Genomic DNA, 136,351 nt, shown 5'->3' with positions numbered 1-136,351 from the left:
TTTCTTAAGCTATAATTGGCTTCTATTGCATTCATTTTCCATAATTTTCTTAATTATTTCCTAAACCATGGCACCCACCTTTGTTCTAGAGGATGTTATTATGACTTTTGTAATATAGGAGAGTTTTCAGTCATGATCTACTTAAGGTATAAGACTGCATCAAAAGGTATAAACAATTTATCCTCACGCAGTTTCTTTCCTTCAAGGGACCTCGGAGACCTGGTCACCCTACTCCCACCTGTAGTTCCAAGAAGCACACCCCAGTAAAGTATCTTAGCAGACCAAGTTGAGCATTTAACTGATATATCACTGAGTTAGGGGAATTGGCTACCCCAAACTTGTAAAAAAAAGATGAGAGTGTTCCAAAGACTGAAGATGGTTGAAGTAGGTGTGTGGAGCAGCTTAGAGCTTACACTGACTGTGCAACTCTGCCTCACTTAAAAGTCAGTTCATGGGCAAATCAAGACATTTTATGAAGTCATTGGTCCTCTTCAAAACAAAGGACAAATTACAGCATGGGCCCCTAGGTAAATTTAAGTGTGTGGAGTTAAAGAAAATAAATATACAACTAAGTGAGGTTGGGAAGAGTATTGTAAATGGAGTCAGGGACCTGATTAATTTACCTACCAGCTTTCTAAGCCTCAGTTTCCTCATCTATAAAATGGGAGGAATTGGATTGAACAAATTTTTAGGACCTTTCCAGTTCTTTATTCTGTGAGAATCTAAAATGCAGTAAGGAGAGTTGAGAAGTCTTTCGTCTGGAGTTATCAAGGTATGGGAAATAGATTGGGCAAAGACAGAAGATAAGAGTCTCAGGTTTCTTATTTTTAAGTAGAAAAGGTGTAGTTGAAGGATTAGATTAGAGGCCCTCAAACCTTTTGGTCACAGGACCCCTTTACAATCTTAAAAAGCTTTTGAGGGGGCCGTTAGGTGGCACAGTGAATAGAGCACTGGCCCTGGAGTCAGGAGTACCTGAGTTCAAATGTGACCTGAGACATTTAATAATTAACTAGCTGTGTGGCCTTGGGCAAGTCACTTAATCCCATTGCCTTGCAAAAAAAAAACCTAAAAAAAAAGTTTTGAGGACCCCCTAAATTCTGGGTTACATCTGTCCATATTTGTAGTTAGAAATTTAAATGCCAGCATTATTTTGAAAATAGTTGACTCTGGAAGGTTCTCAAGTACTGCCCATACTGATGAGAATTGATCAATTAGATAATCTGTTAAGATTTCTTTTAATTGGGGTATCATAATTAAATGATTTTTAATTCTTCATGAACCCGAATTCTGGGGAATGACTCCCCTGGATACATGGATCTTCGTTATCCTCAATGCTGGTAGAGCAGGCAACAGGACCAGGAAAACTTATTGATTATTGGCCCCTTAAGTATATTTCATCTTAAGCTTTATCAGTGAGCAGAAAGCATAAACTAAGTCAGGAAAGCTCCATAGATTGGGACAGGAAAACTTTCCCCTGTCTTGGAAGGAGTCCTCCAAGAGAATCTGTATATCAATTGTCTCTGACCTTGTTTCTTTGTCTGAGGTAAATTCATTAGCAAGATAGAAGCATTAGTTCTCCCTTTATTCATAAAATTCATGCCTTTATCATTTAACTAAAATGATCCCTTCCTTCCTGGGAACCATTTTGATCCCAGGATCCTGTACATGCTGCAGACAGTGTGGGATGATGGAAAGAGCATTGGATTTAGTTTCATATATCAGCCTTTTTACTTGCTCTGTGTCCTTGAACAAGTCATTTCCCCTCTATGAGCCTCAGTTTCTGCAATCTTTGAAATTGAAATGGAATAGGATTTTGAGCTGGATCGTCTTTAAGGTACATTCCAGCCCTAAATATATGATTCTTTGCTCCTAAATCCCTAGGATCCAACTTCTCCTATTCTAAACCTATATCTCATGTGGGATGCCCTGGTTTTTAACCTATTGGCAAGACAGAGCTGACATATAAATGAGCCCACAAACAATAGATTAAGTTGCTTAACAACCTTTGTACTTTCATATGCTTGAATTATTTTCACATCTCCCTCTTGGAGTAGTTTCTTAAAACCTTGGTCTCAAAACTGTTTTTATAGTGCAGCCTAATTAGAAAAGAAATTTTCATCAGAGACTTCAGTCTATATATATCTAATTATTTATAAATTATGTCCATGTACTTCTATACTAATGATTATGTACATCACAAGACTTATAGAAAAAATGGAAATTTTTAAAAAAGGAGATAAAGAGATAATAAAATTGATCCTAAAATCAACAGGGAGTTACTGAAATAAAATCTGAGAGGAAGATTGCAACCTACCCATGTCTGCTGATCCTATGTGATTACTTTGACCAAGAAACAAAAAAAGTTTGTTTGTGGGGGGGAGAAGGGATGGTTAGATTTTCAGCCATTGTCCTGGGAACAGGATGTTGGCATTCTTGAAAATAAGAAAAGGAGGTATCTTTCTAAAGCACTTGCACAGCTATTAATGTCCACGTAAAGTTATTACTTATGAATAGGAGAGTTTGGAATCCATACCCCCCAGGAAGTGGTGAAGTGGGAGAGTGGGGGTGTATTGGAGACAAGTCCTGTGATTAACTATAAAAGGGAATATGGGATTATGGGATAATATTCATCTTCCCACCTGGATGTGACACATAACTCACTACTTTGGGTTATCCCATAGCCTCCTAAGAGAATCAGGTTTCCACTTTGAAAGTCACTCTCTTAGAATCCAGGGCATTATAAAACACACACACACACACACACACACACACACACACACACACACACACACACACACAAGTATACAGAAAATCAAAACAGAGCAGAAAGATTGCATGAAGTAGTGGACAGAGAATGCTCCTTGGAGTCAAGTTAAGCTAGGTTCAAGTTCCTTTTCTAACACACAATAGACTCTTAGTTGTTTTTTTTTTTTGCAAGGCAATGGGGTTAAGTGGCTCGCCCAAGGCCACACAGCTAGGAAATTATTAAATGTCTGAGGCTGGATTTGAACTCAGGTACTCCAGACTCCAGGGCTGGTGCACAATAGACTCTTATACAAGTTACTAACCTCTCAGTGGCCAGGCAATTTTCTGAGACTCTAAGGTGCCACTATGTTGGTAGGAATTTCCTCACTGGGAGGATTTATTAAGGAAAACAAATTAACAGGACATTCTTCCCATCAGAGAAGAGGTAACTCCATAGAATGATGGGGATCTGTTAGGAGTGGAAAGGGGTTTGGTGTGAACACATGGAAAGTTAATTAATGACAATTCAAAAGATACCACAAAAAATACATAGAGTTATAAATTTAGAACTTGGGGGGAGCTTAAAAGTTGTCTAGTTCAAATTCATTATTTTACAGATGAGATCCAGAAAGATTGGGTGACTTGTTCAAGGTCAAAAAATTAGTTACTCATCTAGGATTTGAACCCAAATTTTCTTATTTTATAGCCAATGCATTTTCCACCCTTGACTCCAATGACTGCATAATAGATTCTTGAAAGAAGATTCAATCCCTTCTCTCATGGATATTTTAGAGTCTCTTAAAACATTTCTGAAACAGTAACCAATACAAATCAAAATAGTGTTTGATAAAAACAATGTATCAGCGTTTCTGAGTGTAAGATGCTTTGGGGGAAAAGTAGGTTGAAAGGTATTTAGGTGGGAAGTTATTAGGGTGGAGACCAAATGGGTGAGGTCTATCTGAATGAAGATATAGTTTAAGGATGCTTCCTTTTGAAATATTCCCTCAGACCTAATTTCCATCTACTGCTCTAAAAATGAAGTCAATTTATTCTTACAATTTTAAATATCTATCTGACTGTGTGGGGAAAGGAGCAGAAGAGGAACTTGGGCCAAAGGATAAAGCAGAGAAGGAGGAGGAAGAGGAGGAAAAGAAGTAATTATGAGAGAAGGAAGATTTGGGAATTGTGCAAGCCAGAGAATGATCTACAGATGGAAAAATTTGGAAAGACTTACACAATGATGCAAAGAATGTTGGATTCTTTGAAGACCTAATGAAGACCCTAATTTAAAAAAAGACTGTACTGTTGTGTAACCTTGAACTATAAAGCTACTAAAGAAATCTTCAGGTGGCTAGGTGGTGTAGTGGATAAAGCACCGGCCTTGGAGTCAGAGTACCTGGGTTCAAATCTGATTTCAGACACTTAATAATTACCTAGCTGTGTGGCCTTGGGAAAGCCACTTAACTCCATCTGCCTTGCAAAAAAACCTAAAGAAATCTCCACTATAATGTTCTTTTAGAAATTTTTATAGTTCTTCGAAGAGAATAATAAACTACTCATTCAAAAGAGTTGTAATTGCAAGAAACTTACTCCACTTACACACACACACACTTTTAAGTAGTTGTATTGGTAAATTCTAAATTCTTGGTAGAATTGTATAACTTTTCTAGGCTTTAGTTTCCTTAACAAAATGAAGGGGATAGGTTGCAAAATAGATAGAGCCCTTGATCTGGAGTCAGGGAAAGTAACTTAACCTAGTTTGCCTCACTGCCTTGTCTGCAAAATGAGTTAGAGAAGAAAATGGCAAACTACTCCAGTGTTTTGCCAAGAAAACCCCAAATGGGCTCATGAGGAATCAGATATGACTGAAAAAAACTGAACGATAACAACAACAAAATGAGGGCAGATCTCTAAGTCTCCAACTCTGATCTATAATCTTTGATAAGGGGGAGCAAGAAAAGAATTTGAGGAAGGAGACAAGGGATTAGAATTGAAGGCATAAGATTTATGCAGAAGTGAAGGATTCGAGGAATGGAACTCAAACAGAAGGCATTAAGGGGAGAAGGAACGGAAGGACACAAGCTGAAACAAGATCATAGAATCATAGATCTATATCTGAACAGGACTCAACAGAAGGAATGAGAAGGAAGTAGATCTCTCCTTGTTCTCTTCATATAATTCTCAGTTTCTTTGTTGACTTTCCAGGTCATGCTCGCTACTGTGTGTATCTATCAAGGCTCTGCCTTGGTAGCTCAGCTCTTGATGCTATACTATCTTATTTGGTCATCTCACCAGGTTCCCTGAGTCTAATTATCTCTGTGCAGATAATTCCTAGATTGATAGATGGATAGATGGAAAGATAGATAGATAGGTAGAATGAACCCTAGTCTCTCTCCTGAGCTATAATACTATTCCATGAATTATACTCCAGACATCTCCACATCTCTGTCATATAGGTATCTAAACTCAAGATGTCCAAGAGAGAACCCATTTTCCTTCTTTTCAACTTTCTATTACTATTAAGGATAACACCATCTTCCTGATCACTCAGGTTTCTAAATCTTGGTGTCTTTCTCAACTTCTCATTTTTGTTAATCCCACCTATTTAATATGTTGTTAATATTTTTCAGATCTAGGTTATTTTCCACTGTCTACCTCAATGAAATCCAGGATATTACCTAATGGATCAAATATAAACTTCTGTTTGACACTTAAAAGTCTTTACTGATTGAATGGCCTTTTCTTACCTTCTAGTCTTATACTTATCCTCCTTTCTACATGTTCTACAGTCTAGCTCCACAAGTCCATTTGCTATAATTAGAACCTAATGCAACATTTCCCATCTCTGTGTCTTCATGTGGCTGTCCTCTATTCTTACAATACTCTCCTCTTTGTCTCCATTTCTTAGCTTCTGTGGTTTAACTCCAGACTTAACTCAAATGTCACCCTGTAGAGAAAGATTTTCCCAGTATATCTAACCTTCCTCTCTGAGCTTACCTTCTATCTTCTCTTGTCTAAATCTTGTATGTACCTATTTATGTTTTATCTTCCCCATAGGACAGTGCTCCTTCAGAACAGAAATTATCTTTGCCTTTGAATTCTTGCAATTAGCATAATGACTGCCACAATAATTATAATTTAAAAAATGGTTCTTGATGACACACCTCATTTCTTTTTCTGACAGTTACTTGATTGGCAGATCATCTAACTGGTCTTTCATGTTCTTATGAAAAGATGGAAAGATGTGAGCTGAGTGATAGAGGTGGGCTAGGAAATTTCATACAGAGTAGCTGTTAAGGATCTGATGTAAATTTGTAGTTTAACATTGTTATCAGTGATTTGTATCAAAGCTAGATGGCATCATTTTCAAATTTCTAGATGGAATAAAGCTAGGAGATGTTTCTAGGATGATTGTTGACAAAGTCAAGATCTAAAAATATCTTGGTTGGTTAGAACAATAGACCTAATCTAATAAGATTAAATTCTCACACATGAGTTAAAAAAAATCACCATTGCAAGAATAATACAGAGAAGGCATGGCTAGAGAACAATTACCCAGAAAAACCACCTTGTGATTTCGTGGGCTGCAAACTCAGTATAGCTAATGATGTGTATAAGATGTATTAGAAGAAATATGGCAGACAGTATGGCATAATAGAGAGCAATTGTGGAACCCAACTAGACCCAATTTCAAATCCTGCCTCTTACACAGTTCTATCAATGTGTTCCTGGGTAAATCCCTTAACTTGTCAATGTTCCAGGAAATTCCCTAAGATTAAAAATTGCAAGAGAGGCGCTAGTCTACAGTGACAGAGGGAATTCCCCCCATCAGGAGCTCCTTATACCAAGAGGTCCAGTCCTTATCTCTTATCCTAAAATAAGTAGAATATCTAGGACTTGAGAGGAGAGAGTATGACTGTAAATTATCCTAGTCAGTCCATAACTGGGTTTAATGTGATAAAGAACTCCAAGATTATGCCATATGAAGCTAAGTTGAAGAAACTAGGGAATCTTTGCCTTTAGAGAAAATGGGAAAAACTTGATAGATGTTCTTAAGCATTTGAAAACCAACAATATGAAAGAGGTATGAGAAAGAGTTGTTCTGTAGGGTCTGAGCTGGTAGAAATAGGATCTATGGGTTGAAATGAACAGAGATAGATTTATGTTTGAAATGAGGAAAAATTTCAAAGAGGTATTCAAAAATAGAATGAACTTCCTTAAGTAGTTCCCCCTTATTGGAGGTCTTCCTACAAAGACTTGAAGAATGTTAGTTTTTGAGGGAATTCTTGTTCAGATGTGAATTGAATAAAGTAAATTCTGGGATCTCTTTTCCATATTTGAGATTCTGTGAAATAAAATGTTAGAGTTATAAGAAATCATGAGACCATTCAGTCCAACTCCTTGGTTTTATACTTGAAGAACTTGGGTGGTAAGGGAGAGGTAGAGACCTATTCAAGTTTACTTAGTTGATCAGGAGTAGAGACAAAAGTGGACTCCAAGACTCCTATTGCAGTACTCTTTCCACCAGGTCTGTCTGTTATGACAATAGTTGAACTTTAACATCTGAAGATAGTCTCTGGACAGCAACAGAAGAGACTACATTAACTGAGAACAACTGCTAAATTTGGGAATAGTAATCTGTATTTCAAACTTTCAGTTATATAGAAAGGAAATTGTCTTTTATATCCACAAACAACATCCTAATTGCATTTTTAAGTACCAGTTTGATGACCCCCATCTTCATCATGAATAACTTCATCATATTCTGAGACTATATTTCTAAATTCTAAAGGTCAAGCTAATACCTGTTTGGATTAATTCCTTCATGAAATTTGATTCTAGTCTACAGCAACTAGTTTTTCCTCCCTATCCCTCAATTGTATGTGAGACTAAGCATTTCTTTCTTTGCTTATGCCTTGGATTTGTTGGTGCCAGGGAAGACAGGTTAGGTATATATATGTTTATACACAAACATATATCCATATACACACACATATATATTTATGTATATAAGTGTATGTATACACATAAATGTACACAAAATACTTTACAAATATATCATTATATATGTAAATATACATGTAATATATAATCAATACATATATATTATATGAGATATATGTGCATATACATTATCCCCTTACCTCCCCTCTCCTTATATCCTAGGACAAGTGGAGAATTCTATGCTTGTCCATATGTAATTCTTTGGGAGGTGGGTATGGAATTGATCAAGCAGCAGTTACTGATAAGAAATGACCTGAGCTTCATCTATGGGAACATGTCTAGATGTGTACTTAAGCCTCATCTGTGTTTGGCAATAGAACAAACAACCAGACAGGATACAACATGCTCATGAGATCATAACTAGCTAGAAGCATAGATTTAGTGATGAAAGGAAAATTAGAGATGAATATGTCCAACTCCCTTATCCCCAGTTTTACATATTAAGAAATTGAAATTCAAAGAAATAAATGACTTTTTTTCAAGGTCATACATCAGTGTCAGAGTTGGGATTTGAACCCAGATCTTGACAATTACCAAATACATCTTGTTCCATCTTTGCCTAAGGGATTATGAAGACGAGAGGCCATGATATCCTGATTCTAAATCTCCATTATCTCTTTTTTCTTGACATGTTTCCACCAGTAGGATGAATTCTTGACCCTTTCCCTCTTACCCATTGTCACTAAATATCTCATATCTGAAGTCTCCAAAATCTCTCCTTTAGGAAATATAGAATGATGAGCAACAAGGGTCAATCTTCTATTTATAACCTAAATTTCAAGTCAATAGGACACTACCATTATTCCTCTCAGGTGTAAATTTAAGCAACAAGATGGTTGAGGGAACTTGCATAGCAATTAAACTTTGTTTAATTGTTGCAAATGCTTCACATCCACTCAGATATTAAAAGAAGAAAAAAGCACAAATTGTTTTTCTTTTTCAAAGGTTGTGGTTCATAACCCATTATTAACCAATTGTCTTTTAAATTTCCTTTTAGCTTCTGGTTAAAATATTAGTTTTTTCTATAGCTCTTCCTTGCCTCAGTGTTCAATGGATGCATTAGTTTAGAGCTAAATAGAATTATGTTTTAGAGATCTACTATTATAACCAGATGACTAGTATATGACTACACTGATTTTAGTAGGTGAGAATTGGTTTCAATTTATTGATTAAATAAAGTGAATGTGAATGCATAGTTCATATTTGTGTTTGTGTATATGACAGAGAGTGAGAGGAAGAGGGGTGGAGGTTTTTATGAGCCATGACTCATTTCCCAGAAGCTCAGAGGTAAAATAGAACAAAAGGAAGAATCAGGAAAAATGCTCACAGTTTTAACTAGACCAAAGGTGTGTCTTTTTTTCTTAACCTTCCTAATGAGTTAAGAGCCAAGGAAGGTCCTGAAATAGTATGAGTGAGGTATAGGTTTCCAATGGGATGTAGGAGCTTAGTCTATATGGGGAAAATTGATTAGAAACAGTGGAGGAGACAGGCTTCTGGGAGGGAATTATAGTAGCTAATACATTGAGAGTGGTTACCGTTCTAAGTCCACAAGGGACACCAGTTTAGAGTCATAGAATACAGAAATCAGTTACAAACATGGAAAATTCTAACCATTGGAAGAAGTTGAAGGGATTATTTCAAATCAATCTGGACAATCAGAGTTTGAAATTTCATGATTGTAGGGTCATATCTTGAGAACTGGAAGAGGCCTCAGAGATTATAGAATTAGCATTTAAAGAAACTAAAACCTGGGGAAGGGAAGTCATCTGCTAAACACTGCATCTGTTGATGGTAAAGTCAGTCTTCCTTTACTTCAAATCCTGGACTCCATCTACTGCAGACTAAAGGAAAGGATGAAAAAGCTGATTGGAGAAGGACTGAGACACATGATTTTGCCAGCCTAAATCCATTGACTAGAATTTGTGGCATCTAGGTGGCATCATAATGTATAGAATGTCAACCCTAGAGTCAGGAAGACCTGAGTTCAAATACAACCCCAGACACTAACTAGCTGTGTGTCACTGGGTAAGTCCCTAAACCTGTGTTTGCCTCAGTTTCCTCATCTGCAAAACAGATGAGAGAAATAATTCTTTTGGATCCTCACTCTGTTCTGATCAGTATCAATCAATCTGATATGATTACATAGCTTAGTGGTTATAAGCTCTATATAATAGGTCCCAAAACTGTGTACTGCAGACTGTAGGATCACTTGTGTAATTATAGAAAACTAACTAGAGGACCTCCACCCTTTTTCTTCTTTCTCTTGGTGACCAAACCCAGGGTAGTGGAGGTGACTCAAAAATATGGGGAATTTATTTTTGGGATCACCTCATCTTGCCCAATCTTAGGAGCAGCCCATTCATCTTATGACCACTTAGTCAGTGTGTACAGCACATACTGTCTTCTCCTCCCTAACCTAAGAAGGATTCTACCTATCTTATGATCACCTAATCAGCAAAGATCTTTCCTGTCTCACCCATCTCATGATCCTGCTGATATATATTGTTTTGTTTATTCTAGTTTATTGTAATTTATGGGTCACTTGTCTAGCTTAGGCCTCAGTCTCTTTTATTGTAATTTTATGCATCACATTCTAGAGAAGGAGATGGTAAAACACTAGGATCTTTGTGGGGGTCCAGCCTCTGCGGGGTCCTTGGAACTTGACAGGAGGGATAGAGTCGGCAAAATGAGTTGAGTCAACAAGTGGGTAAAGACAGGAGTAGGTTGACTGACTGTCAGCTGCTTAGATTTATTTTTATAGTCTTAGAATCATATGAAACAAGCAAACTAAAATCATTTCCTTGGTTACAAAAGTATACAATTTTCATCATTAATCACATAGTTCATATGGTTACAAGTTTGATCATGTAGTGGTTACAAGTGTGATTCTCAATCATGTAATTAATTTTCTTGTCCCTGCTCAGACTGTGATGACCTCAACCTGCCTGTTGCCTAGTTTGTTGCTGCATAGTAAAGTTATTGATTAAACAGAACTTTCCTTAGAATAATCTTTGATATAATTTGTTTAATGGAATGCTTCTATGTTTTTGTACTGCATATGTAACGTTTTCGATATGCTCCCTTGACAACCTGTAGTGAGGGTAGCTATGTTTGTCCACCTGTCTGTTGAATCCTTCAATAACTAATTTTCCTTTCAGCCCTTGTTGGTAGACACTACGGTTTCTATGACTTTTTATTCTTTGCCAATAAACTAAGGCTGTTAGAGTTCACATATTGGTTACCTATACTAACTATTCTCTCACCATCTTTATCATATATTCCTGTGTATGATAAGGAGGGCAAAACTGTTAATTTCCCTGGACTTCTATCTGACCCATCTTGTATCTGGTTTCCCTATATATATTCTGACATCTCCCTGGAACTCCCAGTGCTGTGTCTTCCAAAGATTTCATAATGCTGAAGCCTTTTGTATGTCTCAGGGAGAGGCAGTCCTGTTAAATTTGGACAGAGTTCGCAATCTGTTTTATTCAAGGAATTTCTTTGAAATCCTTCCTTTATAGTCATTCCACTATTAGGATGAGTAAGTTTTGCAATCAATAATAGACCTATAAATATGGGTATACATGGAATCCCTATATATATTGAAGAAGGAAATGTTGTTCCACCAGGCAGTGTGACTGCCTTGAGTCTTCTTGCCGCGACTGTGTCAAACAGCTTAGAGACCCTGGCTCCCAACAGATCTTTGCCAAAAAAACTCCGAATGGGTTCATAAAGACTTGGATATGACTGAAACGATTGCTTTGGAGCAAGGATGCTAGGAAGCATTAGATTCCAAACCTGACTCTTATACTGCTATAGTCACAATGTGACTATGACCAAGTTACTTAAACACTCGGTGCCCCCCAGGTAGCTCTCTAAGACTATATGCACAGGTGCTAATCTGTACCTTCCTTCATATGAGAACTGACTTCAGGTTCAAAAGACCTTAGTTCAAATTCTGGTGCAATCTTGAGCAAGTCATTTAATTTCTGTGGGCCTCAGAATCTTCCTCTATAAAAGTAATAGGGCAAAACTAGAAGAAATTCTAAGTTTCTTCCCATCTCTAATCTATGATCTTTATTTTATTAGAGTCAGCAGAGGAGTGAGAAGAAAACAAGGAATTAAGAAAAAATACTTAAAAGAAGGTGTCAGTTACTATGGAGGAAGAGGAACTAAGAGCAAGACTAAGGTCCTTGTACCAAGTGGATATATGAAGGACCAGAATTTGACAATATAGTCCCTGCACCATAGGAACTTTACTTTTTAATTTATTATTATAAATCCCATGTATACCTTCTTGGTAATATTTAGTGGTTAAAAAAAAGCTTCAAAAACCTTAGAGTTGTGTATTATTGGGAAATAAAGGCAGGTAGGTGAAGCAGATAGAGAACCAGTCAAGAAGACTTATGTTTGAGTTCAAATCCATCTTCAGACTCTTATTAGTTCTGTGACCCTGGGTGAGTCACTTAGTCCTGTTTGCCTCAATTTCCTCATATGTAAAATGAGATGGAGAAGGAAATGGCAAACCACTCCTGTATCTTTTCATTCATTCATTCATTTACTTATTCTATTTTGTTTATTTATTTATTCTGCTTTATTTGTTTATTTGTTTATCTATCTATCTATATCTATCTATCTATCTGTCTGTCTATCTATCTAGATATTTATTTGTTTATTTTAGGTTTTTCCAAGGCCAATGGGGTTAAGAAGCTTGCCCAAGGCCACACAGCTAGGTAATTATTAAGTATCTGAGGCTGGATTTGAACTCAGGCACAAATGACTCCAGGGCAAGTGCTCTATCCACTGTGCCACGTAGCCGCCCCCCTCACTCCTATATCTTTAACAAGAGAACCCAAAAAAGGGTCACAAAGAATTGGACTTGAATGAAAATGACTGAACAATAACAACAACATTGGGAATAAGGGAAGGGAAGGCCTTTGGCTTCTCCTAAAAGTCTAGAGGATTCCTAGTCCAGTATAAGGTAGCAGGTTTGTTAGAAACCAAATGGAACTATTGGTGAACCAGATTCTAGGTTTTCCTGCTGGAAGAGAAAAATGACTCCATTGTGTCAGAAATGACTTTTCCCTTCCAAGGACATAATGACATAGACTCTTTTTTTTTCTTATGATGTAGACTCTTAGAACTGATAAGGACCTTACAATTCAACTAATTCAAACATTACATTTATAATTGAAGAAAGATAGGCCCAGGAAAGTTGTGAGATTCTCTCAAGTTATATAATTAACTAGTGAGAGAACCTAAATAAAATCCAAGGCCTCTTGACTGCCATATCAGAAGGAGAGGGAGAAAGTAATCTAATCTTATCTGAATTGCCTGATGCAGTGGAAATAAGCCTGGGCCTATACTCAGAGGACCAAATTCTTTTTTTAAAAAAATTAATTAATTAATTTTAATTTTCATCCATTTTATACATGCATATTTCCAAGTTACAAAATTTCCCTCCATCCTTTTTTCCCACCCCACCCCCCTCAGTAGGGAACAGTCAGGTTAGCATTTTACGTAAATATTTGGTTAAACATATTTACAAATTAGTAATTTTTGGCATGAGGAATTAGGATTAAGGGAAAGATAAGTAAGAGATAATTTTTAAAGTGTTGATCAGATTTGGTAGGGGTGATTTTTTCTGTGTGTTTTGTTTTGTTTAGTTTTGTTTTTCTTACCCTGGTTGAGGATAATATAGACTATTACCAGTTTAATACAGTTGCCCTAGCTCTCTGAACTGTCAATAGGAGTTGCTTCCATCAAGGTTATCCATCTCATAATGTTGTTAATGTGTACATTGTTCTCTTGGCTCTACTCCCTTCATTCAGCATCAGATCCTATAACTCATTCCATGCTTCTTTAGGGTCCATCCATTCATGGTTCCTTATAGAACAATAGTATTCCATAATATTCATGTACTATAACTTGTTTAGTCATTCCCCAATTGATGGGCATCCCCTCAAATTCCAATTCTTTGCTACTATAAAAAGAGCTGCTATGAATATTTTGGAACACTTTTCACAATTTCTTCTGGATATAGTCCTAGATTTGGAATTGCTGGGTTAAAGGGGGTGAACAGTTTTATGGCTTTTTGCGCATAGTTCCATATTACTCTCCAGAAAGGTTGGATCCATGCACAACTCCACGAGCAATGCATCAATATCCCAATCCTTCCACAATCTCTCTTGATCATCTTCCCTTTTTCTCATTTAGGCTAATCTAATAGGTGTGAGATGATTTCTCATTGTTGTTTTAATTTGATTTTCTCTAATCAGTAGTGATTTGGAGTATTTTTTCATATGATTATATATAGCTTTAATTTCTTCATTTGAAAAATGTCTGTTCATGTGTTTTGACCATTTATCAATTAGGGAATGACTTGGACTTTATAAATTTGATGTAGTTCTCTAGATATTTTTGAAATATCTAGATATTTCAAAACTCCTGGTCATGAAGATTGTTTCCCAGCTTTTTGGTAGCATTGATTTTATTAGTGCAAACCCTTTTTAATTTAATATAATCAAAATCATTCATTTTTCAGTTTATAATGTGCTCTAATTCTCCTTTGTCATAAATTTATCACTTTTCCATAGATCAGATAGAATATTTTTTGTCTATTAATATATCTATAGTATTGCTCTTTATGTCTAAATCCTGTACCCATTTTGACCTTATTTTGGTATAGGTTAGGAGATGTGGATCTATGCCTAGTTTTTTTGCCATACTATTTTCCAATTTTTCCAATAATTTTTGACAAATAGTGGGTTCTTAGTCCAGAAGCTGAGATCTTTGAGTTTGTCAAATAGTTGATTATTGTAGTTGTTTACTGCAGTTTCTTTTGAACCTATCCTAATCCACTGATCCACTACTCTATTTCTTAACCAGTAACAGGCAGTTTTGATGACTGTTGCTTTATAGTGTAGTTTGAGATCTGATAGAGCTAGGTCATATTCCTTTTCATTTTTTTCATTAGTTCTCTTGCTATTCTTGCCCTTTTGTTGCTCCAGATGAATTTTGTTATTATTTTTCTAGCGCAGTATTTGGTAGTTTGATTAATATGGAACTGAATCAATAATTTAATTTGAGTAGAATTGTCATTTTTATTATATTAGCATTTGACATTGTTCCAATTGTTTAGATCTTTATTTGGGTGAGAAGAGCTTTATAATTGTGTTCATACAGTTTCTGGGTTTGTCTTGGGAGGCAGATTCCCAAGTATTTAATGCTGTCTATAGTTATTTTAAATGGAATTTCTCTTTCTATCTCTTGTTCTTGGGCTTTGTTGTTCATATATAGAAATGCTGATGATTTATGTGGATTTATTTTATATCCTGCTACTTTGCTGTTGTTTCGAGGAATTTTTTAGATGATTATCTCAGGTTCTCTAGGTATACCATCATATCATCTGCAAAGAGTGAAAGTTTTGCTTCCCTATTGACTATTCTGATTCCTTCAATTTCTTTTTCATCTCTTATTGCTACTGCTAGCATTTCTAACACCATATTGAATAGTAATGGTGATAATAGGCATCCTTGTTTCACCCCTGAATTTATAGGAAGTGCTCCAAGTTTATTCCCATTAAATATAATATTTATTGATGGTTTTTAGATAGATACTAGTTATTATTTTAAGGAAAACTCCATTTATTCCTAAACTTTCTAGTGGTTTTTAATAGGAATGGATGTTGTATCTTATCAAAGGCTTTTTCACCATCTGTTGAGATAATTATATGATTTCTGTTGGTTTTACTATTGATATTCTTAATTACCTTGAGTGTTTTCCTAATGTTGAACTATCCCTGCCCGTCTGGTATGAATCCAACCTGATCATAGTGGATTATCCTGGTAATAACCTGCTGTAGTCTCATTGCTAAAATTTTATTTAAGATTTTTTTATATCAATATTTGCTAGGGAGATTGATCTTTAACTTTCTTTGTCTGTTTTGGTTCTTCCTGGTTTAGGTACCAGTACCATGTTGGTGTCATAAAAGGTGTTTGGTAGAACTTCTTCCTCTCCTATTTTTAGAAATACTTTATGTAGAATAGGAATTAATTATTCCTTAAATGTTTGGTAGAATTCACTTGTAAATCCATCTGGACCTGGAGACTTTTTCTTAGAGAGTTTACTGATGGTTTCTTCAATTTCTTTTTCTGAAATAGAATTATTTTAGTAATTTATTTCCTCTTCTGTTAATCTGGGCAGTTTGTATTTTTGTAAATATTCATCCATTTCACTCAAGTTATCCAATTTATTGGCACATATATATATATATATATATATATACATATGTGTATATATATATATATATATATATGTAGTTCGGCAAAGTAGCTCCAAATTATCTCTTTAATTTCCTCTTCAGTGGTGGTTAGTTCACTCTTTTCATTTCTGATACTGGTAATTTGGTTATCTTCTTTCTTTTTTTTAATCAGATTAACCAGAGGTTTGTCTATTTTATTAACTTTTTTCATAAGACCAACTCTTAGTTTTATTTACAAGATCAATGGTTTTCTGACTTTCCATTTTATTAAGCTCTCCCTTGATTTTTCAGAATTTCTAATTTGGTATTTAATTGGGGCTGTTTAGGCTGTTTAATTTGTCTTTTTTCCCTAGCTTTTTTAGTTGCATACCCAATTCATTGATCTTTACTTTCTCAATTTTATTCATATAGGCATTTAGAGATATAAAGTTTCCCCTCAAAACAGCCCTTGCTACATCCCATAAATTTCAGTATGGTGTCTCATTATGATCATTTTCTTGGATATAATTATTATTTATATTATTTTCTCTTTGATCCACTCATTATTTAAGATAAAGTTATTTCATTTCTAATTAGTTCTTGGTTTATCTTTCCCTCACCTTTTATTACATGTAATTTTTATTACATCATGGTCTGAGAAGTATGTATTTCTTATTTGTGCCTTTCGGCATTTGAATTTTTTTTGCAAGGCAATTGGTCTAAGTGACTTGCCCAAGGTCACACAGCTAGGTGTTATTAAGTGGCTAAGGTTGGATTTGAACTCAGGTCCTCCTGACTCCAGGACTGATGCTCTATCTACTACATCACCTAGCTGCCCCTCTGCATTTGATTTTAAAATTTTTGTGTCCTAGTACATGGTCACTTTTGATGAAGGTGCCATATACTCCCAAGAAAAATGTATATTCTTTTCTTTCCCTGTTAAGTTTTCTCCAGAGGATTATCATATCTAAGATTTCTAAGATTTCATTTACGTTCTTAACTTCCTTCTTGTTTATTTTGTTATTAGATGTATCTAGTTCTGAGAGAGGGAGATTGAGGTCTCCCATTATTAAAGTTTTGCTGTCAATTTCTCCTTGTAATTCACTCAGCTTTTCTTCTAGGAATCAGGATGCTATACCACTAGGTGCATGCATGTTGAGTAATGATATAGCTTCATTACAAATGGTGCCTCTTAAGAAGATGTAGTTTCCTTTCTTATCCCTTTTAATGAGATTGATTTTTGCTTTTACTTTGTCTGAGATTAGGATTGCTACCCCAGATTTTTTTTTCCTTCTGCTGAGGTATAATATATTTTATTCCATCCTTTTACCTTTACCCTGTGTGTATGTCTCTGCTTCAAATGTGTTTCCTGTAAACAACATATTATAGGATTCTGGTTTTTAATTCACTCTGCTATCTGCTTCCATTTTAAGGGACACTTCATCCCATTCACATTTACAGTTAAAATTAATAATTCTATGCTCCATGCTATCTTTCTCCATTTATTATTTATCTCTTTCCTTTCTTCTTATTCCTCCTCACCAAAATTTTACTAACTTTCCCCTCTGACTTTTCTTTTGGAAATTAACTTTCAGTTTATTTTCACTTATAATTTGCCTTCTCTTTTTTTTTAAGATTTTTTTTTCAAGGCAATGGGGTTAAGTGGCTTGCCCAAGGCCACAAGGCCAGGTAATTATTAAGTGTCTGAGGTCAGATTTGAAACCAGGCATTCCTGACTCCAAGGCTGGGGCTCTATCCACTGTGCCACCTAGCCACCCCTTTACCTTCCCTTTTATCAGACCCTTCTTCCTTATCTTTCCCATTCACAGCCCCCCCTTCCCTATAGATTAAGTTAGATGTTTAAATCCAAATGGGAATGTATCTTATTCCCTCACTGAGCTAAATCTATTGAATAGAATTTACTCAGCATTCACATTCTTTCCTTCTTTCCGTCTAAAATTATAAATCTTTGTGCCTCTTCCCTTAGTGCTCTAATATTATTAATCAGTAGCATCAATCACAGTTCAATTATTTGATTACTTGATAAACTCCTATTGTTATCAAGATATCATCCCAGGTTGTTTACTTGATTGCTTGATAAGCAGCATTGACTCAAATTTCATCAAATCATAATTATTTTTACTTTATCCCCTTTTCAAGTATCTTTCAAGTACACACAAATCTCCTCACAAGCCAAAGTATCATCCAAAGCCATATCATTTCTTAAACTATTTATGCACCTCCCCCCCACCCCAGGCCTGTTTTCTTTTACACTTTTCTCTCCCCAGGGTACTTAACCCCTTGTTAAGTGAAGCACCAGACACTGATCTAATTAACTGTAAGAATCTTGAAGATCTCTAAGTACTGGGAGGCTCTGGAGGTCTCACCTGAGAACTTTATAAATGATGGTAACAGAGACACTGACTCAGGTCCTTGAAATTATGATGCCCTCATTAGTTTAACATCTCGTGATTAAAGTGAATCAAAGTATAATGAGACACTTAAGTTAAAGTTAACACTCGTGCTTTTTTTTTTTTAGAACTTTTTGTCTCAAACATAGTATGTGATCTTGGACCTCTTCAATTGAGAGACAAGACCCAATTATACCCATATCCTTTAGGTTCATTCTCTTCAATTATATTCTACATTCTAATTTTCCTTAGAGAAGTAAAGTTCTAAAGGATTGGAATTGTTATATCTTTCCTTTTAGGGACCAACATTTGTATAAAACAGTTTTTTTCAGCCTCCTTTTTCATTTACTTTTTTATATATATAATGCTTCAGTCATGTATTTGCTAATTGAATTGTTCAATTCTGGCCATTGTATCATTAAATTATGGAAGTCCTGTATTTCATTGAACATCCACCTTTTTCTCTGGCCATATATGCTGAATTCTGCAGGGTAGTATATTCTGTTGTAATCCCAGGTCCTTAGCTCACCGAAATATGTTATTCCAGTTCACTCAGCTTGATAGGTCCTGTGCTAGTCTGATTGTATTCCCTTTGTATTTGATTTTTTTTTTTTTTGCTGCTTGCAATATTCTCTCTTTTATTTGAGGGTTCTGGAATTTGGCTAGTATAGCCCTTGGAGTTTTTATCCTGAGGTTTCTTTCTGGAAGGGTTCTATGGATTCTTTTGTTGTTGTTGTTGTTGTTGTTGTTGTTATTATTATTATTATTATTAATGAAAGATTTTATTTATTTTGAGTTTTACAAATTTACCCCTATTCTTGCTTTCCTCTCCCATCCCCCACAAGGTAGTCTATTAGTCTTTATATTGTTTCCATGATATGCATTGATCTAAGTTGAATGTGATGAAAGAGAAATCATATCCTTAAGGAAGAAAAGTAAAGTATAAGAGATAGCAAAATTATATAATAAGAAAACAGATTTTTTTCCCCTAAATCGAAGGTAATAGTCTTTGGTCTTTGTTCAAACTCCACAATTCTTTCTCTGGATACAGATGTATTCTCCACTGAAGATAACCCAAGATTGTCCCTGATTGTTGCCCTGATGGAATGAGCAAGTCTATCAAAGATGATGATCACTACCCTGTTGCTGTTGGGGTATGCAATGTTTTTCTGGTTCTGTTCATCTCAGCATCAGTTCATACAAATCCTTCTATGCTTCCCTGAATTCCCATCCATACTGGTTTCTTTTATTTTTTTTTGGTTAGTATGACTTCATTTATACACTACTAAAATATTCTTGCTTAAGAGTAAACATACCCCCCCACACAAAAATATAGAACTTCATGAGAAATAAAGTAAAAGAAAAAAAAACATATGTTTCAATCTGTGTCCTGATACTATCAGTTCTGTCTCAGGTGGATCCTCTTCTTTATCAAAAGTCCATCACAGTAGTTACTTCCATATTTTTCCACAGTTGCTATTGCTGATTGTAATTCCCTCCATCCATTCCTCCCCACTACCATATGTTATATTTTCTCTCTCTGTTCACTCTGTCCCTCTTCTAAAATGTGCTGTAGTGTAGCTGAGTGGCACAGTGGACAGATCACTAGTCCTGGGGCCAAGAGGCCCCAAGCCCACATACCACCCCAAAGACCCAGCAACCACTTGGCCCCATGTTCCCGGACAGGGCACCCAATCCCAGCACCTTGAAAAAAGTAAAAAAGAAAATGTGTTATATCTGACTGTTCTCTCCTATGATCTACCCTCTCCTCTATCACCCCCCCATCCCCCTTCTCTCCTTTTTATTCTAGATGTCTAATACCTTATTGAGTGTGTATGCTGTTTCCTCTCTGAGCTATTTCTGATGAGAATGAAGGCTCCCTCATTCCCCCTCACTTTCCCCCATTCCTTACCATTGCAAAAGCTACATGAAATATATTTTATGTGAAATATCTTAGCCTATTTTATCTCTCCTTTGTCTTACTCCCAGTGTATTTTCCTTTCACCCATTGACTCCATTTTTACAATATATTATATCTTCAAATTTGCTCTCCTGTGCCACATCTATAAAAGCTCCTTCTACCTGCTCTATCAAATGAGAAGGCTCATATGAGTATTATCAGTATCATTTTTCTATGCAGGAATACATGCAGTTCATCATCATTAAGTCCCTTATAATTTACCCTTCTCCACTCTCTATGCTTCACCTGAGTCCTGTACTTGAAGGTCAAACTTTCTGTTCAGCTCCGGTCGCTTCAACAAGAACATTTGAAATTCCTGTCTCATTGAAAGTCCATCTTTTCTCCTGAAAGAGGATGTTCAATTTTGCTGGGTAGTTGATTTCCGGTTGCATTCCAAGCTCTTTTTCCTTCCAGAATATTATATTCCAAGTCCTACGAGCTCTTAATGCAGTTGCTGCTAAGTCCTGTGTGATCCTGACTGCAGTTCCACGATATTTGAATTGTGTCCTTCTGGCTGCTTGTAATATTTTCTCTTTGACTTGGGAGTTCTGGAACTTGGCTATAATATTCCTGGGGGTTGTGTTTTTTTGGATCTCTTTCCAGGGGAGATCGGTGGATTCTCTCAATTTCTATTTTGCCCTCTGCTTCTAGGATATCAGGGCAATTTTCCTGTAGGAATTCTTTAAAAATGAGGTCAAGACTCTTTTCCTGATCATGACTTTCAGGTATCCCCAAAATTTTTAAATTATCTTTCCTGAATCTGTTTTCCAGATCAGTTGTTTTTTCAATGAGATATTTCACATTTTCTTTAAATTTTTAATTGTTTTGGTGTTGAAGTATTGTGTCTTGATTTCTTGTAAAGTCATCAGCTTCCTTTTAACTGATTTGTTTCCCTCAGAGAGCTTTCTTACCTCCTTTTCCATCTGTCCAATTCTGGTTTTTAAAGCATTCTTCTCTTCAATAACTTTTTGAACTGTTTTATCCATTTGACCTAAGCTGGTTTTTAACATGTTATTTTCTTCAGCATTTTTCGGATCTCCTTGACTAAGCTGCTGACTTTGTTTTCATGTTTTTACAGCATCTCTCTCATTTTTCCCATTTTTTCTTCTATCTCCCTTATTTGATTTTCAAAATCTTTTTTGAGCTCTGTCATAGCCTGAGCCCAACTTTCATTTTTCTTGGAGTGTTTAGATGCAGAAGCTTGTACTTCCTCATCTTCAGATTGAATATTTTGATCCTCCTTGGGATCATAGACAAAGTATTTGTCAGAGGTCAGGTTCCTATTTTTTCCCCTGCTTACTTATTTCCCCAGCCTGTGCCTGGTTTTGGGGTGCTTCCTGAGCTTTTGAGTTTTATTGGGACACCCCCACAAGGGCCTCAGAGTGTGAGGCTCTGACTGCTCTCCTGGTCTATGAATGACCAAAAGCTCACCTCTCTGCCACTGGGCTGAGGTGGGGGAGATCCCGGTTCTATGGCGGGGGCCTAGACTGGGATCAGGATCTGAATGTAGTCAAAGTCCTGGAGTCCTGTTCCAGGCTCAGAGGACAGACCTTGGAAGTCTCCCTCCACTTCCTTACCTTTGATGGGCTGAGCACTCAGGGCACAGCTCCCTGGAGGCTCCTGCTTGCCAGCTCCCCGGCAGACCTGCTTCCATTTCCTGGATCTGGGTTGCCTGCCTCGCAGTGGCTGCTGAGTACCCTGATGCCATGACTGTGCTCAGGGCCTAAGCTTTGCTCTTGTCCTGGCAGAGGTCTCCCTGCTGATCTTCCAAGTTGTGCTGGGTTCTCCCTGGGGTGGAGGTTAGGAAACTGCTTCTGCTGCTGGGAGCCACGGCTCCCAGGTGCCCTGGGGCTGAAGTTTCTCCACTCTGGTGGGGTGACCCCTCTAACCCTGTGGAATAGAGTTTTTCCACTCTTCTCCAGGTTACCTTGGGCTGGAGAATTGCCCCACTGGATCTTTCTGTGTGTTCTGTCTCTTGAAAATTTAGTTAGAGTCATAATTTTAAGATTTTTGAAATATTTTGGAGAGAGCACCTAGGAGAGCCTCTTCTCTTGCTGCCATCTTGGCTCTGCCCTTGGATTCTTTCGATTGTATATTGTTATATAGTAGGTTGGGGTGGTTTTCCCTTATAATTTCCTGCATGACGTTTTACAGGTTCTTTATTGGTCCAGGCTTTCTGGTAGTCTAATAATCTCATGGATTGTCTCTTCTGAATCTGTTTTCCAGGTCATTTATTTTCCCTAGAAGGTGCTTTACATTTCCTTCAATTTTTTTTCAGCCTTTTTATTTTATTTGATGGAATCTTATAGATTCATTGGTTTCTAACTGTTCAATTCTAATTTTTAGGATGTTATTTTCTTCAATTATCTTCTGTGTTTCCTTTTCCAGTTGGTTATTTTTACTTTTAATGGAGTTGATTTCTTTGGTCAACTTGTCACAATTTTCCTGCATGACTTTCATTTCTTTTTTCTATTTTTCTTCTTCTTCTCTTCTTTGGTTTTTAAATTATTTTTTAAGCTCTTCAATGAGTTTTTGTATTTGTGTCCAATTTATAGTTTGTTTTGATACTTCTCTTGTGAGTGACTATAACTTTCTTCTTCAGACATGGCATTGCTGTCATCTTTATCTGTGAAGTACTTTTCAATAGTGAGCGCCCTTTTACCCTTTTTGTTCATTTTTATTCATTTGTTATAGTTCTGTTCCTGGGGTATATAGATCTAAGCTTTTATTTTGCTGGGGCTGGGGTCTGATCCCTGGCTTGTTGTTGGCCAAGATGTTTCCTAGGCAGTCCAGGTCTTACATTTGCAGAGGTTTGTTTCCTCCTTTATGTCCAGGTCCTGACTTAACAGAGTATTGTACCCCACCCAATCTTGTCTTTTACCCCGGTGCTCTCAGGTTTCAGACTTTGTTTGGGGTTGGGATCCTCCTTGCTGGCTTGCTGTCTAGCTGCAGGGACCTCTGTTATTATTAAACTATAGGGACCTGGATTGCACTGTGGCTAAAAGCTTCCTGCTGGCTTTCCCTGACCTCCTGGCTCCTCAACTTTACTTCCCCATTTCTCTCAAAGAGACAGACCTTCACAAAAGATTCTCCACTATGTCTACAGTTGAAAACTGCTTTGAACCTTCTCTTTTTCTTGGTGGGATCTGTAGTGTGAATGTCAGAGTACAGATTTCACATCTTTGATAGGGAAACCTCCAGAAGCAGGTTAGCTTCATGCCACTGTCTTGGGTCTGCCCTGGAAGTCTGAATGCTTACCAGAGGACCAATTAAAATCTTGTCTTTCAAAATTACTACCTGTGTGACCTTGGGCAAGTCACTCAGTTTCCTCATCTATAAAATTAGGTGTTGGGATGGATGGCTTTCAAAATCTCATCCAGGTCTAGAAAATATCTGAATATCCTGACTAAATTCAGCAGACATTTTTAGAAGGGCTTCATAGGCACTCTGGTAGATCCTGGGATTGAGAATCTTTAATTTTACTATGGCTACATCCAAACAACATCTTTCATTGGTGAGAGAAGGAATGCTTACTTACAAATTTATCACATAGTCCTAAAACAGAAATAGTGCAGCAAGTATCAAATTTCTTTAACTCATCTAAATAATCCATCATAGAATTTCTACCTACTCTTTCCTGAAACAATTACTTTCTAAAGGACCTGTGGAAAATGGATCTTCTCCTTTGAAATTATTTTCTTTGGAATACGTGACAGAGTGGCATGAATAATCATCCAAGTTTGTTTTCTTTTAGAATTGTAGGAGCAAAGCAAAGCAAAACTTTGTTTCTTCTTCCAATGAAAATGTTGTTGCTTGGACTTGATTGGAACTTGATGGTGCACACTGGCTATCAACTAATCCCTAGGGTACATATGTGTTTGAGGACTTCGAGATAGGTTTAAGTTATTTAATTGGTTACTAAAATTTTCTTCCACTTTCTCTCTGCTCTATTGATTGTGCTGCCACATCTAGGCTCTATTTCATGAAGCAAAACTATATACATGAACCTATGGCTTCTAGGACAGAGAGATAACTGGAAAAGTGATTGTAAAGGAAACAGGGTTGTTTGAGGGGACTCAGAAAGGAGGTGGGAAAGTGATAGGTAAAAATTTTCAGCCAGCACTTATTAATCTCCATTGTTTACCAAGCACTGTGGGAGGTTCTAAAGATGTGAAAAACAGCCTAAAATTGAGCACTATGAAATTTGAGCACTTTCTGAGGAGGGACCCATAAATCTTTGAAGACCCTAGATATTCTAAATAGACCAAAGTGAACCTCAGAGGAAAGCAAAGAGTATATATAATGAATAACCTGAAATAGCCACAGTCTGTGATAAAGTATTAAGAAAACCACAGCCAATATTGAAAAGTTCCCAGATCCTTCTTCCCCTTCTCCTATGACAGAGTCAATCTTCTGGGAATCTAGCTAAGTACAATTCCTGTCTTCTGAGAACCCTATAACCTTTCAACCATTGTATAGTTCAGGGAGGTTCATACTCCAACCAGATAAAGGATGTGTTATCATTGTGAAGGAAGGGTATGGTCCCTTGATGTCTAATAAGATGATGACAGCTTACTCTCCTCCCAAGAAAAATAGATATATTTTTCCTCTATGTAAAACAAGCAATGAAATCATTTATCTTAGTTATGACCACATTGGAAACAAAATAAAGTTATGTGAGCCAATATCACATAGTCAGTTAAAAACAGTCTAAAATCAAGCAGGGGGTCAGTAGTAGATGCTATGTCTGAGATCTAGAAATGTTGGTTAGCAGAGTTTGAATATTAGGGTAAAATAGATAAGCATGGTCTAAGTTCTGGCAAGAGTTCTAATAACTAGATATTCAAATGGGTTTAAACTTGTACAAATGTTATAATTCCCAAATTGACCAAATTGGCATAAAAACTGAGTCTGTGTCCCTTTTGAGTCCTGTAGTTAAGCCTCCCCCCCCTTAATCTTATCAGAGAAATTTAACTAAGTACAGCTCCTCATTGATACAAGCACATTCCCGATTGGAAATAGCTAAATATGTGGGACAATGAACAAAATATAAGGAAGCTTTCAATCTGGGATACAGTAGACAACTGTTCAGCAGTCAGCTGTCTAAGGGATGGGGTAGAGGGGTGGGGTGGAGGGGAATTTGACACACTATTGTTAATCTGTGTCATTAACTTTTTCTGACTTACTTTACAGCAGAGGTATCAAAGCAGAAGGCCACAGGCAGCAATGAAGTCACTGATAAAACATTTTTAACAAAATAAGTTGTATAAAAAAACCTAAATAATATTAATGTGTGACTTTTTAACTCAACATACAGTCTCAACATACAGCCTAAGGTAATTCTAATGTATGATTTGGTGATCTCTAACCTTAATCATTGACTAAGCATTGCCTCAGTCAAATTGAAACCTGTTAAAGATTAGCTTAAAAAGGACAAGGTCTCCCACTATATCAGGACCATCTCCAATAATCTTTATCTATATCTTGCCCTTGGATACAGATGACTCTGGATGAGAGAGTGAGGCTGATGATTTTGCACAGCCCTGCCTCTCTGAAATCGAGTTCATTTGCATGTCATGGCTTGACCTCTCTGATGCCATTGTCCTCTTCGAAAACAAATGACAGACAACAACAACAACCTGGTTTAGACAATCAACAAAACATTACATCAGGCCATGATCTATGGTATTTGTATTCTGAGGTGTAAAGGCTCACTCTGAAAATTTAATAATTAGCTTTAAGAATCCATGCTGTCTGGGTAGCTAGGTGGCACAGTAGATAGAGCACAGGCCCTGGAGTCAGGAGCACCTGAGTTCAAATTTGGCTTCAGATATTTAATAATTACCTAACTGTGTGGCCTTGGGCAAGTCACTTAACCCCATTGCCTTGCAAAAAACCCCGAAACAACTAAAAGAATCCAAGCCGGCTCTTGCACACACCTGATCTAAGGACCAGTCACTCCTCAGATATGTTTCAAGACAAAAAGAAAATTATAGGACATCTGATATCATTTCCTATTATACCACATTCAAGTCAAGTCAACAAGTATTAATTATCCATCAGATGCCATGCATTAGCCAGTGTCTGCTCTTAAAACTGGTCTAATGGGGGACAATATGCAAATAATTATATACAAACAAGATATATATATATATATATACATATATATATATATATATATGTATGTATATATGATAAATTGGAAATCACCTCAGAAGAAAGGCACTAGCATCTTCCTGGTTGTCATCATTCCTTCTTTGATCTTAAATTTCTTTTTATTCAAACTCTTCATGCAAGTCAACTACACCTGCTAAGTAACTACCATGGGTTCATCCCTGTTCTATGTTCCATGGAGGGTAGCTAGTTGGAGCAGTGGTCAGGAGGATTTCAATTCAAATGTGGTCTCAGACACTTACTAATTGTGTGACCTTGGGAAAGTCAATCAAACCTGATTACCTTGCATCCAGGGCCATCTCCGTTCCTCCTGATCCATATCTGGCTACTGAACCCAGATGGTTCTGGAGAAGAAAATGAGGTTGTTGATTTAGCACAGGACCCCCTCACTCAAATCCAATTCATGTGCTTGTCATGGCATCATCTCCCTGATGTCATGGTCTTTTTTTTGAGAATGAAGGGAAAACATCATTTTTTTAAGTTTTATTAGAGGATTTTTTCTTTTCTTTTTTTTTGGGGGGGGGAGGTTTGCAAGGCAAAGGAGTTAAGTGGCTTGCCCAAAGCCACACAGCTAGGTAACTATTAAGTATCTGAGGTTGGATTTGAACTCAGGTACTCCTGACTCCAGGGCTGGTGCTCTATCCACTGCACCACCTAACCCTTGCAAACATCATTTGTGTAGGACACAGAAGAATTAAGGGTCTGTAATTGGATGGTAACAGAGGGAATGGAAAGGAAGGATTGTTGAGGGATAACTGATCAGGCTTGGGACCTGGGAAATGAAAATAAGGGGTGAAGAAGAGGGATGAGTCAAGGGCAATACAAAGTTTGAACCTGGATGGATGTTTGAACTTCAGTCTTTTGCTGATGCTGCTACTGACAAAAATTAGTTAATTGGGAAAATAATAACAGTTCAATACATGTAATGTTCTAAGGTTTTGTAAAGTGATACTAGCATAACATTTTATTGTTTGCTTCCCCACAAAAACCCTTTGGGATAGATGTTGACATTCATTCATTTCAGTTGTGTCCAGTTCTTTGTGAATACCTTTTTTGGGGGGGAGTGTTCTTGGCAAAGATACTGCCATTTCTTTCTCCACCTCATTTTTCAGGAGAAGAAACTGAGGCAAATATGATTAAATGATACAGCTAGTAAAGTGTGTGAGATCAGATTTGAACCCAGTCCAAATTCTGACCTCTATACATTATACCACCTAGCTGGCCCCATTAGCAACTTAATGTGATTTAATTTATTTGCCTCTTCCTTTCTATCACCTCCACAAAGCAATTTTTTGAGACCTCCAGAGCAAAGGAAAATGCCTAGAAGATCAGAGTCCTTGATTTGGCAGGGGCAAACAGGGGACATTGATGAAAGTCGGGATATCCCAGAGAGAGGTGGTATGGAGGAAACCCAAGACAGGAGAGGACAACAGATAGGAAATTTGGAAGGCCTTGAAGACAACCTTCCCAACTTTGGTGAGTACTAGACTAGTGAGATGGAAAGACCATGAGAAGGCAAGGTCACTGACTTCGAATGCAGGATTTTTTGGGTTCTATCCTGACTCTGCCACTTATTATGTGTCTTTCTCTCAATGAACTTCAATTTCCTGACCTGTAAAATGAAGGGGATTTAGATTAAATGATATAAAAGAACTCTTTCAATTCAAAAATTTCCATTCTACTCCCTCATTAGATGGGTTGTTATCAAAGTAATTGGGGAGTTGGACTGGAGAAAAATCTGTCTTCCTCCCTAGCCAGTTCATGTGTGTTTACAGACACAACCATTACTATGTCTTATTGTCCATAAGGTTTATTTGCAAAGAGGGTCGGGGAATTTTACTAGAGGAGGCAATCTCCCTTGTTTGTTTGTTAAACAGCTTGTCTAAACAGTAATAAAATAAAGAAACTACTTTTAGTTTATGCCAAAGTATGATGTTTTTAGCCTGGTCCAGGTTCCAGAGGTTTGAGTAGGAAGGTGATTATAATAGCTGTCTTGAGGGAAAGGGAATTCAAGATCAGAGAGGAAAAAAGATGAAGATAAGAGAGATTCAGACAGATACAGAGAAAGAGAGAGAGAGGCAGAGATAGATAGATAGATAGATAGATAGAGAGAGAGAGAGAGAGAGAGAGAGAGAGAGAGAGAGAGAGAGTGACAGTGGCACAGGAAAAATAAATTGACAAGATAAGAGAAATCAACTGAGAGACAGATACAAATACTAACTTAGAGAACCATTAATCAGAGAAAACAAACATATTTTCTTCACGTGACTGTGGTGCCTTTCTTTTGTTCACCCCAACTGAATACTTGGCAGAGTAGGATAGGAAGAGTTGTACCTCCTGGCTATGGGTTCACAGGGATTTAACCCAGGGTACTGACTTGGAGAGGGACTGTTTCCTAGGGGTTGGGTAACTTGCTTCCTCCCCAGGAAGACTCCTATACTCACTCTAGCCCACCTTTAACTAGAGTTTCAGTTGTAATAGACCTCACTCACTTAAGGGCAGTTTTTCCTTCCAACCTCCACTCTCAGATTAAGACTACACCTCCTCTCACAGAACCACTTCATTGGAGCCCAACTATTTCTACTCTTTGTTCCCTCTCTCTCTCACTTCCAATACCCCTAGCCTGGACTTGATATTAGACTCATTTCTCTAATTCCCCTCTAAAAACTCTGACCTGCTTTTTGGTGATGTTAATCGGATTGAAACTCTCTTCAGATGCCTCATTCATGATGGAGAGGTTACTATAGAATTTTAAAATGGAACCTTTGAGCCTAGTCCAATCCATATCTGATACAGAATCCCCTTTATTCATATCCAAGAAATGATTATCTCAGGTCTTTTGCTTTAAGAGATTCTTTAAATGGGAATGAGCAGCTAGATGGTGCCATGGATCAAGACTCAGGCCTGAAGTCAGAAAGTCTCTCTTTCTGAGTTTAAATCTGACCTCAGTCACTTGCTAACTATGGGACCTTGGGTAAATTACTTAATTCAATTTGCCTCAGTTTCTTCATCTGTAAAATGAATTGGAGAAGGAAATGGCAAATCATTCTAGTATCTTTGCAAAAAATAAAAATAAAAATCTCACAAAGGTTCATGAAGATTCATCACAACTGAACAACAATTAAGTGTGAATCAATTATCTCCCAAGAGACAGTATGGATAGATCTAATTGTTAGAAAATTACTTCAAAAAAGTAGAAAGAATAAGGGTAGTGGCTAGTGCTCACTTTTGGCTTTTTTGTGGGGGAGGAAGACAACTGCTGGTATTTAAAAACCCTGAGGGGTGGCTAGGTGGCACAGTGGATAGAGCACCTGCCCTGGAGTCAGGAGTACCTGAGTTCAAATTCGACCTCAGACACTTAATAATTACCTAGCTGTGTGGCCTTGGGCAAGTCACTTAACCCCATTGCTTTGCCAAAAAAATCCCAAAAAAACCCTTGAGGCTCTTACAAAAGCAATCAGTATCCAAAACTATCCTTTCTTTGAGCCTTACACACAAACATGATCTTCCCTAATCATCAAGAAAATTATGCAATTCTACTTCCTCTTCTGTCTGGTTATTCTATGCCCTTTCATGTCATCTCCCTTGTGACTCTGTGATATTGCTCTCAGTATTCTCTAAAAACTTGATTTCACCTGTTAAACCTACTGGGGAAAAGGAGAGAGGTAGGAAAGAGAGCTTGGCAGGTAGAAATCTCTTTTTCTAGAGAAATGAAAACTGAAATAATTGAAACACTTCACACCTATCAGCTGGTCAATATGACTAAAAAGAAAAATGATCAATGTTGGAGAGGATATGGGAAAACTAGGACACTAATGCATTATTGATGGAGTTGTGAACTGATTCAACCTTTCAGGAGAACAATTTGGAATTATGCCCAAAGGACAATAAAACCGTGCATACTTTTTGATCCAGCAATACTACCTTTGGGTCTGTGTCTCAACACAAAAGAGGGTAAAAACTCACATGTATAAAAAACATTTATAGCAACTCTTTTCATAGTGGCAAATAATTGGAAATTGAAGGGATGTCCATCAATTGGGGAATGACTGAATAAATTGGGGTAAATGAATGTGATGAAACACTATTGTTCTATAATAAATCATGAAGGATAGGACTTCAGAATAGCATGAAAAAATTCATGCAGAGTGAAGTGACCAGAACCAGAAGAACATTGTACACACCACCAGCAGCACTGGTGATGTTCAACTGTGATAGACTTGAGCATTTCTAAAAGAATCGTGATAGAAAAATACCATCCAAATTTAGAGAAGGAATTGTGGAGTTTAAATGTAGATCAGAGTTTAGTATCTTTAATTTTTCAAAGTTGTCTAATGTATTATGTCTTTTTTTCTTGAGTTTTTTTCCCCTGCTTGGATTTGATTCTTCTTTCACAACATGATAAATATGGATCTATGTATGGCTCATATTAGATTGCTTTCTATCAGGGGAGAGGAGAGGGAAGGAAAAAGGGAGGGAGAAAAATGTAAAACTCAAAACCTTGCAAAAAAAAAATGATTGTTGGGGGCGGCTAGGTGGCACAGTGGATAGAGCACTGGCCCTGGAATCAGGAGTACCTGAGTTCAAATCCGGCCTCAGACACTTAATAATTGCCTAGTCATGTGGCCTTGGGCAAGCCACTTAACCCCATTGCCTTGCAAAAAAAACAAAAACAAAAAAAACAAAACAAAATCCCCAAACCTAAAAAAGATTGTTGAAAACTACCATTGCATGTAGCAGGAAAAACAAATAAATAAAATATTTAACATAAATAAAAAATGTCTTTCTTTCATTGTCAAGTAAGTAAACATTTCTTGAATTCTTAATATATATATACATATATACATATATTATATATATAAGCTACTATGCTAAAAACTGAAAGTAAAAATGCAAGCAATTAGAAAGAGAAGCCTTGCCTTCAGGGAGTTACATTAAAATAAGACAGTACATAGAAAGAAGAAAAAAAATGAAGGTAGAAATACAGCCTATTCAGGGGAAGGGTAGAGAAAGGCTACAGAGTTAGGAGTTCAACCAGGAGAAAAATGAAGATAGAGTTAGTCTAAGTATCTTCCTTAAAGTGGAACTTTTGGGAGGAATCAACCAATCAGAAGAAGTGGCAGAATATAATTCTGAAATGAAAAGTCCAGGGCTGAAGTGAATATTAAGTTTGAAAAGGTTTCTTTGGCTTATATGGTAGAGAAAATATGGAGAATCAGAAACGGTTCCTAGAAAAGAGTAGATTATAAGTTCCTTGAAGGAAGGATTCATGCTATTGTTGTCACTTCATCTTTAAAGAGGACTGATGATATGGTGTGATATCTTGGCTCCTCCATGAATTGTATGTAAGTGCTTATTCAGTATTGATGAAAATTTGAAAAAAATGCCTATTCCTGCTACCTGGGGAATCTCCATAGCTAGGACATATGTATTGAAGCACAATAACATTTTTTCACATTCACATATTATAACTTGTTCAGTGATTCCCCAGTGGATTGCATCTCCTTAGTTTTCATTTCTTTGCCATTATGAAAAGATCTGCTTTAAGTAACTTTGCCCCTGTCAGTCCTTTTCTTCTTTAGATTTCTTTGTTTTATAGACCTAGTAATATTATCATTGAATACTCATTATTTCTTACAGGGTAGTAAATGTTTCATTGCAATAAGAAAAAAAAATGTTTTAATCATTTTAGCAGGGCAAAAAAGAGCTTTATCTTTATTTAAATTGAGAAGCAAATACTGACTTTAGTTTATAGAGAACTACTCCATAAATTATTTTATTTTGATTATATTTAAATGCCATATAGATATTATTTAATACATGTATTCACATATCTTTAAACTCATGCTACCAAGATATGAGGTATATTAATATCAGAAAATTCTTAAATGAATCATTATATAACAATTTTTATAAGTCTGTGAATTTCAAATGTTATTTGAATAAATGTAAAAAATCTCATCATATTCATGCATAGTGATTTGTTTTTATCATTAACCAATCAATAGGCAGACTATTTCCATTTCCTGTTTGGATTTGATTCTTCTTTGCTGCTATAAATATTTTGGTGTATATATAGAAGGGTTTTTTTCTATCTTTGACCTACTTGGGTTATGTACTAGCAGTGGGATATTTAGGGCAAATTATACGGACTTTCCATTTTTTTTAGCATAATATCAAATTGCTTCCAGAATTGTCAGACTAGTTCATCAACAGAGAGTTAGTCTTTTGACTATTTCCATATTTATTAATCTTTGAGTATGAGATGAAATCTCAGATATGTTTCAATATTCACTTATCTTACTATTAGCTATTTGGAGCAATCTTTCCTAAGGTTATTAGTTTTTAATTTTTATTTTGAGAACTATTCATGTCCTTTCACTGCATTGATTAGGGAATAGATCTTAGAAATTAATCTTTCATATATTTTGGATAAAAATGAATGAATAAATGAACAAATATTTATTAGGTGTTTGTTTTGTAATTTATCAGAGATGTTTGGAATAAAGGTTTCTTTTTTCCCAATCAGTAGTTTCCCTTCTTATATTTATTGCATATATTTTGTTCATGCAAAACCTTTTCAATTGAATGCAAACAAAATTATTAAAACATTAAAGTTTTTTGATTTCTTCTCTCCTTATTTTGGATATAAATTCTTCCCCTAACTATAGCTGTGAAAGGAAACTAATTCAGTTCTCTTAAAAATTTTTTATGGCATGTTCATATCACATAACAGTGTGATATGAACACACAAAGTGGCATATTCATGTCACATAACAAATCTGAGTTTCTAAACATAAGTGGTATGGTTTGTTTTTGATGAAGGCTATGCTGGCTTTTAGTGACTTCTCTCATTCAATTATCTACAAGTTCTTTAATAATATATTCCAAAATTTTGCCCATAATAGAAGTCAAACTATAGCTTTGCAAAATCTAATTTATTTTTCTTTTGGAAAGTGAGCTGAATTCGTCCTTTGCCAATACAATAATATTTATCCTGTTCTATAAGATCTTCCAAAGATCACAGATCATAGTGACCTTTGGGAAAGCTCTTTCCTAAGATTATTTCAAATTGTTTGTAGTGATCTTAGGGAAGATATGTGATGATATTTTTTAGTTCTTTCAATACTCTAGGTTACACTAGAGTTTGTTTGGATCTAGTAATTTGAACTTGTGAAGGGCAGCAAGATCCTGCCTGCTCTTTTTTTCACTTGAGTTTCTACTACCTGGTAACCATTCTTTTCCCAGTGTAATGCAAGCCAAACTGAGTTGAACTTGGTCGGAAATGAAAGTCCATGTTTGGACCCATATGTAGTTACAGTTGTTTTCCTTAGTCACTATAATATGACCTAGCTGGATGTAAAGCCCATATTTGGACTTGGATGTATTGTGCAAACTTGTTTATTATTAGAATATTTACATAACTCTAAAAATTGTCTTGTCACTGGCATTGTTTGGTTTTCATATATATATATATCATATCTATATATATATATTATATAGCTATCTCTCTCTCTCTCTCTCTCTCTCTCTCTCTCTCTCTCTCTCTCTCTCTCTCTCTATCTCATCTATATATCACTTTGTCTGGAGACAGTATGGACCTATCCCAAGCTGCCTTGCTGCCAGCCTCTACACATCAAATACAATGGTAAGTTTTTTCCCTTTGGCTCCCTAGCTGTTCTTTGGTCTGTCTGAATTACAAAGCCTGTTGTGAGGAGAGGAGTTCCTGACCTACATCCAGTCAAAGATCCTTCTCTTTTACAGAGAAAATCCAAATAAAATAAATAAAATTGAGTAGTTCTACTTTCTATGATTTTCCTCCCATCTACTCAAAGCTATAATTCCTATCATTTCATGAGTCTTCTCTTGCCTTTAATATGCTTTTTATAAGATACTTTTCTTATCTTCCACATTCTTCTTCAGCCTCAAAGTATTTTGGGCTGGAGTACCTCTGTGGCATTTTTATAAGATCATGCTGCTATTTATCTAAATTAATCATTGGTTACTTGCCTTTACTTCTATCTTCTACACTTGGCTTTAAACACCTGATTTTGCTGACAATCTGTTCATTCATTTCCATCAATCTCTTTTAAGGAAACTCCCTTCATTCATGAGAAACATTAGTCTTTAAGAAAGTGATATAGCTATGAACAAATGCTCCAAGTATAAATAATAAACAGAATGAACTAGAAATCCCAACATAGGTGGTCTTAGACAACTCACTTAATCTCATTGGGCCTCAGTTTCTTTATCTGTAAAATAGGAGTTCAAATAGATAGTCTCTGAGGTTCCATTAAGATTTGTATTGATAATCCTATGATCATGTGGTTGTCAGGTTTAACAGTTTCCAGGAGACCCTTTGCCATATTTTAGACACGTGTCTGGGAAGATGACAAACCCTTATGCTCCTTTAGTCTGCTCTCCTCCTTCCTTTATCCCCTGAATCCTATCAGTTTTCCTGACAGGATGTGTGTGGAGCCTCAGGACTTTGTAATTTCCTCCACAGTCTTTACAGTTATTGGTATAGGGAAGATATTCTGGCTTAGTTTAACACTTCAGAAATAGTGGAGACTCAGAATCAGTCTATCTCACAATGGCACCTGTTTATTTGTGTATGTTTGCAGTTTTCCTTTACTAGCATAGAATCCCAGTGACAATAGAATCACCTTCATGTTGAGTTTCTTAAAATGTACATGAATGTAATTGGATTTGGAAAATGTTCTTTGTGGGTTAACAATAATCCTTTATCCAAAGGATTTCACAGAGAGATGGGACTTTCATCTAGAATTCTCTTGAGAGTATATGACAAGAGATAATTATGCCTTTAATGTAAAGAGTTAGAATAATAGTTTAATAATAATTCTTTGGGAATGTATAATGCTTTCTATTTTTTTCAAACACTTTCGAATCCATCATTTCATTTAATCCTTTCAGCTACTTTATGAGGTAAGTAAAGTAAGTGTGATTATTCCAGTTTTATAAATGAGAAAACGAAAGCATAAAGAGAATAAGGGAGTTACTTAAGGTCATTTGGTGAATTGATAGCAGAGTTAGACCTAGAATTCAGGTTCTCCTGGCTCCTAGTTTAGTGTTTTCAAAAACAAATTGCAATAGTTAGGAAAGGACTTCATAGACTGACTTCCAAGAGTATAATTAAGGAAATTGTTTTCTTATCTTGGGACTCCAGAAGTACCTTTCAGAGTCTAGGTAAACCTGGATCAGGGAGAGCAGAGCACTGACATTCTGGCACAGAGAAAAAAAATTCAGAGAGCATTGAAATTGAGAGACCATTGACAAAACCTTTTTTAAAATGTTTTCTCCCCTTCTCACCCTGCTTCTAGTGTGGCAGCATTAGTTCTATTAAGTCTAATATTCTCTTCCCTCTCTCCCCCAGTTTAAAAAATATCGATAACTCCATATGAGTCAAATCCACACCTGTATTCTCTCTCTCTCCTTCCTCCTCATCCCAAAGTACTACTTGTCAGTTGTGCAAAAATTGTCAGTTATTGTTAGCTCCCTAACCCCAGGACTAGAGGAAAAAAGTTTTATTTATCAATGATCAGCTTGTGGTTGTCAGCTTTTCTTTTTTCTTTCCAATTTCCCATTGTCTTCTGGAGACTTGGAATTTGAGGGTAAAGGCAAATGGCAAAGGCATTTATTTATCCCCAGCTGCAGACTCTTTGGGACACTCTTCTGCTTCCTCAAACTCCAACCCTGGTCTTCACTGTGAGGTGGAAATTCTGTTGAAAAAAAATTCACTTGCCCTAACTCAATCAAGACTACAATATGGGGAATGTCAGTTGAGAGAGACAAAACAAAGAAGTCTCTCTCAAGCCTATCAAATCCTCTTATGTGTCTCTTGGACAAAAGGAGGGGAGCTATTTAATGGAAAAATCATAAATGTATTAAATAGTCTAAATTATGTGGTCTTAGATGTCTTGCTCTTTAAAAAAGTAGTAATGCTTCCCTCATGAAGTAGCAGAAGTTGTCAGAATCTCACTGGAAGACAGTTAAGCCAAAAGTGCAATGTCAAAGTCAGAGAGAAGTATTAGAGAGCAATTTCTGCTAGAAGCAACAGGATTGAGTTTACCAGTCTTAGAGGTTGTAGAGAAAGTAGACTTGAGGCAAACAGTTGTGGGAAGTAGAATTATGCAGATTTGAGGTGAAGAAGTTTTTCAATTGAGGTGTAAGGCAAAAAAAGCACTGAAATTATATCAATTCCATGTCTTGGAATATGAACTTTTCTAGACAATTGTTCCCCCACCCCCACTGATGTACAATTCTATGAGACCCTCTCCATTTCTATATGGGGAAGGAAGGGGAAAAATAATTAAGCAAGTATTATCTTTTTATTTTTTAATTTTTAAATTTAAAATTTTTTTGAATTTTACAATTTCCCCCCCAATCTCACTACCCCCCACCCCCACAGAAGGCAGTCTGATAGTCTTTACATTGTTTCCATGCTATACATTGATCAAAATTGAATGTGTTGAGAGTGAAATCATATCCTTAAGGAAAAAAATAAAATATGAGATAGTAAAATTACATAATAACTTTTTTTTAAAAATTAAAGGTAATAGTCTTTGGTCTTTGTTTAAAATTCACAATTCTTTCTTTGGATACAGATGGTATTCTCCAGTCCCTGGTTGTTGCACTGATGAATTGAGTAAGTCCATTAAGATTGATCATCATTCCCATGTTGCTTTTAGGGTGTACAATGTTCTTCTGGTTCTGCTCATCTTACTCAGTATCAGTTCATGCAAATCCTTCCAGGGGAAGCAAGTATTTTTTAAGGGCCTACTTTGTATTACGCAGTTAATAATTGTTATCTCATTTAATTTACATAATAACTCTTGGAGGTAGGTGCTACAGAGGGAAGTGACTGGACCAGAGGCGTATAGTTATTAAGTGTCTGAAACTGAATTTGAACTCATCATGGTGTTTCCAGGCCCAGAATTCTATGCGCTGTACCACCAAACCAAGAATGGTTCTGTTATTTGATTTGCCACATTATTTACTTTGTCATAGTTTTCCAGTTAAAAATTCTACTATTTGATATATGGCTTTCACCTTGGTAAAGGTCTCTTGGTAGAGGATGTACTGGTTAGTGGCATAAGCCCATATTTAATTACCCCTGCAATGAAGCTTAGTAGCAGTGTGATTCCAAAATATCGTGACTGATTGACTCTAATATAAGAAAACCTGAGTTGTATTTTTTAAATACATATTAGGGGAACAAGATAAGGGAACAACTGTTCTATTCCATGAATTATTTACAAGCTGATGTGACTGAACTACAATTTTTGGATTAAGTAGATTTGCATTGACTTTGGGCAGAGGTAATTATTACCTAATTATATTAATTCATTTATCTAGTAGCCCATCTATCCATATATTTGACCAACAAATGTTTATTGAACTTCTATTGTCTTCCACTGCACTAGATACTATGGGAAATGAAAAAGTGTAGAGGACTAGTCCTTGCTCTGAAAGTCTTTGATCTAATAATAGAGATTAGAGAGTTATGAATACCAATATATAAGCAGTATGTGATCATTGCCATCAGAATGGTAAAAAGATCATGGGAGTTCAGAGACAAAACTTCCAATTGATTTCATCTGAGGTAATTTCATAGAGAAAGTGATATTTGAGAGGATCCTTAAAGGATAGCTAGCATTTTTGATTGGTGGAGATGGTTGGGAGGTTATTTTAAGAAGAATTGACAGATGGATAATGGCACACAGGGAAGCACTAGGTACATTTAAAATTCAATAAGTTGTTCAGTTTGGCTGGAGCACAGAGTTTATGAACAGGTGTAGATTTAGTGGGGGATAAGATAGAACAAATAGGTTGGAGCTAGGTTTTAGAGATGTTAAATGTCAGGCTAAGAAATTTAGATTTTATTCACTGGTGGTGGGAAGAGATTGAAAGTTTATAAATAAGGGAATATGATAATAAGAATTATAATTTTTTTTAATGTTTTTGCAAGGCAAATGGGGTTAAGTGGTTTGCCCAAGGCCACATAGCTAGGTAATTATCAAGTGTCTGAGACTGGATTTCAACCCAGGTACTCCTGACTCCAGGGCCAGTGCTTTATCCACTGCGCCACCTAGCCGCCCCCCAGAATTATAATTTAAAAAAATTAATCTAACAGTAGGTTGCAGGATGGTGTGGACAGAAGACAATCTAGATATAGAGATTATCACAAGTTCAAGTGAGAGGTAATGAGTTTTATGGTTGGGGGAATAGAGTGAAAAATGTTTTTTTATGGATATTTCTTTTCTGTTTTGCCATCAACTGCCTGGTCTGACTGGTATTATAAGCCTAGACTCCTTCCCAAACTAAATAGATCTATACTAGCCAATATTGGACCAAATATCCCCAGTATGTTCTTTGAACTCTTTGGAGAATAGACCTGTAATGGTAATTATGTAACAGTATAGCTATTGTAAGAAATATGTACAGTTTAGTGACTTTGGAAAGTACAATTCCAAATTGTTTTCCAGAATTGTTGGACCAACTCAATGCTCCACCAACATTGCTTTAGTGCTGTTTTCCCACAGACCTTTCAACATCTGTCACTTTCTTTTTTTTGTCATCTTTGTCAATTTGATGAGTTTGGTAGAGGATCAAAATTGATTGAATTTGCATTTCTCTACTTATTAGTGATTTGGAGTGTTTTAAATATCTGGTTGTTGATAGATTAGATTTCTTCCTTTGAAAACTAGCTGTTCATATACTTATTAGGGAATGACTTGTTCTTTTCAATTTGAATCAATTCCTTATATATTTTGTATTTAAACCTTTGTAGAGAAACTTGCCTCAAACATTTTCTCCAGTTTATTATTTCTTTTCTAATAGCATTATTTGTAATAGAGAAACATCTGGAAATAGTTGTTCAATGATTAAGTCACAGTTAAATGAAACATGATATGTAAAAACAATGAAATGACAATATAATAATGTTAAAAATTGGAAAGCAATATTGTATAGTGGATAGAGGGCTGATCTCAAAGTAGGTATTACCTTACTGACAACATGTCTCTAACCTAAGCAACAATCTAAAATCTATAAATTGCAAAGAGGGTTCCAGTCTACATTGGCAGAACCCTCTCCCAGGAGTTCACTATACCAAAGAAATCTCAAATCTAGTTCCTATCTCTAATACTAAAAATAATAGCAAAATGTGTATAATGCTTTGAGAAAGTGCCTTATATGCTTTCTTGTTTGATTCAAAGGACTCTTTTGAATATCATAATCCCATATGAAATCATATATTAAAACAGTTATATACTATTACTGGATTGTACTTAGATTAGGAATGCAGAATTAATACAATATTAGGAAATCTATAAATATAAATAGCAAAACAATAGAATATTAGTAATAATATGTTATTAATATATATGTTCATATTAATAACAAAACAATTAAATACATCATAGTATCAGTAGATAGAGAAAAGTTTTTTTGACAAAAAATGTAACACTCATTTATGCTAAAACCCTGAAGGCACAGGAATAAATGAACTTTTCTTAATAAATGGACTTAATAGATAGTGTCAATTTAAAACTATTAAAAGCACTAACATTATTTATAATGTGGAAACACAAGAGATCTTTCCAATAAGATCAGGAGTTAAAAAGCATGTCCATTTTCAATATTATTGTTTTTATCCAAATCTTAACTCAGTGTCTGATCCATAGCTATACCTAATGCTTGTTGACTTGACATATAGCTATACAAAATGTCAATTATTACAATAAGACAAAGAAATTAAGAAAATAAAAAATATACAAAGCCCCCTAAATTTTCATTTATTTCATATGATATGATGATTTACTTAGAGAACAATAGAACTTCAATTTAAAATTTAATTGAAACAATAGAAGTAGTAGAATATAAATTTCAAAAATTCAATAAGTTTCAAAAATCTTCACTCTTTCTGTTAATTATTAACAAAAATCCAGTACGAAGAGACTAAAATAAAGAATCTATACAAAATACATAAGATGTCTGGGAGTCTATCAACAAAGACATATATAGTAGTAATATTAACAAAGCTACAAAATCAGTCTTTAAAGAAATCAAGACAAATAATGGAGCAAATGTTAATCTTAGTAAATGTGAAAGGTATCTGCTGGTACTATATATGAAACTATATATTAAACTGTAATAATCAAAGTGATTTGCATTAGTTACAAAAAATAGGAAAAGAAATTATGTTAACAAGAAATAATTACGCATCATATGGTTGTTTAATAAATCCAAGGGTACTAAATTCTGGAACAAGAAATTTTATAAAACTACTGAGAAAACAAAAAAGTTATCTAATAAAAATTTAAATTAGATAAACGTTTCATATAGTACACCAAAATAAGTTCCAAATGGATAAAAAAATATTATAAATAAGAAAATCATGGCAAGGAGAAAAAAATCTCAACTAAACAAAAATATGGATGATCATAGGAAATTAAGTGAATTATGATGAAATAAAATGAAAATATCTTTGACACACAAAATCAATATATTTTGAAATAGAAGAGTTGATTCAAAAAATTCTTTGCAATAAATTTCTTATAAAGATCTGGTAACCAAGATATCAAGAAATTGATATAAAATATAAAGAAATGAGCTATTCTCCAATAAATAATCCAGTTCCAACTGAAGAAATGTAAGCCATCACTAGTAAAAAGAGAAATGCAAATGAAAATATCTGACTTTCCTCATATACCCATCAAATTGGCAAAGATAAAAGGAAAAAGATAATTGCTGCAGGGGCTGTGAAAAGACAGACATAGTAATGCACTTTTGGTTGGAGCAGTGAATTAGTTCAACCATTGTTGAAGCTATTTAGAATGATCCTCCCTCCCCCTGCCCCAAACCACTAAGCTATTCAGTGTATGTGTTTGATATTGCAATATCACTAACAAAATTCATGAGGAATGCAGTACCAAAATGCCCCAAAACAATTTATGGTAATACTTTTTGTTATAGAAAGATGTTGGAAACCAAGTGGTTGCCTATCAATTAAAAAATGACAACAAATTACTATATATTAGGTTAATGGAATGGCACATTAATGTAATTTAAGAAATTTTAAAATTAGTGTTTCAGAGAAGTTTGAGATGTTTAGTATTAACTGCTGCAGAGAAAAGTGAGTAAATCCAGAAGGACAATTTATAAAATGATCACAGTCATCTAACCAATATTGAAAGACTTTAGGATTCTGATCAATTAAGTGAGTAATCATGACTCCAACTTGACAGAGAAGTGAGGGATTAGAGGTATAGAATAAAACATACACTTTCTTTTTAAGTTTTTATTGATGTTTTCTGTTTCTTGTATTATCACAGCTATTTCCAGTATCCTTTCCTCAACCTCTTCCAGAGACTTATCTCATATGACAAACAGTATATTTTAAAGGAAGAAAATCAGTTTAATTGATAGTACATTGAAAAAGTTCAAACACATATGTAATGTTTAATACTTGTGGGTCTCCCATATCTGTGAAGTTGTGGGTTGGAACTGCCTTCTCATATCTCTTCATTCAAGTTATGCTTGATCTTTATAATTTTATTAGATTATTCATTTTTATTCATGTAGTATATAAATGTTCTTTCCATTTATGTTATTATAGCAATTATATAATATTAGTTTCTTGGTTCTGCTTACTTTACTCTGCATTGGTTTGCACATATCTTTTTTTCTTTTTTTAGGTTTTTGCAAGGCAAACGGTTAAGTGGTTGCCCAAGACCACACAACTAGGTAATTATTAAGTGTCTGAGACCAGATTTGAACCCAGGTACTCCTGACTCCAGGGCCAGTGCTTTATCCACTGCACCACTGCACCACCTAGCCACCCCAGAACATATCTTTCTATATTTTTCTATTTGTATCACATAGATAATTGCTTAAGTAATATCCCATTATCTTCATGTGCCATAATTTATTTAGTCATTCCCAGTTGATCGGCCATGGTTCCTGAATCTTTACTATCACAAAAAAATACTACTATATATATTTTGATGTATATGGTGACTTTCTTATTATTGATGGCTTCCTTGGGTTATAAACCAATAATGAAATCTCTGATTCAAAGTTTATGGACATCTTAGTCATATTATTTATATTATTTCAAATTACTTTCCAAAATGATTTGTAGAATTTCAGAATTCCACCCTCAACGTGTTAGTGTACTTTTCATTATGAAACTCCTCTGACATAAAATACTACCATTTTTGGTCACTTTTGACAATTTTTTAGAGTAGTTTAAATCTATATTTCTATTATTAGTAGTAATTTGGAGAATTCTTGATACTTTGCAACTCTTCTTTAGCAAAATATTTGTTCATAACTTTGAACATTAATCTATGCTATTCTATCTATATTAACATGAATATTTATATTATATATGTGGATAGTTATTAGTTGTTTATATATATATTGGATACCAAACTCTTATTAGAGAAATTTGAAACAAAAATCCTTTTCCAGTTTGATCACTTTTCTTCTTATTCCAAATGCACTAATGTTTTCTGTGCAAAACCTTTTCAATTTCATGTAATCAGTTATTTTTAAGACAAATTTTCTGTAGCCAGGGTGCTGAAATTACCTACTCAACTATATTAATCTGTTTCAAATAAAGGATTCTATTTGGTGAGAGAGAGAAGAGATTATGGGTTGTGATAGATATGATTTAAAAGAAAAAAGACAATTATCAAAGAAATGTTTAATTAAATATTTTTAAAATATATAAGTATATAGGTGATGTTCTGAATAGAGTGCTGAATCTAGAGTCTAGAAAACTTGAGTTCAAATTTGACCCAAGACACTAATTATATAATTATATATATATATATATATATATATATATTGACATTTAATTTATGTCTGCCTCAGTTTCCTCATCTATAAAATGACGAAAACAATAACACCTATATCGGAGGGTTGGAGTAAAGATTAAATCAAGTATTAGTTATAAAAAACTTTGCAAGTCTCAAAGTACTATTTAAATGTTACCTGCCATAATTATTATTCAACCAAGGAGAACAGAAGGAAAGTGAGAAGGGATAACAAAAAAAGTGCAATTTTGTTACTTTTTTGTTGCATTTAATATGCAATTAAAAAAACTAATGTAAAAGAAGTTCATAGTTTCATATGAAATCCTCTTTTTTATTCTTTGTATTTAACAACATTCATGTTTATTGAAGTTTTTAAGTTTATAATAACAATAAAGTTTAATAGAAAGAGTAGATTGGGAAGGGCAGCTAGGTGGCGCAGTGGATAGAGCACCTGTCCTGGAGTCAGGAGTACCTGAGTTCAAATCTGACCTCAGACACTTAATAATTATCTAGCTGTGTGGCCTTGGGCAGGCCACTTAACCCCATTTACCTTACAAAAACCTAAAGAATAAAAATAAAAATAAAAAAAAGAGTAGATTGGGAAAACTCAGAGAAATTTGGGAAGATGTTTGAAGTGACACAGAATAAAGAAAATGGATACAAAAGAACTTGTACATTGAGTGCAACAATATAATTAAAGGCAACAACAACAAAATCATGTAAAAAAGCACAAAATAAGAGTTCAAAAGTTATCATTGAAACAAGCAGAACAATTTGGTGACTGCTGCATTAAAGTCAAAATATATATACCTTTTGTTGTAGTTTGACAATTAATATAGGAATTAAAACATGGACTCTCATTTACTACATTATTCTTTCTTTTACTCAATTTTCTTACTTTTCTTTGTCCTTAATCATATATTACTTTTTTTTTAGGGTTTTGCAAGGCAAATGGGGTTAAGTGGCTTGCCCAAGGCCACACAGCTAGGTAATTATTAAGTGTCTGAGACCAGATTTGAACCCAGGTACTCATATATTACTTTTCAATGGAAGTTAAAGCACAATTTATTTTTTAAAGTGCATGTTAACTATAACACAATAGGGTGGCTAGGTGGTGCAGTGGATAGGGCACCGTCCCTAGAGTCATGAGTACCTGAGTTCAAATGTAACCTCAGACACTTAATAATTATCTAGTTGTGTGGCCTTGGGTAAGTCACTTAACCTCATTGCCTTGCAAAAAAACCAAAAGCTATAACTCAGTAATTATAAAATTCTCCTATTTATTTCTCTTTCCCTTTCCAACTGATCTCAATTTATTTTTCTGTTTTTCTTGTGGTGATGATAATGATTATGCTGATTATTTATATATATATATATATATATATAATATATATATACAACTGTAGTAAGTACATGCATATGTTATGCATTGTTCTCATCTGATGTTTTCATTCTATTTTGATTCATATAAATCTCATACTTCTTTGTACATTTCACATTTATTATTTCTTATGACAAAATCATCGTTTACTTCAATTCCATTTCATTACAGCTAGATTTGGGTTTGGACTATGTTGAATATACATACAATTTGGGAGGTTGTTGGTTGTTGATTTTGCTCCAACAGCTATAAGAAGATTAATGAAAAGACAAAAGGAAATCCACATGAGAGCTGGGCCATAATTCATTAGGTTCAATATCATCTCCATGGAGATTTCAGTGAAAAACAAATTATTTTTCTTGGTTGTTCCCAAAGGAAATTCTGGATGGGGGCAAAATTATCCAAATTCTAATATTTCCTGAGAAAATACTGAATAGGAAAATGAGACAAGGATTTTGAGAAGAGCTGAAGATATATTCTAACATATAAAATACTAGACATTGGGATGGGGGATGCAAAAGGTTATAGTAGTATTATGGTACTATAAATTAGAATGGGAAAGGATTGCAAAGGCTATCCAGGGCAATTTTACAATCTTTTCATGAATGTGAATTACTAACAATGTGAACTCCCTCTAAGTCTTTGAATATTTAATTTAATGTAACTTAAGTTCATCATTAGGGCAAAGACAAATTATCAAAGTAGAGGTAGGAAGTCACCTGAACTCTCCCAAGTTCCCCTGCAAACAACTTTAAAATAACAATATAAATCAAATTTTAGAATGACAGAGCTAAGTTCATACTGGATATTACACCCTTACATGTTCTACCCAAAGGAATGTAAATTTTTATCACTAAAATCTGACTAAATATCTTGGGGTTTACAGGCTTCAAATCACTCTGGCTTTATTGAATTGGTCAACAATAGGCCAAGCCATCCAACTGGAAAGAGTGATAGTTTTGTTTCTTCATAGCATATTCTAATTCTTTTGATTTCTTTTTCTTGTCTTTGAAAGAAATAATTCATTTGGACCCCTACTCTATTCCAAAAACTACTAATTAATCTGATATGATTCAATAGGTGTAATGATTATAAATTCTGCATATTAGACACCAGAACTGTGAGCTACAGATTATAAACTTACTTGCTTAATCATAGGAAACTATCTAGAGACCCTTCACCTTTGTTTTTCTTTGTCATGGTAACCAAGCCCAGCATGGTGGAAGTGACTCAATTACATGGAAAGTCCTCCAACTTATTTTTGTACCTTTGGATCATTCTTTTTTTGTCTAACGTAAGCAGATGACCATCTTATGACTACTTAGAGGAGATACCCCATGCTTCACCTGAATCAAGAATTTCCCCCCACTGATATCCGTTTCTAACTGATACATCATTTTTTGATCTGCAAGGCAAGATCTATCACCCAGTGGAATTCTAAACTTTTCATAGTCTCTGTAGATTGTTCATGTATCAAATTATGTATCAGACCTTATAAAAATATTGTTTTTTGTTCTTCATTCTTGAAGAGAATCATGGCATCAGGGATGTGATACCCTGGCATGCACATGAATTGGATTTGTGTGAGGTGGAGCTGTGCCAAGTCACCAGCCTCCCTTTCTGCTCTGGAGCTATCTGGGTCCTGTGACCAGATATGGATCAGGATGATTGGAGATAATCTTGGATGTGAGGCAATCAGTGTTAAGTGACTTGTCCAAGGTCAATCAGCTAGTAAATATCTGAAGTTGAACTTGAACTCAGGTCCTCCTGTGTTCTGCCTAGTGCACCATCTAATTGGCAAAAAAATAGAATTGGTAGATCAGTGCAATAGATTCAGTATAGAGTAATAATGACTATTATAAAATAATGCTTGATAAATGCAAAATTCATGCTTTGGAGACAAGAACTCACTTGTCTCACAAAAAAAAGTTGGCAAAACTGGAAAGCAGTTTGACAGAAACTAGAAATGGAGAAGGAAACGGCAAACCGCTCTAGTGTCTTTGCCAAGAAAACCCCAAATGGATGGAGTCACAAAGAGACAGACATAACTGAAAAATGACTCAACCAATATATATCAAACTTATGCTACATTTAACTCAAAATGGGTACCTATTTAGACATAAAGGGTGATGTGACCATTGAAAGAAGATATAACTGAGGATAGAAAGGTTAGAATTTCCAAGTTTATCAGTTCATTAAACATTGAATGCCAATTGCATGACAAATCAAGACCAAACCTGCTCAGCTTTGACACAAGATCCCAAATACATGAGAAGATTTTTAAGAATTAAAAACAATAAAATAAAACCAATTAAGTAAAAGAAAGTAATCAGGATACAAAAATAGGTAATCTAATTTCTAATTGGAGGAGAGATTAGGGATTTTCTAAATTGAGAGGAGACAGCAAATAAATACAATTCCCTGAAATTAGAAAAAAGAAATGTTTCACTCCCCCCCATGTGACTGTCCTCAATCAAAGGAACATGGAAACAAAAACTGATTGACCAGGCAGGGCCAGTTTTCAGAAAAGGCATATGATTTTATTTTAGATGCATAATTGTGAGATAAAAACAGCAAATGGTATACAAAATTGAAATTCTCTGAAGGTTCAGATTTAGAAAACCAAATTTAAGATATTATATTAAATTGTACTAAGTTTTATTACTGGCAACTTTTATTAGAATTATCTAGGAATATCTACAAGTGATTTGGAATCAGAAAAGCAGGATATCCTTCAGAGCTATCCTGAGAATGAGGTTTTTTCCAGAATGTCCAAGAGAAGATATTTCCAAAGACCAGATGATAACATGGGATAACACAAGACAAGATGTGATGATTAAATAGACATTGGGAATGGATTACTGAGATACAAGGTGATTTATGTTATATAATATTGATGATCATCTTTTTGCCCTTTATTTCAAAGTGTTTATGTTTACCAAGTTTTCTTGGTTACCTTAGTAGTGACATGTAAACCTCAAAATTAGTTTATTGTGTGACTTCTTAGTAGTTTGATCTAACCTGACATGTAATTCTAATAATGAATATATTAAAAAGCTTTATAAACTTGGTTTATTGTTAAGAGATGCTTAGGAGAAGTTGGCCCCCATGAACCCAAAGGGAGAATTGAGAAATTTATGGAAATTGAGTGAACTACACTGACTCTGTTTTGTGACTTTACTCTAAATCTAGCTCAATTCCTTTCTATTCAATTATGATTCTAATCTAATTTCAGTCTTAAAAGTAAACTTCATTCAATTATGAGAACTGTGAGAAAACTTTTTTGCATTGTTTGAAGATTACCTCCATCTGCTGCTTAGAGATCCTTAGGTTATGCTGATCATATACCTAGTCAGATCTAAAGACTGATGCAAAGAGTTTTCACACACACACACACACACACATATGTATACATATATACACACATATATATATACACACACTCATGTATTTCTCACTAATATATACATTTATCTATATACACAAACATATCTCAACCCATATGTCTTAATCTGAAAACTGACCTCATACCAGTTATTGTTTCCATCTTCCTTTGATTCAATAGTCACATGGGAAGAGTGAAACACTTCTTTCTCTAATTTCAGGGAACTGCATTTATTCACTCTCTGCCTCCCAACTTGAAATGCCCCTAATTTTCCTTTAAGTAGAAATCATATTACCTAATTTTGTATCCCACATAATTATTTTATTTTAATTAATTGGTTTCATTTGATTAATTGTTTTTAATGCATAAGAATATATTTTTCTTTTTATTTGTGGTCCACTGACAAAGGAGGTTTGGTCCCAATTTGTTATGCAATTGATGCTCATTGTTTATTAAATCAATTTGCTCAGAAGTTCTAACATTATTTCCACAATTATTTTATCTTTCATCTACCATAGTATTACCATAAGTCAATTAGGGGAGCATAGAATATTTTGCCTGTCAGATCTATATATAAGGGAAGGATATATGGCCAAGCAAGAGATAGATTATCATGGGATATAAAGTGGATAATTTTGATTATATTAAATTAAAAAGGGTTTGCAGAGAGGGAGGAGAAAATTTGGATTTTATAATAAAAAAGTTAACATTTTATATATAACTGAAAAATTAAATCAAAGTTTTTTATTTTTTTGCAATGCAATGTGGTTAAGTGAAGGTCACACAGCTAGGTAATTATTAAGAGTCTGAGACTGGATTTGAATTCATTTCCTCCTGACTCTAGAACTTGTGCTCTATCTACTGTACCACCCAGCTGACCCAAATCAATTTTTTTAAAATTTAAGTTCATCCTGAACCTTTCAAAGATTCCATCAATCATGAATTGAACTTTCTCATTGCCACTGAATGGAAAACATCAGGATATTTGGAATGAGACTCAGTGTTAAGATGGTAAATATTTAACAGCTAACTCTTGAAAAAAAATGACTCAACACATTTTTAAGCATAATCTGCATTATTTACATTTTCTCTACACTTTCTTATATCTAGACAATCCACAAAATAAAGAAATAGCTAATTTATAACATTTGTAGATTACTGATATGTTAATACTTACCCTGAAAATTGTTGGCAGGCTCCTGTTGGTTTTAGCACAACACCTGAATGAGGGATAGTGATCAGTGAAGAAAGGAGGGGTTGAGAACTTTTCTATGAAGTTAAAGTTTGTAACTAAAAATTTCCCAAAGAAAAGTCATGAAATAGGTAAAATTTCCTTTTTGCTTCCTGTCACTTTCCCTTTCTTTGCCTCAGTTCCCTTCTTACCTTATCTCCTAAGTACTCCCTCTTCTCCTTTCTGAACTTTTCTAGGCTATGCTTACTATTTTAAAAATTGTCTCCCACAATACTCATCATCAAAACCCTCCTTCCTTCTGGGTCTGACTTACAAGGGAGATGATGAAAGGAGGAAATGATAAATTAATTCATACAGTAAGATACTAATAATTAATATTTCTTTTCCTATAATATTTTCAATTTAAGAGAGAATTTTGAAGAGGGCAATCACTTTGTCCAGTAGTGCCTAAAGGACAAAGTTCTAATGCAAAAATTTTTGATAGGGAAATGGAGGGAACTTTGCTTCTGTCTCTCAAATCCCCATTGGCTACTCTGCTCATGTATAAATTTACTTCTCTAGAATGCCTTCCCCTTTTCTCTCACCAGTATGCTAAAATAAAACTCCACCAAGAATCCTTCCCTAATTAACCTCACTCCTTCTGATTATTCTTATACTACAGTGCCTTTGGCACAAAGCATGCTCTTTATCTTCCATTATCTTGCATTTGAACTTAAATTGCTTTGTGGTTCTCTGTTACATCATGTATGGTTCCATTGATCATTTAAGTGACCTTCTCCTGAACCTTCCCCAAATCCATTATGGCCCTCTTGTGCTACATTGACCAGAACTGCACAGACACAGACAGCATTTATTTCTTCTTCTCTCATCTAGTTCCTCCCTTGACTTGGTTCACTATGAATGAACCTGGTGTAAGGGTAAGTTAATTAGTAGCCTAATCTGAGTGCAGCTATCAGCCCAAGTTTGACGTGGCTTAATCTTGTTTTGATTCACCAGAAGATCTTTTGACTGAATTAAGAAATCCCTTTGCCACGTAGTAATGTATACTGACCTTTGCTCCATGAAAGAGGTGGTCTCTGGATGGTAGAAGAAAGAAAGTTGCCTTCCAGATGAGGTGGCCATTTCCACATCTTATCAGGGCATCAAGATATTGCCTTGTAAGGACTTGAAAAAAATTGTTTATATCTTGCAATTTGTGAATTTGATGATTTATATCCCAAGGTGATAAACCACAAGGTTGTACTAATGCCCAATCTACTTATATCCAGGTGCAATCATCCAGGGCTTTATTAAAACTGAGCTAAATCCTATCCACCCTTCCAAGTTCAATGCAAGAAACACCATAGTATTATAACCTATACACTCTCTCCTTCCTCTGAATATGTGTGTTATGAAATGTACAATCTGAAATCATGGTTCCTTGTATTGCTCACATAACTTATGTCCTTCAACTAGACTTTATACTCTAAAATAGGAGTTGTCTGCTCTTATAGAACCCATGGTGGATGACTACCATGGAAAACAGTTTCTCTGTAAATTCTCATTATTTGATTGGTTGACACATTGGCAGCGCAAGGTCTTTGCTTTTTCTCCCTCCCTTGCCAATGACCTGGTTCATTAAATGTTTTATGTCTCCCAGATTATCAGGAGTCAAGGGTCTTGGCTTTTTGGAAGGTGAGATGCCCTTAAATCCATAATGAACTAGAAAAATCTTGTTAGATTCTTAGATATGGCTTCAGTTTCAAGGCCTTCAAAACTACCCTTATGATTTGGAACTATTTTCCTGGAAATGTAGCATTGGAGACATGACTAGATATTTCTATTACCTCCCCCTTTTCTGTACTTAGAGTCCTTAACCTCCACAATCTTTCAGATTGCAACTCTTTCCTCTGAGATGAGGAATGATCAGAAACCCTCTGCAGCTACTTCAGAAGAACAGAGATGAGACCTTTGCAAAATCCATTGTGACTAGATCAATAGATAAATCATATTCTCAAATTCTTTGGGACTAGAAACTTCTGGTCAGTCAGGGTAATAACCATACTGATATAAATAGCAATACGAATCTAGCACAAGACATGGTTCACTATCTCAAATCCAACATACATTAGCAAGTTGAGTCCCTAGACTGGGCTACTAATTCCCTCAAGATTCTTGTGGGCAAATCAGACCTAATTCTGGTCCTTATTAGCTCCCATGCTATATGTTTTCTCCAATATCATTTGATCTGTTAAAATCTCTCCAACATCAATTAGCTAATTAACATCAATTGCCTTTTTCAAGGAGATATTGAGTAAGAAGGTGCAGCAAGGACCAAACAAAAACAGCTCTCAGAATACCCTCTCCATCTCCACTTGGTGCCTGAGAAGAGTGGTTCAAATTTAGTGTTTGCAACCAACCATTCCCCCATGCTACTTGAGAAATAGCACTACTTTCTGGACCACAGAGTTCTTTTCTTTCTTTGCAATGCCTCTATCAAGTTCACTTCAGAGTGTGATATGGCTCATAAGATCCTACTGTTAAATTTTCATTGTGAGCCTTTTCCCCTAGAAATTAATGAAGCTTACAAATCATGGCTTAGTTTATTGTTTTTGTTGAGGGTCTATATTTAAGGAAATAACGGAGAAAATGTTAATAATTCAGATTAAACTTAGACATTTGTTGAGCTGGGGGCAGCTGAGTGGCACAGTGGATAGAGCATTGGTTCTGGAGTTTGGAGAACTGGAGTCTGATCTCAGATACTTACCTAGTTTTGTGACTCTGGGCAAGTCACTTAACCCCAATTGCCACCAAAAAAAAAAAGAAAACAAAAAGAAATGTGTTGATCTTACTTTTTTCCTGTATGGTTAGTTATAAAACATCTAACCAGCACACCACTCCTTCTAGGTCAAAATTCTATAATTACATGACACTTTGAGGTTGGTATAATCCTTGAGAAGAGATTTTGATTCTAAGTCTACTTGAAATGAAAAAGACAAGGATATATACATCTCTCCATCATATACACTAATCTGCCAATGGTGGACTTGCTATGGTCACCTGAGTCTTGAGTCCTAAGGAAGATTCTCTTAGAAAATATTTAGAGAGCACTCTAAGGCAACACCAAATAAGTTCAGTGAATAAATGCCCTCTTTGTATGAACCAACACCTTGCCCCTCCCAAAATATCTCTACCTTGATAGCTGAAATACCACAATTAGAAATTCACTCCTTTGAGTTAAAGTATTGGCCTCTCCCAGGTTATACTTTATTCAAATGTCTCTGGAAGGCATTAAATTCCCTAAAATGTGTTGTGAAGGAGTTGCTGTCTTCCTAACAGTCAGTCATAGGTTAGAGTTTTAGAATTGGAAGGGACCTTATGCATCGAGTTATCCCCTTCATGTTAATAGAGGGAAATTAAGCTTGAGAAGTCTAAGGGAATATACATCTAGTAAATATATGAAGCAGGACTCAAACTCAGGTATTCCTAATTCCAATCTAGTCTATTCACTACATCACATTACCCCTCTTGTTTATAGAAATGTAAATAGCGTTAGATAAGGGGAGATTTTGGAACCTAGATCCTAATAGAAAATAAGCATGCCCAAGTGGGACACTCCAAGAGAGGTCTCTTGTGGGTACTGGGCAACTCAGTAATAGGGTGGGAAGGAAAGAAGTAAAGGGAAACTCAGTATAGGAAAAACAAACTCAACATCCTTTAGGGAATGTGTAGTGGAAAGACTCCGGACTTAGAATCAGAAGACCCAGAGTTTGAATCCAGGCTCTGATACCTAACAATTGGATAACCATGAATGATCACTGAATTTCAATTTCTCCCATGTTTAAAATGAGAGGCTTGGTCTAGGTGAACTCTAAATGCGCCTTCATAACATCAAAGAGAGAGAAAACTTAGAGTACTTAGGAAATTTAGAGATCAGAACACAGAGAAGTTAAGAAATTCACCCAAGGATGAGCAACTATGATGGATTTAGCTCCTCTCAGCAGTTCAGTAACCAAGGACAATTCTAAAAGACTTTTGATGGAAAATGCCATCCACATCCAGAGAAAAAAGCTATGGAGTTGAAGGTAGACCAAAGCATACAATTTTCACTTTTTAAAACTTTCAATTTTTTTTTCCTTTTTTATCATATCCCCCCCCCCCCAGTTCCGATTCTTCTTTTACAACATGACTAATATGGAAATATGTTAAACATTATTGTACATACTACCCCATATCAGATTATCACTGTCAAGGGGATGGGAAAGGAAAGGAGGGAGGTAGAAAAATGTGGAACTCAAAAGTTTACAAAAAGATGAATGTTGAAAACTATCCTTACAAATGAAAAAATAAAATAAAATAACAAAAAAAGCAACTGGAAAGGCAAAACTATCCTTACAATTGAAAAAATTAAATTAAATTTTAAAAAGTTGAAATAGAAACAACTTTTGAATCAATATTCATCAAAGATATTGATCTATAGTTCTTTGTTTTATTCTTCCCTTCTGTAGTTATTAAAAATATTCTTGCCCTATAAAATTAAAAAAGAAATTCATCCAAGGTCTCACAGTAGAATTGAGATTTGAATCAAGGACTTCTGAGTCCTAAGTTAGCATTGAACATTGAATTCATTATACATTCTATGGAAATAAGGGTCAGTGTGCACTATTGACAACTTATTGTTGTGAAGAAACTCTTTTGTAACTCTTCATTAAAGTAGTGAGGAAATGGGAGCTACTATCTATTTTAAAATTGAAAGCTGGGGCTGGTTGTGTTTCTTCATTCAGTAAAAATGTGATTGTTCCAAGGTCTTCCTTGGGGGTGGGGGTGGGGTGGGGAAAGAAGATAACATGGCACTTTGTAGAACTTGAACTCTGATTTTCATTCTCTAAGGTCAAAGTTATCAAAGCCTAGGGTTTATCTGACCTAGATAAGAGCCAGCACAGAATAAATACAATTATGCTAGAACTCTACTAAGCCACATACTCAGTTTCCTAATCTGGAATGAAGGTATATGTGGAATTGATGAACTCTAAGATTTCCTTTTAATTCTAAATCTATAATCCTAGGAAAGGGGTTGTGCTCACCTCTTCATGCCTACTAATCATTAAACCAAATGGAACCCACATTGCATATTAAAAGTATTGAGCAAAAGAATCAGATCCTAGACCAGCTTTATGGCAAAGAATTCTTCATTTATCAATTGGTTTCCACTCTTGGGAAAGGACTAAGCTATTTTGCATTTAAAAAACAAGGCTCATCATAAGACTAGTTTTTCAGTGGGACCTGAGAGTTCTCTTGGCCTCAATTTCTCCTTTCTGCCTAGAATGCACTCCCTTATCTATTCCCCTAGACCCATGCTCTGAGACCCAAAATATTAGAATTGTGTATCTAGAAGGAAATGTAAAAAATCATCTCCATTATACAGAGGAAGGAACTGAGACAGGAGGATGTTCAATTACCTGTCTAAGGTCATATAGATAGCTAGTGTTAAAGACCTCATGAAAAAAATGCTATGCACTTCAAGAGGGAGAATTGATGAACTCTGAGTACAATTGAAGCATAATTTTCTTGCTTTTCTTTATTTTTCTCCTTTATTTAAAAATAGGACTAATATGGAAATGTTTTGCATGATTTCTTATGTATAATTGCTGTAATTTTACTTGTCTTCTCAGTGGGTAGGTGTTGGACGGGAGGGAGAAAACTTGAAACTCAATTTAAAAAGAAAAGAATATTTAAAAAATTACATATGTAGAACATAAATAAAACTCAGGATTTTTGAACTATTCAATTAAACAATAATTTATTAAACACTTCCTATGTTCCAAACTCTGTGCTAAGTGATGGATATTCAAAGACAAAAGACAAATATCTCCCATCCTCAGGGAGCTCATATTCTTTAGGAGGTTGAGGGCAGCATGAATATAGAAAAAAAACCCTTCAGAACTTTTTTTGACACTTAAGAGTCTGAATAACACAATATAGTCTTTTATCCTACATTGTTTTATATATTTTTCATGCATATTTGTCTTATTTCCCTAACTAGGTGGCAAGCTTTTTAAGGACAGGAATTGCATCTTTCTTAAGTCTAGAATAGTGAAAATTTCACAGTAGACACTTAGGGAGTGTTTACTGATGGACTGATATTAATGGAATTTTTTCTAAAGTTGGCTTCCTCTGTTCGTCACCAGGTTAGCAATAGGATGATTCGATTTTGGTGACAGCAATTCTCAAAAACATTCTACCAAGTTGTAGAGGAGTTACTGTTTGCCTGGGTAGAGAAAACTCACAATGATGACACCATGGATTCTTTTAGTTTTAAAGAAAACAAAAAAATACAAATAAACTAATCTTTTTTTTAAATACTAATTTGATTCTTTGAAAGGGAAATTTGAGTTTCCCACTTGTCTTTGTTCATGGGAATGTGGTTGTTCATGGGGAGGTTGATCTGGATTGTAAACTATGGACCTAAAACCTTGGAGGTTCTCATGTTCAACTCTCATATTCAGATGAGGAAACAAAGCCAGGTCATTTGCATGGGGTCAAATAGTTAGTAAATATCTGAGGCAGAATTTGAATACAGTTCTTTCTGATTCCAAGTCTAATACTCTATCCGTAGGCCACCTATCCTGGCAGGTGGCCAAGTCAAAATGAGTCAGCATAAGTGGGAAAGAAGTAAACAAAAGATTTTTTGCAATTCATATTGAAGCTTTGGCTTAAGTTCCTGATAAAAATAAAATCTTTCTTTCTTCTTCCTTCTCTATTTACCCCTCCACTGTACCAGCATGACTTCCAAGGAGGACTGGGGATTCTCAATAACCAGTAGCAAATACATAGAGTGAGAAATCACAATAACTCTAGAATAATAATAATAATAATAATAACCAAATCTATACATAAGAAATATTAATTTGGCAGTGGTCAGCATGTGAAGAATAGGTTAAGTAGATTGTGAAGGCTTGGTATCAGGAAAAAATTTTCTAATTATAATGGTTATGCAAAAGTACAATGGGCTACTTTGAAAGGTAATGGGTTCAGGAGATCATTCTGATTAACTGTGAAAAGTTTAGCTAATCTGATCAACACAACGATCCAAGACAATTTGATGAAACTCATGATGAAAAAATGCTATCTACCTCCAGAGTGAAAACTAATGAACTTTGAGTACAATCAAATTATAATTTTCTTGCTTTCTTTTTTTTTGCTTTATTTTAAAATATGGCTAATATGGAAACATTTTGCATGATTTCATATATATCATTGATATTCATCATGATACATTCATATGCATCATGATATAATGTTCTTGTTTTCTCAGTGGGTAGGTGTGGGAAGGGAAGGAGGGAGAGAGAATTTGGAATTTAATTTAAAAAGAAAAGAATATTTTAAAATTATATATATATATGTATACATGTTTAAAGATAATGAATTTTCATTTGAGGACTCCAAGAAAAATTATGTTGAGCATGTTGTAGTGGGGATCCTTTTTCAAGTATGAATTGGACTTAATGGATGAGGAGACACCTTCCAATTCTGAAATTCTGGGATCTAGTGAAGGTTAGAAGGCTGAGAAGGAGACTATGCAATAATCCAGGTAGTGCGTGTGTTTGGTGACAGTGGGACTAATGAAGAGGCAACTAATACGAAAGATGTTGTAGAAACAAAGGAAGAAGGATCTAAAGGAAGAAGGATCTGTTTGAAAATGAGGGTCCAAAGGAAAGACAGAGTCAGAACAGAGAGGAAACTCAAGTTCATAATGAAAATTACAGTGATAATCATCAGTAAATCAATCATTTATTAAACAACATTTTAGATATTGGGGATAATAAGATAGAAACAGCACCCTCTGTCCAATAACCTTTCTATACTAATGGAAGAAACAACACAGAAGTAAATGGGTTCATAAATACTAGAAACAGAGTAGAATGGGCCCAACCAAGTGACCCAAGCATCTTGAACTCAAAAAGGCCACTCATCTTCTTTTCTCCAAAACTTTTCTTCTTCTGAACTTCCATATCACTCACATCACATATCCAATTCATTGCCAAATCTTATCATTTCTGTGTTCATACCATCTCTCAAATGTAGTCCCTTCTTTTTACCCAAAAGTTGCCTTCTTAATTTATCACCCTTTACCTGAATTGTTATAATTGCCTTGTCCTTGCCTCAAATCTCTTCCCACTTGGAACTCCTCCTCTGTGTATCTGCTAAAGTGATTCTTCTAGCTTTTGCCATTTCACCCTTTGTTCAAAAAACCCCAGGAACTCCCCATTATCTTCAAAACCAAGCACAAAATCCTCTGATATTTTAAGGTTATTCACAAATTCACATCTTCCTACCTTTATACTCTTCTCATAACAGTGCTTCCCTCTATATACTTTAGAGTCCAGCATTAGCAGCATAATTGCATTCCTCACAAGGGTTGGGCAGCTAAGTGGTAATATGTAGTTTGGTAGCTCAATGGATAAAGCATCAGGCCTGAAGTCAGGAAGACCTGGCTTCAAATCTGTCCTCTAGGTAAGTCACTTAACTCTGTTTGTCTCAGTTTCTAGGAAATGGCAAACCACTCCACTCTCTTTCCCAAGAACAAGAATTGATTATGACTGAAATGATTGAACAATAAACAGTATATTCTACCATTCAGTCTCCCCTGTTTGGTTTGGATGTCTCCTTTGCCTTAAATACTCTCTCTCTCTCTCTTCATCTCTACTTGCTGACATGCATGACTTCTTTCAAGTTCAAACATAAACATCTGCAGGAAGCATTATTGATCTCCATAAGTAATTTGAGCCTCCCCTTCTAAGATTACTTCAATTGCATTCAGTTTCTATAATGTATAAACCTGTTTATTTACACATTGTCTCCTACATTAGGACAAAAGTTTCTTGAAAGTAAAGGTAATTTTTTCATATTCTTTGTTTGCATCTTCAGTACTTGGGGATCATGTACCAGTGGCTGGGATATAAATTGTTAATGAATGCCTGTTAGCTAATCGATAGGGGGAAAGGCAATATTAATAATAAATTCCTGTAATAGGAGTAATTTTGTAAGTTATTCATGAAGTCTAGGTTGGTTTTCCCTTAAAAGGTTGTGAAACCATCTTCCAAACTTACTTGATTCAGGGACTAATGCCTTGGACCACTGACAAAGATGCCAGGGCACAAGAAATCATCTGAATGTTCCCTTAGTATTCTGATCAATTGACCAGTATGACCAGTTCAAGCAAAGGAAAAAGGCACTCAGGTAGGTCCATGTTGCATCCTTGCTGAATATCCTTTCCTTGCTCTGAATATCCTCCACTTGGTATGGTTGATAAATCAGTAAGTTTTTATAAACTGTTATAATATGCTAGCATTTTCTCCCATCCTTCTTGGGGTACTCCTCCCTTTTTGGGAACTTCTTAAACTGTTCCTTATATTTGTGAACACTTACAAATATGCTGAATTCTGGAGGTGTTACATATATTTTCATTTATGTCTATGGCAAACCCAAGTGCTCCATTTATCCACATAGCTCTTGATTCCTTGCATGTGGACACTGTAGCTATAGAAACAAGGAAGGACTATACAGTGTCAAGACACCAGCCACAAAGTTATCAGAATACAACTCTTTGTGTCTTCTTATCTGTCCCTGATGCACATGATACCCTATCTGTTTCTGAGGAAGAATAGTAGTTATCTAATTCAGCTACTCAGTCAGATATATGGGTCCTGTAATCCTAGTTACCTGAGTGATGGGAGTCAGAAATATGGGAGAAGGTACTTTCGGGAAGTGATGGGGACTGTGATTGCATTTGAAATACTTTAAGCTATCTGTTTACTTAACCATTTGCTTATCATCACAAAGCTTTCAAATTTAAGTACATTTGGAGAGTTGTTCTTGCTATTAGATGAAGTCATCTGAAATATGTAGAATGATTTTTTAAAAAGGGAGGGAAAGATGAGATTTGATGTGTAGTGCCTCCAGAGCATCCTTGTAACCCAAACCTGGGAAAATGTTTGGGGGACCAGTTGAATTCTATTATCTGTGAAAAATATGTAAACCCCAAAGCATTAGGAAAATACCAGCTATTAATGTTGTTATTGTTATCACCATTTTACATTAGAAGAAACAAAGAGATTAAGTGATTTAACTATGATCACACAACCCTTGTCAAGCTAGGCTCAAACCAAGGTCTTCCAACTCTGAGTTCAGTTTTCTTTTTGTAAACCTCAGATTAAAGTGAATCTAAGGACACTTTTCATGACTTTCTAATGGCTCATTTTTAATAGTCAACATAAATATTACCAGATGGGCAGTTATCTGTAAAGGAAATATTTAGTCTGTAGAATCACTGCACCTGTCACAAGATAAGAAGGATACACTCTGGAATTTTGCAGTGAGTCCAGGAATTAGAAAGAAAAACTTTGGCAAGGGTTCACAAATCCGAGGGACTTGAAGTAATTCATGCTGCTAGTTCCAACAGCTTCCACAGTGGGAGGATACCCCCATTGGAGGATGGGGGAAGATGATGCCACCCTGGGGTTTATGAGTCTGATGTTTTCATCGTGGTTGTTTGAGATACTGATCTGGAAATTATAGTTCTCCCTGTAGATTTTGATATAGCTTATCCTGGAAACCAAAGAGGGGGCTGACTATGGCAGAAACCCTGTCTGAGTCCCTTTTTGCATACATACATTTTTCATTCTGACCCACTTTAGTACACACTGAAGATGACCCTAATACTTGAGGTAAATAGACTGAGCTTTTGAAATAGGGAATATTTAGTAAAGGGTAGGATTTAAAATGCTAAAGCTTTAGGAGATGAGAATTCCTTAGTCTGGAATTTAAGGCAACTTATTAATGAAGACCTCCTCATTCCAGCCCTTGAAAGGATAATTTTTTGCTGATAAATGTAGGTAGCTCTGTGCAGTAGAAACATTGCTAGATTTGTAATCTGAAGATCTAGGTTTAAATCCTGACTACCTGGGGAGGGGGTGGTATAAATTTAATGGTAGAAAGGACCTAAGAGACTAACCAATCTAACCCTTCATTTCTAAAGAAACAGATCCAAGGACCAAGGAAGTGACCAAGACGAGATTTGAACCAGGGTATTCTTGAGTCGCCCATATCCCACACTTCCCCCACCTGTAATCTGTTCTCCAGAGCAGGTTAGATAGCCTCCCCTGGGGAACTTCACTTCCTTCCCTAAGAAAATGAAACTTGAAATATTCGAAAGAATAAATAATACTGCAATTATTTGTAGTTGACTTAGTCAGAATGTACTTTTCTTCTTATTTTTGAATATTGCTATATCATATATGGAAATTGAGTTCTAACAAAATAATTAAGTCATTATAGAAGTGACTCTGGGATTTTAAGTCCAGATCCTGTCATTTTGAATTCCATGCTTTATCAGCCTTGGTCCAAAGTAAGCAGAAATTGGGGAAATGTAGCCTTTAACAACAAAGTTGAGTTTATTTGTGAGACTGTGAGGTTCCAAAGAGCACTGAGATAGAACTCCAAAGGTCTGCATTTTCCTTAACTCTGTCTCTCATTTGCCAGCTGACCTTGGGCAAGTTGCTTCTCTGTTTCATATTTTCCCATCTGTCAATGTTGATAATTCTTGTCATTTCTATCTTACAATATTATGTTTCAAATAAAGTCAAATGAGCTAAGATAGTACTTTGAATAGTATAACAGTTCCATACAAGTATAAGTATGCATCTTACACTTATACTTTTGAGATGATAAAATAAGTAGAGACTAATCTTTCTAACATCAAATCTGACTTCAGATACTTAGTAGTTGTATGAACCTGGACAAGTTATTTAACCTTGCTTTCCTCAGTTTCCTCATCTAAAAAATAAACTGGGGAAGGAAATGGATAACCACTCCAGTATCTTTGCCAAGAAAACCCCAAATAGGGTCACAGAGAGTTCCTCACAGCTGCAAACAACTGAACAACAACAAGAAATATAAAGGATTATCATCATTATCATTAATAATATTGTTCCCATTTCAGGGCCTACAGCATTTCAGTAAGAGTAAGGAAAATCTTGAATAGGGAACTGAGAAATCCAAAACTCTTACCCTCTTCAGTCTCCATGGGAATTTCTGAGTTGAAGAGCCAAATTAAAACCAATCCTCATCTCAAGAAGAAACTTATCAGTCTGCTTTCTTTTTTAATTTTAACTTTTTTTCTGCATTTGACAAAAGAATGAAATGACCCCTTGGGAAAGAATTATTGTTTTGATTGAGCAGTGCCAAGACTATATAAACTGCCCTGCTGACAAGGGGAAAGCCTCCTTTCCTATCACCTGTCAGTTTTCCAGTTCTTTCCCCAAATTCCATGGACAATGTGGAGAATGTTCAGGGGAGTTAGTTCTTATGAGTTCCTTAAAGCCAAGCACTGATGCTTTATAGTTTTAAAAAGTCATTGAAATTTGGAGCTGTAAGGGAACTCTGAGAATAACTGATCCAATCTCTTCATTTTACAGATGGACAACCCAAATCCCAGAGATTCAAAGTAAACCTCCCAGAGTTATATTTTATCATTAGGGCAGGGTTGGGTCTAAAACCCAAGTTTCTTGCTTTTTAGAGCATATGATCACTTTAATGATCCTTATTATTAATGGTAAACTTCTTGTTGAATTTAAGAAGAGCAAAGAAGGGTCTATAGGTAAGAAAAAAACTTTAGATGACCAACTTTAATTTCTCTTAATCTTCTTCCTTTTGACTCTCCTGAGTCCATAATAGACCTTTGAAGTCTATCTCAAGCTCCCCTTCATTCCTCTCCTCTCAGACACCGTGCTCCAACTGTGTAAAATGTTTGCAAATTGTTCCAGCATCTCCCAAACCACATAATATAAGACTTTAATTATAGGCCTCAGAATTGTTCTTGAATTGTTTCATAGCTTCTCTCCCCAACTAGAATGTTGTACAGATAGTATTAACTGTTTTTTATCCTCCAGTGTACAAACATAGAACTTGGTGTATGTAGATCAGCATACAGACTTGGAGGGGGGTAATTTTCTTTTTTTTCCTTCTAATATTTTATTTATTTGTTTTTCCAACTACATGCAATGGTAGTTTTTATCAATCATCTTTTTCACAAGGTTTTGAGTTTTACATTTTTCTCCCCTCCTTCCTTCCATCCACCACTCCCCCCAACAGAAAGCAGTCTAACATTTATAACCATGCTAAACAATAGATCCATATCAATCATGTTGTGAGAGAAGACTCAAATTCAAATGAACAAAAACAATGAGAAAAAAATGACATAGAATTGACGATAATAAGCTTTGGTCTTCATTTAAACTCTACAGTTCCTTCTCTGGATATGGATGTTATTTTTCCAATATATGTCTTTTAAAATTGTCTGTTTATTTTACTGCTGAAATGAACAAGTCCATCACAGAAGATCATCATCCCATTTTGTGTCAGTGTGTATGATGTTCCTCTGGTCCTGCTTACATCACTCCTCATCAACTCATTCAAGTCTTTCCAGGTTTTTCGGAAATCCAGGTTGGAAGGAGTGATTTTCCCTGGTCAAAGAAAGTGAGACTTCTATTTGAACACTTGACCTTTCACATCTGACCCTCTATCTTTCTGTCTTTTCCACGATAAATTTTGAAAAGAGTTGACTGATTTTAACTTAATATTAGTACAGTAGAAATGGTTATAATTCCATACCTTCAGTTTTAATTTAAAACTGAATAAATTTATTTACTGATTTTTCTGCCATTTTGAAGACAAATAATATCTAACAAATGTGTTTTTTTAAGGTATTTTTTGCAAGGCAAATGGGGTTAAGTGGCTTGCCCAAGACCACACAGCTAGGTAATTATTAAGTGTCTGAGACTGGATTTGAACCCAGGCACTCCTGACTTCAAGGCCGGTGCTTTATCCACTATGTCACCTAGCCGCCCCCTAACAAATGTTTTTGAATGGTCATGTCTTCTTTTTTCTAATGCATTTGAATGATACCTGAAAGAGTCTAAACATTTAGGCATTATACATTATTTTTCCTGAAAATACATTGTTAGAAGTTGATCTGCAATCTTTTGGAACATTAGTTTGAATTTCTTACCAAAAAAAATGTTTTGGGTTTGATTAGACTACCCTATGTTTACTGTAAAATAAAAAAAATTGATTTCATTGGTATGAGTATTATACCAATGAAATCAAAGTCACAAAATGGACTAAAATGCAGACATATTAAATACTGAATCATAATGAACAGAATTGTGAAATGAAAGATGAAGTTAATGACAAAATATGCATAGCATGGTTCAATAAAGTTAACATAGTTATGTTCCTCACTCACTATACCTACCTTTTATCATTAGTGTCCGACCATTCAACCTTTTTCTTTAAAGCTAACATTTTCCTCATTATCTATTGACAGAGAGCAACATTATTCTCAGCTAGTTTTTCAAAATTCTATAGGTAAAGTCAGATTTGTAAATTTCAAATTTACATGAAGCAAGAATTACCTATAGTCTTAAAATGTCATTTAAAATAGTCATAAAATAATATTGATAAACTTGATTTTTTTCTCTTAATTTGACTTTTATTTTTAAATGCTTTTGGTTTGCAAATATAAATATAATAACTTTCTGAGGTCAGTGCTATTAATAGTTTTCAGGTAAGAAAACTGTGGCAGAGAGAATAATTTTTCAAGATCGCAAAGCTAATAGATATCTTAATGCAGGATTTGAAATCAGGTCTGCCTACTTCCTTTATCCCCTGGGTCACCTAATTGACTAGAAGCAAAAACACAAACTATCTTGACATTTTATCAGTTTAGTTGGAAAAGACTGGTTTAGAACTAGATGATAAAATTCTGATTCTAAGAATCTGACAATGAATGGATAATTAATGCTATTTCCTTGAGTTTGTAGGAAAATTTACCCTTAAAATAGAAAAAAGACTCAAATTCACCTACCCATTTTTATTTCATCATTTGCTGGCAAATGCTTTTCTAAATGAGCGATTCTCTAGTGAATTAGCATCTATATTAGGGATGCGAAAGGCAAGAGCCGGCACATAAAATCTTACTTATCCAAATGGAATTTATTAAAGGATATTCATTATAGTCCACAGAGGCTTCAGGAGGGCTTATAAAGGAGGGATGCTAAAATCTGAATCCGATTTAGCTCAAAAGGTATGTAAATATGGGTGAATATAGTTTTCTAAGATTCTCTTTTTTTATAAGGGAAGTATCATTTTTGACATACACTGGCCAGATTTCCTGCTATTTCTAAGGACTCTGAGACAGTGATTAATGGGCAAGCAAGAACATCATCTTTTATCTCTGCCCTGCCATTACTCTTTGGTATCTTTTATAGTTGTTACTTAGTCTCTTCAGTGGTTGTTAGATTCTTTATGACTCCATTTGGGGTTTCTTGGTAAAGATCATGCAGTAGTTTCTTATTTCCTTCTCCAGATTATGTTATAGGTGAGGAAATTGAGGCAAATAGGAATAAGTGATTTGCCCAGGGTCACACTGCTAGTATGTATCTGAGGTAAGATTTGAACTCAGGAAGATGAGTCTTCCTGACTCCAGGCCCAGTACCCACCCCACCATATCTAGTTTTCCTTGATCTCTTTAAACATTGTAATACATTGAAGGGACAAAGAAGGAAGAAAAGGAAAGGGGGAACATATCTGAACAAGGTTCATAACTTACTTTTGAGTTGGTTTTAAGAGTGAGGGATCTAGTTCTCATGGCATTGCTTAAATTTCAGAAATTTTTCTAGAATCCAGGAGTGCTGATGAGGTCCTTGGTGTTATTTCATTGAAAATGAGATCTCAATTACCAAGATAGTCCTTTTGCTACTCTCTGATTGTCTCTGTCACATTTACTATAATAACTACTTCAAACTTCTTCTGTCCTCAAACTTCCCATAACTAACCTCTCTGTTGAAAATCTTGCCTCATATATTGCTTTAAAAGTTGTTCTGGGGAACAGATAGGTTGGGGGAGGGTCTGGGTGATATAGTGGCTAGAGCACTGGTTCTGGAGTTAGGAGGACCCAAGTTCAAATCTGGCTTCAGACACGTAATAATTACCTAACTGTGTGACTTTAGGCAAGTCACTTAACTCCAATGCCTTGCCAAAAAAAAAGTAGTTGGGGAGGAGGCAGAGCCAAAACAATGGCATGAAGGCAGGAATTCCTAGAAGCTCTCTTTCAAAATGCTCTAAATACCTTAAAATTATGACTAACCAAATTCTGGCATGGCAAAACCCACAGAAAGATTGAGTGAAACAATTTTCCTGCCCAAGATAACTTGGAAGATCTGTGGGAAAGCTCTGTTCCATCGGGTTGGAAGAGGCCCCAGCAAATTAGCTCCAACCTTCTAGGAACAGCCTGCAAGTCACCTGAGCCCCTTGGGTTCAAGGCAGAGGAGCATTTCCAGATCTTCCAACCCAGGGATCAGCAAGGACTGCTTGAAATGTCAGCAGGAAAACTCTACTACATCAGGGAGAGCTTGGAGCCCAGGCCAGCCAGGCCTCAGTGCAGATCCAGCTCTCAGGAACCAGAAGCAGGCCTGCAGAGCCAGCCAGAAGCTGCTTCCAGAGTTCTCAGGCCATGGAAAGTAAGGGAGTCAGGAAGAGACTGTTGGGGCTCTCTGCTATCCAGGAGGCAGGACCTTTGTGCTTTGTCACTATTCAGACCCTGGTCCCAGATTGGGGACCTTATATTGTCATATTGGAGCAAGTATCCTCTTCACAGTTTCAGGGCAGAGGGGAGTGCTTGTGGTCATCCACAGACCTGAGCATAGGCCAGGAGAGCAGTCAGAACCTCTCATAAGACCTTGAAGGAATTGAAGTTCTTGAGGGGTGTCCCCAAAACACTCAATATCTTGGGAAGTATGTTAAAACCAGGTCATGGACTGGGGAAATGAGTAAACAGAAAAAAATAGAATCTTACCATAAATAATTACTTTGGTCCCATGAAGGATCAAAACACACACCAAGAAGAATACAAAGTCAAAGCTTCTGTATCCAAAGCCTCCAAGAAAAATAGGAATTGGTCTCAAGTTATGGAAGAGCTCAAAAAAGATTTTGAAAATCAAGTAAGGGAAGTAGAGGAAAAATTGGGAAGAGAAACGAGAGTAATGCAGGAAAACCATGAAAGCCAAGTCAGCAGCTTGAAGAAGATACCAAAAAATACCAAAGAAAACATGTTAAAAATCCAGTTTAGGTCAAATGGAAAAAGCTGTCCAAAAGATGAATGAGGAGAATGATGCCTTTAAAAATCAGAACTGGCCAGATGGAAAAGGAGATAAGAAAATTCTCTGAGGAAAACAATTTCTTCAAATGTAGAATGGAGCCAAAGGAAGCTGATGACTTTGTGAGAAATCCAGAAACAATGAAAAAAAACCAAAAGACTGAAAAACTAGAAGAAAATGTAAAATATCTCATTGGAAAAACAACTGACCTGGAAAACAGACCCAGAAGAGACAATTTAAAAATCATTGGGCTACCTGAAAGTCACGACCAGGAAAAGAGCCTTGACTTCATTTTTAAGGAATTTTTCCAGGAAAATTGCCTTGATATCCTAGAAGCAGAGAATAATATAGAAATTGAAGTAATACACTGATCACCTCCTGAAAGAGATGCCCCCCCCCCCAAAAAAAAAACTTCCCAGGAATATTATAGCCAAATACTAGAACTCCCAAGTTAAGGAGAAAATATTACAAGCAGTCAGAAAGAAACAGTTCAAATACTATGGAGTTAAAGTCAGGATTACACAAGACAGCAATTTATATATTAGGGGCTTATAGGGCTTGGAATATGATATTCCAGAAGACAAAAGAACTTGGATTACAACTGAGAATCAATCATCCAGAAAAAATGAATATTTTCTTTCAGGGGAAAAGACAGATAGTCAATGAAATTGGGGACTTTCAAACTTTTTCGTTGAAATGTTTGATCTTCAAGTACAGGATTCAGAAGTATAGAAAGGATGGATGGGAAGGGTGAATTATGAGGGATTTAATGATATTTAATTGCATGTATTCCCACATGGGAAGATGATACTGATAATTCATATGAACCTTCTCATTTATTAGAGCAGTTAGAAATAGCATATATAGACAAAGCACGGGAAGGAGTTGAATATAAAGATATAATATAAAGATGGAGTCAATGGACAAAAAAAAGGAATGTACTGGAAGAAAGGAAAAGGAGAAGTAGAATGGGCTAAGATATTTCACATAAAAGAGTCAAGAAAAAGCTTTTGCAATGGATTGGAAGGGGGGAATGTGAGGGGGAGTGAGTGAGCCTTCATTCTCATAGGTAGTGCTTCAGAGAGGAAGCAACATACACACTCAATAGGGTATACAAAGTTAATCTTACACCAAAGGAAAAAGAGGAGGAGGATGGGAAAGAGGGAATGAGAAGGGGACTAGGGTTTAGGCAATGGAGCAGAGGGAGGATTGTGGGAGAGGGTGATCAGATACAACTCTTTTATTTTTGCAAGGTGGTGGGGTTGGTTGGTTTGCCTGGGGAGCAGCACAGTTGGGTGATTGTGGAGTGTCTGAGACCAGATTTGGGCTTGGGTCCTCCTGAATCCAGGGCTGGTGTTCTGTCTGCTATGCTACTTGGCTGCCTCAAATACACTTTTGAGTAGGGACAAAGTGAAAGGAGAGAATGGAATACCATATTTCCCCATGTATAAGATGCACCTTGGGGTCTGAAATTTGAAAAAAAATGTATTACATAAAGTTATTGAACTCAGGCTTTATTTATCATGAAATCCAAAGATTTTCTCTTCATAGCTTTCATGCATCTTTTGGCAAGTCTGGTGTATGTACACATGCTTAGTTCATTCTGTTTTATGATCCTGAATTGTATCCTCCTTTGAAATCAGTCAGTTCTTTTTCATCAACAATTCTTCTGGTCTCCTGATGAATCATCTTTATGGACACAGGAATTTCAATGCTTCTTTGCTCTTCAATCCATCTCTTCAATTCCTCTCTAATTCAGACCATTTTACTGACTTGCCTCTCATGGTCACCTTCTGCTGTGATATTTTCAGTATAGTTTCTTCTTCTCATAGCCAGTCTCAGATTGTTTTCTCAGTTGGAGGAAGACCAAACTGATGCTCAGCAGCATGATTTCCATTGCCTTTTGCAAACTGGATCACTTTGAACTTGAATTTGGCACTGTACAAAAATCTTTTCTGAGTCATTTCTGTTCAGAATGTGGCAAAAGTCACCTAATATACACTGGTACCAAATGTGAAACAATGAGCACAAAGACAACAAGTGCAACCCCCGCCCCAGAATTACAAGTAAAAACAATCTACAATAATGAACACACAAACAAGTGCAAAAAAGTGGTAAATGTAAGTAAGAAATCCACAACCACTATATAAGATGTTCCCAGTTTTTAGACCTCCAATTTTTTGAAAAAGGGTGCATCTTATAAATCGGGAAATATGGTAAGATTCTGGGAATGGAAAGGAATAGATGGAGGGAAATACAATTAATAATAGCAACTGTGGGGAAAAAATATTGAAGCAACTTCTGATTGACTTATGTTAAAGAATGCAATATAGCCCAGAGACAGAGCTGATGGTATCTGAACACAAATTGAGTACAGTTTTTCCCCCTTTTCTCTCACTTTATTTTTCATGAGGTTTCTCTATCTTTGTGGAGGAAAGGGGGATTTATGTTTATTTTTTTCAACAAGACTATTGTAGTGATGCATAAATAAATAAATATTTTTAAAAAAGAGTTCTCTTTGAGCTCCCTCTTCTCCCTTCTGCTCATATCACATCCCTCTGACTAACTTTTCACTAGTCAATTCCTTTAATCTTACATTTGATTCCCTCCCTTTATATTTTCACAGATAGATTGTCCCCCCACTATGATCCTCCCCTCTAATCTTCAATCTCTCCCTATCTACTGATTTCTTTTCTGCTGCTTAAAAAGTCCATTTCTTTCCAATCCTTAAAAAATTCTCACTAGATACTGGTAGCTATTGTCCTATAGCTTGTCCTTTATATTATCCCTGGTACCCAAGATCTCTCCTCCCTTTCTCAGGTAAATTTTCTTCATTTTTTTTAATTAACAAGCATTTATTTTCTCTCCCTCTTACCAATCTTCCTTCCTTCTTAAAAAAAAGAGTAAAGAAAAGAAAACTCTTGTGACAAATATATATTAGCAAACAAAACAAATTCCCATATTGGTCATGTCCAAAAATGAGTATCTCATTTTGAATATTTAGTTTATCACATCTCTATTTAAAGGTAGACACTATTCTTCATCTTTGATCCTCTGGAATTGTGGTTGATTGTGAATTGATCAGAGATTTTAAGTCTTTCATAATTTTTCATTTTCACAGTGTTGTTCTCATATAAATTGTTTTCCAGGCTCTGTTTATTTCATCTGAGTCTGTTTATATGTATCTTCCCTAATTCTCTGAAACTGTTTCATCATTTCTTAGAGCACAATGGTATTATATTACATTTATGGATCATAATTTGTTTTTGTCTAATTTTCTAATTGAATGGCACTTCTTAGCTTCTGTGTTTTTTTGCCATCACAAAAAGAGCTTCTATAAACATTTTTGTACATATAGGTCATTTTCATCCTTTTCAATTTCTTTAGTGGTATCTCTGGGTCAAAAGGCATATACAGTTCAGTAATTTTGTAGTAAAATTATATATTGATTTCCAGAATGACTGTATAAATTTACAGCTATATCAACAATGTGCTTATTTTCCCAAACCTTCTTCACCATTTGTCATTTTCCTTTTTTTTTTTTTTTTTGGTTAACTTTTTGCAATCTGATGGATATGAGATGGAATCTCAGAGTTTTTTAATTTATATTTTGTAGATTTGGAGAATTTTTCCTTTGAATATTGATAGCTTGGATTTCTTCCTCTGAAAATTGCCTATTTTTATCCTTTGACCATTTATCTAATGGAAAAATGATTCTTTATAAAAATTTGAATCAAAACCTTACTTGTCTTGGAAATAAGACTTTCCTCAGAGAAATCTGATGGGACTTCCTCCATTAACTGTTTTCCTTCTAATTTTAGTTTAGTGTAAGTTTAGTTGCATTTTTTTTTGGATTTTTAAAATTAATTTATTTTTTTATTCTCATTTTGTACAAATGTTTTTTTACATTAATAAAATATTCTTGTTTACAAGTAAACAAAATACCCCCCCATGAATATAGATAAACTTGCTTGGGCGAAAAAAGTTAAGGGGAGAAAAAAAAATTAAAATAAAAAAATAATAGTAATAATTGTAGGTATGGCCAGGTGGCGCAATGGACGAAGCACCAGCCCTGGAGCCATGAGCACCCGAGCCCATATACAGCTTCATAAACCCAACAATCACCCAGCTGTGTGACATGGAAGCCACCCGATCCCCACTGCCCTGCAAAAACCAAAAAGAAGAAAAAACAAAAGATCCAAAATAAAATAAAATAGTAATAATAGTAGGGGTGGCTGGGTGGCAGACAGAGCATTGGCACTTGAGCCAGGAGCACCTGGCTCCAAATACTGCCCCAGACACCCAAAGATCCCCCTGCTATGTGGCCCCAGGCAGACCATCCAGCCCCATTTGCCCTGCACCCTCCCCCAAATAATAATAACAAAAAATGTGCTTCAGTCTTTGTTCCAACACCAACAACTCTATCATGGGTGGATCACATTCTTTATGATAAGTCCATCACAAAAGTTACTTCCATATTTTGCCAACGTTGCCATTGCTGATTGCAACTCCCTCCTTTGGTATTTCTCCACTACCATGTACTATATTTTCTCTCTCCTTTCACTCTGACTCTACTGTAGGATCTCTGAGTGGCGCAGCACACAGATCCCTGGTCCTGAGGCCAAGAAGCCTTGAGCCCCCCTACCACCCCTTAGGCCCAGAATCCACCTGGCCCTATGGTCCTGGGCAGGCCTGCCAATCCCAGCCCCTTGCAAGAAGTAAAAAAGAAAATGTGTTATATCTGACCACTCTCCCCCCATGGTCCATCCTCTCCTCCTTTATTCACATCCCCACCCCTCTCCCTGCTCCCCCCTCCTTCTTACTCCAGATGTCTATACCCCATTGAGTATATTTGCTGTTTCTTCTCCTAGCCATCTCTGATGAGAGCAAAGTTTCCCTCATTCCCCCTTGCCTCCTCCCTTCCATATCATTGCAATAGCACATTGTAATAAAAAATCTTATTATGTGAAATATCTTTGACTATTCCCCCTCTCCTTTTTCTTTCTCCCATTCCATTTCTCTTTTTTTTTCTATTGACTCCATTTTTACACCATATTTTACCTTAGAATTCAGCTTTCTCCTGTGCTTCAACTATAAAAGCTCCCTCTACCCGCTCTATTAACTGAGAAGGTTCGTATGAGTATTATCAGTGTCATTTTTCTATGCAGGAATACATGCAGTTCATCCTCATTAAGTCCCTCATATGTCCCCCCTCTCCTTCAATCTCCATGCTTCACCTGAGTCCTGTATCTGAAGATCAAACCTTCTGTTCAGCTCTGGCCATTCCAAAAGGAACCTTTGAAATTCCCCTGGTTCATTGAAAGTCCATCTTTTTCCCTGGAAGAGGACATTCAGCCTTGCTGGGTAGTTCATTCTTGGCTGCATTCTAAGCTCTTTTGCCTTCCAGAATATTGTATTCCTAGCCCTATGAGCTTCCAATGTAGTTGCTGCTAAGTCCTGTGTGATCCTGACTGCAGCTCCACGATATTTGAACTGTGTCCTTCTGGCTGCTTGTAATATTTTCTCTTTGACTTGAGAGTTCTGGAACTTGGCTGTAATATTCCTAGGGGTTGGTTTTTTCGGATCTCTTTCTCTGGGGGATTGGTGTATCCTCTCCATTTCTATTTTGCCCTCTGCTTCTAGAATATCAGGGCAATTTTCCTGTAGTAATTCTTTGAAAATGATGTCAAGGCTCTTCTCCTGATCATGACTTTCAGGTATTCGGATAATTTTTAAATTATCTTTCCTAAATCTGTTTTCCATATCAGTTGTTTTTTCAATGAGATATTTCACATTTTCTTCTAATTTTTCATTTTTTTGGTTTTGAAGTATTGATTCCTGATTTCTGTTAAATTCATCAATCTCCCTGAATTCTATTCTTTGTCTGAAGGATTTGTTCTCCTCAGAGAGTTTTCTTATCTCTTTTTCCATCTGGCCAATTTTGCTTTTTAAAGCATTCTTCTCCTCAATAACTTTTTGAACTGTTTTATCCATTTGACCTAAGCTGGTTTTTAGCATGCTATTTTCTTCAGCATTTTTTTGGATTTCCTTGACTAAGCTGCTGACTTCATTTTCATGTTTTTCCCTGCATCTCTCTCCTTTCTTTTCCCAGTTTTTCTTCTAACTCCCTCATTTGATTTTCAAAGTCTTTTTTGAGCTCTGTCATAGCCTGAGCCCAATTTCTGTTTTTCTTGGAATCTTTAGATGCAGGAGCTTGTGCTTCCTCATCTTCAGACTGAGTATTTTGATCCTTCTTGGGCTCATTTGCAAAATATTTCTCAATGGTCTTCCTTTTGTTTCTCTGCTTCCTCATTTTCCCAGCCTGGGCCTGGTTTTGGGGTGCTTCCTGAGCTTTTGGGACCTCCCACAAGGGTCTCAGTGTGTGAGGCTCTGTCCTCCCTCCTGGTCTGTGAATGACCATATGCACCCCCCCCCCCCTCTGCCTCGGGGCTGAGATGGAGGGGCCCCTGCTGTTCTATGGGGGGGCCTAGACTGCGATCAGGATCTGAATGTGGTCAGAGCCCCAGAGTCCTGTTCCAGAGGCAGAGGACAGAAGAGCTCTGATCATTTGTTTTATTTGTACAAAAACTTTTTCCATTTTTTTCTTCTGTGATTTTCTCTATCCCCTGCCTCATCACAAATTTCTTCCTTGTTGTTCTAATCTCTTTCTCTTTCTCTTTCTTTCTTTCTTTCTTTCTTTCTTTCTTTCTTTCTTTCTTTCTTTCTTTCTTTCTTTCTTTTTTTAGGTTTTTGCTAGGCAATGGGGTTAAGTGGCTTGCCCAAGGCCACACAGCTAGGTAAATTAAGTGTCTGAGGCTGGATTTGAACTCAGGTACTCCTGACTCTAAGGCAGTGCTCTATCCACTGCACCACCTAGCTGCCCCTCTAATTTGTTTCTAATGTGACTTTTCATACTTCATGTATTCATTCATTTCAGGTTAATCATGGTAGAGGTGTGAGTAATCTTTTATATCAATTTCTGCCAAATTATATTTTATTTTTGTTTACTATTGAGTCTTTGTTTCAATAACTGGGATCTTTTAGTTTATTGATCTTTAAGTTACTGGTTTCATTTGTTTATGTTGTATAGCTAATCTGTTTAGCTAATTGACCTCTCCATTTCTTAATCAGTAGCAAATTATTTTGATTGCTGACTTATAGTATAGTGTGAAATGCTTCAGCTAGGCCCTCTTCTTTACCATTTTTTTTATCATCTCCCTTGAGATTCTTGATCATTTGTTCTTCCACATGCTTTCTCAGCTAAATTCCTTGAGAAAAACCATCAGCATATGGTGCCTCCACTTGCTAATCCTCTGAAACGTTACTTCTAACCTCTTCATTCAATTGAAACAGTTCTCTCCAAAGTGCCAATTATTTTTAAATTGCCAAATCTAATGGTGATTTCTCCACTATTCTTCCTCCTTAATTTCTCTGAAACATTTAACATCACCTTCTTCTCTGGATGCTTTCTTCTCTTTGGATTTCATGAAACTGTTCTCTCTTTGTTCTCTTTCTATTTTTCTGACTGCTCTTTACCAATCTTTTTTTCTGGATCTATACCCATAACACGTTCATTACTTAGGTCTGTATCCCAAGACTCTGGCTTGGGTCTTCTTCTCTTTTTTCTCCATCTTTTCTCTCTTGGTGAACTCAGATCTACATATGCATACCCAGTATTTCTCCAGATCTCCTATCCTATATCACCAACTTGCTTCTTATTAACATTTCAAACTAGATATATCATAATCATCTCATATCCAACAAGTCCAAAAACAAAATCATTTTATTTTCCCTCAAGAACCTCCCTCTTACAAATTTTCCTTTCACTTTTAAGGGTATCATTATTCCTTTAATGATCTAGATTCATAACTTTGGTATCATTCTGAAATTACTTACTCTCCTTTATCCCCCAATTAGTCAATTAATTGTCAAATCTTTTTTTTTGTAAGGCAATGGGGTTAAGTGGCTTGCCCAAGGTCACACAGCTAGGTAATTATTAAGTGTCTGAGGCCGGATTTGAACTCAGGTACTCCTGACTCCAGGGCCGGTGCTCTATCCACTGCGCCAGCTAGCCGCCCCAATTGTTAAATCTTGTTCTTTGTACCTTCAAAAATTTTTTGAATAGATTTTCTTTTCTCTACTCAAACAGCTACCACCATAGTTATTCCTTTATCATCTCTCACCTGGACTACTACATAGAGAATATGGCTTCCATGCCCCTCCCCACTCCACTCTCCCAACTCTCCACATCCTCCACATAACTATTGAAACAATTTCTGCAAAGTACAGGAATGATTATATCACCCCCTTTTTAGTTAAACTTCAGTAGCACTCTGTTGTCTCTGGAATAAATACAAACTTTGCCTTTTGTATGTAAAATCTGGATTCTTCTTAGTTTTTCAATTTTTTAAAACATTAATCCTTTCTGTGAACTCTGTGGTTCCAGTATAAAGTTCCACTTAATGTAACCCACACATGGTGTTCCATCGCCTTCCTATTTTCATGCCTTAACATTTCAAGCATGAGAGACAGAATGAAATTTATCCTATAGCTGAAATGTTCTCCTTTCTTACTTCCTTATCTTGTAGTCCATAACTTCCTTCTATATTTAACTCAAGCTATACTTTCTTCAGGAGACCTTTTCTGATTCCCCAGTTATTACTGAATATCTCCTTATATGTATCTCATTTATATCTATATTTTTACCTGCTATACCCTTTCAGTTCATATCATAAGTTCAAAAAATAATAATTGCATTGAGGTTGATCATCACCCCCCTGTTGCCGTTAGGGTGTATCATGTTCTTCTGGTTCTGCTCATCTCACTCAGCATCAGTTCATACAAATCCTTCCAGGCTTTCCTGAATTCCCATCCCTCCTGGTTTCTAATAGAACAATAGTGTTCCATCACATATATATAAATCACAGTTTGTTAAGCCATGCTCCAATTGATGGACATTCCCTCTCAGGCACAATCTTGGGATGTCTGTGATGGAGAATACCATCTGTATCCTGAGAAAGAATTGTGGAGTTTGAACAAAGACCAAAGATCATTACCTTTAATTTAAAAAAAAATGTTATCTTATTATGTAATTCTGCCATATCATATACTATATATTTCTTCCTTAAGGATATGATTTGTCTCTCATCACATTCAACTTAGATCAATGTATACTATGGGAATGATGTAAAGACTAATGAACTGCCTTTTTTGGGGGGGGGGGGGTAGGGGGAGGGAAGCAAGACTGGGGGAAATTGTAAAACACAATAAATAAAACCTTTCTAAAATTAAAAAAATAATCGATTGTTAATTAATTCCTGGAAGGAGTGATCATTAACTCATAATGAATTTCATGGCAAAAACAAAGAACAAAGGTTCTTTAATTTATTTGTGGTGTGATTTTCTGATATAATTCAATTTTCCTAAACCTGTTTCTAGGTTCTAAAGGATACTATAAGTGTAATAAACAGGCTACCATTCACTTAGGGTCTTATGTTTGCTAGTGGATCTTCCTGCCACAAGTTCTTTCCTATTCCAATCCATTTTCCATTTAGCCACTAAAGTAATTTTCCTAAAGTGAGGGTCCACTCATATCACCCCTTTCTTCCTCTCTTAATTCCATGTGACTTCCTAGTGGTACCAGGATCAAATACAAAATGCTTTGTTTGGTATTCAAAGTGCTGCATAATTTAGTCCCTTCCTACCTTTCTAGTCTACACGAACTCTTTGATCCAGTAACATTCAAGTTATATCTTGACCAAGACACTTCCAGCATTTTTTTTTGACTCTTCCCCCCTGCCTGAAATGTTCTTCCTTTGGGTCACTATTATTCCAGAGAGAGTAATATCTGTCATCCCAGGGAACTCTCATAAAACTGATAATGCAGTTGACTTCTGCATTCAGCAAGTCCCATAAAAATCATCAATATTTAGAAAGTAAGGGTCGGCTAGGTGGCACAGTGGATACAGCACTGACCCTGGAGTCAGGATGTCCTGAGTTCAAATTCAGTCTCAGACACTTAATAATTATCTAGCTGTGTGACCTTGGGCAAGTCACTTAACCCCATTGCCTTGCAAAAACCAAAAAAAGGGTAAAATAGAATTATCTTATTCTTTTTATAGAAGGACTCTCCATTTGACAAGAAGATTCTTTGCAGGTTTCCTTTCCAACTCAAGTTTTAGACATATACAATAATACTTAATGTATGAAACATCAATTTATTCAAAACTTCAACAATATATCCATTGCAAAAAATGGGATAATAGGAATGTCCTTCTATAAGACTAGTGTTAATGAGTTATTAGTGTTATATTGATTCCATATATAATTATTTTATTTCTAGGGAAATGATTTGGTCTATATATATGTATATATTACATGTGTATTTATGTATATATAAAACTACATATTATTAATTTTATTTATTGTATATTTGTATATATAATCACATGTTATATATAAGTAATTTCCTATATTATTATTCTATTTCTAGGAATAAAATTTGGTCTATACATATGTATATGTTATGTGTGACTAATTATATATTATTATATGAATATATGTAATTATATATTATTGGGCTATGATTATGTATAAGTATATTACAGATATTATATGTTTGGCCAATGTAATTGTGTCTATAAATAAACTATATAACATTTTATATAGTATTATATACTATATGAGTTGTATATATGTATATGATTATAATTATACATAACAATATATTCATATATCATATAAAACTTATTCTATCAAATAATATTAGATATGTATAAGTACACATATGTAAAGCAAGTCATATATAATATGCATAGACCAAATCATATGCCTTTGAAATAGAATAATTATATTAGAAATTAATATTACATCAATAACCCATTAATATTAGTTTCATAGAAGGATACTCCTGTATCCCATTTTATGTAATGGATGTGTTGCAGAAAAATTATGTGTGTTTTGATGTTTCATACATTGAATATCATAGTATGTGTCTAAAACCCTATATTAAAGAGGAACCCTTCAAAGAATTCTCTTGTAAAATAGATATAAACATATGGCATATCATAAAGTATGTATGTATGCATAGATGTATTACATGAATTATGTGTGTATATAGATATACATATTTATGTATATATTGCATTACAAGTTATTCTATTAGCTAATTTCCTTTATATATGTAAGTAAAATATTTTATTCTATGGTCTATATATATACATTTGTGCATATTCATATAAACACACACACACACATATATATATATATATATATTATATGATATGATTATATGATATGAACTTTGTGGTCTCTGTACTCCTTTCCAGATTAAGATCTCTGATCCTGTCTGAAAGTGGAGTGCTTTGGGAGAGAGTGGATTCTCCCCTAACTAAACTACTCAATTGAACTTTGGATGATGATGATTTGTTGTGAATGCTCTTGAGCAATTGCATGTAGAGGAGCTAGTTTCTCCTGTTGGTCCTAGTGTATGACTTGTCCAGGGATACAGAGTCAGCAAGTACAGGAAACTCAGGTTGAATTCAAATCATCTGACTCCCAAATCTACTGCCTTTTTTCACTTCACAGGGCTGTAAATTTGACCATTTAGTTATGTTGTTTATGCTATCTAGAATTTTTTCTCTCCTTTTCTCCCCCTTTACTTGTTACATATCTTTCTTTTTTTAATTAAAGATTTTATTTATTTTGAGTTTTACAATTTTCCCCAAAATCTTACTTCCCTTCCCCCCACCCCCCATAGAAAGCAATTCGTCAGTCTTTACATTGTTTCCATGTTACATAGCTTTCAAAGACATCTCAAATAATATATTTTTTTTACATTAAGGGGTAGCAAAAGGTAAAAAAAATTACTGAGATCCATGTATTATTGACACTTTTCTTGATTTCTTCTATTTTTTTTAAAACTAATTTCCCACTGATTGGTCAAACTATTTAATCAATAGATTTAAGGAAATTAAGAACACTGTATTACTAATTTCTTGACTTGCATCATTAAGCTATTCATTATATCAGCATATACTGCAATGCATTTTCAGTCTTATTGTTTCATGCAGATTAATTTTCTTTTTCTGAACAAAATTTTAAGTTCCTTTGGAAAGGAGTGGGTCTTGGACCTTTTTTATATGTCCCATAAGTAGTAATGTAGTGCTGGGTACATTGCAGGTGCCCAATGAATATTTTTAGAAAGGTTATTAATTAACTGAAGGAAATCTGTGAAATAACTACCACTTTGAGGTTCTAAAAATCAAGGCAATTCTTTAGATGGACAAAATAAAATAGGTGGAACCCTTTTTGGAGGTGGGGGTGTTGGACTAAAGAAGTTTTCAAAATATATTTCCTCCAAAGGATCCTAGAATTTAAAGTTTTAGTGAAGCATGTGTCATCTTGCTATTCTATTAGTGATTCATGAGCCTCATTATTGACTGACAAATGAACCAGTTTTACCTGATTGTTGAACTTTATAGGAATTGCCTCACATTAAGGTGGTGTTTATCATCCCATCTTCATAAGTCTAAAGGAACCCTTCCCTTGCCTTTGGAGAAAGGAAGGGACAGATAGAAGCAGGTTGACAGTGTGAGTGTGGGTAGAGTTATAAAAGAGAAAACTTCAGTGAGGACAACAACAGAATGCAGTGAACCCAGTATTTGGAAAGTCATTCTCCCTGAGACTACAGGTAAAATATTGGGGTAAGTTTCTTAAACTTTTTCTTTCATTAACTCTAAGCAGTTACTCTATCTTACCATTCTGGATATCATTTGTGGGTATATTCTATTAAATAAGTCAAAACTTGGACCCACAGATAAAAAATGTCCCAATGAAAATCTCTTATAGCTTAAATAAATTTAGAACCTGTAGGCTGTCCCAGATATAATATCCATCTGAGAGGTTGAGGTAAATTAATTGGTGAAGCCACATAAATTAATAAGGGGCCTAAGGCAAGACATTGGACGGGAAATGTTAGTGCTCAAACATACCTGCTAGCTCACCTTTATTGTATCCTCCATGGTTCCTGTCAGCAATAGAATCTAAGACTGGAAGGAATGTGAACATCTTTTGTGGAGTATCTGAGATCCATAGATTATTATAAGGAACATGGGGTAATATTGGATCTAATTTATTCATTATTAGTGTTGGATTTGGACACCACAATTTCACAGAGCCCATTTTCCTTGGGGATTCTGTGAGGTTGAGGTAATAACTTTTTAATACTTTTGTGCATTACATTGTGCTGATACCAATCAAGTTTACCTCCTCATGAGGACTCCCTACCATCCTTAATTCTAGGTAATTCCTCATCTTGGTTCATATTACTTAATAACTTAGTAAAATATCAACTTTCACTGGATATATATTCAGTCAATCACTAAACAATATTTATTGAAGGCATGTGATGAGTTCAGTATTATGGTAGGCCATATGGAATATACAGAATAATGGAAACCTTTAAATTTAGGAAGTTGTTTGCTGAACTGCTATTTCTCTTATTCACTCAATGTCTCTTTTTCTTTCATTCTTTCTTATATAGTATTGCTCTGTATAAGTTGGATTAGGGGTGGCTAGGTGGCGTAGTGTATAAAGCACTGGCCTTGGAGTCAGGAGTACCTGGGTTCAAATCTGGTCTCAGACACTTAATAATTACCTAGCTGTGTGGCCTTGGGCAAGCCACTTAACCCCATTTGCCTTGCAAAAAAACCTAAAAAAAAAAAAAGATAAGTTGGATTAGATGACTTCTAAGATCCTTTCTAACTTTAAAACTCATTTAATCTTTAACTGTTATCTTCAAATAATTTAAAATCTATATAGAGAAACAAGAATAAGGTGGGAAAGAATTAATGGACACTGAAATATAGAAATATGATATCAAATGTTAAGATAAATGTTACAGGAATTCAAAGAAGAGGGAGATCACTGAGGACTGAAGTAATCAGGAGATTTCCTGGGAGGAAAAGTAAGCCTTAAGCTGAGCTTTGAAGGGTACAAATTTGAATAGATAGGGAGTTTTATTCAGTTTTTTTCTTTTGCAATCTAAATATTTTCCCTGCTCTTTTATTAGTAAGTCATATTATGGTTTTGGGGATCTTCTATTTTCAATGAATCACCAAGGAAACTTTTGTACTTGGTCAGCTTAATTTTTATTTTTGCTTACCTTCCAATTCCTTTTCATTCTCTCAGCTACAAACTGTTAGGTGTTTCTTGTCACCCACAGACAACTAGGGAGTCTTTACCAATCTGGAAGATTAAACTGGGGGGATATTCAAAGGTGTCTCTACAAAAAGTTATTTTGCATGAATGTAGGAGTATAAATATATCCTTTAAAGGACCAAATCACCATTGTTCACATGTATTTGGAAGGTTTAATATTCTATCTCCCTGGTTCTGGTCGTCAACCTTGAACTTTTTTTTTAAATAAATTTTATCAATATCCCATTTTTTGTATCCCAATCATTTTTTCTATTTTCCCTTTTTCACTTGTCCACTATTTCCTTTATAAAATTTTTGCTACTACAAAACTATTACGAATAGTTTGGTATATCTATCTATCTATCTATCTATCTATCTATCTATCTATCTATCTATCTATCTATCTGTATAGCTACTCTTTTTGTCTTTGACCTCTATGGATATAAAAATCCAATTATAGCAGCACTGATTCAAAGAGAATGACCAGCTTATTGACTCTAATTGAACAATTTCAATTTGTATTCCAGAATTCAAAAGTGTGTTTTATCTGAATACCCTCTCCCATAATCTTCCCTCTCTCTTTATCACCTATTCACCCTTCCCTCCCCCACTTCCCCCTTATCCCATCCTTTCCTTCTCATTTTTCTCTAGAGTAATATAGATTTCTGTACTCTATTATGTGTATATGTTAGTTCCTCTCTGAGTCATTTCTGATGAGAATGTCGGCTCACTCACTCACCCCTGTTCCACTCCATTGAAAAGGTTTTTTCTTGACTCCTATGTGAAATATCTTAGCCCCTTCTTCCTCTCCTTTCTCTTCCTCTCAGTACCTTCCTTTATCACCTATTGACTCCATCTTTTTACTATATTATACTATATTATATTCTGTTCCTTCCTGTGCCCTGTCTATATATGCTCCTTCTAACTGCTCTTATAAATGAGAAAGTTCATATGACTTATAAGTATCTTCTTACCATGCAGGAATACAGATAATTCAAGATCATTAAGTTTCTCATAGTTAGTCCTTCTCATCCACCTCCTCTATGGTTCACCAGAATCCTGTACTTGAAGATCAAATTTTCTGCTCAGTTCTGGTTGTTTCAATAGGAATGTTCGAAAGTCCCCTGTTTTATTGGAAGTCCATCTTTTCCCCTGGAATGGGATGCTCAGTTTTGCTGGGTAGTTGATTCTTGGTTGTAAACCAAAATTTTTTGCCTTCTGGAATATCATATTCCAATCCCTATAAGCACATAATGTAGATGCTACCAGATCCTGTGTAATCCTGACTATAGAGCCACGGTAGTTGAACTGTTTGTTTCTGACGGCTTTTAGTATATTCTTTTTGACTTGGGAGTTTTGGAATTTGGTTATATTATTCCTGGAAGTTTTTCTTTTAGGATCTCTTTCAGGAGGTGACTGGTAAATTTCATCAATCTCTATTTTACCCTCTGCTTGTAGGATTTCAGGGCAATTTTGCTGTATTATTTCTTGGAAAATGAAGTCTAGGCTCTTTTCCTTGTCATGACTTGCAGGTATCCCAATAATTTTTAAATTATTTCTCCTGGATCTGTTTTTGAGGTTGGTTGCTTTCCAATGAGATATTTTGCATTTTCATTTACTTTTTGGCTTTTTGTAAAACTTTTATTTCTTCCTTATTTCTCACAAAATCATCAGCTTCCTTTAGTTCCATTCTGTGTTTGAAAGAGTTGTTTTCTTCAGAGAGCTTTTTTTATCTTCTTTTCCAGCTGGCCAATTCTGCTTCTTAAGACATTCTTTTCATTTGCCTTTTGTGTTGCTTTTTCCATTGGCCTAAACTGGTTTTTAACATATTATTTTCTTCAGTATTAAATTGTATTTTTTTTCACCAAGCTGCTGATTTGATTTTCATGATTTATCTGCATCGCTCTCATTTCTCCTCCTAATTTTTCCTTCACCTCCTTTAATTGCTTTTCAAAGTCTTTTTTGAGCTCATTCATAGCCAGAGCCCATTTTCTGTTTCTCTTAGAGGCTTTGGATACAGAAGCTTTGAATTTGTCATCTTCTGAATCTTCTATGGGACCAAAGTAATTTTCAATGGTCAGATTCTTCTTTTTCTTTTGTTTGTTCATTTCCTCAGCCTAAAACTTATCTATCGCACTTCCAAGGCTTTGGGGGTTTTTTGGGACACCCCACTAGGACCTTTATTCCTTCAAGGTCTTATGCTCTCTGGCCTGTGCTTTGATATGTAGATGACCAAAGGCACTCACCCTGTCCTGGAGCTGTGAGGAGAGTCCCTGCTCAGCTATCTCAGTATGGAAGCCCAAACTGTGACTTGCAGCTGAGTGTGGGAAAACAGCAGAGTCCTGCCCCAGGGAGAGCAGAGAGATTTCTGCAAGATCCCCCCACCCCCTTACAGTCTATGGACTGTGTTTTGGAGGTGCAGGTTGGCTTCCCTGATTCCTGCTGCAGGTTCTCACTGCAGGGCTATTCTGAGGCCAGTGTTCCTCACTCCACACTCATTCTGGTGCAGCAGAGCTCTCTCACTGCCCCTTCAAGTTGTTCCTGGTGATCCCGGGGGTGTGCTGCAGCCAAGGCTTTTTTCCACCCCCCATCCCAGTGAAACACACCTTTCCCCTGGAACTTGTAAGTAAGTTATCTTGGACTGGGAAATTGTATTACTCAGTTTTTCTGTGGCTTCTGCCCCTCTAAATTTTGGCTAGAGTCATAATTTGATGACTTTTGTAGTTTTTTGGGGGGGAAGGAGTTTCCGGGAAATGCCGCCTTCATGCTGCCTTCATGCTGCCATCTTGGCTCCACCCCCATCCAATAGTGAATTTTTTAATAAACATTTCTATCTTTTGACTTTATATTATCTTTATTTCCCAAAATATTCCACCACTTTCCCTTACCCATCAGACCATACCTTATAAAAATAACTTTGAAAAAGACAGGAAATCAGCAAAGCTAACCAACATGTCAATATGTTAGTGTATATATAGTCTTCCACACTCATACTTCACCATTTCAGCAGAGAAGGGAAGAATTCTCAGATCACTTCTTCAGAACCAAGTTTGATCATAATGACTATACAAGATTCAGTTTGGATTCATCTGTTTCATTGGTTCTTTGTTGCTGTCATTCTTTCTATTTACATTATTATTGTCATTATGTGAATTGGTTTTTATTACTTCAACCTTGCATCAGCTCATATGACTTCCCTACTTCTCTGTATTCTTCATAATTATTCTACTAGCAGAATGATGGGATGTGTAATATTAATTTAGTAAATACTCTATTTATCCATCTGTCTATCTTTATTTACCTACAGCAACCAATTCCATTTATATATCAATTAATCTATTTCTCCACCACCAGTCTTTTGCTTTCATTACAGTTCTTGTCCACTTTAAGAAGTGCTGCTATAAATATTTTGATGTATAAAGGACTTTTATTTCTATCTTTGACTTCTTTGGTTAAATACCAGTAATGGAATGTCTGAGTCCAAGAGTATGAATTTTTGAATCACCTTCCCAGTATAATTTCAAATTATTTTTAGGTTAATTGAATACTAATAATTTAATAGCATGCCCATTTCCATAATTCCAGCAATATTAGCTATTTCCACATTTTATAATTTTGGTCACTTTGACAGGCATGAAGTAATATCTCAGAATTGATTAGTTTACATTTTTTTCACAATTTGGATTATTTTTCTTACAAAATATGTTAGGTTACATTTCTTCTTTTGAAAATATTCTATCCTTTGACAACTTTGTTGTTGTTCAGTCATTTAGTCATGGCTGATTCTTCATGAACAATAGTACGTTAGACCCTTCTATCCTCCACTATCTCCTAAAGTCTGCCAAGCTCATGTCATTGCTTCTATGAAAATAACTATCCATCTCATCCTCTTCTGTCTCCTTCTTTTTGCCTTAAATCTTTCCCAACATCATTTACCTGTTGAGAAATTACTTTTGGCTTTCTATAATCCTTGACTCAGAGATATTTCTTGCAAAGATGTTTCCCCTATTTAATGACTTCTCTCTTTGTTCTGACTGTACTGATTTTTGTTAATGTAGAAGTTTTTTTATTTTCTATAATAGAAATTGCCCATTTTCTCTTTTATGAGCCAGCTTGGTGTTGGTCTTTGAAGATGTCTAAACATGAATTCCTATAATATATTTCCCTGTACTCTTCTGCCTCTATAACTTGATTTTTTTCAGTTTGTAGCTAAGCTTTTATCATCTTCTCAGCTTGCTGTTGACTTCCTTAACCACATTTTGATTCTGTTTCTGAACAGCTGGGCCTTTTTTTTCTCTTCTGCTTTTACCTAACTCAAATAACTGTTTACTAAAAAAGGAATACATTGTTTTACATTCCCTTCAGTACAGTTTCCCAACAATTAGCATACATTACCATACATTTCTTAGAGCTATGATATTTGATCACTATGTTTAGAGATATGAAGTATAAGGCCCATTCAATGTGGTAATTGAGTTTGTTGCCAGCTACTGAAAAACTTATTTATTCAAATTCAACTCATTTTACCCTTACAGTAAGCTTAGAGGAATGGGAACTTGCATACTTTTCGTGTCCCATTTTTCATAGAAGTAGCTGTTGAGACCAAGAATTTACCCATTTTCCTGGAAAAAAATCGTATCTCTGATGGAATATATTTTACATTTTGTCAGAAATATCCAGCAAAAATCTATCTGGTGATCATGTCAATAGCCCCCTACATATATCTATCTAATGAACCACTTTAATCATGTCATTATCATAGACAAATCTTTAGTGACTTCCCTTTGCCCATAGGATTATATCAAAATTCTTACTTTTCCTGGTACTGATTCATTGGAAAGGAAAGGAACAAGTACCAGCTTTGTTCCAGATAGCACAAGACAGTTTCACAATATTATCTCATTTGATCCTAATATCTTACTTCATCTTCACAAAAATTATGAGAGATAAGTGTTATTACAATTTTAAAGTTGAAGAAACTGAGGCAGACAGTGATTAACCAACTTGCCCAGGATTATTCAGCTAATGAGTCTCTGAAGTGAAATTAGAACTCAGATCTCCCTGACTTCTGGTCTAGTACTTTATCCACTCTACCATCTAGCTATCTAGGCAGCCAAACTTTCTCAATATCTCCCATGACTCCCCTACATGAATTCTACCTTATAGCCAGATCTATCTCCCCATTGTTCTGTGGATGTACTTGAATACTTCTACCTTCATTTATATACTTTTCCTTCTTTAGACTCTCCCTTTCCTCATCTATCATTCCATTCCATTTAACAAATGTATAAGCAACTACTATGTGCATAAGGAACAATTGATTTTACCTCCTTTGTAAAGCTTTTCTTGATTACCAAGCCCACAGTGATTTTTCTCTCCTATGACTAATAAAGCATTTATGGATTAATTAATTTATTTGACATTCTTATTGTGAATTAGTGTGTGTGTGTGTGTGTGTGTGTGTGTGTGTGTGTGTGTGTGTGTGTTGTTTTCTCAAACGGAATTCTACTGAGGGAGTAGACTATGTCTTAAACTCCATATCCCAAGATACATAGGATATATGCTCTATAAACATTTGTTTATCCAATTGGATATTGATTTACTAGGGTACTTCAATATTTGATATGTGACTTCATGTCCATGGAGGGGAGGGGTCTTCTTTACATGCTTGTCCAAAGTAAAAGATTTGGGGGCAGCAAGGTGGCACAGCAGATAGAGCACCAGCCCTGGAGTCAGGAGGACCTGAGTTCAAAACCAGCCTCAGACACTTAATAATTACCTAACTGTGTAACTTTGGGCAAATCATTTAACCTCATGATCATGCATTAAGCTTTTCCCCCTCCTTAAGTGCCAGACAAATGTTCCAAGTTATGCCTTAAAAGAGTCCCTTATGAGATCACAGAAAGTAAATTATCGTCAAGGGAGTGGTGTAGCCCTAATGCAAGGATCACTATCTGAACCCTTGGTGACTCTGTCCCAAACTTTGTTCTTTATTCACCTACAGTCTCTCTGAACTTTGCTAATGAAAGTAAAGTTCTTTGGAGATTGTCCTTCTGACCCTTGAACTATCTTATCTAAACCATAAACTGTATTCTAACAGGATATAAAATAGCTCATTCTAACTCATTCACCCTACAACTCTTGTTTTTACAGCTTGACATCTGTTCCAAACCGAATCAGCCTCTTTACTAGCCACGATGCCTAGTGACCAGAATGGAACCTGGGAAATGGAGAGCAATGAGAACTTTGAAGGCTACATGAAGGCTTTAGGTAAATGTGAATACTCCAAGGGCAAAGGGGCTCTCTAGAAGGGAAATTTTTCCTTATCTAAATTGCAAAGAAAAAGAGAAGCATTGGGGTAATAGAAAGGTCCCTGACTAGAGAATCAGGGGACTAGCATTCAACTATTAGGTATGCCACTTATTTACTGTGTGATCTTCAACAAGTCATTTCTCTTCTCTGGGCTAGAGTTTTCTCATCTGTAAACTGAAGGTTTTGGAATAGCTCTTCACAATCTTTTCTAATTCTCATATTCTATGAATATGTCCTGTGATAAAGATTCCTCTGGTAACTTAAGACTTTTTGTTACATTTGAGTTACTATAAAATTCATTTTCTGAGTCTAGAAAAACTGATCACCTCAGTTAATGTTATAAAGGCTGTTATAGTAAGGCTGATACATGTTGAAACAATTACTCAATTCATAAAAAGAAAAGATCAATCAAAATGTGTTCTTTAAAGTAGTTGAGATCTGCTGATTGTCAGAATTGTCTAGAATGGTAAGAGCCAGACTGATGTATTGAAGCTTTGCTATCTGACTCTTGGCAGAATCAAGGGTCAAATCTAGTGACAAGGTGGAGTAGTCAATAAATACAGATAGCTTCCTAAACAGCCAAATGGCTTTAGGTAAAACCAAGTTTCTTTTCAACTTTTCCCATGCTTTAAACATTGACTCCTCTAAATGTAAAGATATTATACTAAGTTTTGAGGAGAGCTAGCCTGTGATTTCATAATCTTTGAAAACTCCAAATCAGGAACTCCCTCTACCAATACATATTTTCAATGACACCCAATGTGTCAGTGAGTTGCTAGGGGTCACATGTATGTACATAATAGGGACAGGACTTGAATCCCTGACTTTCCAAAGTAACTCTCTGTTAACTAAACTACTCCTCTCAGCATGATATTACTACCTTGGAAGGGTTGAATGTTCAAAAGAAATGAAAATAATGAAAACAAATATTATGTCTATAACAAAAAAAGGGAATGTCTGGGAATGTCTGAATTGAAATAAATGAATTCCATCTCTATGTTTACCTCATGACCTTGAGCAATTTACTTAACTTCCCTGGGTCTCAATTTCTTCACTATTAAATGAGATTGGATTTTACCACCATGTTCTCAGAATTGAGGGGAAATCAAATGAAGGTGGAATGGAAAGCAAAACTTGACATCCTTCCAATTCTAGAACTCTGATCCTTTTTGTCTTTATGCCCTTTATGCCCATATTTATACTGTTGGAGCTAGATGAGACCCTATAGATCATTTAGTCCAATTGCCTCATTTTTATCAATGAGAAAATCGAGGTTTAGAGAGAGACAGTGATCTGGTCAGTCATATAACTAGCAGAATAAGAACCCAGGTACTTTGAATAAAAATCTAGCAGTTTTTCTTATATAGTTTGCTGCCTTCTCTATTTTAGAAGGAATTGCTATTCAGATAGGGATTAGAGTAGAAAGATAACCAATATCCCTTCCAATTTTTATATTCTGTACCTAACCTCAGAGAATGCCCAGAGAATGCCATTAGGCAATTCTCTTTGTGGCTTCATATTGCAAATCAATGATACCTTCAACATATTATATACCACCAATGGCCATCATTTTTTTTTGGCCAAGTAATACTATAACAAGCTACATTTTCAATCTACAAAAGCAGAATAGTTATTGAAACAATAAGTTTGCAAAGGGAAGTAATATATGTTGCTGAAATTTTCACATTCTATTTAGAGTGAGGGAGGGACTTGTAACAAAAAACTAGGATCCAGTAGCCTGAATACTACACTCTCTGCTAAACCATTGACTCAGAGCAATTAGTTTGAGTTCAGGGTTCTTTCATTCAATCTCTATTATCTTGAGATTTTAACCTCCCTCAACCTCCACTCCCTTATTTTTCAAATAAGAATATTAACTACCTTGCCTACCTCATAGGCATATTGTCAAGACCAGCCTATCAATAAGCCCAGAGATATTTATGAAAATTTATGTATTTTAGTACCAAGTCCTATACAATGGGAATTACTTTTTTTATGACTGTTTCCATTTCTCTATAATTAACAAATTGTCTAACTTTCATGCACCAGAGTCTTCACAAAATAGATTGGTGACTTGGCCATTGGCCAGTGAGTTTGGTTAATATAGACAGCTTCTGTGGAAAATTCAAGGACACAAATTCATTTTGGTGCCTTGGTTTACTCAGCTACATCATTAGCACTATCCAGTAAATTTTTCTTCTCTCTACTTCCTATATGCAGTGGAAACTTAGCTATGATCAAAATTGCACCTATAATTAAATAAGGGTCACAAAATGATAGAATAATCTATATTCATCAAAGGAATAATAACAAAATGAATTCATCAGTGTGTGCTAGGACTGGGCAAAAGATGTGAGATGTTCATAAGATCATAGACATAAAGCTAGAAAAGACTTTTAAGACCTATGTCTAACCCCTTCATCTGATAGATAAGGAAACTAAGACCCAGCAAGTTTGGTTGACTTGCCCAAGGTTACACAGGTAGCAAGTGGCTGAACCAACATTCAAACTCAAAGCCTGTGATACCAAGTTTTACTATCTTTCCATTCCACCTTCATTTAATTTCCCTTCAGTTCTGATAAGATGTTGGTATAACTGGAGTCCTCATTCTGCAATGTGAAAGATCTAGTTTCAAATTCTACCTCAGACACTTATTAAAAGCATGAGCCAGGACAAGTCACTGCACCTCTCTGAACCTTATTTTCTTCATCTGAAAAATGGGGATAATACTTTACTAATGACTATAGGTATCTATTCTCTTATCTCATGAACAAGAACTTGAGAGAGAGAGAGAAAGTGTATTTGTGTGTGTGTGCATGTACGTGTGCATGTGTGTTCATGTGCATGTGCGTGTGCGTGTGTGTGTGTGTGTGTGTGTGTGTGTGTGAGAGAGAGAGAGAGAGAGAGAGAGAGAGAGAGAGAGAGAGAGAGAGAGAGAAAACCCCACCACAAACCTATTTTTTTTCCCTGAAGGTAATTTCTCCAGAATACTGTAATTATAAATAAGTTATATGGACTGTAGAACTTCACAGAAACATTGTGAGGATAAGAGAATGTATGTAAAATTTACAATTTTAAAATTTTATATGTTGTGTATTTATTATTTTTTCAGCTTTTTTCTTCTTCTTTTCTAGTTAAATCCCAAATACATGAGATTCCTGCTAATCTAAACCCATAGGCTAGCCTGGCCAGAGAAGAGTCAAATCTATCAAGTTTATCTTGTTGCCCCTCTCTCTCTTTTTGTTCACCACAGAATACCCGACCCTCATATTAAACAGTGACTTGCCCAAGGTCACACAGCTAGGTAATTATTAAATGTCTGGGGCCGAATTTGAACCCAGGTCCTTCTGACTCTAGGGACTGTGCTCTATCCACTGCACCACCTAGCTGCCCCTGAAATTTACATCTTAAAAAGGAATTTCATTCCTTATAGTTGACTGATGGGGAACAGATTTTCTGAAGTTTGTGTGTGTGTGTGTGTGCATATTGGAGAATGAATGAAGAGGGCAGGGCAGGGATCCAAGATCTATCAAAGCTACATTGTACAAGCCCCTCACTTTCTGTAGGAAGAAAATCATCTTTAAAATGTGAATCATTGGGGCGGCTAGGTGGCGCAGTGGATAAAGTACCAGCCCTGGAGTCAGGAGTACCTGGGTTCAAATCCAGTCTCAGATACTTAATAATTACCTAGCTGTGTGGCCTTGGGCAAGCTACTTAACCCCATTTGCCTTGCAAAAACCTAAAAAAAAATGTGAATCATCAGGTGCGTCATAAGAAGTAATGATACAGGGTGACTAGGTGGTGCAGTGGATAGAGCACCGGCCCTGGAGTCATGAGAACTTGAGTTCAAATCCAGCCTCAGACACTTAATAATTACCTAGCTGTGTGGCCTTGGGCAAGTCACTTAACCCCATTTGCCTTGCACAAAAACCACTATAAAACAAAAAAGAAGTAATGATACAAACATATACTGAAACCTTTATGTATGTTCTAGAGCTACTCATAACTAACAGGAAAGTGAGCTAAATGTAGATGCTTTTTTGGGGTGCAGAGAGTTTAGACCACAATAAAACCAAATTCTTTCCCTAATTAAAAAAAAAGAAAACTGGAAGCAGACTTTAGCCTATAAAAATAATTTTATTTTTATAATGAAAAATTATATGGCTAAATATAGGCAGACTAGGGCAAAATAATCCACTGAATCTATTAAACATTTATTAAATATCCACTATGTATCAGACCCTATACCAAGCTCTGGAGATACAATGAATAAAAAAGAAAGGCAGTTTTTGCCTTCAAGGATCTTACAATCTAATGGGGAAGGTGGGGGTGGGGTGCGGAAGAGAACACATAAAAGGAGGCAGGAGAGGAGGGTAGGGGATCAGGGAAGGCAGGGGTAGACCAGGATACCAAGTGCAGAGATGTTCCAAGGAGTTGAAACCAGAGGTCACAGTAGATGTGGCATAGAGGGAATTGAGTCCAGTTTCTGCTCTCTATAATAGAAAGCAATGGGAAGAGTTTGTTACTCTACCCTCCAGGCCCCCACTCAGAGGGGAAAGACATGCCAGTGAAGGCTGGAGTTAGCAACATGGTGACAAGATTACAGATGATAAAAGATAACTTGGGAGGAGCATCTTAAAACCATGGAGAGCTATAGATTCAGAGTAAAGTACCTATGCTAGCCACTCAAACTGCATCTCCAGTTCTCACTGGTCAAAGTGGTGGAAGTTTTAAGTGAGTGTTGATTAATCATTCATTAAACATTTATTAAGTGTGTACCTCGTGAAAATTCCTGCCTTATATGTTGAGAAAGACATGAAATTTAGATGGGACATAGTTCTTGCCCTCGTGGAGTTTGGAGTTTATAGAGGGCAATAAGGAATTACAAAAGGGAAATAAAGAATAAAAATAGAGAGCTACTGGGCAGCAGGAGTTCTCTCTGTCTTTGGGTAGGATAAGTATTAACTAGGATAGTAAAATGGTGTAATAGATAGAGTAGCTGGACCTGGACCCAGGAATACCTGAGTTCTAATTTGACCTCCAATATTTACTAGCTGCTTTACCCCGGGCAAGTCACTTGGCTTTTGTTAGCTTCAGGTTCCTCAATTGTAAAATAGGGATAACAATAACATTTCCTAGGGCTGTTATGAGGATTAAATTATATTTGTGAAGTGTGTAGTACAAAGTAGGCTCTTCAATTCTTACTTCTTTCCTTCACTAAGGGAATACTTGTTGAAAGAACTGGAATAGAGTAAAAAGGGAAAAATCCTAAAAAAAGGAAACTTTTTTATATAACTTTTCTCTTCTGATCTGATATAATAATTTGTTTTGTAGCTTTTTAATTTTCTGATCTTGAGGTTCACTTACTGTGAAGACATCATTATCTAATGAACAGGATACTGGATTTAGAATGAGGAAGATCTAGATTAAAATCTAATCTCAGAGGCTTACTTGCTATGTGACCCTAGGAAAGTCCCTTAGCCTCTTTGTACAGTTTCTAATCTGTAAAATGAAGGGGGTTGGGTTTCTCAGGTTCTAGTTCTAACTTGAACATTCCATGCTTTGGTCTCACAAGATCTGAATATGAATCTTTCCTTTATTAATAATTAGCTTTGAGATCCTGGAACCTTATTTAAACTGCATGGTTATGTGAATGTATATGTATGTGGATCTGGACATGAATGCGTGTGGATATGTGTGTATTCTGATATATATGAAAATATATTTATTGTATATATGTGTGTTAACATGTGCATGTATGAGGGTGTGAGTATATGACTGTGAGTGTGTGTGAATGTGTGAATAATGGAAGAGTAGGGATATCTTCAGTCTAAGATTCTGGACATATAACTCCTCTCTAAATGTGTTAGTAGCAAAAAGAAATGGCACGGAAATAAGGAGAAGATTGTTCTTCCACTCTATTTCTCATGATTTTAAAGATGGTTGATGTTTTGAGTATTAAAGAGTTCAGTTTCAAAGCCCATTTAAACTGAGCTTCTGGATGTTCATTCATCTCTTAAGAAGACTACATAGGGATCTGGGTTCTTTAATTTATAAAGAGGGCTGCCCTTTAAAATAAGAACCTTAGCTTTTTCCACTAGCATATTACAAAGCATTTTCATATTAGGTGGCCAACCAATAGATCAACTTTATGACTTGTATTGTTCAAAATGCAGCTATGAAAAGTATTCTTCAATAAAGTCTCTCCTGGTTGGGTTGGGGGGGGGGCTCTGTGTGGCAGCTCCAAGAATTATATATTACTCAGAAATAGCTTGCCTTTAGACTCTTTCCTCTGAGATCTAAATTCACTTTACCTGGTAATAAATCAGCTTCAGAGATATCTTTAATCCATAAAAGCAGATAAAATATGTTTGTTAACCATTGCACTAAAATATCAAATAAGAGAACCATTCCTTCTAGTAAGTGGGAAAACAAAATGATTCTGTTCAAGTATGTGGGGGGTGGGGTGGCAGGGGTTAGAGGGGCAATCAGTTGTTGCAGTCAAACCTCCCTTTTCTTTTGATTAGCAGAACCATGTAACTTCCAATAGAAAATTTGGTACTATTTTCCTGAGGAAATGGGAGGTGACATGATTAACTCACATTTGAAAAAGCTAAAGGGTGGCTATCAGGCCAAGTCATTTTTCATTCCTTTGGAAAGGAAAAAAAACAAAAAACTTAAAACCTGTACTATGTTTTCATTTGCATAGTTTCATTTTCAGAGTCCCTAGGGAACTGGTCGGCAATATTGATTGTAGCTGGCAGTGGATATTGGCAAGACCAGGGCAATCTGAGTCATTTGAGAGAGGTATATAATTTTGGTTCCTTTCTGTATACCCAGGGGCAAGTATTAGTTTTTATTATGTGCCTTTTTTGAGATGCCTACTAAGCAGAATATATAGAAAGGCTAGCATTAAGTTTGAATCTCAGTTTTGACAAGGTCTTTTCCTCTTGGGTATTTAGGTCTCTATTATGTCCAGTTTTTAGTATTTAATTTCCTCATAAATTTTAGTATAGTTATAAGAGTAATGATGATCTTGATAATACTTTTCTCCCAGAGGCTTCTCCCCTTTAGACCAAAATGAGAATAAATTTTAGTCATCATCATCATCATAACCATGGTTTTGGAGGGAAGATCACTTAAAAAACTTTGAAGGTCTATATAACAATAAAGATAATGATGAAAAATTGTTCTCATCTTGGTCTAGAGGGGAAAGAATAATTTAGATAGTACAGGTGTTTTACAAATGAAGAAACAGGATCACAAAAAATAAAGAGATTTGCCTATATTAAGCAATATGAATTTATGATTTTCCTAAGTGATAGACCTAGGTTAGGGGCTCAGATCTTCTTATTCTAAATCCTACACTCTTTCTACTACGCCCCCACTACCTCTCAGTTTTTGACCCGACTTATTCCCCTTTTTTCTATTTGACTCCTGGGTGCAATAAGACTCCTTTTCAACTTCTTAAGTGGTTTCTGAATAACACAGCTCACTGGAGTTCAGGTCTTGGGTCTCAGCTCATAGGGTCTGCTAGGCAAATGAGGCTATATCTATATAATGGCAAAATGATTCAGTTAATGTGAAGAACCATTCAGCCAAACTAGTTACTTGAGTCATGTAGTCAAAATATCCTGGAGACTGACAGCAGCTGAGGATAAGGATAAATGACTGCATCAGCTTTGACTGTCTGAACTGACCAGTCATTTGAGTCAAGCAATCATTTTTAACTATTCCTTCTCTATTGAATGAGGAGGCTAGACTAAATTACCTCTAATGTCACTTCCAGCATTAAATATATGATCATTGTATGTTTCTTTAGAATGCCAGTGGAAGAAGAGGTCAAAGTATACTGAAATAGTGGAGGAAGTTTTCATAGAGAAACTGGAAATGGAATTTGGTCTTGTATAATAAGGATAAAAGAGATGATTCAAGGCAAGGGAAACTAGTGCTAGCAAAGCAGTGTTGGCAGGAATTATTTGACCTGAAGCAGTTAATAAGGAAAACTTGGCTCATCTAAAGCAGAAGGTCTACATTGTGGAATCAGAGGAAATAAGGGAGAGAGGATGGAAAGAGACATCCTTCTTTATCCTTTGATTCTGGGATAAGAACAGAGGAATATTGTAAATGAGGATATAAACATTGTCCTGTTAACATCCTTCCTATATCCTACAAAGGTAGATTTTTAAAAACTTAGAATTTGTAAGTTATTCTTCATTAGATTTTAAAGGAAGCATCAAAGTCCAAAACACTTGATCACTTTATTCAATATAAGCTTTGTTCTTCCAAAGATGTATTTTTGAATCCATATATATGTATGTGCATGTGTGTGTATGTATGTATGTATGTGTGTGTGTAATGCGTGTATGGAGGGAGAGTGAAGATGAAAGGGAAACCATTTATATAATTCCAGTGTTAGGCAACCCAAAGGGACTATTGAGAATCTGCTACATAAATGCCAGTTGTTAAGGACAGAAATATTAGAGGTGCAAAGAAGTCACAGAGACTATTTGTGACCCTATTTCTCTTTGACCCTGCAGGCTGTGATACTTCAGTGCTACTGGATGATTCCTTAAACATGGAAGTTGTCTAAATGAGCTGACAGAGAATTTAAAGGGTTTATAGTATATTTTTCTCCAACCAGGGCTTATTTTAGAACTGTGGGCATGTGGTATTGAGCAAGGATAGCATGTGACAGCAAGAGTAAGATAAATTTCATCTATTTGTGTAAGAAGTAAACCTCCAAATGAGTAGAATTGTAATTCAGCTAGGTCACAGAAATCCCTGTGGCAATGGGGGGGGATAGATAATAAAGATATTCATATCTCAACAAGACAGAGGAGGTACATAAACAGAGTCAGTGTATCTTTGAGTTACAACATATTTAAGAGTAGAGCAAATTCAAGCATGCTATTCAAGCATAATTCCAAAACTTCTCCAGATCTATTCTAAGGTTTCAGTGTTAGAAGATCCAACATGTTATGTAGAATCAGAGGCATGGTCCAGTTAGCCCAGGATATGGTTTCTTATGGGAGTATTAACATACCAGAGATGGAAAAGTATTGTAGGTAAGGCCTGTGGAGGCTAGTCTGGTGTTTCAGGTTAAAAACTGGAATGAAATAAGACATGTCTGGCTCATCAATTCACTTGAGGTTTTCTTGACAAAAGTTCTGGAATGTTTGCCATTTCCTTTTCCAGATCATTTTATAGATTTAGAATTTGAGGCAAGCAGGGTAAAGCGACTTGCCCAGGGTCATACTAGCTAATGTGTAATACAGCTAATAAGTGTCTGAGGATGAATTTGAATTCAGGTTCTCCTGATTCCAGGCTTAGTACTCCATCCACTGTGTTGCCCACTTGTAGATCACTAATCATTCTTTGTCGCAGCAGAAAAAGAGTATGCAACAAGAATATACAATTGTTTCTTGTAGCCATATTGGTCTTCAGGTCAAGAGCTATATGACTCCTGGAATGAGCTAATAACTCCTTCTTGATCTGACTTTCCCCATTTAGGCCACCGGGAAGCCATATCAATGGCCAAACTGGCATTGATAGTCTGGTATTGATATTCCAGGTATTATTAATAGAGACTAAAACATCACCATCAAAAATTAGTCATTTGAGTTTATTGAAGTGCTTCCTAGGATGTTTAATTACTGCTCTTCACTCCCCATTCTCACACACAATATTTTTTTCCCAACCAACTTTTCTTAGCTATCACTAAGTCGATTACCATTCAGATAAAGATGTCCCCAATTGTGGCTGGATGCTATATTAGCCTATCAAAGAATATAGGCTGTGAGCCCCCAATAAGATTGTCATTTATTTCCATACCAAACAATAAGGATTGGCATGACATTCAGTAGACTATAGAAAATATCTCACTTTATTCTCTAGCATATTTCTGTATATTTGTGTTTACCCAATAATTCTTTCCTAAGACAACCCACATAAGTCTCAATGATAGTTTCAATACCTCTTACAGAAAAACTAGTCTAGCCTAAAGGCACTTATTGCTTTCCCCATCAAAGACAAAGTCATTCTCTCTAACAATAATTTCAAAAATCAGAGATATTTCCTTAATAAATAATCATTAAAATTATTGTTGATGATTTCTACTGGTTCTTTTCTTCTTACTATTTCCATTCCCAGTTCTGGTCATTCTTTGAGATCTAGTTCAACTCTTTTTTGTTAGGCAATTTCATATTAGCTATTTCTCTATCAATCAAAATTTAGTGTGTCTAATACAACATTCACCATCTTTCTAACAAATTCTGTTTCCTCTTTTGACTTTCTTGTCCTGTCAATTATACCATCATTTTCCAGACATAAAATGTAAGATATCTTTTATCCTTGACTTTTTCTTATTTGTTCAACTAGTTACAAAATCCTGTTCATTCTTCCTGGGTGACTTTCAAAAGGTTACTTAGTTTTTACCTGATCTTAAGTTTTTGTTTTATTAAATGACTGTTTTAGAGATAGATAGGTTCTAAATTTCCTTCCAAAAATTGACATTCCATGATGCCATAAATCTCCAATCTGTCATTCCCTTTCCATTCTTGGTTCTACCAACTTAATTTAGATTCTTATCCGTTTCATCTCTGGACTATTAGACTAACTTTTCTCTCTACTTCTAATTTCTTTTTTTCCAATTTCCATTCCACAAAATCATCCTGTACTATGGCCAGATTAATTATCCTACTGTCATTATGTCACACCTTTACTTAAAATTTTCACTAGGTCATAATTGTCTACAGAATACTTGGGCATTTGAGACCTTTTACAATTGTTTATATGACCCCCCTTTCTATTGTTTGTTTTTATTATCCACTGACAGAAAAAGTGAAGTTCAATGCAAACAATCCTGGACTTGGAAATGAAAGAACAGGGTCCTAATCTGAGCTCTGCATTTTACTATTTCATCTTCCATTTTGGGAAGTAACAATCTTTGAGCCTTCATTTTCTCATCTATAAAATGGAAAGTGGGCAAAAGGGTAACACAGTGGATAGAATGTTGGGTCTGAAGTCAGGAAGATCAAATTTGAAATCTGGTCTCAGACACTATCTGTGTCACTTAGCTTCACTTGCCTCAGTTTCCTCATCTGTAAAATGAACTAGAGAAGGAAATGGTAAGCCACTCTTGTATCTCTGCCAAGAAAATTCCAAATGGGGCATGACCAAAAAATGAGTGAACAACCAGAAAAACAAGAAGAGACTAACTATTCGATAGCTGAGATCTCTTCCAGTTTTACTAAAGTATCAAAGAAAACACAATGGGAATGGAGTCAGAGGTCATAAAATCAAATTCCTTTCTTTCTCTAACTACTTGCATGAGTTTAGTCAACTTCAGTGAGTTGAGTTTAAGATGAGTTTCCTCATCTTAAAGAACTTTTTTTAATTAATTAGTTAAGTTCAGTGATCTCTCAGGCTCCTTGTAGTTTAAAATTCTATGATCTTCTGAATTAAGGAGAAAGAATAAACAATTTGATGTAAAGGAATAATTGAAGGTGAGACAAAAAAAAAGATGATAAGGAATATTTTATCACAACTACATAGAGTTACATGAAATGTATCAGATGCTGAACTATTTCCTCAATTTCTCAAAATGATGATGATGAAACAGAATAAGAGGGTCTTTGGTATGGTATTCTTGTTTCTCAGAAAAACAATCTCAAAAGCATTCAAGCTCCTTTTGTTATCATAATCATTGTTGCTCATACTATATAATCAGCCCCAGTGTTTGTTTGTTTTAAATGAGACACTGCTACGCAGTTATTTTGAAAAAAATACTTAGAGGTTTTATGCTTTAGTTAAATAGTCTTGAACAATTCACTCATAAAGGCTATAGTTATATGTGTTTTAACATTTGCTATAGCAAATGTGGTAAGCTACTTATATTTGGCTAGAGACCAAATTCTAACTTAATTTACAGCAAGAGTAGAACAACAGACAACTTATAAAACTATCCTCTCTTCCTAATGGGAACAATGGCTACCTTGCTGTTCCTCAAACAAGTCTCCCAGCATTTTCTTAGCTGTCTCTCATGCCTGGAATGCTCTTCCTCATTTCTGCCTCCTGGGCTTTCCTGACTTTCTTTGGATCCTAGCTAAGGTCCTGCTTTCTACAGAAAGCCTTAATTCTAGTGTCTTTCTTTCCTCTGTTGATTATTTCCTACTTATGTTGTACATAGCTTGTCGGTACAGCCTTTTTTATGTCCTCTCCTCCATTAGACTGTGAACTCATGGGAATAGGAACTGCTTTTGCCTTTCTTTATATTTCTAATGCTTAGTATAAAGTCAGACATATAGCAGGTGCTTAATAAATGCTTATAGAGTGATAACTAATAAATGACAGTTTGGGGCTCTTAGGTTGGGGTGTAAAACCCTATGTATGAGCAGGGGTATTGGCATAAGTTTTAGGTTAACTTGACTGCCTGGTATAAATTGCAAATTTTATACCTACTTTACAAATGAGAATATACATTTTTTTTTTACTAAGAATCATCTTTACAGAAATGAATTATGCAGTGCCTTCTATGTGTCTTGCTGGTATAATGTCCTACTAACAAGGCAGATGGGTTGGGGGCGGGGAGGGAGAGAGAGAGAGAGAGAGAGAGAGAGGCAGAGCTCAGAGAAAGAGACATAGAGAGAGACACAGAGAAAATATTTAAGTGGCTACTATGTAGAAGTACTGTATCTTTGATTTCATTGGTACAGGAAACTCCCTTTAGTAATGCAAGTTGGCCCCTTCTCTAAATCTTAGAATTCTCTAGAGCACCAAGAGTTCCAGGTATAGGGACACACAGTTACTATGTGTCAGAAGCAGGTCTTAGATCCATGGTCTTCCTGGCTCTAAGCTCACTCTATTTATTATTTCATGCAAAATCTAACTTATTTCAGAACTGATGCATTAAGAGAAACATAATTAGTGAACTTATGTTCTCTGCTGCAGGAAACTCACTAGACTTTAAAGATTCACAGAAATTAGAATTATCTCCACTACCACCACCCCCAACCCCTTTATGTAATGGACAACCTTTCATTAGCAGATAAATAATGGAAAGATATCTGACTATGACCTTTATCATAGATTCTGAATCTTTGGTCTTGTTAAAGAAATGAATGAGTCTAGTTTAGAGCATCCTAAACTCAACAATTTTCTTTACCAACAGAGATTGATTTTGCCACCCGCAAAATTGCCAAGCACCTAACTCAGACAAAGATCATCAATCAAGATGGTGATAACTTCAAGACAAAAACAACTAGCACATTCCGGAACTATGATTTGGATTTCACTGTTGGAGTTGAATTTGATGAATACACTAAAGGACTGGATGACAGACATGTTAAGGTACTAGCCTGGGCTTTGATTTTGTATTTCACACAACATTTAATACAAGGGCTAGATATTCTGATACATGATGAAAAAATAATAAATAGCAATTAGGAGAGTTGGGGGTGGGGAGAGCAGAGCTTTATGATGTTAGCAATAAAAAGAGGAGAATGAAGTTTTCTCTTTTTGCTATGAATAAATTGTGTTGCCCTTGCAAAAGGGGGTCATTTATTAAAATACAGGCTCTAATTTTCTGATTTTTAGATTATAGAAATACATGTGTGTATATATATGTACATATACAACCAAATACATCTATCCTGTAGTAACTATACATGGAGTTTATATGTATATATATATATATATATATATATATATATATATATATATATGTTTACATAAGCATATACACAAACATAATCATATACACAATGTATACAATGCACACATGTGTGTATCATATACACATATAAAATATATGAATATATGTATATTTTATATATATTTATATATGCATACATATATAAAACTATTTATGTATATTATTTAATTAGGTGACACCATGAAGTCATATGTTTATTTAGTGTAAATATATATATATGTATATATATAAATATAGACACATATGCACACTCATGTATATGCACACACATACATACATACATACATACATACATACATACATACATACATACTAGATGATACAGTGGATAGAGTAAGATTGTCAGACTTGGAAGCAAGAAAACTTGTGTTCAAATCTAACCTCATACACTTACTGTAAGACTCTGGACAAATCATTTAACCATGTTTATCTTAGTTTCCTCATATATAAAATAGGGATAATGATAGCTCCTGTGTCACAGGGCTGTTGTGAGAATCAAATGAAATAAAGATTATAAAGCTCCTAGTATAGTGTCTAGTAAATAGTAAGCAGTTAGGTGGCATCCTATTACACTGACTCTAGATCTTGAGTCAGGAAGATTCATCTTCCTGAGTTCAAATCTTGTCTCAGACACTTATTAGTATGTCCCTGGGCAAGTCACTTAACCCTGTTTTCCTCAATTATCTATAAAATGAGCTGGAAGGGAATAACAAACCACTACAGTATTTTTGCCAAGAAAATCTCATATGGAATCAGGAAGAGTGGGACACAACTGAACAACAAAAACAAAACACACACATAGTATTATTTTGTGAGGATATGTATGTATTAATACACATATATGCATGTATGTATTTGCATATCTAGAAATATATGAGCCACTTATTTCAAGGGCAGATTAGAGTGTATGAGGTTAGAGCTGGGAACCTCAAAATAATTCAAATAGTCAAAGAAAGTCTCAGATTGGTGCTTAATGGTAATAAAGCCCTTACCCTTTACACTCTAGGTGTGGTAGAACCTTCCACCGGACTTTACCCTTTTAATCATGTATATAGCATGGTCATATAATCAAAGTTGTAGCGACATGGCACAGCATGGAGAAGAGACAGAAATGAAATATAAAACCCTAGCAGCCTAAGACCATTCATTTACTGTAGGAGTAAAGGTTTCTATGCATTTTAATAGTCCCAGGAGGCATCATATAATATTATGTACAACATGGAGAAATGACTGAGAGCCATAATAATTTAGTAAACATGTCAATTCAACAAGCCTTTGTTAAGTACCTTCCACATACAAGACCCAGGAGATACAAAGGCAAAAACGAAAAAGTCCCTGCCTTCAGCATGTATGCAAGAGGGATATTATTATTATATTGTTAATATAATATTATATTAATATATTACTGGGTGTATACATGTATGCAAGTACAAAAGAGATAATAGTAATACAAAATAATTCTAGGAGGGAATATATATAACTAGGAGGGAATATCTAAACTAAATGTTTAACAGGTGTAACTGAGGAGAAAATTCCACCCATGGGAATCTGCTTTTGCAAAAAACACAAGTGATGAGATCCTGAGTCATCAAGAAAAAGCTCTATTTTGTTTAGGGGACCAATTTAAGAAAATTAAAATAAACAAACACAAAAGTATAAGCTTTATATCTCCCCCCCTTTTTTTTTTTGAAAATTCACTGCTGTGGCTAACATCATTTACTTATGATATTGGATAGATGAGGAGTTACTGTGTTATGAAGACTGAAAGCTAATTCATCAGAAATCAAAATGAATGCCAATTTGCCTGAGTATTTGCCTCATTCTTCTGTTCTAATGTCAGTTCAGAATGAATATTCTATATCATTTAATTCATTTCCATTCTTCTTCAGATCTGGTTGTCTGCTCACTAGAAACAAGGCCAGTCCTTTAGCCTTATTTTATCACTTCTTACAGTACACAGACTCTTCATTTATCTCAGAGTAATCAATTTTCCTAAATTGTTTGCTGTTAGTGAGAGTATCCCAACTGTTCATAGCTGTCCTATCTCTTCCTCAGCCCTTAATATTTTTTCTCTTTAAATCTTGTCCATCCTCAATATTAGCTTCTAATTCCATCAAAAATAGGAAATCTCTTTGCAGTATCTCCTCTATTTTAACTACAACAACCAGAAAAGGGGGTGGAGAAGAAGTTAGATTAGAGACAAGATGGGATATATAGGATTTTAGAAGAGCCCCTGGGCAAAGGTCTCTATTCTACTTAGCATCATTCCCCAGAGACTTCTCCATTTTATTAGAGTGCCTGAAAGAATCTTCAAGGAAATTACAAGACTCTTTATTTCAAAAGCAGTTTCCAAACTTGAGAATACAGTGGTATACTTGTATGTATACATATGAAATATGTATGTATATATACATATATGTATATATATATTTGTATCTCTATAAATACACATTCGTTGTTAGTTAATTATTCAGTCATATCCAACTTTCTATAACCCCATGGACTATTGTCTATGAGGTGTTCTTGTCAAAGATACTGCAGTGGTTTGCCACTTCTTTCTCCAATATCCACATGCATGTGTGTATTATATAAATGCATATATATTAAATATAATATACAAAAGCATATTGTATATGTTTATACAATGCAACAAGGTTTTATATTATTATTTTTAATCATACTGATGATTTTGTTGTGGGAAACTGCCAGTGAAGGCATTCTATCAATATGCTGTAACTTATGTTTTAGAGATTTGTTTGAGGGCACTGAGAGGTCAAATCTAGATTTTCCTGATTCTAAACCCAGTTCTCTACTGAACTATGTTGCCTCATGAAATGTTATATAACCATGATTAATAATAATTATTAGGGAGTTGCCAGAGGCATATATCGCTCAAGTGATTTGCTTAATAGCATCATACTGAGAGTTAGTGTAGTGGAGAGAGTGCTGGACTCAGAAGCAGGAATCAAATAGGATCAAATATGATGCCTATTAGTTATGTGACCATAGACAAGTCATGTGATCTCTCTAAGCCTCAGTATCCTCATCTGCAAAATGAGGAAGCTGGACTAAATGACTCAGGGCATCATTCCAATTCTAAAACTATGATCCTATGTACATTTAAGTAATAGCTGTGGCATTTGAACCCAGATAGTGAGCCCAGGATTCTACCCACCATGCCACACAGTATCCATGCATGCATCTAGGCATAAAGAATATTGAAGGAAGAAACAGAGTTCCAAATAGTATTAACAAGACTAGCCTTATACATAGTCTGAGTAAATTAGTAGCCTAAATGATGTGTATATCTATGTCAAATGCATTGTATAATAGATAGTATAAGAGAATAGATGTAACACCAAATTTGGAGTCAGGAGAACTGGGGTTGAATGTTAGCTTCAATATTTACTTGCTATTTGTTCCTGGACAAATCACTATAGATGCCTTAGCCTTAGTTTTCTCATCTGTAAAATGTAATTTAATCATACTATCTCATGGAGTTTTGGTGCTTTGTTGACTTTAAAGTGTTTTATAAATTTGAATGTATGTGTGTGTCTGTGTGTGTGTGTGTGTGTGTGTGTGTGTGTATTTTGGGCAAGCAGATACATAGACCAAAAAAAAAAAAAGAAAAGAAACATAGGGGAAGGGGTGGAGAAGATCAGAGCATCCCTTTGGGGGGGGGCAGTCATAGGGAAGCACTGAGTTATACCATTGCAGACAGACATTTTGCTTTTGCTCTCTCTCTCTCTCTCTCTCTCTCTCTCTCTCTCTCTCTCTCAACTCCTTGTAGAAGGAGCATAGAATTGGAAAGAACACTACACTTTTACTTAGGATTCCTAGATTTCTATTTGTTTCCAACATTCGCTAGTTAAACTTCAGTTTCTTTATCTATAAGCGGAGATTGAATTTGTATAGCTTACTTCAAAAGGATTTTCTAAGGAATATATTTTATAGACTTTAGATTGCTATAGAGATGTAAATTTTTTATTGCTCTTATTAAAACCAAGTTCTAGTGTTAGGAAGATTTTATCCTAACCTAAATCTCTTCTACTTCTGTATTATAACCCATGCAGTCATAGAGAGCTGACAAGAAATCTATAGACTTTTCCATTCAACCCCTTCCTTTTGTATGTGAGGAAGCTGAGACCCATGGATTTTAAGTGACTTACTTGCCCACGTTTTCATAGATAATAGAAAACAAAGATTGAATCCTAACACAGGTTCTCTGATTCTCAATCTAAAGAACTTTCTTTTATAACATTCTACCTATTGTTTACCTTCTTGGGTCCTTCTCCACCTGTACTCATTCTCACTCACAATTGTAGCAGCAGAATTATTCAATTTATTTTTAGTTGATTTGAATGACTTCATTTCCTTAAACTTTACCCTCCGTTCTGCAGCCCAGTCTTCTGATAATGCCTTTATCCATGTTCTCCTCATTCCTTCCACCATTCAGCATATGTTGAAATCATAGAGTAAACCAGAGACATTGTATTTGGTGCTGGTTATAAGCCTTGCATCCACATTTACATTCTAACAGCAAGGACAAATTGGTGGTATATTTCAACCCTGCTCTCCATAGTACTAATCTTTTACATAATCTAAAACCAGTCCCAGGACAAACTGAAAACTAAAACAGTTTTGTTGCAGCGCCTTTTTTCCCCTTCCTTTTTAATATCAATTTTCTTCCTTCTGCACACATACTCAGCATCCACCTTCAGACTGCCCAGGCCCTAATGGCAAAACCCTACTTAGGCTTATCTTCTGAATAATTTTCCATGTTCCAGATCTTCCCTTCATCTGATTCCCTATCCTAAAATAGTCATTTTCTTTTATGCCTTTCCCTCAGGACCCTGCTAAGTGACTTGATAATCTTGTGACCTAATTTTCCCTAAGGTGTTAATGTCTAATAATGGTTAGACATCTGTTCACTTTCCAGGTAAGGTGTGCATTTTATCTATTGCCTTAATACAAATGAATAAATTTAGTGGTGGAAATTTTAGGCACCCCACTTAGGACAGTGGAGATCTGAAGGAAGGATGTCTTTCCTGGAGCCCTTCAAATTGCACATGTAGGTAGTCACCTCCTCTGACTATGTATGAATCCAGCTCTCTGAGCACACTCTTTTTGGAACAATTTTCCTTTATCTTCTTCCTGCAAGATTCTGACTTGCATCTCTGTTTATAACCTCCTTTCCCATCTGCTCTTTTGAAGATAATTGAGTCTCTTTCAAATGTTCTGTGATATGGGAGATGAAGGGTGCCATATAAAAATGAATTGAATGGTGGTGTATTGAATGTTATTAAAAGAGCTTTTTACCCTCCCTCCCACTGTCTGTTTCACATTGGAGGAAAAGTATTAAAGTTGCAGTTACCCTGTGATTCATTGATACTCAGTTACTTTCTGACTGGAATAACTTGAAAATTGACTATTCTAGTTTGAATTCTTGAAGTAATAACTGATGGAAGTCTCTTTATTGAAAATAACTATTATTGTTGAATATTATTTTTAGAGGAATTCAAACAATAAAATCAAATGTGGAGATTTTTTAAAATAATAAAATGCCATTTCAACAAAATCAGTAAAGTCACCAGTGCATATAGGACTTCTACTATTTGTGAGGCGATGTATTAGATGGTCTGGATTGAGGATACAAAAAAAATTAAAAAAATATATCATGTAGTCATTTCCCTGGAAGAATTTGTAGTATAGCTGAGGAGATAAAAATATATAACATGATTCATGATATATGCTGTATGAGTTGAAAAATTAACAAGTTTTGGTAATCATGGTACCTTATGACTTTGGAATCAGAGTTCCTGGATGCAAATTCTATTTGATTCTTATTTTCTATGTTGCCTTAGGTATACTCTTAAACTCTTTTTCCTTTTACTGTCAAGGTACTGGAATAGATATTCTCTGAGTTTGCTTCTATTTCTAGATCTATCATAAGAATTGCCAATTTCTTTATACTAATTATCTCATTTGACTCTAACAACAATGCTGTGAGGTAGGTGCTTTCATTATCCCATTTTACAGATGAAGAAACTAAGGTTAGAGAGTATAAATGACTTACTCAGGTTCTTTTGTGTCAAAGAGGATTTGAATCTGACTCCAGGTATAGTCATCTATACATGATGCCACACTGCCTCTCAAGGACAATAAGGTACATACAATGAGTGTGGAAATAGATCAGTGAAGGGAGACATTGTGGGATGAATGGTTGAGGACATTTTTCGTGGCAAAGGTAGATCTTGAGCTAAATCTTAAGTAGGGTTTAGAAGGAGGAAACTAATAGAGTGAAGACTTTTGAGTGCTGAAATTAGAATCACCTGATCTACATTCAAATTTTGGTTTTTGAAGGGGTCATGAGGGGACAGCTAGGTGGCACAGAAGATAGAGCACCAGCCTTGGAGTCAGGAGGACCTGAGTTCAAATCCAGCCTCACGCACTTAATAATTACCTAGCTGTGCGACCTTGGGCAAGTCACTGAACACCCCCATTGCCTTGCCAAAAAAAAAAAAAAAACCCCAAACACTGGTTTTGATGCTTACTGCCTTTATAATCTTAGGTAAGTTATTTAAACTCTATGGACCCCAGTTTATTAATCTGTAAAAGGAAATTGGATTAGGTGATATATCTAAGGTCCCTTAAAACTTTAGCATTATGACCCTTTGCTCCAAGATAGGTAGAAAGAAAAAAGTGATTAAATATTGGGATAATATTGAACAAAAAGCACAGAGATCAGATAGAACTGATAAACTTCCTGATATGTGGAAGGGAGGGGGAATTTTGACTAATTTGACTGGAATGTGTATTGGGGAATAGTAGGAAAGAATGTTTAAAAGGTCAGGGTCTTAAATGCCTGAAGTCCAGACTTTATCTGACAGGAAAATAAACAAGGAATGGCTGAAATATCTTAGAGGAATTTTAGTAATCAACTTGCATTAGTTTGTCCTCCTAGGCCTTTTCTTTTGGATTGGTTTAATTCTCTGACTCTTACAGACTCTAGTGATCTGGGATGGGGATAAGCTCGTGTGTGTGCAGAAGGGAGAGAAGAATAACCGAGGGTGGAAGCAATGGATTGAAGGAGGAAAGCTGCACTTGGTAAGAGTTGGTTTTCTTTCACTTTCCCCAATTTTTTCCAAAAATAAATCATGATGTTTCCTCATTGAGACTCACCAAGATAAAAACAGTCCCACTCTACTCTCTTGACCTTCAGCCAAAGGCACATCATCACAAAGATCAGAAAACCATTTCTATCCTGCCCTGGGGAATCTAAGAAACAATTTAGATAGCAGTTTCTTTGAACTGTTGCATTATTTTTAAAACTCTAAATGCTGAGTTAGGAATCTAAAATTCAAGGAGAAGAGCAAGGAACCCACAAAAAGACCATCTGGATCTAGGGAGAGAAATGAATATGAAGCTATGGAAAATCTGAGGAGAATCAACAGAAATATCCTATTGTTCAGAAAAAGAGAGATCAGGCAGGAACAGAAAGGAGAATCAGAATCACCAACATTTAAACATACAAAGAATTTTAAAACTGTAATTCCCTCATTTTACAATGAGGGAAAATAAGGTTCAAAGGCAAAATGGCTTATGTAAAGACATGCAGCAAATTAGAATTAGAAACTGAGTCAGAATGGAAAGAATTGGAAAATCATTAAAAGATATAGAAGGATGCATACTCAATAACATGACAGAGTGGATAGAGTGTCAGGCCTTGGAAGACTCATATTTCTAATTTCAAATCTGGCTTCAGACACTAACTAGCTATGCAATCCTGGATAAGTTTCTTAACCCTGCTTGCCTCAGTTTCCTCAGTTGTAAAATGAGCTGGAGAAATCAATGGCAAACCATTCTAGTTTCTTTGCCAGGAAAACTACAAATGGAGTCAGGAAGAGTCAGAGAGGATTGAAAACAATTGAAAAAACAACAAATAAAAATGCTCTACAAGAAAGCATTTCAAAATTCTCTTGGTCAGAGAGAAGCTATATCTACATATTATAAAACATCTACTCAGTTTAATAGGAAAAAATTAAACTGTAAAAAAATACCTACTAGTATCCTGAGAATCTGGAATCTGGTTGTTGAATTCAATCGCTCCTTTTTAAAATCAATGTGATAGACTGAAGGAAGTTTGTTTTTTTCAATGTATTTTTATCCTACAAGTATTTATTGAGTAAGGCTCATACTACAAGAAAAGCACTGGTCTGCATCCAATGATTATGCATTCACTGGAATGCATCCAGCATCCCAACCTATGTTTCTGTATCTATCTAGCTAGATGGTTCAGTGGATAGAGTACTGGACCCAGAATCATGAAGTCCTAAGTTCAAATCCAGCCCCAACCACTAGCTTTGTGACTCTGGGCAGGTCACTTCTGCCTGCCTCAGTTTTTTCAACTATGAAATTGAGATTAATAATAATAGACTCCCCAGAGTTGTTGTGAAGATAAAATAACACAATCTATTTAAACTATTTTACACATATGAAGCAGCTACATGAATATTATCCTCATCAGTATCTTTCCTTATATTTGACATAGCTAGATCAACCCAGCATATTTGGGACATTCATTGAATTATGTTTAACATTGTATAACAGGGGTTTTGGATTCAAGTAATGAAGTTAGATACCTTTGATGATACATGGGCTCTGGCCTCTTGCTAAAAGACATATGTGCTCAGAAGGGGCCAAGTTCTGTGGAAAGTTCTCTAGTTCAGCACCATGCTATGATTTCAAGGACACTAATAGAGCACCTGAGTGTCATCAATTCATCTTATTTTTAATAGTCATATGATTTTCTGTTGATGAAATTACATTAATTCTCCTGTATAGTCCCTTACATATAATGTTTTATAGTCTACTCACATCCCACATGTGTTGCTCCATTGTTTGTTGACTTTTGGAGTGATACAACATCACTTCTTCAGAGACTATATTATCCCCAAACAATACTGTCTAAAGAATATTGTTATTGAAAAGATGGATCTTTGCTTCAGGAAAAAACTTGGGGTCATTAAAAGAACTGGGCCATCTCCCAAAGGTCATTCAAGTTATTCACCCTCTTATACAGAGTCTGGTTCAATAGCTATTTGTATTGTCTCACCAAGATTAATTTACACTTGTTGTCCATTCAGTTATTTGTTGGAGTCTAGACAGTAAACTTCGTTCTTCATTTGGTTTTGCCTATGTGCATGGTTTAGGCAAACTCTTTCATACTGTTTGCAAAAGGAAACCTCCAACCTTTCAGTCAATCAACAAATATTAAGTTTTTAGTGTATGTCAGATACTATGCTAGAGATACAAGAAAAAAAAAAGCAAAAGCAGTCCCTCTTTTCAAAGGAATTTGGGATGGGAAAGGGAACATGCATATATATTACACATAAATATATATGAGTTAAATTAAGTCAATTGTAAAATAGACACCTAATAAACAAAATCAAATAAGACCCACTGCCACAATGCCTTCTCTGTCCCTATCAGGAAACTAGTAGGTTTTTTTTTCATCTAAACATATGTTTATTTGAGTCTTGCAATGTTACCTCTCAGGGTTCAATTTTCTTAAAGAAAGAACTAATAATAAGTGCTTTTTTTGGACAAAGTGCTTTGCATTCATTATTTCATTTGATCAATAATGACAACTCTGTAAGGTGTGTGCTGTGATTAGTTCTATTTTACAGGTAAAGGAGCTAAGGCAATGAGAACCCAAGTGACTTGTCAGAGTTAAAAGAACAAATAAATCATTATGGAAGAATTTGAATTCAAAACTCTCCCAAATCCATGTCAGCCCCACCCAACTACTACATAGCCTTTGGTCTAGAAGTACCATTCACTATGCATTGTGCTTGCTGAATCAGGGATAAATCCATAATAGTTTTCTTTTCTCCTCTTTTTTCAATGTTGCATATTAAAAACACTGATAAAATATGTCTGCTCCAAGAGGTTGCAGTTTTCCTTCAATTCTAATGTTTATGGGGATTCTAAGATTCCATACTTTCAAAGGGTCATTATGAGTAACATAAAGCCTATTTTCCTCTATCTAAACCAAAACCAATGTCCTAGTCAGCTGACAGGCAGGACTTTAATACCTTTCTGCAACATAAATCCAAAATTTGCCAATAGTTCCTCCAGGCAAAGTTCTAATTATCTACCTCCCACATTGGGCTGAGCTTCCTTATAACACAGGACCTAATGGAGTGTTCACTTTATTGAGCAGCCTCTCCCTCTCCCTCTCCCTCTCCTTCTCCCTCTCCCTTCACTTTTAAAAGCTTTTCCTGCTCTATTTCCTACCTTCTTGGTTGCTTCATTACTTCTAATAAATTACACCATGTTGTTTTAATCATAGGAGTATCAGCAATTCCACCATTAGAGCTTGATTTCGATGCATTTTTCATTTTTAGAGTTGTAAAAGCTCAATCTTCAAGTCAGAACCTAATCACCACAGCTCTACAGTGTGTGCTGGTTCACTGGATTCATGAAATACATGTTAACAAAAGCTTCTGAAAGTCTTTTTCCTTCCCTGTGGTCACTCACTTCATCTCTCCCTAAGAAATCAAGGGTCATAGTACAGGCCAAGGCACCAGAAGGGAATAAAGTCTTCCTGCTCCCCATTAACTGGTCATTTTTCACATTGCAGGAGCTGACATGTGAAGACCAAGTGTGCCATCAAGTATTTAAAAAGAAGTAACAGTTGACCAGGAAACCTGTTGAGTTACCAGCTAGAAATTATTTCATGTGCTTAAAGAAAAAGCTTCAGAACATCTTCCCTTGAAGGGCCTCTGGAATGTGTTTGTGTGCAGTTTTAAGCAGAGATAAAAATGTGTGAGAGTGACAAACATTTCCTTTTTGTGAGCTGGCATTATATTAAAAATAATTTTTTTTAAAAAATCAATGTGTTTTGAAAGTCTTGTCTCTCACTTCATGTCTAAAACTAAATGCTGTGTGTGTGTGTGTGTGTGTGTGTGTGTGTGTGTATTTCATGGACTCTTTTGGTCAGCAGATAAAGTCAAAGGATCCCTTCTTAGAAAACTTTTTTTAAATACGTAAAATAAAACACAGAAGATTACCAAGGAAACCAAAATGTACTTTTTCTCTCAGATAGTTCATGGGTACCATGTGACCATCAGGTAAAGAAACCCTGGTTTTAGAGCATCATTTTTCTACAGTAAGGTAAATGCATTGGTAGAGTAAACAGGTGTGTAGATGGTTTAATCTGAAGGATCCTAAATAGTATCCCTCTCCAACTGTCTCATAGAATTTAGATCTTCTAGTCAGACTTTCTCATTTTACACATGAAACTGAATCCCCAACATATCTATATCATACTGTTACTCAATGGAAATGGGAAGCTAGAACTCAAGTCCCTAAAATGAAGGGGGTTGGACTGGATGATCACTAGGATATCTTCCAGTTCTAGATTCTTTCATCATTTCCCCCCTTACTTAGTTCAGTGTTCTTTATATTAATCTTGTCATTTTATACTATAATCATATCTTACTGATTCTTAATGTTCTACTATTAGAGTTTCATTCCTTTGAGGTGAACATTACTTCCAGACAAGTGTGTTTTTATGTGATTCCATCTGAAAGGGAAATTATTTAAAATTCTAGATCTTTAATGCTTATTAATATTTACTAGACCTCTTTCTTCCCTGAAAGGAAGGGGGTAAAAAGGAAAGTGTAAAAGCATAAGTCTTTAATTGGAAGAAAGAAAAAGAACAAAGAAAGTTTGGCTTACTTACTTTTACCATAAGACTATGGGCAAATCCCTTGAACTTCCAGGATCTCAGTTTTTCTTTTCTTTAAAATGAGAATGTTGGACTCATTTTAGCTAATCTATAATCCTAGGATGCTAGATGATCTCTGATGTCCCTTTCAATTTTTTATCTATGATAATATGATAGTCAATTCTCATTTGGAAACCAACACTAAATCCTTCATAAGATTCCTTTGGTTTCCAGCAGAATGAAAAAGTTGGAATTGACCTCCAGGGAAAGAGATAAGAGAGAATGGGAAGGTCCTAATTGATGAGGTTGATTCCTATTGTGAATGTATGTATAGTGTGAGGCCCCTGAAGGATTAACTATATAGATCACTTTGGAATGGTTCAAGAATGGCCTTGGGAACATTTCCATCACATCTGAAACTTCTTAGTCCAAGCTCTAGTTAGAGTTGCCAACAAGAGGCCAAAATGCTTCCAATATAAAGCATCCCCTAGCTATTCTTGAGCCCCTTTACCCCCAAGGGAATAACTGAGCCCTTGCCCAAACTACTTGTATTTTCTAATTAATTTAGTTCTAGGCCACTAAGTCTACAGTTCCAGGGGTCTGGATGAGTGGACACTAAGTAATAATGCCTTAATATTGGCTAGGCTGCCTGCTGCTTTTAAAGCATTTAGTTAATTAATCCTAGCAGTTTTCCATTTTAGTTGCTGGGTAAGGAAAACCAGCCAGAGAAAACTCCAAGGCCTGGAGTATAGGGTTGGCAGAAGCCCTTGGACACAGAGCACTGGCAAGGCTGGCTCCCTCTATCAAAAGTAGCATAGTGAAGTAAAATGATCCCTGAAGTCAGAAAACCTGTGTTTGAATCCTGTCTCTGCCAGTTGCTTATTGTATGACTTCCCACCATCATAGTCACTTCCCATAGTCTCAATTTCTAATCTGTAAAATGGAGGAGGGAGAGGATTTGGAATAAACATTTAAATTCTATTCCAGCTCTAAAGTCTTTAAGTCCTTAATTTCATCCTGACAGTACATTAAAGAGATTTAAAAGCTTTGCAAAACTTATGAGGGTCCTCCATGGAGTCAGGTTGACCTGATTCATGTCCAACCTCAAACATTTTGTTTGTATGACCCTGGGCAAATGATTTATTAGCTCTCCCTCCAAAAAAATCCAACCCAATTCATTAAAACTATAAGTTTTTTGCCCAATGGTTGGCACATAGATATTTCCTCACCAAGTGCTCCCTAAACTGGACTCTTGAGAACTGAGGAAAGAGGGAGGGAATAACTCAGGAAGTAGATAAACTCCACTCATTTCACAATTTGGGGGAGGAAGAATTCTGACTTCTACCCCTGACTGATTGCTTTGAAGAAACCCTCAATTAGATTATATTCTAATAGAAACATAAAATTAACTATTAAAAATAACAAAAAATAACTATGAGCATATCTATAAAGCATATATGGCAGGTAATTTCAAAGAGAAGATACTAGCCACTGGGGAAATGGGAGAAGGGCTGAAAGGCTTCCTGCACAAGGTAGGAATTGAGCTGAGTTTGAAGGAGGTCATGAAGTCAAGAGACTTAGGGGAGGAGAGAGAGTATTCCTGGTAAGGGTCCATGAAAAGGCATGGAATTTAGTCTCATGATTAATGAATTGATGAACTTTTAGAGGAATTGAAATTTATTTCTACTGATATTCTTGCTAACAAGGAAATTAAAATACATAAAGAGAATACATAGACTACATACATTAAAGAGTCAGTTCTAACTTCTCAAAATGCTAAATAAAGGAGTTGGCAGAATTGGTTCATCATGTAATCATCAATCCCCCAAATTATCATCATGTCATGGGGTTCTTTTTCTTAAAATTGTTCACAATGAGGGTAAGCAAAAGGACCACAAGGAAAATAATTTCCCTAGTATTAGTTCAAAAAATGAAGTAAAGAAATTCAACAAGGAGCTTGACAAGATCTTCCAAAGGACATCAAAATATATTTTGATATTTAGTGATTTCATTATGAAGGTGGGAACAGGGGAGGATGATGACAAATATGTTGGAAAATATGGTTTGCAATTAATATATCAGAGAGCAGTAGTTTGTAGGTGACTTAGAAGTCTCATGCCTAGATATAAAAGCTTTTTTTTTAAATGGAGTACAAAGACTTTCAGGGTGGAGCTAAAATGGTGGTATGAAGCTAGCCTGTTTCCAGGGCTTTTCCCTGCACAAAGCTAAATGAAACCTCTGCACAGACATTAAAGCTACAGATTCTAACAAAAATACAAAGACAAATTCCAAAGAAGTTTTCATCTGTAGACATTGTCTTCTGTCTCCAGTGAAGGTCTGTCTTTTGGGGGGAAAGGAGAAGTAAAACCCAGCCTGGGAGGAGAATGGAAAAGTCAGTTGGAGACTTTTAGCCACAGGGCAGTCCAGGTTCTGACAATTTGGCAATAGCAAAGGTTCTGGCAGCTATATAGCAAGCCAACAGGGAGGGTCCCAATCCTAAACAAAATCTGAATCCTGGGAACACTAGGGCAAAAGATAGGACTGGGTTGGAACAAACCACTATATAGGTAGAACCTGAACATAAAGGAGGAAGCAGACCTCTGCAAAGGCAAGCCTGGATTGCATAGGCAACATCTTGGCCAAAGACAAGCCAGGGATCAAACCCTAGACTTAGCATAAAAAGCTTGGGTCTATACTCCCTGTACCTCAGGATTAGAGCTCAAACAATCAAGATTAGCAAAAAAAAAAAGCTAAAAGAGTCCTCATTATAGAAAGCTACTATGCTGATAAAGATTGTAACAATGCTACCTCAGAAGAAAGTAGTGAAAAATTACTTAAAAGGGGATGTCTCAAAAGATTCTATGAATTGGACTCAAATCCAAAAACTCATAGAAGAGCTTAAAAGAGAATTTAAAAACAGGAAGAAGAAAAATGGGAAAAAAATGAGAGTCATGCAAGAAAATTATGAAAAATGGACTCCTTTAAAGAAATCAGCTCCTTTAAAAGTAAAAATAACCAACTGGACAAAGAATGTAATTCTTCAAAAAATAAAACTGACCAACTGGAAAAGGAATGCAACTCATCTAAAAACTTAAATCAAACAACTGGAAATGAAATGCAACTCAGAAATAAGAGTCCAAAGGTCTTGGACATGACACTATGAAGCAAAAGTATTTAAAGTGATATTGACTATGCCAAGAAATTATTTGTTCCTGAATGGGAAGTCATTTCATAATCATCAATCTGTATAATCAGATTGGTTTGTTAAAATAAACAAACTGATTAGAGCAAAGTTCAAAACTGATCACATATTAGAGGAAAGGATAAAGATATGAAAAATTTATTGTTTCCAACTCTATTAACTTTAACTTGACCTATTTAAATAAGTTAACTCTTAAAAATCAAAACTAGGTAAAAGTAAAGACAATGACATTATCAACATTTCTTTGAGAAATGCACCATAAGAAAATTAAAAGAGCAATCAACCAGTAATCCTTAGAGATGCAGGACAACCTTAAAAACATTGCTTTAGACAAGCCATGTTAAACTCAAATAGAAATTTATCCTTGCCAACTATATATTGACTCAGAAAATCATGAGTTAACATTGCCTGTATTGCATTAGCCACACTTGGGAGTTTTTAACTTGCTGATGGGCAGCAGATTTACACTTCTGATTTAGAGTATGAGCTCATTTGCAAATATAACAGAGTAGGGAGGTGGAAAATTATGAGCAGTACTATGTAATAAAATAGGGAAAAGCAGTGGGAGAGAACATGAATCTGTAGAAAGTAAAATTTCAGGTTATCCCAATAATATTCATATATGAGGCTAGAAAGACAACAAATAGACATAAAAAGGAAAATGTTTGCAAGCATGTTTCTATTGATCTCACAAAAAAGGTTTTATACTTAATCAGTAAATATTTATTAAGCACCTTCGTTGTGCCAAGCAATGAACATACAAAAAAAAAACAGTCCTTCCCTTAAGGAACTTATAATCTACTGCAGGAAAAACATGAATAAAATATATAAACAAGTTACATATATAGGATAAGTAGAAAATAATTAATAAAAAGAAGGTATTAGAATTGAGAGGAGTTTAGGAAAGGCTTCTTTTAGAAGATGAGATTTTAGTTGGAACTTAAAAATGCTACTGAAGTCAGTAAGCAGACTTGGGGAGGGAGAAAAGGCATGGAGGACAACCAGAGAAAATACCTGGAGCTGAGAGACTGAGTGTCCTGTTCATGGAATAGCAAAATGGCCAATGTCACTGGATCAGGGATCACATTTCAGAGAATTGGGTGTAAGAACACTGAAAAGATAGAAGGAGGTTAAGTTATGAAGGGTTTTGAATGTTAATCAGAGGATTTTGCATTTGATCCTGGAGCCAATAGGGAGCTGCTAAAGTTCATTGGTCAGCTCTGTGGGTAGAAAAATCACTTTCATATCTGAATCAAAGATAGACTGGAGTGGGAAGAGAAACGAGGCAGATGGACCCACCAGCAGACTATTGCAAAAATTCAGGCATAAGGTGATGAGGGCCTACACTAGAGTGGTGACAGTGTCAGAGGAGAGAAGGGGGCATATTGTACAATTGTTGCAAAGATAAAATCAACAGGCCTTGGCAACAGATTGGATATGAAGGATGAGAAATTGTGAGAAGTTGAGAATGACTACTAGGCTGAAAGTTTAAGGGAATAACAAGATGCTGTTGCCATCTATAATAACAAGGTAAGGTTTAGGGGAAAAGATAATGAGTTCTGCTTTTAACATATTTAGTTTAAAATGTCAACTGGATATTCAGTTTGAGATGTCTAGAAAGCAACTGGGGAATGCAAGATGAGATGTCAGTAGATAGGTTGGGGCAGCATAGATAGATTCAAGAATTGTTAGCATAGAAATTGTAATTGGGAGCTGATGAAGTAGTACAGAGGGGAAAGAGAGATCAGGGCAGAACCCTGAGGGATATCTCCACTTACAAGGCATGATTTGGAAGTTTGTTGTTGTTCAGTCATGCCTGACTCTTTGTGACTCTATTAGGGATGTTTTAGGCTGAGATTCTGGAGTAGTTTGACATTTCCTTCTCCAGCTCATTTTCTACAGATGATGAAATTAATAATACAGGCTTAAGTGACTTATCCAGAGTTACACAGCCCCTTAAGTGTCTGAGGATAGATTTGAACTCACAAAGCTGAGTCTTCTTGATTCCCGATCTGGTACTCTATCCACTGAGTCATCTAGGTACTTAATTTGAAAGAGTATCCAACAAAAGATGCAATTAGTGGAAGAACAATCAGCTAGGTAGGAGACACAGGAGAAAGTGATGTCCTGAAGAACTTGTGAGAAGAGAATATCAAAGAGAAAAGGGTGATCAATAGTGACAAAGACTGCAGAATAAAGACTGAGAGAAGTTCATTGGATTTGGAAGTTAAGAAATCATCAATAACTTTGACAAGAGCAGTTTGAATGAAATTGATAGTCAGAAGCCAGATGGTAAATGAAGAGAATGAGAGGTGAGAAAGTGGAAGAACCTATTGTACACAGCCCTTTAAAGTTGTTCAGGCACAAAGAATGGAAAAGATATAGGATGACAGTAGGAATCAAAGGATCAAATGAGGTTTTTTGTTTTATTTGCTTTGTTTTGTCTTTGAGGATGAGGGAGACATGGGAATATTTGTTAATAGCAGGGAAGAGCCAGATATAAGAGACTGAAAATAAGAAAAAGAGTAGGAATGACAGAAGGGGCAATCTTTTGGAGGAGATGGGATGAAATAGAATTGCTTAAACAGCTAGATGGGTTAGCCTTGGTAAGGAATAAGTTCACCTTTTTATGTGAGATAAGAATCAAGGAGGAGATTAAGGCAGAAGGGATCTGAGTGATAGATGAGGAAGAAGGAAGTAGGGAGGACCTCATTTTTTTCTGTAAATTATGCAGCAGGGTTCTTAGATGGGAAGGGGGAAAGGGTGAGCCATGGAAAGTCTGAAGAGGGATGAAAGAGTCCCTGTAAAAAGTGGGATAATGCATTGACAAGGTGTGTACTCTTTCGTGAAAAAGAAAAGGCATTTAAGAAAATGAAGTTGAGTATTAAGGCATGACCAAATGAATACAGAAGAAATCAATGCAATATTTTTTAAATTTTAAATAAAATTTTATTTTTCCAAGTACACAACTATTTTTTCTTTTTTAAAGATTTTATTTATTTTGAGTTTTACAATTTTTCCCCCTAATCTTACTTCCCCACAGAAAGCAATTTGCCAATCTTTACATTGTTTCCATGGTTTCCATTGATCCAAATTGAATGTGATGAAAGAGAAATCATATCCTTAAGGAAGAAACATAAAGTATAAGAGATAGCAATAAGATATCAGTTTTTTTCCCTAAATTAAAGTTAATAGTCTTTGGTCTTTGTTCAAACTCCACAGTTCTTTCTCTGGATACAGATGGTATTCTCCATTGCAGACAGCCCCAAATTGTGCCTGATTGCTGCACTAATGGAATGAGAGAGTCCATCAAGGTTGATCATTGCCCCCATGTTGCTGTTAGGGTATACAGTGTCTTTCTGGTTCTGCTCATCTCACTCAGCATCAGTTCATGCAAATCCTTCCAGGCTTCCCTGAATTCCCATCCCTCCTGGTTTCTAATAGAACAATAGTGTTCCATGACATACATATGCCACAGTTTGCTAAGCCATTCCCCAAGTGAAGGACATTTACTTGATTTCCAATTTTTTGCCACCACAAACAGGGCTGCTATGAATATTTGTTTGTTTTTGTTTTTGTTTTTTTAGGTTTTTGCAAGGCAAATGGGGTTAAGTGGCTTGCCCAAGGCCACACAGCTAGGTAATTATTAAGTGTTTGAGACCGGATTTGAACCCAGGTACTCCGGACTCCAGGGCTGGTGCTGGTGCTTTATCCAATGCGCCACCTATCTGCCCCTTGCTATGAATATTTTTGTACAATTGATGTTTACAAAACTATTTTTTAACTTTCATTAAAAAAATTTTGAATTAAAAATTCTCTCCCTCCATCTCTCCCCTTCCTGGTTACACAGGTACAACCATACACAACATTTTCATATTAATCATAGTGTAAAAGGAAAACAGACCAAAAAACATGAAAAGCAGGTGAAAAAATATATATGCTTTAATCTGCATTCAGATTTCTTCAACTGTGGATAACATTTTCATCATGACTTCTTTGGAATTGTCTTGTATCATTGTATTTCTGAGAATAGCTAAGTCATTCACAGGTGATAATCATACAATATTTGCTATTACTGTGTACAATGTTCTAGTCCTACTCATTTCACTTGCCATCAGTTCATGTAAGTCTTTTCAGGATTTTCTAAAAGTACCCTGCTCATAATTTCTTATAGCACTATGGTGTTTCTACAAACCTTTACATAATTTGTTCAGCTATTCCCCAATTGATAGGTAAGCCCTCAATTTCCATTTCTGTGCCACCAAAATATTTTTGTACAAATAGAACCTTTTCCCTTTTTCACCCCTCTCTTTCTCTAGTAATGGTATTGCTGGGTCAAAGGATGTGTACAGATTTATAGCCCTTGGAGCAAAGTTCCAAATTGTTTTCCAGAATTATTGGGTCAATTCACAATTACCACCTGGTCATTTTTTAAAGTATACTCAAGATCCTCATTGTTTTAAGATTAAGAGGCAATGAAGCAATGGATGTCTCCACTTTTTCTTTGAAATTTTCTCAGGGGTCAGTTTTCAAGACATCTCAAATAAGGAAACAATCCCCCCCCCCAAAAAAAAAGGGAAAAAATATTCTTGGATCATTTGATTTTTTAAAAAAAAATGACCAAGAAGAAATCAAGAATTACTTTCTAACAGTTCTATAGAAATTTTTAGTCTTTATGAGAATTATCTTGACTCATGGGGTATCTTTTATGAAAATGAGGTGAAAGCAATTAAGCTCTCATAAATGCTTGTCCATCACAGTCTCCATTTCCCCAGTCACACAATTGAATGTAATCCCTCTTTCCTGGGTATGAAATATCTCTTGAGGATTGCATCTTTCTGCTTTGTGTTCTTGGGAATGGTCCTGGCTCTGACCTGACCTCTCTTCCTTTACAGCCTTGTCTTTGGGGAAAACTTTCCCCACCTACTTTGAGGAGTTATTCACACACAGACACAGAATTTTGATTTTACTGATTTCTTTCAGCAAATTATGTTTCATACAAATGTTATAATGTTTCTTATTTTTCAAAGAAAATTGAATTATATTTAAATGCAGTACAGAAAATTAATGAATTGCAACCTATCTATACTCCCCTTAATGTCTTTTAGCAGGTTGAACCCTCAGAATATAAGCCTTGTCACCCAGGAATGAAAGTTTCAAGTAAGTTCAATTGATTAAATTGCCTCCTATATGCAGAACACTGCCAGATGTGGAATAGATACAGAATTTCTATAAGACAAACATTCTCCATCTATAATAGCCTTTGAATCCTTGGCTTAATATGGAATATCTAGGCCTCTGGTTCTCTTTTAAATCACATTTCATTTTCTAAGTCGATATTTGCACCTGTGAAACTAACTCTACCTCAGACAGGAAGCCACTGAAAGTCATTTGTTTGAAGTCTCTCTAATTGGTATCTATAAATTTAACTAACTCTGGTGGAGAGTCTGATATAATGGATAGAAGCATTTGGTCTCCAAATGCATATTTCTCCACTTGAATGGATTCTTTTCCCTTTTAATTTGTGATTGATTAGAAGGGCAGAGGTTGAGAATAGTTTAATTTTAGTTTGCTGATTGTACTTGATAAGTAGATGGATACAATTAGAAGATTAAGTTGGTGAAAATGAGATATTAAAGGGTAAATAGAATTAGGTGAAAATTTTAAGAGCTGAAAAGATTTTGTAATTCCTTTTCTGAGCTTTGCAACTCACTTTAATTAAAATATGTGCTTCGATGTTGCTGTGATTAAATAATATGAGAATATAACAAATGGCAGTCATGTGTAAGATAGATAAGCAGACAGAGATAGAGAGAACTGAAGAATTAGAATTGGAAAGGAGATATAGGTCCAAATTATAAGCCAAGTGAGAATATCTACCCAACTGTATGATTTGATCAGTCTATCTCTGTTTAGACTAATATGACCTTTCTCAAATGCAGAAAGGATCTTAATTCAATGCTTAAAATACAATGAAGTTAATAAAAGAAAACAGTATTGAGCAAGAAAAAAGTAGATTACTTTATTGACTTGTTTTAACACTATTTTCAAAGAACTCAATAGCAGTGTTTTATTTTTATTAACCTCATTGTTTTAAGATTAAGAAGCAATGAAGCAATGGGGAACTCCACTTAATTTTCTTTAAGATTTTCTCTAGGGTTTTGGCAAGTCCCCTTGATGAATGAGAGATAGCTAGCTAGAATCTGTAGGGCAAATACTCTTACTTGGACCTTACTGTATTGTTATTCTTTATACTAAAGAAAATGTTTTCATCCCAGATGAATGATTATAAGAATTGTGGTTAGCTTTTATTTTTAAATGCAAAATTGAAAACTCTTTACAAACTGACCACAACTACTTACCTTCCTGTCCTCAGCTCATAGTATTCTTCTATATAAATCCTCTTCTCCAACCACACTAGTTTAAGTTCTGTCTTTCAAATACAGAGATGTAACTTAAAAGTTTTATGATCAGAACAAGTAGCACAAACTAAATTTAGAGTAAATGTCATGAACTAATATAGTAATTCATGGGAGTGAGGAGAAGAAGAAATACAGGGTTTGTCAGAGACCCTGAAACACCAGTATGATTCTATCACTGAGAACATCTTAGGCTTAGAGAGAGGATGTTGTAGGAGTTGAGAGGGAATATTCTAACTAACCTACAATCTGGTAGTTTCCTATTTAAATTATAATAATAATAATAATAATAATAATAATTATTATTATTATTATTGGTTTTTGCAAGACAAATGGGGTTAAGTGGCTTGCCCAAGGCCACACAGCTAGGTAATTATTAAGTGTCTGAGGCTGGATTTGAACTCAGGTATTCCTGACCTCATTGTCTAGCAAAACACACACACACACACACACACACACACACACACACACACACACACCCCAAAGGAAAAAAAATGGCAAGTGTTTTCAGTACTCTTTAAATTTGCTGCTCTGGAGCATATCCCCAGGTACTCCATCCTTGTTATAGACTTAGAGAAATATACCCCACACATTCCCGTTTCTATTCCCTTGTGCATATTGGTTTTTTAATTCTCTTGGGGCATTCAGGGACATTTAGTTTGGGGGCTTGCTAAGCCCTTTTTAAGGTTGTTCATTCACCTTTGGTGTCCACCTGTCATCCAGTTCTCAGCTATGACTTCGAGAAGTTGTAGCATTTAGAGTACATTTCAGTAAACCATCTTGCCAGATGGGTTAAACCAGGCTGTGGACAACTGATGAGCCTCAAGGCCATCAGTGAGCTGGGCAGTGGGGAATGTCTACTCCAAAAATGTGAAGACTCCTTGGTGGAATGAGTAAATGAGGAGATTTTTTTCCAACATGAAGGTGCCTGGAGCAGGCATTGTAGAGCATCTAGAGCTTGGTCAGACATCAAAGACTTCAAAGTCATCTACCTCCCATGCCATTAGACTTTGATGAGTCTGTAAACTAATGACATAACTCTGTCTCAGTTAACCATCTCATACTTAATTCTAGACATCATCAATCATGGTCCTTTTTGAAAATGATGGATGAACAATAACAACTAGTCTAAATCCAAAAGACATGATTTCTTTCTCTCTGCATATGTGATTTCTAATCATCCTTTAAAATTTAGAACAAATTTCACCTTCTCTGTGAAACTTTCCTGACCATTCCAATTCATGGTATTCTCTTCCTCTTCTACACATTTAGAATAGTTACTGTATTGTCTATTCATTTGATCAAATGAGAAATTTGTAGAGAACTGGAAGGGATTTCAGAAATTCTTTTCTCTGATAAGTTCATCCAGCATCCACTTGAAGAGTTCTACTGCCTTGTATGCAAAAATAAGACATTTCGTTGTTTTTAATGGTTGCAATTGTTAGGAAGTTTTTCCTCATGTTGAACTTTTCTGCATCTTCCACCACTGTTCTTAGGTCTGCCATATAGGACATGATGCCTTAAATGTAACAGGTAGTTGAAGAGTCAGCATAATGTTAGGACCTAGATCCATTTTTCCTATGAACACCCCAATAAAACTCTAAAAATGCTCCAGAAAATAAAGATAAAGAAAGTCATAGGAAATAAATTTATACATCCATAGGAAAACTTCCAGAATCCTGTGAAAGTGTGGGATACAGGTAAGCTAGAGTAGGTGATGAATTAGTTCTTTTAAAAATTTAGTAAGTGCTTACTATTGTGCAAAACATTGTGCTAAACAAAATTCAGGCAGTCTGTTCTCTTGAGGAGCTCACTTTCTAATGAGGGAGACAACACTTATAGAAAATTTCAGTGCAAGTTAGAACAATTCCATGGCCCTTAGGGTGCAGTGCAAAGCAGATGATATTAGCTCTTCTTCAATGTCATTTCCACTAATAAAATCAGATCTATTTCTTATGTTGAAGCACAGGAAAGAATCAAATTCTTAGCCAAGAATTTTTCTAGGAATAAGTAGATGAAGTACAAAACTGTCCAGCCACAAATAAAGAGAAAGGCCAGGTCAAGGACTATCAAAGAAAGGGGAAACTCACCATTTTATCTCCTTTCATGGTAGGACGCAGTGGGACCTAACCAGTTCACAATGCTGTGAATGAGCTCAAAGATTTCATCTCCATTCTTGATGCATGGCAATAGGTCAAACTAGCATCTAGGAAGCCTGGATCTGAACACAATAGTAGCAAAGCCAAACAATTCTGGCAAAGGATGGGTCCAATCTTAACAAATGAATGGGAGAAATGAAACAAGAAGCACAGAATGAAATACCTGGGGGTAGGGGAGGAAGGAAGAATGGAAAGAATTGATAACTTAGAAAACAGTGGTCAACCTTAACTAAGGACTCCATAAATTTTTTTTTGTAATTTACTCATTTATTTATTTATTTTCTTATTGATGTTTAATTTTATTTTTTTCAATTACATGTTGTGAAAGTTTTTCAACATTTCATCCACAGGCATATTTATGTTACATAATTTCTTCCACCCTCCCTTCCCACCCCTCCACCCCCAGCAGCAAACAGTCTAGTGAACATTGTATATGCACATTTGTTTTTTTAACATGTTTACATAGTAGTCATTTTCTGTAGGAGGAATTAGGTCTAAGGAAAAAGAAAAAACCATGGGATAGGAAGGAAAAAATAAGAGCAATTTTAAAAAGTGAACATAATGTTCATTCAGATTCTGTAGGGTTTTTTTTTATTATTTTCTTCATCTGAATTTGTATAGTATTATTTATAATAGATCTCCCAGGGCTATCCTAGTTCTCTGAACTGCTAAGAGGAGCTGCCTCAAGGCTGATTAACTCACAATGTTGTTATTAATATATTCAATGTTCTCTTCGTTCTGCTCCCTTCACTCAACATCTGTTCCTGTGATTTATTGAAATTTAAAAGAAAAATTCCTGTTATCCAGAACAAACACTCATCAAATATAAACAAATAGGTACTGTCCCTTTTCTTTGATTTCTTTTTTGTTTTTTTATTTATTTTTATTAAAGATATTATTTGAGTTTTACAATTTTCCCCCCAATCTTACTTCTCCCCCCCGCCCCCACCGGAAAGCAATCTGTCAGTCTTTACTTTGTTTCCATGTTGTATCTTGATCCAAATTGGGTGTGATGAGAGAGAAATCATATCCTTAAAAGAAGAGACAAGAAGTCTAAGAGGTAACAAGATCAGACAATAAGATATCTGTTTTTCTTCTAAATTAAAGGGAATAGTCCTTGAACTTCGTTCAAACTCCACAGCTCCTTATATGGATACAGATGGCACTCTCCTTTACAGACAGTCCAAAATTGTTCCCGATTGTTGCACTGATGGAATGAACGAGTCCTTCAAGGTTGAACATCACTCCCATGTTGCTGTTAGGGTATACAGTGTTTTTCTGGTTCTGCTCATCTCACTCAGCATCAGTCCAAGCAAAGCCTTCCAGGCTTCTCTGAATTCCCATCCCTCCTGGTTTCTAATAGAACAATAGTGTTCCATGACATACATATACCACAGTTTGCTAAGCCATTCCCCAATTGAAGGACATTTACTTGATTTCCAATTCTTTGCCACCACAAACAGGGCTGCTATAAATATTTTTGTACAAGTGATGTTTTTACCCTTTTTCATCATCTCTTCAGGATATAGACCCAGTAGTGGTATTGCTGGGTCAAAGGGTATGCACATTTTTGTTGCCCTTTGGGTGTAGGTCCAGATAGCTCTCCAGAAAGGTTGGATGGGACTCCATAAAAATTAAAGTGGGCCCCCCCTCAAAAAATAGGTATGGATAATATTACAAAATATCATAAAAGAAAATTCATAAATCTCATTCAGTAGAAAAAGTAAAAATGAAAAGAATCCAAATTATATTCCAAATTCAGAGGTCAGGTCCAGATCAAAGAAAAAAATATATATACTGCACACAGCTTAAAAGAAAGAGATCAACAATTCTGTAGAACAATTTGATACTATGTCCAAAGGATTTTCAACTGGGTACTCAATTTGACCCAGCAACACTACAACTAGGTTTTTACCCCAGAGAGAATAAAGAAAAAGGAAAAGATCAACACGTACATAAATATTTATAGTAGTTTTATTTGCTATGGCAAAAAAGCTGAAAATTGAGGGGATGCCCTTCAATTGGGGAAGAGCTGAACAAGTTGTGGTACATGATCATGAAGGAATAGTACTGTGCTTTAAGAAATTACAAGCAGGATGCTTTCAGAAAAACTTGGAAAGGCTTAAACATATTGATGCAAAGTGAAATGAGTACAACCAGAAGAACACTGAACACAGTAACGTCAATATTGTATGGTGATAAACTGTGAATGACAACTATTTTTAGCAATGCAATGATTTAAGACAATTCCAAAGGATTGACAATTTAAAAAATGCTATCCAACTTTAGAGAAATAACTGAGAGTCTGAATGCATATTGAAGCATCTATACATATATATATATATATATATGTGCATATAGATATCTTTGTATATATATATTGTTTTATAGGGTTTTGGGTTCTGCATTTTCTTTTGCAACATGGCTAATATCAAAATGTTTTGTATGACTTATACATGTTTAATCGATATAAAATTGCTTGCCTTCTCAGAGAAAAAGAAAAATATGGAATTCAAATTTTTAATAATATTCAAAATATAAGGAAAAATAAAATAAAATTTGAATATAAAAATAAAATAAGGTTAAAAAAATTTAAGTGATCCTATAAGAAAGAGATTATGTTCCAAGGAATTACAGTTAAGAACACACAAGAATTAGCATTCATTATATAAAAGAGACAAAAGCTTAGAATGTGATAATTAGAGAGCGAGAAAATACAACGAATAAGCTACTAGCCAAACTGAATATAATTCTATGTAGGGAGAATGGATCATTAATAAAAAGATTTCTAAGTATTACTAGATATTACCAAGAGTTCCTAATAAAAAGGGAATGTGTGAGGATAAATTATTTATCCTGGTAATGGAAGAGAAGTAACAGGTATCCTCTCAAAATCATAATACCTTTAAGGGTCACAGAAAAAGTTTAAGATAAAAGGAAGAAAGAGAATCGAAAAAATATTATGTGCTTACACCGTGCCAAGTGCTTTACAAATAGTATTGTATTTGATCCTTCCAACAAACAAATGAAATAGGTGCTATTTATTGCACTTATTTTATAGTTGAAAAACTGAGGCAGATAGTGGTTAAGTGACTTGCCTAGGGTCACACAGATGGTTAGTAACTAGGGTTACATTTGAACTGAGGTCTTCCTGACTCCTGATTATTCTAACTACTATCAATTTCAGCACTGAGAGGGCTTTTGTTCTGTTGATGGTGTTGGGAACATATGGAAAGAGGACTGTTAAAGGTAATGGTGTTGTGAGACTCAAATGAAATAACGGATGTAGAACTCTGTGAATCTTACAGTAAAGGTCACTATCATTATTATTAATTATTATTATCATTATCATTAGTGCATGGTCACCAGGACTCCAGTGTATGATGACTTCATTCCCTGAGTCTTCTACTGAACTCCTGCTGAGCTCAACAATATTTACAGAGAAAAACAGGGTTGTGCCAAGAAATGCTTCATGACTAGACTGAAGGGGTGGGGCAATATATATACACACACAGTTTTAAGTTTAATTTCCATTATTAACGCTTTCTTAAATGTAGAAAATCAGTAAAACCATAAATCAAGATTTGATATGTAGCAATTGCTATTTTCTGAAATGTAAATGCTACACTGAAAATTTAGACATGAGTTTTCACAGGTAAATTAGATTTGGCTCCAACACATGCCTCCTTAGAAGATTATACTGGGGAGGGGGGATAAAGGAGGAGGAAGTGAGTGAAATACATTATTTTACATAATAGGGATACATAAACTGAGCCATCTACAGAAAGGGGTTGGGAAGTTGGTATCTATGAATCTCACTTTCATCTGAACTGCAAAAACGAAAATAGGATACATACATATAGGATGAAATGAAAATGTATTAAACTTAACAATGAAATTACTACTACTAGTCCTTAACAATGAATGATTGGAGGCATGAGTTGCTCAACTATGTTTATTACAGTGAGGTATGTGCTGTGTAAGGAATCCTTTTCACTCGACTTTACCAGAAACATTCCATCTCATGATCTGATTTTTAGGAAATAGGACAATTGGAGATAGTCTAAGTGCTACAAAAGTTTCTTGGTCTTAAATGGTTTTGATTCCTCCTATATTAGTGTGGTGACCACTGCTTATCAACAATGCAAGACAAGCATAATCCTGTGCTATGTAAGAATAATATTCAACAACCTGATACATCCTCACCTGACACTTGATGGGCTATTCATCAGCATGGTTTTTCCTGTCAGGCTTTCCATCTTAGAGTTGTGCTGCCAAAGTGGAGAAAGGTTCCATGTTAACAGCAGTTGAACATGGTTCAGTTGGTCTTTGGAGATAAGCAAACGCCATTCCAAAAACAATGGCCGATTGGAAGGAAGTTGGGTTCAGATTCCTGAATCTGGAGTATCAGAGATTGGCATTGCAAGGCGACCAGTAACTGATTCTAGAGAAACTGGTGGGAGTCCCAGGGAGAGTTCTCTTTTCTTTATGAAGGGTATGCCTATCCTGGAATGTGTTTGCCCCAAGAGAGGAGCCTATGCCTTGGAAAGTATCACAGTTCTGGTGATATCTGGTGAACTGACATTAGATATTGTGGTAGTTTTGACAATCTGAGCTCAAAAATAGAAGTTTTGAGATGAAAGAACATACTGATAATTAATGCATTGAGAGAGAGACAGGTTACAACCCACCAGGTTGTTGAATAAGGTTTAATGATGATCAGTTACTACTGTTACAAGGAAATAGATTAAGATAGGGATCAGAGGGGAGTGGGGTTAAAAGAAAAAACATTGAAGCAGTCATCATAAGAAAAATAAAGTCTAATGTCAGGGTGAAGTAGAAAGAATTAAAAATAAAGAAATAGCAAAAGGGGAAAAGAGTAGGATAAAAAAAGAAGATACACATCATGGCATAGATCACAAGAGTCAAGTCAAACTTCTGTCACTACTTTCATCTTTGTTATAAATAAGAAGCAGGGGGAAGAAAGAAAGGGGAAAATACAAGAAGCCAGGAGGAACGGAATATAAATGGAATGAATTTACCCATAAAAGTAAAACATGGTCAAATATTTGTTATTGATTACTGTCTCTTTCTAGTAGGAGTTGCCCACAAAGTAAATTCATGTAACTTTCTTTAAGAAACACTGCTTTGGGCAGCTAGATGGCACAGTGGATAGAGCACCAGCCCTGGAGTCAGGAGTTATCTGAGTTCAAATCCGACCTCAGACACTTAATAATTACCTAGGTTGTGTGGCCTTGGGCAAGCCACTTAATCCCATTTGCCTTGCAAAAAAACCTAAAAAAAAAAGAAATACTGCTTCTTCTTTCCTCATCATAATTTTGTGCCATATATACTTCAAACTTGGCATTCATTGAGGACATTAATAGAGGCTATTTGGTATTAATTTGATATTAATTCAGTGATACTGTTGAAATTGATTAGGAAGCTAGAGATGCTATATGATTATTGCTCCAAAGACTCAATGCCACTTTGGCATAATGCTCTGATGGTCAGTTTGCTAGAGGCAAAAATTTATACAAAGAGTTAGGAAATTAAAAAAAAATTAAGTTGAAGTCTATTATATTTGATCAAACATTTAATTAATTTACCCCTAAAAAGTTCCTGGATTTTTTGAATTTCAAGTCCTGCCTTGCAGTTGCCATAGCAGTGAGAGACCAAATGATTTTGCATACCTTACATGACCTGCGGTCTGGACAATCCCCACCATGATCTAAATACTGAGAGAAATTATGCACCTTGTCCTAGCTTCTATATAATGTTGTAGACATGCAAGAGAAGATGATATCACTGTTCTCAAGGAGCTTACTGTGTGAATGGGGAGATAAAATTTATATACATGAAAACTTCTCAAAAATAATACAAGTCAAATAATCAATTAGCATATAACCAGTATACTTGTACAGTGTATAATTAAGTTCTAAAAGTGAGGTACAATCTCTAAATATTAAGGTAATTTAAACACAGAGAAAAATTAAAGGAAGAATAAAATATTTGGGGAAGGTTCGATGAAGAGAATGAGACTGAACTTTATGAACTAAACTATAGCTTGGTAGGAGGGAAAACAATGTAATAAACATTGAAATGCAATACTGTCATATAGTGGAGAGATATATCTTGGTACATTTAATTTAAACCACTGATGGAGGATGTGGGAATAGGGTAAGACAGAATAGGGGAAGAACTCATTCCAGGATTCTCAAAATTTTCCTTGAAATGGAAAGAAACTCAAAAAACTAAAATATGTTTTAGAATAATTTCTCCTTGAAGTTCACTGATATTTCATTATTTCGATTTAGATAAAATCTTGGATTTCCTCTATGTGTGAGAATATAACAGGTCTTTATTTCTTCCTTATCAGAGCAATTGTTGGATATATTTAAAATTTTCTTTTGACATATCAGATACTTGCCAATAAAGATGAGGCAACTAGGTGGTGCACCTAATAGAATACAACACCTGAAATCAAGCAGTTTGGTGTTGTTCAGTCTTTTCAGTTGTGTCTGACTCTTCATGACCCCATTTGGGGTGATTTAGAGTGATTTGCTGTTTTCCTTTCCAGTTCATTTTACAGGTGAGAAACTGAGGCAAATGTGGCTAAGTGACTTTTGCAGGGTCACATAGTTGGTAACTATTTGAGTCTGGCTTTGAGGGAAATAAGTCTTCCTGATTCCAAGCCCAGTGTTTTATCCACATCACTGCCCTAAATTAGGAAGCTCTGAGTTCAAATATGACTTCTGAAACTAACTGTATGATCTTGGGTAAGTCTCTTAAATTCTATTTATTTCAGTTTCCTCAACCGTAAAAGGGGGATAGTAAACAGCACCCACCTCACAGGTTTGTTGTGAGGGCTACATGACATAATATTTGTAAAGAACTTAGCACAGTACCTGCTACACAGTAAGTAATAAATGCTTATTCCTTCCTCCCCATCTCGAACCCCCAAATGGACATTACCTATATGATAGATAAGCAAAACCCACCTGATTACAATAGAAATCCCATTACACTTCCCCCTTTTGTAATTTACATTGTGAACAAAAAGAAACATTGTGTCCAATAATTATTGTACTTGACCTGAAATCTTTTGTTTCTTGGGGGTCACATTATTTATAGCATTGTCATCATTGTGTAACAGTTCGTTCTTTTGGCTCTGATTTCTTTACTCTGGTTCACTTTATACAAATCTTCTGTGGTTCATTGGTTTTTTTCTGAAAGTTATGCCCTATGGAATAATACTATTCCATTGCATCCATGTGCCATAATCTGTTTAACCATTCCCTAATTGTTTCACACATACTTTTTCCCCAGCTTCTTTCTGTTGGGTGTATTTTCAATTGTGTTCCATTATATACTTCCTGACAACTATTCCATCATATTAGCTTTCTTACCTAGGATACCCTTTGAAACCCAATAAGCTTCCTTATGAACCAAAAAATTAGGATTTTGTTCATGAGCTGTTTTATTGAAGATAGAAGTTTCCCACCAGTGACATTTGAAATGATGCCCCTCAAAAAGTGCCCTCTCCCCTGGCTCCCTATGCTATGGGTATTATGGGCCTTTTGTGAATGTTAATGTACTTCCAACTTCAAATTCCACCAGGAACATTGAAAGTCAATGTCTGGGCCATGTGACTCAGTCAGTGCTAGCTTGGAGCCATTTCAAAAGCTCCCGCAGCTTTAAGGGAGAATGGCCTTTTGAGAAATGCCAGAATAATTAGAAACAACGGCACTGTTTTCTCTAATCAGGGCAAAGTTCTGGAGACTACTGAAACATTGATTAGGAATCAGCTGTCTCTTCTTAAATACACTAGTTCAAACAACTGGCAAGTCCAACAGTGATTGGGAATTCAAAGAATTGATTCTTGGGACTGGACTAATTCCATCTAGGGTGAGTGACCACTTTTCAAGGGTCAGGTTGTTCAAGTCCCATCTTATTCTGCCCTTAAGATTCTCATGTGGCTGCTCCCCAGGATACACAAATAGTAAATTGCTTTGCCTATTAGATATCCAGGCTTTATTTTTTTTTTCAGAAGAAGAGATAACATCTAAGTTGAACTTTGAAGGAAGTGAAGAATTTTATGGAGTACATAGGAAAAACATGTGCAAAGTCATGTAGGAGGGAGAAGAAATGTGATGTATTTGAGAACAGCATGAGTATCTATATGGCTGAAATCAAGAGTTTAAGAGAGTAATGTGAAATAAGTCTGGTAAGATTGGTTGGAGCCAGATTATAAAAGGGTCAAGATGTCAGATAGAATGAGGTAGTAAATGAAGTATTTGCCATCCTTGTTTGATAGATGAGCAAACTAACATCCAAAGTCAATAGATTGCCTAATAACAGAACTGTTCTACGAATAAAAGATTCTAGAGCTGGAAGAAACCACAGAGGTCAACCTTATTTGAGGCATGAATCCCCTCTACAATATCCATGGAAAGTAAACTCAGTACCTGATGAGATAATCCTTCAGAATTAGGACAGATCTAATTATTAAGAAATTCGTTCCTAGGATTGTTTCAAATCTGTCTCCTAACAATTTCTACCCATTGCATCTAATTAGGCCCTGTGAGGCCACAATAAATAACTCCAAATCTCTCTTCTTCAAATATTTTAAATCAAGTATCATATATCATGCTTCCTTTGACTTAGAGTCTTATCTTTCTCAATAGTTTCAACCCTTTCTCAAAGAAATGATTGTATGTCTCTTCTCCTTCCCAGTCATCTTTTTCAGAAACACTCACAATTGTCCAGAATGTAATGGTCTTGATGTGGTCTAAGAAGAATCAGTTACAATGACTGTCACCCTGGGGTACTTTAACAACTGCCTCTGGAGAGTGGGATGATATACAAACCACATATTTTGAAGTTTAATCTGCATTGTTAACACTTTCTCCATCACTTTTTTTTTTTCTATTTTTTTTTAGGTTTTTTTGCAAGGCAATGGGGTTAAGTAGCTTGCCTGAGGCCACATAGCTAGGTACTTATTAAGTGTCTGAGGTGGATTTGAACTCATGTACTCCTGACTCCAGGGCTGGTGCTCTATCCACTCTGCCACCTAGCTGCCCCCTCCATCACTTTCTTACATCTAACCAAGCCCTAAAATAATAAACCAAGCCCTGATTTGATGCATCATGCTGATTTCTGAGGTTGAAATGCTCACACTGAAAATTTAACAATCAGTTCTTAAAGAACTGACTTCAACTGACACCCACACATCCCTTGCCACCTCACCTGTTCTGGATGCTAAATTTCTATTAGTGAAGCCTAAGCTACAATTAACATTTGGGGCAAACCACATGACATTGTTGATTCCTACCAACTTTTTAGTCATTTAAAATCATAAAGATTGTTCCCATGAACTACTGTCTAGATTCATCTCTTACAACCTTTATTTGTGTAATTTTCAGATTCAGGTTATTTTTTGTTATGTATTGGTTTTTTTAGTATTGTTTGACTCTCTGTAACTCCATTTGAGGTTTTCTTGGCAGAGATTCTGGAGATGTTTGCCATTTCCTTCTCCAGTTCATTTTACAAATGTGAAAACTAAGACAAGCAGGGCTGTGACTTGCGCAGGGTTATACACAGCTATTATTGAGTGAGACAAGATTTGAACTCAGGAAGAGGAGTCTTTTTGACTCCAGGGTAGACACTCTGTCTCTAGACTCAAGCATTTATTCCTATCCATTTTCACCTTCTCTTGACCAATTATTCCAGGAAGTTGAGAACGCTTGAACCTTGGTTGTGTCATTTAGAATCTTAATTCTCCCTTCCAATTTTGTATTGCATTATATATGAGAGAAATTCTAAAAACTATTCTGAGAAATATCATGCATGACCTCCTCCCAGATTGACATAGATCCATTAATCAGAATTCTCTGGGCATGATCACTCAATCCATATTGCTCCATCTTTTCCATAAGAATATTGGAGGGGGAGAGAGGGAAACAGAAACTTTGTGAAAAACATGACTGAATCTAGATATACTTTTTTTTTTGTTTTTGCAAGGCAAACAGGTTTAAATGGCTTGCCCAAGGCCACACAGCTAGGTAATTATTAAGTGTCTGAGACCGGATTTGAACCCAAGTACTCCTGACTCCAGGGCTGGTGCTTTATCTACTTACGCCACCTAGCCACCCCTAGATATACTCTTTCTAGAGCATTTTCTTGATCTCATAACTTTCTCAAAAAATGAAATGGGGGTATCTTGGCATAGTTTTTTTTTTTCCCTTAGTGAGTCCAAGTTGGTTCCTACAGATCACCAAGTCCATTCCCAACTGCTCCCTTGGCTTCAATAATATGTGCTTTAATTTTACCTATGACTATAAGATACTCAGTGGCCTTTACTTTCAAAATTCATCTTCTTCCATTTTGTAGACTCTGAGATGTTTGCCCTTCCTTAGTCTTCTAACACCACCATTATTCTCAATCATTTCTCAAAATCTAAGGTCAGTGGTTCCAGGATAACACTCAACAAAGTTCCAAACTTTCAATTCTATGAATATTCTATTAAATGATAGAGGGAGGGAGCAGGAGACAGAAGTCCTCTGGTTATTTTCATTCCTTCTTAATATATTTCAGAAAATGCAGACCCCTTCAGCATTAGAAAGGACAGAAGTCCATTTCTCCCAGAAATTCCCTCAGGAATTAAGGTCTACCTGATAATGAGACTCACTCTGAAACCTGGACAGAGAATTCTTTATTTCAGTTCATGAACAACTGGAATAAGGAAGGTAGAGAACTAAATGACTGAAATGAGTGTGATTCCTCAGGCTGACACCATTAAATAGGTTCTGGAGGTGCAAACTGCATGTTAACCACCCCTCAGAGGAATGGGAGGCTGAGAATTTATTCCCTTCTTATGGTATTCATATTTGAATAGGTATTAGGAACTGAAAGAGGTCAAATCGCCAGCAAAGAGATGGGAAGAAAATGCACAAAATGTACAGAGCTGGCTACTTGCTAGATGCTAAACCCTTCAGGTAACAAAAGTCACTAGACCAGTCAAGCACTTGATTAATAGAATTGAGAGTTCTCATGTAAGAAAGGCCAGGAAAGGGCTAGAGTCCTCAGCAGGGGACTATTTCTGAGAACTCTAGTCTCTCAGTTTGCTAAAGGGGAAGCATGCTGCTAGAGGTATTCTGTGAAAGACTGGGGAGCCTAGGAGGAAATTCAGACACTTTCCTTTGGGCCCCTCTAAATGACCTCTATTCAGTTCCTTATTTTACACCTGAGGACCACAAGGAGATAGTCTTAAAGGAAAGTACAATTTTTTTGATTAACAAGTCACAAATATCTTTGCATAAAAATGGAAATGTTTGGGCCAAGGTGAATATCAAAATCTCTACCGGAAGAGTCTTGGTCAGCTCCAGTATGTTTCTCGTCAAGGCCATTCTCTTAAAGGAAGATGAGTTTTTAGAAAACCCTGAGTAAATTTCCCCAGCCTTTGTCTTCCTATCATTTTCTCCCTCCTCAAACTTACAGATCTACAAGTAACAGTAATCTCCCATTAAACTGAGACCTGGAAGATAGTAAATATTGTGGACTATTAGGAGACAAGACTGTATAAAAGGATAAAAAAGCAGGGGAAACCTAGAACTTTGGTTTGGAAAGTAAAGAAAAAACAACAGATTCAAGTTAAGAAACTAAGTAGTTTAAGAGAAATAATAAAGATGACCAAACAGTGATTGGGTTACTTAAGGAAAGCTTCATGGAGGGAGGTTAAGTTTGACCTAACCAAGTCAGAATTCTGAGGGCTCTTCAGGGTCTAGCTCTTCTCTGACTGCCAACATTAGCACCTGCAGAGCCTTGCCTCCTCTGGGAAACAATATTCACTCATTAGTCATTATTTGTCCAGTCCAGAAGGATAATGAAACCAAAACAGCAATCAGGCTACAGATTCTTTGCTTTGTAGACCTATCTAATTTATTGATTCAACAATATTCTTACATATCGATTCTACAATATTGCCAGTGTTGCAATAGCAGCAATCAGGCTTTCTGGTCAAGAGAGTTCATTCATTCCCAAACACCCCAACTTCCCACACGGGTTTTGATCTATACAC

General features: G+C 35.7%; 1 protein-coding gene across 3 annotated transcripts; it reads left to right on the top strand.

Moving 5' to 3' along the window:
- Positions 1 to 34,095: 34,095 nt before the first annotated feature.
- Positions 34,096 to 111,620, top strand: RBP2 (retinol binding protein 2). Of its 3 annotated transcripts, none has more exons than XM_074234471.1 (5): positions 34,096 to 34,184; positions 86,886 to 87,002; positions 100,216 to 100,394; positions 107,764 to 107,865; positions 111,404 to 111,620. In XM_074234471.1, the coding sequence occupies exons 2-5, from the start codon at positions 86,930 to 86,932 to the stop codon at positions 111,452 to 111,454; spliced, it is 405 nt and encodes a 134-aa protein (XP_074090572.1). In that variant the 5' UTR covers positions 34,096 to 34,184; positions 86,886 to 86,929; the 3' UTR covers positions 111,455 to 111,620. The 3 variants fall into 3 exon arrangements, with proteins under 3 accessions (XP_074090572.1, XP_074090581.1, XP_074090564.1); XM_074234480.1 differs by lacking the exon at positions 34,096 to 34,184 and adding an exon at positions 79,070 to 79,224; XM_074234463.1 differs by lacking the exon at positions 34,096 to 34,184 and adding an exon at positions 79,070 to 79,237.
- Positions 111,621 to 136,351: the final 24,731 nt, after the last annotated feature.

The sequence above is a fragment of the Macrotis lagotis genome, chromosome 1 (genome assembly GCF_037893015.1).
Source record: "Macrotis lagotis isolate mMagLag1 chromosome 1, bilby.v1.9.chrom.fasta, whole genome shotgun sequence".
Classification (NCBI taxonomy): Eukaryota; Metazoa; Chordata; class Mammalia; order Peramelemorphia; family Peramelidae; genus Macrotis; species Macrotis lagotis.
Note: the sequence above shows the minus strand (reverse complement) of the source record. Positions and strands in the feature narration are given on the sequence as shown.

Excerpts from the sequence above, each read along its gene's own strand:
- RBP2 (XM_074234471.1), top strand. The coding sequence starts at position 86,930 with ATGCCTAGTGACCAGAATGGAACCTGGGAAATGGAGAGCAATGAGAAC. Across the intron at positions 87,003-100,215 it reads AGGCTACATGAAGGCTTTAG|AGATTGATTTTGCCACCCGC; the intron begins GTAAATGTGAAT and ends CTTTACCAACAG. Across the intron at positions 100,395-107,763 it reads TGGATGACAGACATGTTAAG|ACTCTAGTGATCTGGGATGG; the intron begins GTACTAGCCTGG and ends TGACTCTTACAG.